At 41.4% G+C, this 123,616-nt stretch overlaps 3 protein-coding genes and 1 pseudogene across 5 annotated transcripts; 3 read left to right on the top strand and 1 right to left on the bottom strand.

Annotated features, from left to right (window-relative positions):
- Nucleotides 1-16,203: 16,203 nt before the first annotated feature.
- Nucleotides 16,204-17,381, top strand: LOC123845624 (olfactory receptor 6K2-like; annotated as a pseudogene).
- An 11,115-nt stretch (nucleotides 17,382-28,496) lies between these two features.
- SPTA1 (spectrin alpha, erythrocytic 1) lies at nucleotides 28,497-96,463 on the top strand. Of its 3 annotated transcripts, none has more exons than XM_064593518.1 (51): nucleotides 28,497-28,733; nucleotides 29,762-29,887; nucleotides 31,760-31,900; nucleotides 32,626-32,772; nucleotides 34,657-34,790; nucleotides 35,342-35,486; nucleotides 36,991-37,145; nucleotides 38,104-38,239; nucleotides 38,346-38,447; nucleotides 39,931-40,068; nucleotides 40,704-40,814; nucleotides 42,371-42,448; nucleotides 42,595-42,750; nucleotides 44,984-45,188; nucleotides 46,584-46,765; nucleotides 48,160-48,403; nucleotides 49,681-49,803; nucleotides 57,336-57,553; nucleotides 58,398-58,490; nucleotides 60,411-60,548; nucleotides 61,496-61,647; nucleotides 62,241-62,427; nucleotides 63,786-63,887; nucleotides 64,854-64,945; nucleotides 65,662-65,806; nucleotides 66,603-66,784; nucleotides 68,726-68,825; nucleotides 68,938-69,135; nucleotides 69,907-70,050; nucleotides 71,863-71,966; nucleotides 72,457-72,619; nucleotides 72,876-73,007; nucleotides 73,507-73,644; nucleotides 73,824-73,928; nucleotides 74,985-75,193; nucleotides 76,730-76,850; nucleotides 77,399-77,520; nucleotides 78,335-78,467; nucleotides 82,393-82,490; nucleotides 83,180-83,349; nucleotides 83,901-83,977; nucleotides 87,079-87,288; nucleotides 89,419-89,715; nucleotides 90,595-90,707; nucleotides 91,835-91,852; nucleotides 92,169-92,220; nucleotides 93,275-93,462; nucleotides 94,366-94,419; nucleotides 94,796-94,942; nucleotides 95,609-95,753; nucleotides 96,294-96,463. In XM_064593518.1, exons 1-51 carry the CDS (start codon nucleotides 28,497-28,499, stop codon nucleotides 96,417-96,419), a joined length of 7,233 nt encoding a protein of 2,410 aa, XP_064449588.1. In that variant the 3' UTR covers nucleotides 96,420-96,463. The 3 variants fall into 3 exon arrangements, with proteins under 3 accessions (XP_064449588.1, XP_045732012.1, XP_064449587.1); XM_045876056.2 differs by having other exon boundaries at nucleotides 82,393-82,491; nucleotides 83,190-83,349; XM_064593517.1 differs by having other exon boundaries at nucleotides 72,873-73,007; nucleotides 82,393-82,491; nucleotides 83,190-83,349.
- A 4,978-nt stretch (nucleotides 96,464-101,441) lies between these two features.
- LOC123845282 (olfactory receptor 10Z1) lies at nucleotides 101,442-102,376 on the bottom strand. The gene has a single exon (XM_045876055.1). It carries the CDS (start codon nucleotides 102,374-102,376, stop codon nucleotides 101,501-101,503), a length of 876 nt encoding a protein of 291 aa, XP_045732011.1. The 3' UTR covers nucleotides 101,442-101,500.
- Nucleotides 102,377-115,633: 13,257 nt separating this feature from the next.
- On the top strand, nucleotides 115,634-116,620 carry LOC123845281 (olfactory receptor 10X1). Its single transcript, XM_045876054.1, has one exon. It carries the CDS (start codon nucleotides 115,634-115,636, stop codon nucleotides 116,618-116,620), a length of 987 nt encoding a protein of 328 aa, XP_045732010.1.
- Nucleotides 116,621-123,616: the final 6,996 nt, after the last annotated feature.

Here is a 123,616-nt window from a genome sequence, read left to right as displayed (position 1 = left end):
GGGGAGGAGCAGAGTGGGGAGAGAGGGAGAGAAGCAGACTTCCTGCTGAACGCAGAGCCCCATGCCGGACTTGATCTCACCACCCCAAGATCATGACCCTAGCTGAAACCAAGAATCAGAGGCTTAACTGACTGAGCCACTCAGGACACCCCATGTTTGTTTGATTTTAATTTATTCTTTTATTTTAAAATGATTAATTGTATAAATATTAATAATACTCACAGGTATTGCCTTTTTTGATACAATCTCTTTACAAAGCTCCCAGTTACCTGATAGAACCCGTCACTCCCCATGACACTAAGGTGACTTGTCCAAGTTCTTTTAGGGAGTTATTGGACATTAAGCAGAAGCAAAGTTCCTGGCACCCAGACCATAGACTTGATCCCCTATCTTTGTTTTCTTTCTAGTCAGCCTTGTTGGTATTTTGAGATCTATGTACTGGTGTGCTTTGCATGTGATGCTGTCATGAACCCAGGCATCACAGACTGTATTTAGTATTATGTTAATTACTATAAAGAGAAGTTGAGTAGATCAGGTCCCTACCCATGAGAACTTACCATCTTATGTAGGATCAGTGTGAGAGTATTAAAACATAATAAATGCATATATTTACATTTATAGTCAATGACATTTACTGATGATTTAATTAATCTAATAACTTGTCTGTTTTTCCTACCATATCAGTGCTAAGATATATAATTTGTGTAGTAGTTTTAATATAAAACTATGTGACTTGGTAATAAATATTTTAGAACTCAAAATTCTATGCTAAAATTTATTCATGTTTCTACAAAGTACTTATACCAATTCAGTTTAAATATGGCAAAATATTTCACTGATTGGATATACAAATTATTTCTCTCTTTTGAACCTCTATACTGTTTCCTATAACCATTCTTATAAATATGGCAATTATCATTTTTTGCATAAACTTCTTGCCATTTTCAAAAACTTGTTTCAAGATGAATTTCAAGAAACTGACTTATTAAAGTAAGATGTGCAAATATGTTTATAGCTATTGGTAAAGGTATTGTTTTTGCAAAGGTTGCACTAGTAATGCATGAATGTGGCACTTTCAACATAACTTTAATAGCAACTGATATGATTAAATAAGAAGTCTTGTTATTCTGTGGAGCTGTCAGTTCTATCACTGACAAGTTGAAACTGCAGTAGGACTATAATAGAGTGATAAATTTCAGTGGTAAATTGAGTTATTAGTCCTGGTTCTTCACATCCCTACAACAGAATTATAACTCCACAAATTTTCAATGAATGGATTCATGGTGGGTAGTGTATACTTCCCTGCCCCACAACTTTGGATCAGCATTTTTCATTATTTGACAATTGGGATGTCCATGGACGTTCCCGAGATCAAATCTGTGCCCTTGTAGTTGGGTTTCCTCCCAGTAGCTGCTTCCCTTGCATCATTGGACCCATGAGGCCATGTGCCTGAGAGTCCCTGATTCAGAGAATGAGAGACATGTGGAGCTGACCTGAACCCAACCTGCCTGAAACCTGGCATCTGGAGTCCAGAACCAGAGCCTTGAGTCAGGAGTCCAGCGTAACTCATCTTGTTGTAGCTGATGAACAGACTCATGAGTATGAGGCTAAATGATTATTGTTTTAATATCTGCTGTGTATGGGCTTTGTCTGACATTGTACCAGCCTGGGATGGCAGAAATTTAATAACTGTGCTTATTATCTGAATCTTGCTTTTTTAAAAAATTTTTTATTGTTATGTTAATCACCATACATTACATCATTAGTTTTTGATGTAGTGTTCTATGATTCATTGTTTGTGCATATCACCCAGTGCTCCATGCAGAACGTGCCCTCTTCATACCCATCACCAGGCTAACCCATCCTCTCAGCCCCCTCCCCTCTAGAACCCTCAGTTTGTTTTTCAGAGTCCATCGTCTCTCATGGTTCATCTCTCCCTCCGATTCCCCCCCTTCACTCTTCCCCTCCTGCTATCTTCTTCTTCTTCTTTTTTTAAATTTTTTCTTAACATACATTGCATTATTTGTTTAAGAGGTACAGATCTGTGATTCAACAGTCTTGCACAATTCACAGTGCTCACCATAGCACATACCCTCCCCAATGTCTATCACCCAGCCACCCCATCTCTCCCACCCCACCCCCCATTCCAGCAACCCTCAGTTTGTTTCCTGAGATTAAGAATTCCTCATATCACTGAGGTCATATGATACATGTCTTTCTCTGTTTGACTTATTTCGCTCAGCATAACACCCTCCAGTTCCATCCACGTCATTGCAAATGGCAAGATCTCATTCCTTTTGATGGCTGCATAATATTCCATTGCATATATATCCCACATCTTCTTTATCAATTCATCTGTTGATGGACATCTTGGCTCTATCCACAGTTTGCCTATTGTGGACATTGCTGCTATAAACATCGGGGTGCACGTACCCCTTCGGATCCCTACATGTGTATCTTTGGGGTAAATGCCCAGTAGTGCAACTGCTGGATTGTATGGTAGCTCTATTTTCAACTTTTTGAGGAACCTCCATTCTGTTTTCCAGAGTGGTTGCACCAGCTTGCACTCCCACCAACAGTGTAGGAGGGTTCCCCTTTCTCCGCATCCCCACCAACATCTGTCGCTTCCTGACTTGTTAATTTTAGCCATTCTGACTGGCGTGAGGTGGTATCTCATTGAGGTTTTGATTTGGATTTCCCTGATGCCGAGCGATATTGAGCACTTTTTCATGTGTCTGTTGGCCATTTGGATGTCTTCTTTGGAAAAATGTCTGTTCATGTCTTCTGCCCATTTCTTGATTGGATTCTTTGTTCTTTGGGTGTTCAGTTTGATAAGTTCTTTATAGATTTTGGATACTAGCCCTTTATCTGTTATGTCATTTGCAAATATCTTCTCCCATTCTGTCAGTTGTCTTTGGTTTTGTTGACTGTTTCTTTTGCTGTGCAAAAGCTTTTTATCTTGATGAAGTCCCAATAGTTCATTTTTGCCCTTGCTTCCCTTGCCTTTGGTGATGTTTCTAGGAAGAAGTTGCTACAGCTGAGGTCGAAGAGGTTGCTGCCTGCATTCTCCTTTAGGATTTTGATGGACTCCTGTCTCACATTGAGGTCTTTCAACCATTTGGAGTCTATTTTTGTGTGTGGTGTAAGGAAATGGTCCAGTTTCATTGTTCTGCATGTGGCTGTCCAATTTTCACAACACCATTTGTTGAAGAGACTGTCTTTTTTTCACTGGACATTTTTTTCCTGATTTGTCAAAGATTAGTTGACCATAGAGTTGAGGGTCCATTTCTGGGCTCTCTATTCTGTTCCATTGATCTATGTGTCTGTTTTTGTGCCAGTACCATACTCTCTTGATGATGACAGCTTTGTAATAGAGCTGGAAGTCCAGAATTGTGATGCCACCAGCTTTGCTTTTCTTTTTCAACATTCCTCTGGCTATTCGGGGTCTTTTCTGGTTCCATACAAATTTTACAATTGTTTGTTCCAGCTCTGTGAAAAAGTTGATGGTATTTTGATGGGGATTGCGTTGAATGTGTAGATTGCTCTAGGTTGCATTGATATCTTCACAATATTTGTTCTTCCAATGCATGAGCATGGAACGTTTTTCCATTTCTTTATGTCTTCCTCAATTTCTTTCATGAGTATTTTATAGTTTTCTGAGTACAGATCCTTTGCCTCTTTGGTTAGATTTATTCCTAGGTATCTTATGGTTTGGGGTGCAATTGTAAATGGGATCAACTCCTTAATTTCTCTTTCTTCTGTCTTGGTGTTGGTGTATAGGAATGCCACTGATTTCTGTGCATTGATTTTCTATCCTGCCCCTTGACTGAATTCCTGTATGAGTTCTAGCAGTTTTGGGGTGGAGTCTTTTGGGTTTTCCACATAAAGTATCATATCATCTGCAAACAGTGAGAGTTTGACTATTTCTTTGCCAATTCGGATGCCTTTTATTTCTTTTTATTGTCTGATTGCTTGGCTAGGACTTCTAATACTATGTTGAATAGCAGTGGTGACAGTGGGCATCCCTGCCACGTTCCTGACCTTAGGGGGAAAGCTCTCAGTTATTCCCCATTGAGAATGATATTCGCTGTGGGTTTTTCGTAGATGGCTTTTATGATATTGAGGTAGGTACCCTCTCTCCCTATACTCTGAAGAGTTTTGATCAAGAAAGGATGCTGTACTTTGTCAAATACTTTTTCTGCATCTATTGAGAGGATTATATGATTCTTGTTCTTTCTTTTGTTAATGTATTGTATCACGTTGATTGATTTGCAGATGTTGAACCAACCTTGCAGCCCAGGGATAAATCCCACTTGGTCGTGGTGAATAATCCTTTTAATATACTGTTGGATCCTATTGGCCAGTATTTTGGTGAGAATTTTTGCATCCATGTTCATCAAAATATTGGTCTGTAAGTCTCGTTTTTGATGGGGTCTTTGTCTGGTTTGGGGATCAAGGTAATGGTGGCCTCATAAAATGAGTTTGGAAGTTTTCCTTCCATTTCTATTTTTTGGAACAGTTTCTGAAGAATAGGTATTAATTCTTCTTGAAATGTTTGGTAGAATTCCCCTGGGAAGTCATCTGGCTCTGGGCTTTTGTTTGTTGGGAGATTTTTGATGACTGCTTCAATCTCCTTAGTGGTTATAGGTCTGTTCAGGTTTTCTATTTCTTCCTGGTTCAGTTTTGGTAGTTGATATATCTCTAGGAATGCATCCATTTCTTCCAGGTTATCGAATTTGCTGGCATAGAGTTGCTCATAATATGTTCTTATAATTGTTTGTATTTCTTTGGTGTTGGTTGTGTGTGATCTCTCCTCTTTCAGTCATGATTTTGTTGATTTGGGTCATTTCTCTTTTCTTTTTGATAGATCTGGCCAGGGGCTTATCAATCTTGTTAATTCTTTCAAAGAACCAGCTCTTAGTTTCATTGATCTGTTCTACTGTTCTTTTGGTTTCTATTTCATTGATTTCTGCTCTGATCTTTATTATTTCCCTTCTCCTGCTGGGTTTAGGCTTTATTTGCTGTTCTTTCTCTAGCTCCTTTAGGTGTAGGGTTAGGTTGTGTATTTGAGACCTTTCTTGTTTCTTGAGAAAGGCTTGTATTGCTATATAGTTTCTCTTAGGACTGCCTTTGCTGCATCCCAAAGATTTTGAACAGTTGTGTTTTCAATTTCATTGGTTTCCATGAATTTTTTAAATTCTTCTTTAATTTCCTGGTTGACCCATTCATTCTTTAGTATGATGCTCTTTAGCCTCCATGTATTTGAGTTTTTTCTGACTTTCCTCTTGTGATTGAGTTCTAGTTTCAAAGCATTGTGGTCTGAAAATAGGCAGGGAATGATCCCAATCTTTTGGTACCAGTTGAGACCTGATTTGTGACCTAGGATGTGATCTATTCTGGAGAATGTTCCATGGGCACTAGAGAAGAATGTGTATTCCATTGCTTTGGGATGGAATGTTCTGAATAGGTCTGTGAAGTCCATTTGGTCCAGTGTGTCATTTAAAGTCTTTATTTCCTTGTTGATCTTTTGCTTAGATGATCTGTCCATTTCAGTGAGGGGGGTGTTAAAGTCCCCCACTACTATTGTATTGTTGTCAATGTGTTTCTTTGCTTTTGTTATTAATTGCCTTATATAATTGGCCGCTCCCATGTTAGGGCATAGATATTTACAATTGTTAGATCTTCTTGTTGGATAGACCCTTTAAGTAGGATATAGTATCCTTCCTCATCTCTTATTACAGTCTTTGGTTTAAAATCTAATTTGTCTGATATAAGGATTGCCACCTCAGCTCTCTTTTGATGTCCATTAGCATGATAGATGGTTTTCTTCCCCCTCACTTTCAATCTGGAGGTGTCTTTGGGTCTAAAATGAGTCTCTTGCAGACAGCATATTGATGGGTCTTGTTTTTTTATCCAATCTGATAGCCTGTGTCTTTTGATTGGGGCTTTCAGCCCATTTACATTCAGGGTAACTATTGAAAGATATGAATTTAGTGCCATTATATTGCCTGTAAGGTGACTGTTACTGTATACTGTCTGTGTTCCTTTCTGGTCTATGTTGTTTTTAGGCTCTCTCTTTGCTTAGAGGACCCCTTTCAAGATTTCTTGTAGGGCTGGTTTCATGTTTGCAAATTCCTTTAGTTTTTGTTTGTCCTGGAAGATTTTTATCTCCCCTTCTATTTTCAATGACAGCCTAGCTGGATATAGTATTCTTGGCTGCATATTTTTCTTGTTTAGTGTGCTGAATACATCATGCCAGTCTTTCTGGCCTGCCAGGTCTCTGTGGATAGGTCTGTTGCCAATCTAATGTTTCTACCATTGTAGGTTACTTATCTCTTCTCCCGAGCTGCTTTCAGGATTTTCTCTTTGTCTCTGAGACTCGTAAGTTTTACTATTAGATGTTGGATTTTTTTTTTATTTTGAGAGGGGTTCTCTGTGCCTCCTGGATTTTGATGCCTGTTTTCTTCCCCAAATTAGGGAAGTTCTCTGCTATAATTTGTTCCAATATACCTTCTGCCCCTCTTTCTCTTTCTTCTTCTTTTGGGATCCCAATTATTCTAATGTTGTTTCGTCTTATGGTATTGCTTATCTCTCAAATTCTGCCCTTGTGATCCAGTAGTTGTTTATCTCTCCTCTTCTCAGCTTCTTTATTTTTCATCATTTGGTCTTCTCTATCACTGATTCTCTCTTCTGCCTCATTTATCCTAGCAGTTAGTGCCCCCATTTTTGATTGCACCTCATTAATAGCCTTTTTGATTTCGACTTGGTTAGATTTTAGTTATTTTATTTCTCCAGAAAGGGTTTCTCTAATAACTTCCATGCTTTTTTCAAGCCCAGCTAGTATCTTTAAAGTCATGATTCTGAACTCTAGATCTGACATCGTACTAATGTCCGTATTGAGTAAGTCCCTGGCAGTTGGTACTACCTCTTGTTCTTTTTGTTGAGGTGATTTTTTCCATCTTGTCATTTTGTCCAGAGGAGAATAGGTGAATGAGAGAACAAAATGGTAACAGGGTAACAACGTCCCCAGAAAATATACTCTAAACAAATCAGAAAAGACCTGAAGCTGGGGGAAAGAAAGGGAAAGAAAGGAAAAAGAAAAAGAAAAAAAAAGAAAAAGAAAAAGATAAAAACAAACAAAAACAGAATAAAGCAAAAAAAAACAAAACAGAATATGATCAAATATGATCAGGCTGGTGCATAGATCAGTGCCACACACTAGATTTTGGGTGTATTTTGGTCTGTTAGAAGAAAGTGCCTCCCAAAATTTTAAAGGAAGAAAAACTTATATATGTACAAAAATAAGGGTTGATATGATGAAGGGATGGAATATGACTGTAAAGATGAAAATTATAAAAAATGTTATAAAAGGAATTGAGAAGAAGTTGTTTGAGAAAAGAAAGAAGAAGATTTAAAAAAAAAAGAAAAAAAAAGGGAGAGAATGTGATCAGGCAGGAGACTAGAACAAAGCCATACACTAGAGATTTAGGGTATATTTTGATCTGTTAGAAGAAACTGTATCTCAAAATTTTAAAGAGAGAAGAACATATATATATGTCAAAAATCAGGGTAACTACTATGAAGGGATAGAATATGACTCTAAAAATGAAAAGCAAAAATATTTTTTAAAAAAAGGATTGATAAGATGTTGGCTGAAAAAGGGAAAAAGAAAAATTAAAAAAAGAAGTTAAAAAAAATTAACTTTAAAAGACTAAAGAATCATGGTAAAAAAGCCGTGAATTCTATGTGCAGTAGTCCCCTAGCGCTGGAGTTCTGCCGTTCTCATTGATCGGTAAACTTGGTCTTGGCCGGCTGTTCTCGCTGATCTTCTGGGGAGGGGCCTGTTGCCGTGGTTTCCAAATGTCTCTGCCGGAGGCGGAATTGCCCGCCCTTGCCCCCTCCCGGCTGAGTCATCTGCCCGGGTTTGCTCTCCGGGGCTTTTGTTCCCTGTGAGCTTTCCGTACAGCGTTGGAGGCGGAGAGTGAAAATGGCGGCCTCCCAATCTCCGCCCCCGGGGAGCCGAGAACTCGGGGCCCGCTCCTCAGGGAGCCCCCAGAGAAAAGCCGTCAGTCACTCCCGTCTCCCCGGTCTCCGGCCGCACCCCGTGCTCGCCCGGCCTGTGACCGCGCGTTTCTATCTCTGGCCCCCGACCCCGGGTGGAGTCTCCAAACCCAGCAGATCCCCGCAGTGCGCTCCTGCGCGGCTCCTCCCGGGGAAGAAGGTGAGTCTCCCCGGATCTGCCGCTTGTGGGGTCCCTGCTGGAGGCGCAGGGGCCCGACGGTGCCGCGGATCACGGTTTATGGCCACCCCGAGCTGAGAGCCCGCGTCTGGGCTCCGCCTCTGCAGCCGGCTTCCCGGCTCCGATACCTGGGAGCTCTGCCGCCCTCAGGCACCCCCGGTCTTTCTGTGACCCCGAGGGCCCTGAGACCACACTGTCCCGGAGGGTTCCACCCCCCGCGTAGCCACCAGAGTGACGTCCCTCGGCGGAGCAGACTTTTAAAAGTTCCGATTGTGTGCTCCGCGGTTCTATCACTTGCCAGAAGTGGCAGCCGGAGGCCCCTCCCCCGCCGTCTATCCTCCCGAATATCGCCTCTGTTTCACTTCTCTGCACGTCCTAGAAAGTGGTCGCTTTTCTGTTCAGAGAGTTGTTGCTATTCTTTTCTTCAATCTCCTGTTGAGTTTGTAGGTGTTCAGAATGGTTTGATCCCTACCCAGCTGAATTCCTGAGACCAGACGAAATCTAGGTCTCCTACTCCTCCGTCATCTTGCTCCGCCCCCTTATTATCTGAATCTTAAGATCTTCTTTTGGTTTTAAGTATTTTAGATTGTATTGCTAATTAGTTTTTTAAATAATTCTATCATTTTCAGAAAGATTTCTTGCATCAGATGTGTAGTTACTTAACCATGCTGCCTGGCTGTGTGTGTGTGTGAATGCATGTGTGTGTGTGTGTGTGTGTGTGTACACTAAAGAAATTTTACACATGAAAGGGATTTTTGATCGTTTAGAAACAGAGCAAGTGCTAAAGACCTGAACCTGTGAAGACAGGATGTGGGTAAAGAGATTTAAGAGAGTCATTCTTTGGAAGTTACATTCTCTTTTCTATACATTGTCTTCATCATTTTTGTGGCTTATAGTCATCTTGCACTTGATCAGTGCTTGAAAATAAAGTCATAGCATTAAAAATCTTTTAAGGTTTTTCAATACAGTTTCAAAAAATTTCAATAAATAAAATTTCAATACAAAAGCTCTTCAAACCATGTGAAAATAAGAAATAATGCACAACATATTGAAGCATTGTAGAGAATCTCCTTTTTTATTCTTATTGCTTGCTGTATGTACATAAGCAATTTGCTTTGTGTTAGTCCAAACACAGCACAAAATTCGTAAGAATTCTCTATGATAGTCTCTAATTAGAAACCTCTCTGTTAGGTAAATTGGTGTGTCTTTGTCTGAAGCCATAATGCCATTCCTTATTGCATATTTATTTCATTTATTCTGGGTGAGAAAAATCATTATACTTAAAGAAAAAGAGTTCCCCCCAAAAAAAAGAAAATAGAAAAAAAGCTTAGAAGAAAATCAGCAACTGTTCTAGAGAAGTAATTTAAAAGAAGATAAGGCTCATATTGTAAGGCTCCATAATTACATAAAGAGATGCTTAAACTCTTTATTAAGGCTCAGTGTTGGAGGGGGTGTAGAGACAAAGAAACATACATACCGAGCTGTGAATGTAAACTGGTGTAGCCATTCTTCAGAAAAAAATTGGTAGAACTTAAACTGAAGTGTATCCTCTCTAGTAATCCTGCTCCTAGGAATATGTCCCAAAGGCATTCCACACATGTTAATAAATCCACATGTGTGAAGATGTTGTTTGGGTGTTGGGAAGTTGGAAGCAATCTGTGACCTATTATGGGAAAAAGAGATACTTAAAATATGATGAATGAATACTTTGGAGGATCATATAGGTGTTAGATACTATAAACTTAATGAACACAGAGAAACATAAGTAACTAAAAAATAATGCTGACTGAAAAAAAACAGCAATGCAATGAAATCAATTCAATACAATTGGTGTAAACAGGAAGTACATGTAGATAAAATAAAAATGCATGTTTTCCAAGAAAACATACATACAGAAGATATCTTAGAATTAAATTTAAATAAATCAAAATAGATGTATATGGAAAAAATAGGAGGAAGAATGAATATAAAGGAAAATAAATAAACATAAATCCACATTTAGATGTATTTCTTTATTTTTTTTTCAACAAAACAGATCACAGCCATTAGTGTTACATTTTCCGAGTTAACAATACATTTGTTTATGTCTCTCCAAGTCACAGCACAGAGATCTATGATTTCCACATAAAATAACTGCAGCATAATATTTTGTATTATGGTCATCCCTTCTGTTACTCACTTAATCCCGACTGCTGCAAATTTGAGTTTATTTCAATCACTTGTAGTCATAGACAGGGTCACAGTATAAAACCACATATAAGTGTGCACATTGCAATATTGTTGTAAGATTACTTCCTGGAAATATAGCTGCAATATTCAATAGTATTCAGGATTTAAAAATGAAATAGATAATGCCAAATCACCATTCTAAATATTGTAAAAATTTATACAGCCAGCAACACTGAGGGCTTATATTTCAACACATTACCGCATGCAATGTATATTACTCATTGTATTCTTTGCCAGCCTAAGCAGACAAAACAAAGCAAAATAAATGCAGAAATACATTTATTTGAGAATCACTGGAATAATTTAATAATTTATTAATATTTAATAACCAGAGCAGCTCTTTTCTGTTGCTCTCTTTAACTCTTAATTATTATGTGTTGACAGTTTTTCCATTGAGCCCTTTGTTTTATAAAATTTCATATACTTTCATATTACAATTTCACATAATTTATGAAATAGTGGTTTTTTCAACAAATCTAAAATGACTGGAACTATATAAGTTTCTTAGACATGACGTCATATACTACTTGAAGGCAACCATTATCTGAGTTTGGAATTGATGATACAGAATTAAATGTCATTGTGGGTTTCCAAGTAAATGTGTTTCTATGTAATAATCAGTATCTTTCACGGAGTCTCATAAGTACAATGCTTAAAATTATGTAGGATTTCAAATTCCAGATTAATTTTCAGAGTAATATTTTAAAGTGAGAAGGGATATAGCCAATACTGTTGGCTCAGTTGTCTAACCCAAGACCCATCGCTAAACCTATTATTCTTTGCCCACCTTGTTAAGGGGGTCTCACCATCGAGATATGGGCAACAATTTGCTAGGATTTCTGGGAGAGCTTTTGTTGATGGACTCTCAGTCACACAGTTTTCTGCCCTGAGTATGCAAATGATACCTGGTACTTAGAGATTTACTTTGCAACCATAAGGAAAAGTCCAAGAGAATGACTTGTCAATTTGGGATCAAATAAGCAAAGAACATTCCTAACTGATACAAGTATGAATTATCGTTTAATTATAAAGTAAGAATCAATAAGCAGTCATCTTTTGAAGTACAAGGTTAGCATCAATGTTAGCATTGAACTTTCTAATATGAACATGCAATTTTTAGGAAAATATGTTTTTAGCTGCCAATTCCCATGTAAAATATACTAAAAGGGAAAAAAAAGTAATTTCCTAAAATTCAGATTTGGGTTTCTAATTGTTGTTTTCAGTAACAAAACTAGAACTTTTTAAAGAAGAGCTTATTCCACAACATGGGGAAGGAGAAATTCACAGAGAGAATGGAATATCTTATGGCTTAAAGGCAAGGTTACGTTTTCCTAAATTTGGCTTACTGGCCTGGAAATAAGTAATCAGGGTGTAAGTTCAGATCTCACTTTTCATTGTTCCACCAATTTCCCCCCTCTGCTGTATCAGCTTCCTTCAAATCTGAGTCTTGGATTTTCAGCATTTTGATTCAATTAAAAGCCAATCGAACCAGAAGTACCACAGAAAAAGGAAGCTTATAAAAATACATTTATTCCAATGCCTCAGGCTCCCAGGCTATCTCATTTGTCTGGGATTGAAGTTCCCCAGAACTGGGGTTCTCCTAACTGCCAGGCTGAACTGTTTTTCCTAATTGAAGCCATTACGGGAATGATTGTTTTCTTATCTTAATTAGTCTATGTAAAATTCCCAAGAGAGTCTATCTTCCCATTCTAGTTACACTCAGAAAAAGCTACACACATACATGCATATGGGAGGGAGGGAGAGAGCTCTACAGGGAGCATCATATCTACAAATCACTGCCTGGTAAAGGAGATACAGTACAGATGGAGGACTCAGGGTAGGAACATAGCAGAAGAGTGAAGGAAGTTGATGGTTGGCCACATCAGGGCAGGGAAAGAGAGAGTCTTCATCTATGTTTGTCCAACTTTGGAAGCCAATAGCAGCAAGGTCAGTGAATTAACTAATTTTGGGGAATTGGAGATATCTAGAGAAGGAACAATCCACCTGCATAAGAACAGATAACCCTAGGGTGCATGCAGATACTGTGAATAACTAACTGTTGAGAAGATTTTGAGCAAGGAGGAATTAGGAAAAAAATTTTATAGGGCAAGTTAGTACAAAGCATAAAAATTTTAAATATTAAAATTTCCCAGGAAATGGGGCCAAGGCTTAAGTGATTTGATTACTTTAAAACCACAAATGAACATTGTGATTGATTTCTTAAATGTTTCATAAATCAATGTTTCAGGAATCAAGTGAGATTCCCGGTTAGCTGTTTGGCATAAATATCATTAACATTTGCACTAGACCTAAGATTACTAGGTTTTGGATGAAGATAGAGGAGGGTTCAGTTGGGAAAGTCTAATGGTTTTTCTTTCAGGTTTAGATTTCCTTATCCTTTTTTTTGACTTGACCACATCTCTTCAGGAGATTAGGGAATTAGGTCCAGGTCTGCTCAGAAGCACCTTCTTGAACTAGTAGCTTGGTTCAATTTGTAGAACCCTGCCCTGAGGGCCATAGTTAGAAGATGTGGTGACTACCACTAGGGACATCAAGACTTATGGGAAAGATCAGATATGTAAAAGGAAAAAAAATATTTTTAAAGGAATAGATAGATGATAGATAGAGATGATAGATGATCGATAAGTATATATATACAGAGAGAGAGATAATAGGTAAATAGACATAGATTGATATAGATGACTGATAGATGGTAGCTGATAGGTAGATAGATGGATATAGATGATAGAGAGAGAGATAATAGATACAGATAGATCACAAGGAATAGAAAGAGCGATTCGAGACATGTGGGATTAGCTTGCTGAAACTAGAAAAGACACATGTACAATTCAGCAAGGTTAAAAAAAAAGGCAGAGTTTTGAAGGAAGATGAGGATATTTCAGGTAAGAGAGATTTCCTTTAAGGATGTTTGGAGACCAGAAAATGAAACTGACATGTTTGGAATAATTACAGGTTTATTAAACTGGATTGGTGATTAAAAATTTGCCATAGCAACAGGAGATAAGGTGGGTTTTTTGTATAAATAACAAAAAGAAAATTTCTGTACAGTCTTAAAGGAAGATGATGTAGCAGATGGAGGAATTTGATGGGCTTAATTACATAATCAGTGAACACATACATCCATAGCTAATATAAGTAAGAAACTATAATAAAGTGCCCTTTCTAATAAATACACAAAGCAAGACACTAATGAATGACAAACAAAAGGAGTTTATGACTTTCTATTCCAGTGATTAGGAAAGTGTCATCCTAGAGGACTTGAATTTACTACCTTTTTAAAGCAGAGACATCTCAGAAGAAGAGAATGGTGAGAATGTGAAACTCAAGTAGAGCATGGAAGGAGGTCACATACATAAACTGATGTTCTAGCAAGACAAACTTTGAGGGAATGGAAGCTTATATGGAGAAGTAAGACCTCTGGAAACCTGTTATAATAGTGTAAGTGTTATGAGTAGGCATCAAGTTCAGGTAAAGGCAATGGGAATAAAAGATATTGATGATAGAACAAGAAAAAAATAAGTTAAGCAGAACTTGATGTTTAATTGGGTTTGAGAAATGAGGGCACAATGGATATAAAATGAGTAATGTTGGTACCTAGATGAACAAAATTAAGAAATTTAGCAAGGGACTCTGGTGGTGTGGCTGTGGGTGAGGATGGTATGAGAGCCTGCTGGGGCTGCAGTGACCAAGTATCACAGACTGAGTGCCTTAAACAACAGGAATTTATTTTCTTACAATTCTGGAAGCTAGAAGTCTGAGTTCCACATTTGGGCAGAGTTGCTTTCTTCTGAGGCTTTTCTCTGTGGTTAGTATGACTGCCTTCTCCCTGAGTCTTCCTATGGTCCTCCCTCTGAAACTATCTGTGTCCACATTTCCTCTCCTTAGATGTTCACTAGTCATATCAGATTAGGGTCCACCCTCGTGTCCTCATTTTGATTTAATTATCTCCTTAAAGACCCTTTCTCCAAATAAGAGTCACATTCTGAGGTACCAGGGGTTAGAACTTCAACATGTGAACTTTGGGAGGACAGAATTCAGCCTGTAACAGGTGGAGATGGCACATTTGGGTCAAGGTGAGACCTCTAAGTGGGAGGGTTCTGAAGAAAATGTGGGGCTCAGGAGAGAGATCCAAAATAAAGAATTCTGGAGTCACATTAGTTAATGAGAGTAGGAGGTCAATAGGAGTTGATGAGTATTCAAGACTCAAGGAGTCTTGAATAAATAAGATTCTGTGTAAAAAAATATGGAGTTAGAAACAAAGGACAAAGATAGGAATTTGGGAGGTGGAAGACAGAATAGCCAATGAGGGAAACCAGGAAGGTGTGGTGTCAAAAAGACAAAAAAAAAAAAAAAAAAAAAGACTTTCAAGGATCAGGTGATTGACCTTTGGGGGTTAGTGGCAATGAGGACAGAGGGAGGCCATTGAATTTTTAATCAGAAAGCCACTGATATACTTTAAGAAAAGAGATATGGAGCATTGAGAGAAGATCATTGATTCAAAGGGATTGAGGAGGGAATGAAGACAATAAATATATATTGTATTAGGGGAAAATGATGTTGGTACAAAGGAGAGAAATCGTCTGTGTAGATTCAGTACTTTTCTCAAGACAAGATTTATGCACATTTGATAGCAGAAAAAAGAGAATCAATGAAGAAAATAAAACAAATGATTCTGAAAAGGGAATAAATTAACAGTACCATATCCTGCAGTGTGTTGTTTATATTGTGTTCCACAGAGCCTGCAGCCTCTCTCTCCATCCCAGTGCCCCATACAATCCCACTGGAGCAGCTCTGCATTTATGGCTTCACATAGTCACTTTCCATTAATTATGGCGTTTGGCCAAAGCCTTCTGGCACAAAACACGTCTGAGATCCATTTCCTAGAAGAGGGAGAAGGGCAGGAACTGGAGAAGGTAGAGTAGCCCATTTTTTTAAAGAAAAATAACATGTAAAAATTGCTATCATTTGTCTCCTCTGAATATTGTCTGAATAATTATTACATATACATATTATATATATTATACATATATATGGAGATAGAGAAAGAGGATGTGTTAGAGACAGAAAGGGAAGGAAGAGGGTGAAATTCACTAGTGATGGTTTGTCTTTGCCATTATAATATTCAATTAAAACATATGCCAAGAATCAGATGAGGAACTGGGAGCTTGAGGAAAGAATTTTGAAACCATTGTGGGGAGGTTGTTAGGGAATCAGTAAGACCTGAATACAGGAAAAAAATATCACCTTGCTGTTCCTTTACTGCCTTGTCTAGTTCTTTCTTTGTCTAAACACAATGGTTTTTAAATAGGGTCCCCCTAACCAGTAGGATTAGAATCGCCTAGAAGTGTGTTAGGCATGCGAATTGTTTGGCCTTATCCCAGATCTACTGAATTAGAAATTCTCAGGATAGGGACCAGCAATCTGAGTTTTAACAGCCCTCCATATGGTTCTGAAGCATGCAAATATTAGAGAATCATTGGTCTAAAATATTGACTGTGCTTTCTGACTGGAGATTTTCCCATACTATAACTTTAGTTGTAAACATCTATGGAGTATGGACTACTTCCTTCTTCCTTTGTCTTCCTCCACATCCTCAGTACAAGGATCTACACAGAGTTGGCATTTGGTAATCACATTTACTCTCTGACCAATAGTAGGCATCTCCTACAAGGTTGAGTGCACTGGGAGTTGGAAGTCCTTTTTTCAACTAGAAAATGGAGAGCCCCAATCAAAGCACCACTCAGGAGCTCATCTTCTCTGCTTTCCCTTATTCCTGGGAATGTTCTGTCACCTGTTTGTTTCACTGCTCTTCATTTACACTTTCATTGTCTTTGGAAACCTGGTCATCATCACAGTGGTCCAGCTGAATGTTCACCTCCACACTCCCATGTACTTCTTCATCAGCACCCTTTCTTTCCTGGAGATCTGGTACACCACATCGACCATACCAAGATGTTCACCAGCCTGCTGAGTGAAAAAAAGAGCATTTCCTTAAATGGTTGTCTCCTGCAGATGTATTTCTTCCATTCCACTGGCATCAGCGAGGTTTGTCTCTTTTTTTTTTTTTTTTAAAGATTTTATTTATTTATTTGAGAGAGAGAGAATGAGAGACAGAGAGCATGAGAGGGAAGAGGGCAGAGGGAGAAGCAGACCCCCTGCTGAGCAGGGAGCCCGATGTGGGACTCGATCCCGGGACTCCAGGATCATGACCTGAGCCGAAGGCAGTCGCTTAACCAACTGAGCCACCCAGGCGCCCGCAAGGTTTGTCTCTTGACAGCTATGGCATTTGACCACTACCTGGCCATCTGTAGCCCTCTTCATTATCCCACTATCATGACCCCTAGGCTGTGTGCCCAACTGACTTTCAGTTGCTGTGTTTGTGGTTTCATCACACCCCTCCCTGAGATTGCCTGGCTCTCCACACTGCCATTTTGTGGCTCAAATCACCTTGAGTATATCTTCTGACTTCCTCCCTGTGCTACTCTTGGCCTGCACAGACCCACTAGCCATCGTCATGATTCAGGTAGTGGATGTTGTCCATTCAGTGGAGATTATTACAGCCGTGATGCTCATTTTCATGTCCTATGTTAGTATTGTGGCTGTAATTCTACGTATTTGGTCAGCTGAAGGCTGACACAAGGCATTTTCCACATGCATTTCCCATCTCACTGTCTTTCTACTCTTCTTCGGCAGTGTGGCCCTAATGTACCTTTGCTTCTCTGCCACCTACTCCTTATTTTGGGATACAGTCTTTGCTCTGGCCTTCGCAGTTTTTCCCCCCTTCTTCAACCCCATAATCTATAGTCTGAGGAATAAAGAAATAAAGGAAGCTATAAAAAAACATTGGGGTCAAGCTAAAATCTTTTTTCATAAGACCAAGGACTTCAAGTAAGATCTAATTATTGGAAGTCTACATAGTTGCTGGTGACTTTTCATTCATAACTCTCTGTGATCTGTCTTTTCCCATCAGCCTTTTACTGAAACTGGTCTTCCAGAGGTTACCAAGAAAGAAATTCACTAAATTTAATAGTTTCTTTCACTCTTTATCCAACCTGACATATGGTTGGATCTGACTTTTTTAAATAAGCTTTCTGCCACTCAGCTTAGTCAAGATAAATTTATACTGTGGAAATGATCTGGGTCAACATTTAGTTTTAATGTAGTCAAAGTATTTGTTTGTAAGATGGTAATTGAAAAATCATCTTCATAAGACTAAGTTCTCTCCATGGTACCACCAATGGATATAGTTGAAAAATGAAAATCTTAATTCCTGAATTAAGTAATCATTATTTTTTATTTAAATTCAATTAGTCAACATACTTAGTTTCAATATGAAACTAAGTACATACTTAGTTTCAGAGGTAGTGTTCAATAATTTATCAGTTGTAAATAACACCCAGTATTCATTATTGATAAATAGCTGTATAGACATATTTAGCAGGTTCTCTTATGACTCACCTGCTCCATTTGCACATGAGTCCTATGTCTGGGTCAATAATGAGCCCAAGGCCATCCTTGTGTGCTGGTGACCAACTGTAATGTGTGAAATGAGTGTAGGCCATTGTGCTCAAGACCAAATCAACTTCATTTTTATTGGTGACTATAAGAAACTAAGACCATAGGTAGACCCCTGTAAAATTGACAGAGGAGGAAACCTGACAAAGTCATTGGCTGCAATTGTGTGGTAGTTAAAGACTATGGCAAAGAATCTTAGGCCAAGAAGATCATTGAATAATATTGTAAACGCAAAAACAAAATTTAAAACTTGGCCTTAAAAAAATAAAGCAATATAACCATCAGTGAATCAGTATTTTTTTCATAATAAATAGAAAAACTTAATCTGTTTTCAATGTAATTAAGGATACTGTGTGAATTAAGCAACAACATCAATAAATCCCCATCAGATGAGTAAACCAATACGGCCACACTGAATTCTGAATGTTTCAGCTGGCTGGTCAACAGTATTGAACAACTCTTCTCTTTTCCCTTGGCTTTGAGGATACTTTACTTTTCTTGTCCTATTTTGTTTGAGGGCTCTTTCTCTTGCTGACTCTTCTTATATATGCTTCATAAAGGGTGATTTTCTCCAGGGCTCACACCCCAGTTAGGACATGATAAAGCTTACTACAATGTAAATGCTAGAAGATTTTCCCCATCCCTAGCCCACCACACAAATCCTATGGTTGTCAGCCTCATTATTCCATGACTGTACCACAGCCATGCCCTCATCCTCATGCCTAAATGTTATGATACCAGATGGAAAGACAGGAGTTAGGGAAAAGGGCTGATAAGAAGAGGCTAATACTATCTAATAAAGATCTTAGAATATGACCTCACTGATATGAGGAATTCTTAATCTCAAGAAACAAACTGAGGGTTGCTGGAGTGGGGGGTGGGGTGGGAGGGATGGGGTGGCTGGGTGATAGACACTGGGGAGGGTATGTGCTATGGTGAGTGCTGTGAATTGTGCAAGACTGTTGAATCACAGACCTGTACCTCTGAAACAAATAATGCAATATATGTTAAGAAAAAAAAAAGAAGATAGCAGGAGGGGAAGAATGAAGGGGGGGAATCGGAGGGGTAGACGAACCATGAGAGACAATGGACTCTGAAAAACAAACTGAGGGTTCTAGAGGGGAGGGGGGCGGGAGGATGGGTCAGCCTGGTTGTGGGTATTAAAGAGGGCATGTTCTGCATGGAGCACTGGGTGTTATATACAAACAATGAATCATGGAACTCTCCATCGAAAACTAATGATGTAATGTATGGTGATGAACATAACAATAAAAAAATTTAAAAAAAAAAGATCTTAGATAGAGAAGGGAAGGTAAATGAGAGAAAACCCATAGGTTGTGGGTGGAAACATCCTGAGAAGGAAAGTCTTCAACATATACTTGATAGAAGAAAATGAGGGAAAATGAGGGAATAGAGGAAAAGGGAGACAAGTAGTGTTGCTGGGTTTAAGTAGTGCATCTATTTCTCATGTTCTTCCAGAGAAATGAGAAACAGAATTACTTCACTGATTGACTGACTAGTTATTTTAACTGTACCTTCCCAAGTGCAATATTGTTAGAGAACTGATACACATGAATCTCCAGCAGGGGAAAGGGTTACACACTTTTCTTAACTGTTCTCTCCACTTTTTGAGTTATATAATTCTTTCCTAGATATTATCAATGTCCCTACAACTTCATATAGCTAAAACTATCTCTCTTACATCCATACTTTTCTACCTTCAAGCTGCTCTCCCAACTGAGGCTGAGTTATTTACTGAAACTTAGATCTGATCACTTTATTACTCTGCTTAAAAACCTATGATTAAACCCACCCTACTTCAGATTGTGAATGGAATTTTACTAGGTAGCTTGTGTGTGTGTGTGTGTGTATGTGTGTGTTGACCACAGACAATTCCAAGCTGAGAGAAAAAACAAAAGCAAAGGAAACAGAAAAAAAAAGTTCACGGTGTGTCGACATTCATACATTACTTTCTAACCATGCCCTTAGTAAATGCATAGGATTAAGGAAATGTGTGGCTTCTGACTTGGTGGGCACAGGAACAGCTAACTCACTCTTCTTAATTTTAGATATATTTCTTTTATCAGCAACTATGATGCATTTATTAATCACAGTTTTGCTTCTAATAATAAAATAACATTTTTATATTCACAGCTGCAATTATATTTATTGATAATAACAACAATACAATTTTCTCCTTATTGGGCATGGACTGTATATAAGACATTGTAATAAATGTCTCCTGTGTATATGTTACTCGATAACAATCTCAAGCGATGGGTATTATTATCATTCTTATTATATAGTGAGAAAACTGTGACTTAAAAGAGTTAAGTGATTTGTCTAAGGACATACATTTAGGAGGAGGCTGGGCTGTGATTTGAACCCCATTCTATTTTACTTCAGAAGCCATGCTCTTAACCACCATGCTATATTCCTAATATCGTGCTGATATTCTTGAGAAAAGAGAGAGGGGAGGAGGACTTGCTGCTCAGGAGCTACAACATAGGCCATCCCTGAGGTTCTTGTTAGTGCTATTGAAATAGTTCATCTCTTCCTTCAAGAAGCTTTTAAACTGTATCACTATATGCAGAGGAAAGTGTAAGTGTTGGAAGATACTGGTATAAGGCCCATTCTCTGATGTGCAGAAGCTCACAATCTGAGACCAGAGTTGACATCAGTTGACCCATGAGCTGGATCCGGGTGGTGGGAAGTCCACACCCCTGCCCCTGTCTTTGGAACGTGGGTTCTGCTTGCCTTTCCCCCTTTGAGGGGCTTCTCCAAGGACACAGTCTTGACATAGTGATGTGGTGCTCACAGCATCTGGGCAGTATACACGACTGAAACCCGTTAATGCCTCTATATAAAATTTTAAGACTGGCGATTGGGTGTGAAGACCCGCCCATCCTGTGGTCACCCAAGACAAACCTTATATACAAGTTTCCTTTGCTTATTAAACCTGCCGTCTACCAATCTGGAGTGGCCTGCCTCTTTTTGGGTCTCTCATTGCCCTCCAAATATGGGGACTGGTTTCAGATTACACCTAGGAAGCTCCAGAAGAGTTTGTAAACCAACACATGGATGCTGTAGACTTTATCCTGAAAATGTACTTTTCCCCCAATACTTGGAATCTCAGAAGAGTCCACACTGGCCATATCCCCCATCCTGGGCAACATCCATGACTCCATAGTTCCAATCTGTGCCTGCTACTTCTGTGGATCTGTGGATTTATCATCCACAATTATGAACCAACCTACTACATCGTGGCCTGATAATTTTTACATATCAGGCAATGATAGGTTCTGGAAAAGAGCTTCCACAGGAGAACTGGGGAGAAGCCTATGCAAGTACGATACAAAAAGTAATAACAAAATTCATAAAATCATGGCAGAAACTATTTTTGGTGAGTCAAGAAAAATTTCAAAGAGAAATTATATTTTTTCTGAGACTTGAAGAAACTTTACTGTTTCTTTACATTGGTTATTTACCCTTAGATCTTCACCCCCATTTAATTTAGGAAGAGTTCTTGATACAAACTAAGGACAGACTGTGGACCACTTTTTTTTTTTTAAGTTTTCATTTATTTATTTGACAGAGAGAGACATAGCAAGAGAGGGAACACAAGTAGGGGGAGTGGGAGAGGGAGAAGCAGGCTTCCCGCCCAGGAGGGAACCCAATATGGGGCTTGATCCCAGGACCCTGGGATCATGACCTGAGCCAAAGGCAGACACTTAACAACTGAGCCACCCAGGTGTCCCAGTGGACTGCTTTTAAGGAATACCTTACTTTCTTTCATCCCCAATAATGGCAACATAGAATTTTTGCTGGGAAGAATAAAAGCTTCTTCCTATGTAGTGGAAGTACTTACTCCAAGTAAAACCAGGAGCTGATACATCCAGAAAGTAATTTGGGATGAATGAGTTTTAAAAATTGTTTGCAATTAAACTTTTGACATTTCTAGTAATTTTTGCTCATTCATTCATTCATTCTTTACTTTAGAAAAGATTTATCAAATGTCTATTTATTTGAGAGAGAGAGAGAGAGAAAAAAAAAGCATGAGTGGGGGGAGGGGCAGAGGGAGAGGGAGAAGCAAACTTCCTGCTGAGCAGGAAGCCCCATGTGGGACTTGATCCCAGGACCCTAAGATCATGACCTGAACCAAAGTCAGATGCTTAACAGACTGAGCCACCCAGGAGCCCAGTTGTCTACTAAATATTGGTTCTTGCACCCTGAAGGTAGACATTTATAGCAGGTCTTACCAGGGTGTTGTCCTCTTGATAGTAAGAGATAGTAAGATGATCAGAAAATCATTTCCTTTTGTTTTGAAGACTCTGGCTGTCCTCACATTTCTCCTAATGCCCCAGGTCACTTCCTCTTGCCTACACCCACATGACATTCGCAATGAGAAGGCTCATCTCTGGGCCAGTTTTTGAAAGACCATAAAGCAGTACTAATTTTCTCCAAAGTTACCTCAAAAATAGTTCTGGAATTCTCTTCACTAAAATTCCTCTGAATCCTACAACACTAATTGATCAAAGTGTGGTCTTATCTTTTAATTTGTTTCCAAAAAGGCGAAAAGATGATATAATGGAACTTCCGTTGTAGACTTGAAAATGTCTTACCTTTCAGTGATGGATTTACAAATGTTCTGGTTCAAGTGACTTATAACAAACTATTCTTCCACCTTTTTTGTTAGAAACCATTGTTTTCATGAGAAAATCAAATGTTACATCAGTTTGCTTGTTGCATTTTGCATGCAGCCAACTGTAAACACAGGGACCATTAGCATATTCTTATTATATATTAATGTGAAAAGTGGGCCCTCTGTTTCATAACTCCTCGAGAATAGGCATCTTGCTTTGTTCACCTCTCTGTTCCCAGTGACTGTTGGAGTTCTTTGTCCATAGAAATGCTCAATGACAGTTTGCTCAAGGAGTAAAGTTTTAGAATAGAGGTAGTCTATGTTTCTTGACAAATTACAATGATAAAAAAAATTAAGTTATAGAAAAAACTCAGACTATTCCCACATTCACCAGAGAAGCACAGGGGAGGGGAGATAATGGGCAAAAGCAAGATATCTGGTCTATCTGCAGTTGCGTATACAGCCAATTTTAATAGTGGAATGAAGCCAGGTTACAGATAATCCACTTAAATTTCTATGACTGGCATACATGTAGATGTTAAGTAGAACTTTCATTGATATTGTGGGACTCTAGTCCCTCAAATATAAGCATAGTTTAATCATGGCTATGAAGGAGATAATACGTTCAGTCCTGGCACTTGGCTCCTCCTTTGCTTTATTTTAATGAGAATAATATTTTTTAGTTGAGCTCTTTTTTCCCTGAGGGGCCCTGGCACCAAACCTGCTGTTTTTATAAGGTTTATGAGGACTTAGACTTATATAGTTTCCTTCAGCATTGCTGTACTCAAAGAGAATTATTAGTGGATGGGAACATCAAGCAATTTTATGTGAGATTTTTAAATGATGCATTTCAGATCATTCTTTACAAGATACAGCCTTAGCTTTATGAGGAATTAGCCCATAGCAGATCCCTGCCCTTTACATTCTGATTTTCAAAATTAATGATTCAGAATAAAATGTATGACTTGTAACTGAAATATAAAGTGAGCCATATAACAATTCTCTGAAATAGGTGGATGGGTCACTACTATCCCCATTATATACTTAACAAAATTAAAGCAAATTTCTAATGCTCATCTGGTTGTTAAATGGAGGAATCAAGCCTTTAAATTAGATGGTTCAGTTTCAAATCCAGTATACTTACCATTATCCCCACCTCTCCTTTCGCCTCAATCACATGGTTCATTGTATAAAGCAAATGTCATGAGTTTTGGTTTTTCTTATTCAATGCAGTGATACTAAATAAAAAAATAATAAAATAAGTAAGAGAGACTGAGAGAAGATTATAGTAGGGAGAAAAAGAGTTCTATTTTTTAATGACAGGATTGCAAACTTGAATAATATATATTCTTTTTTTTCTCTTAAAATTTTTTTTATTATTATGTTATGTTAATCACCATACATTACATCATTAGTTTTTGATGTAGTGTTCCATGATTCATTGTTTGTATATAACACCCGGTGCTCCATGCAGAACGTGCCCTCTTTAATACCCATCAGCAGACTAACCCATCCTCCCACCCCCCTCCCCTCTAGAACCCTCAGTTTGTTTTTCAGAGCTCATCATTTCTCATGGTTTGTCTCCCCCTCTGATTTTCCCCCTTCATTCTTCCCCTCCTGCTATCTTCTTTTTTTTTTTTTTTGAATAATATATATTCTGAATAGAGTTAAGGCACAAATAACTTTAGAGGATCTGAAGTGATAAGAATTAACATCGATATGGTTAATTGTAAAAAGATCACTTTATGTTTTTGAATTATATTACCTAATATTCTAACCCATTTAAGAGACAAAAATTAGAAACATTTTAAAACGAGAACTAATTCTGGAGAAACAAAAATTTAAAATTTTAAAATAATAAAATAATAATGACCTTTATCCCATGGGAAAGAAATTGTTTTATGTTAAATTTAACAGTTTTCCTTGTTGGTAAATGAGCTGAGAAGGTGGAACTCCAGAAAATCCACAGTAAACGTGATATGAATGTTAATGCTGCCAGTTGGGGTTACTCCAGAATTTGGGGTATAGAGCATCTCTTGGAGTTTCTGGGCCCAGGAAAAGATCTGATAACTGAGGGGAGGCCCCAGGCAAGCTGGACAGAGCTGATTAAACGGGTATGTGAAGCACAGATCTGCCTAGTGCTGATAACCTTGACCCATACAAGAACCCTGCAAATTACTCCCGCCCTTGCAAAAGGGAAGGTAAGACTCCTCTCTGATGAAGTCAGGGGTGCACTCCAGCTTTGTCTGCAGCTGCTCAGCACTCACTCACCTACAGAGCAACATATAATTTTAAAGATAGAGGGCTCTAAATCTCCACTGCATTCGAATCAGAGTCTCTATGTTGTCAGAGCCAATGAGCATTCTTGGAAAACTATAAAAGTAGCAAGAAGGTCAGGGTTCCAAGTGTTAAACCACTAGGATCTAAGATGTTCTCATCATGTCCCTCTGTCAACCCCAAGGGCACCCTGATCCTCGCCCCAACGTGGTGGTGCTCAGGGGACTACAGTGACTTGATCAGCCTAGAAGGACTCAGAAGATGGGGCGGGGCTGAGCCTCAAGGGCAGCTGCCGGACTAGCAGCTAGAGTGCAGCCAGAGAAGCTTGTCCCGTGAGTCTCTTCTGGCTGAAATGGCTGAAAACTCAAAGAACACTGAGTTATGATGCATAAAATCTCTTCCCTGACTCTTGCGCACTTCCACATCGCTCCCTGCTCTAAAGACTATTGTTCTTACCTACTTTTATTTTATTATTTCATGGTGACCAATCCTACTGATGGGGACCTGTTATTTCTTTGGTCATACGGTTATCACAGGGTTGGCACCATTGGTGAGAAGATTCTGGAATGGGACAACCAGAGATGTTGATGAATTAAGAGAAGCTTAGCTAGAACAGATAAAGAACAGGGTGGCATGATGGTGATACTCACAGGGACCTGACTCTTTGTTTGCATACGTACAAACCAAAAGCCATGGGATGGGATGCCTCTCAGACCCTACCTCTGTTCACAGATAAAAATAGGGATGGTAATACCTGCTTCACAGAATCTTCTAAAGATTAGAAATTAATGTGAATCAATCATGTCAACATAAAAATTATATGTACATTAAGATAATTGATGGTGGTTCTTATCTCTTAGATAAAGATTCTTTTTAAAGATTTTACTTATTTATTTGAGAGAGAGAGAGAGCACGAGTGGGGGTGGGGGCAGGGGCAGAGGGAGAGGGAGAAGCAAGCTCCCCACTGAGCACAGAGCTTGACCCCCTGGGTTCTGGGATCATGACCTGAGCCAAAGGCAGATGCTTAACCGACTGAGCCACCCAGGCGCCCCTCTCTTAGATACTAAGATTTTAGAATGTCTTCTCCCCACCCCAATTCCATCAGAGGTTCCTTGGTGCATGTGATATAATTCATTCTCTAAGAGTTGTGTTCCTGCCTTTAATACTCCAGTATATTTGAATATAATGAAATAATATGGAAAAGTAAAGCAATACTAGACTTTCAAGAAAAGAATTTAAAGCTCTCTTAGTTGAAGGAGAGAGAAGAGGGGAACCAGAAATGTAGAACCCAGCTCTACTCTAGTGGAACATGAAGCTGGGGTATATAAGTTGGAATCACACTAGAATGAAGTGTGGGGAGCATATCTAGCTCGGGTAGTCCTCTGCTTTGTAGGAGGGCCTGAAGCCATCCTACTATTTTCTTTTTGTTTGTTTGTTTCATTTTGTAAAGTTGCCAAAAAGAACTATGCCTTTGGAGAAGAAGTTCAGCTTCCCTTTCTCTCCATTAAAAGTAATTCATAAAACAGGATGACTTTTATCCAACATTTTAGAACTCTGTCCCATTTTCAAAAATTTTGCGATTTCATTAGTTTGTCAAACAAGGTATCCTAATTTTTGCTTCATGAAATACAAATAAACACACATATATCTTACTTCCTTCATTCCTTCCATTTGAATGATTAAGGGTACAGCTAAATCAGATTTTTAAAAACCCAATTTATAAAGCCAGGAATAAAATTTTCCTATTTTGGCAAAGGCTCTACAGAGAAATTAAGGATATCTTGTTAATTTAAAGGCTGTTAAAAATCTGCAGCTGGGTTTTCATGAAGTTGTTGAGTTGTATTTCCCAGAGATAGGTTGGACAAGAACCTATGTATGCCCTGAATTCCTGTCATTCTGCAGAGTCCAAAGATTGGGTGATCCAGAGTTCCATCCTGATTTACCATTCTCAGACATGGACTCTAAGACTAATCAAAGAAACACAACAGAATTTTAACACAGCCGGTTTATCTTACATCTATAACTGTGTTTTTCTTTCTAATTTTTCATTTAAAAACCTGACTTTTATGTTTTATGAAGTCTTATTGAGAAACTTTTGGAGCTACGGTCTCTCTGAACTGCTGAATCACCCAGCATCTGTGGAAGTTAGCAGCTCCTTCGGCTGGACCTGTGGTCTCCTGAAGATAACGTGTGGACCTGTCTCCTGAAGATAACGCGGACTGTAGCTGGCGGGATTCCGGCCCCAAGGTTCTTTTTTGACTCTTCTACATATGTAATGTTTCTTTCATCTTTATCTGAAGAAGACTAGACAATTTCATGAGAATTGTCTCTCTTTGTCTTCTTCCTCTCTCTTTTGGATACATTTTATCTTGCCAGGTTCTTGACCTTTCCGAAAAGTGAAGCACTTTCCAAAGGAAACTGTGAGTACGGAATTCTTTGTAGTACAATTTGTCACTGATACAACTAGGAAAGCTGTCTCTTTTGAACTTTCTGCACTGTATTTGATAGAATCTATAAGAATTGCTTCTTGGCTTTTAAGAACTAGAGAAGCTTAATTTTAACTCTTTTTGTAATATTTCACTTTAAAGAATGACCTTGAGCTTGTGGCTACATAGCATCAAAATCTAGCAATGACCTGTTTACATGGGTTCATATAGAGAACAAATAGGTAACTTGGAGCAAAATAATACATAAGCAAGATTTGGGCTCCTTAGAATGATTTGATTCTGTAGCCAAACTAATAAAGGCCATCCACAAAGTGGCAATTATATTTGGGGAGGAAGAAGATGAAAATTTGAACTTGGTATTCAGTGTTCTGGTTGAGGTAAGCTAGGGGAAACTGTGCCCATATCCAGATGAATGAAGGTAAGCCCTATGGAGATTTCAGAGGCTATTGCCCCAAAGAGGTCAGATTCCACTTATGTCATTTAACAGTATAACATTTTACATTGAAAAAGCCAGTTATTGGGATGCTAATAATTTGAAATTTATAACAATTGGATAAAGGATGTGCTGAACTTTTTATTGGTAGTGTTTCTGAATAAAGCAAATAAAAAGGGTAAACAATATATGAGCTATATTTTATGTAAAAAAACAAACATTTCCAAATGTTTGTGTATGCCATTCATCAAGTTTATTACAAACCATGTTTAGTTATTCATTAGATTAAATTCAGAATGATCAGTGCATGTCAACACTTTTTTAACCTTTGAAAAGAAAATAAAATTACATCTCCTTTTTTATTCCTCTGAAATGGGTGATTTTGCTAATTCAAACTTGTCTTCCATCATTCATCCAAATTAATTCTATTTATAGAACTTAGTAAATGTAGTCACACATTTATGTGAAAAGTTGGAAAAATGTTCTGAATCATACAGAATTATTAGCCTAAAGGGTAGCTACATGTGATTGAAGTTATGTAAATATCCTAGAGCCCTTGTGACAACAGGCTTTTACAGGCTTCAAGACATACGAATGTAAGTTCAACATGAGTAAATGCCTTGGGACATAGAAAAGGGACATCACAGAGATTTGAGAACCAGCAAGAGATAGAAAATTTTTAACTTTCAGGCTATGGAGAGTGGTGGACCGAAGGTGCTGGAAACAGCAGAGGAGATCCAGGAAAGGCGTCAGGAGGTGTTGACTCGCTACAAGAGGTTCAAGGAGCTGGTTGCTGAGAGGGGTCAGAAGCTTGAAGATTCCTATCACTACCAGGTTTTCAGACGAGATGCAGATGACCTAGAGAAGTGGATCTTGGAGAAACTCAAGATCGCAGATGATAAGAGCTATGAAGACCCAACTAACATACAGGTACTCCATTCCTGTGACTTCCCCAGAACAGACTCTAAGATCTCCAGGGAGGGAAACATTCTTGTAATGTAAGTGCGTATTTAGTTAAATGTCAGGACATAATGTCATAAAAGGGCAGACTACCTGTTAGAGACCATAATTCTGCCTCTAAATGGCCTGTGTCTTTAACTTCTTAAGCCCATGTCTTATGTACAGAGGAAACTCACTCTGTGACTGTATTCTTAGTCTGAAGTTAAGCTATGGGCATAACAGTGACTGAGAGTTCAAAGAAGTTATGACACACCAGGCAGCTTTAATATTTTGAGGTGAAGAAATGTCAGTGCTTTCACTCTGCTCAGGAGAGTAGTTCAGTGGAATTTTTCCTGGGTTTCTCCCAAGGGGCTATCGCGCCCTTGCTCAGTCCACATGACAGGTGTAAGGAGGAGAGCTTGGGTGGAGGCTCCTCTCCTCCTTCTATTACAGCGTGTGACAGAGTCATGACCAGAAGAAAGGGTTACCTGCCTAAAAGGGGTAATTGACTTTAGAGAGGAAGCACCTGGATCAAGAACAAGGTGTTATCTATTAAAAGGATTGATACATATATGACAATAAGAGTATTATCTGATAAGCAGAAACCTCTCAATTAAAAAAAAAAGCCATTATTGTAATGATCATCTTCATTGTGTTCAACTTGCCATAGCACTTCCTCCTCTCTTCTGAAGAGGAACAAATGTGGGACATCTTTTCATTCCCACCAATGGCAACTGAGACTTAAAAATAACAAGGTATATACTGGAAACTCCCTAAAGTCAATGGGGACAGGACAAAACATTTCTCTGTGGCCCCTGACTTTGAGCCTGGGCTGAAGTGGCCATTTCTTTTAGGATGTGACTTCTCCATCTCTGGTCATGGGCTATCAATTTATCTAGGTTGTGAAACAAGTAGTTCTGCCCCAAAGTAAGAAAAGGAACCGAAAAACCCCTTTATGGTCCAAGGACACTAGGCTTCATTAGTGATAGGCTTCATAACTTCTGATTTCTAAACTTCAGGGCAAGTATCTGAAACATGAATCCTTCGAAGCAGAAGTACAAGCAAAATCAAGGGTCATTCCTGAACTGGAAGAAATCAGGGCAACCCGATTTGCTGAGGGGCATTTTGCCCATGAGGACACCAAGGTAAACGTATGGTAGGACTCTGTAAGAGATGTTTCCGATTGTTGATTATGTTAGCAGAGTTTTAATTGATTATGCCAGGTATAAAGCTAGATGGAGCTGGGGTTCCTGCTTCTTGTCTTCCACTGGGGTTGGGCAGGAAAGATGGTGGGCATCCTCATGTCCCCTAGGGCAAGAAGAAGAGAGCTATGATACAAAACCTATCCTGGGATAGCATCACATTCCTCTCTGGCCACCGCAGGATAACTTGGCTTATGATCAAGCCCTCTTCAATCTAGTTCCATGTGTCCCAGATGAACTGGCTTTCCCAAATGACATTTCTAATGATTTCTTCTGACCTCAAAGTCCTTGTCCTTCAGACTCTTCAAACAAGGGATGCTCTGCCATGTGAATCTTCTTTGAAATATCTCTCCCTTGTCTGTGATACCTCCTTCTCTTCACAGCCCACACGCTATGACTAATATTAAAGTTCTCAAACTCCACTCTTCTTCTCATTTCAAAAAACTCCTAAAATACCTTGTCTTCAGAAAATCTTCCCTGGACACTGAGGACTGAAGACCACCACCACTTTGAAATCCATTACTAATGTATCAATTCTTTCCTGACTTAATTCACACAATTTTCCAACATGTTTGTGTTGATAGAGTCAATTCAGGATCTTTTCTGAATGAGTGGATTTGTTTGTTTGTTTTTACTGTTGAAGTATTTTTGAAATTGTCACACCAAATTTTGTGACATATTTAAAAATTGGTTCTGGTCTTTCTACATTTAGCATACGAATTCTAGTCCATTTTACTGTCAACAAAATATGGTCAGAGAACACAGACTTTAACCAGAAGAAAACCTTATTGAAGAGTCTGTAACAAGAAAAATCTCAAAATTTATGTATTGATAAAAAATAGAAATTATTTTTGTATTGTTCACAGCTTTTTTTTTTTTTTAAAGATTTTATTTATTTGACAGAGAAAGACACAGCGAGAGAGGGAACACAAACGGGGAGTGGGAGAGGGAGAAGCAGACTCCCCGCCGAGCAGGGAGCCCGATGCGGGACTCGATCCAGGGACTCCAGGATCATGACCTGAGCCGAAGGCAGTCGCTTAACCAACTGAGCCACCCAGGCGCCCTGTTCACAGCTTTTTTTGCCCCCAATCCCCTACATTAATTAAAATCGTTGAGAAATATTTGAGACATTGTCACAACTATCAGACTCACTGTGCTCCATCAGACCACAGCCCTGGAGGATTCAGAGAGAAATGTGGTTTATGGGCTACTGTAAACAATGGAGTAGTTGCAAAAGACAAGATTCTTTTGGACATGACAGAGAGAGTACCTCCAATTTGACAAGCTATGTAATTCATGATCTTCTAAGCTAATCTGGCATAAAAGCCTGCAATTACATAGTCTCAAAATTCTCTTATTGCTTTGGTGCCACTAATTTCCATTATAAATTAGCAACATTGTAGCTCTTACTCTTTCCAGCAAACAGTTAATGCTAAATTTCTTCTCTGACTTGCCAGTACTTAGAACACCCTCTGCCTGTCATCTACCTGTCAAAATTCTATCTGTTCCTCGAGCTTCAATTCAAACCAAGCACTGTTACATGAATCCTTTCCATCCTGTCTCATTGTTTATAATCATTTCATCCTCTAAAACCTCAAAGCATTTTTACATTTTCTTCTCTTATGGCAGATCACGTGTGGCTTGGTTTAACAGCTACTCCCATGCATATCGATTTCCTCCTTTAAATATCTGTTGAGCAATTACTGCACGGGAGAATGCGATTTTTATCCAGGCCCCTCTCTGCACGCACCTCCACGTCTGTACCTGCTCCACAGCGGGTAGAGTGCCTCAGCAGTTTTGCGTCTCCTCCCAAAGGCTCATCTGGAAGAGCTGCACAAACTATGGGACCTGCTGGTGGAACTGACTCAGGAGAGGGGCGCCCTGCTGCTGCGGGCCCTGAAGCTCCAGCAGTACCTGCAGGAGTGCACTGACATCTTGGAGTGGATCGGAGACAAGGTACGGGACCCCACAGGACACAAGCGGGACTTCCCATCCCTGTCCCAGGCACCCCCCAGCAATCTAACGCAGGCTGCTCGGAAAGCAGTCAGGATGTCTGTTCCTGGACTTTGTTCCTTGAAAGAAGCAGTTTTGGCAAAGATTTAGGGGTATCCTGGAGATCATTGACATTGCGTGTAGGGAAAAATGCCCTAGGCTTGTCCCCGTCTACCTTCCGTGACCCTTAGCTCCTCCTCCTAAATTTTTCCTCTTACTCTGGGTTCAGGCTGAGAGTGTTGCCCCGTCTTTTCCTAAAGGCTGCCTCTCAGTACCTGTAACTGAGGAGGTTTCTATTTTTTGAAACACTTGAAGAATAATCCTGTGGTTAAGACTGAAGATACACCCAAGTAAGTACTTAGCGTGGTGCTTTTGCAGATACTCGGTGTGTTGAATTGAGTAGAATCAGGATGAATGTATTTTTCATGTTCCAGAACACAAAAGCGTGCTTCCAGGAGCTTTGGCCAACAATGTTCCTGTTCTTTCTGAAGGATCACCCCGAAGAGCAATGGCCTCTGGACCAGGGAGCCCCCTCAGGAAATACATTCCTGCTTCCGGCTCTTTTCTGAAGGGCTTCTCCTCTCCACCAGCCTCTCCTTCTGAGCTCTCCTGCGAGTGTGGGCAAGGGTTCTGGGCATTTGAACTACAGAAACTTTGCTGGTGACCCAACAGACTTTCCTTGCTCGCAGGAGGCTATAGTGACGTCGGTGGAGCTGGGTGAGGACTGGGAGCGCACGGAGGTTCTGCATAAGAAGTTTGAGGAGTTCCAAACAGACCTGGAAGCTCAACGGGAGAAAGTGGATGGAATAAACCAGTATGCCAATGAGTGCGCTGAGGTGAGGTGGGGAGCAAAGGGTCAGTGCAAGGCAAAGGTTCAGGTATTCAAAACCTTCCAGCCATCAGTAGGTGGGACATGAAGGACATGGGACACTGTGAGAAAACAGGGATGCATGTCCCTGTGGTAACATGCCTGGGGCGGTTTCCTCTCCTGTCTGGGTCATCTCTTGCCAGGCTATGGAAATGGAGGTGTGAGCGGGAGAGACAGTGTATGTGTGTGCACGTAGGTGTGCACGTGAATGTGTGCAGAGGGACTAGACCCACAACTTAGTAACTCCCGGACAGAACACCCATCACTCGTGTTTGTGCTGCACCCTTTCCTCATGAAGAAGAACCAGAATAAAGTAGCAAAGAATATAAAATAATGGTGGGCTATCGTAATGTATATGATGTCATTATACATGATTTTTTTGTGAGTGGGGGAAGGGAGGCAGTTTTACCGTCATTCACTTAAGACGATGTTTAAATAGATTTTCAGTTTCACTAGGATATGCGGGAAAAATGGGGAGCCAGTCTGATTTTTTGTGCTGTAAGGGGATTAGAAATTCTGACCGTTGGCTGTTGTGCTTTTGGTTTCATCATCACTGCAGCTCTAGTACGGGACACCCCTTCTGTATTAACGGAACCGAGAGTTCGGGATGAATGGGTACTTGATTAGGGGAAGTAAACTCTTTCTCCGCCACCTTTGTCTCATTGTGAAAGTTTCTCGGTTTTTCAGTACTATCTAACACACCATCCCCAAACTTCAAACAACAAACATGTCATTTTTACTGGATTCAGTGATTCAGCTGCTCAGCTAGGCAATTCTCCTGATCCCACCTTAAGTGGCTGCAGTTATTTGGTGGCTCAGTTGGAGTGGAGGGTCTAAAATGGCCTTGGTCCCATGTCTGGGGTGTTGGCTCTCACTTTCCAGCACAGCATGCTTTTTTATGCGTCAGTGTTCCAAAGGTAAGAAAGCTGAAGGGCATCTTGAGGCCGAGGGGCAGGAGCTCATATAATTTCTGCCGCATTCTATGGTAAGCCAGGCATAGGCCAACCCAGATCCAAAGCCTGAGGAAATGGACTTCCCTTCTTGCAAGGAGGGCTTCGTGGCAAAATAACACCGCCATTTTATCTAATCTACCATAGGAAGGATTAATCCAATACAGAGTGTGTCCTCTGCTCCTGTGGGATGGAACCCACACAGCTACAAATACAAAGGGCCATAAATTCGGCAAAGAGAATGTAGAAAATTCTGTCTGGAGAGGCTTCAGAATGGGAATGGAAATTCCAAGAGACAGGGACAGAAGGAGTAGAAAGACTTGGATGCATAGGAACTGCTCGAAATTGCCAAGTGTCAAAATAGGCTGATGCCATTAACTTAATCTAGTGTTCGTAAATCTCAGTGCTTCAGATGGGTTGCAATGATGTATGAAATTTTCTGCAAAATTAAATGTGTGTGCATGTGTGTATAATTCTGGGAAGAGGGAAACCTCTCTTGTTAGATTCTCAAAGGTGTCAGGACCCCAAAGGAATTAAGAACCACAGTAGTAGAGTTTTGGAAAGTAAAGTCCTATTTCGCAGAGGGAATTTTTTCTTCCTGGGTTTTCAGGGGACTTGGCAGGCATCAACAAGGTGGAATTCTAAAAATAACATCATGGCTGGGCAATCTGTGTTAACAGTCTGCCCCAGTGCTGTGAGCAAAAGATAGATACAGTATCTGGTGGGTTGGCTTCTAGATTTTGGTAATGCTGAGGCACAGGGCTACGGTGAAGATTGGTATCTGGCTAAATGGTCATTCTCCATGTCTGGCAAAGTACGAACCAGTGTGAAATGAGAAGTGTTCAATGATTTTCGGAATAGGCTCACCTTTGCCTAACTCAAGCCCCAGTTTCCTCTTACAGGAGAACCATCCTGAGTTGCCCTTGATCAAGCTGAAGCAGGATGAGGTGAACACCGCCTGGAAGCGTCTCCTCAATCTGGCTCTGCAACGACAGGCAACACTGTCCAGTGCTGCGGACCTCCAGCGATTCAGAAGGTATGAATTTGGCCAACACATATGGGAAACTCTGCAACAGCACCATGTTTGTACTTGTGCTAGCCTCTGGCTACTGTGAGCAATTAGTGGCCAGTATCTCAAACCAAAGTAAATCATGTGCTGGCACTTTGGGAAGCAAGGGAGAGTGTAGTTAAGGCAGCTGTGACTCGCCCCGTAGCCAAATGTGTGATGACTGGAGCCCAAAGCAATAAGACCGGCACCGGTGAATTAGTGATGGAAGTGTTGCGGAGACAAGGAATGCATATTAGGAACTGGTTGGGGGTGGAAGGTTGAGTGGGAAGAAATAAGACAGTAAGAGCTGACCCAGATACGGGAAGGATATCTCGAGGCCCAATGACCAGATAATGCCCAGGCCTCTACATCTCAATGGAAACCATTAAAGGCGAGACCTCTTTACATTACTTTTTCTAGTGAGTAGGAATTCAAGGTAATTGTTAGCTGAGTGAACCAGGGTGGTCTTTGCTCTGTACGTTGTTTGCCCTGGAATGCCTGCCATTTTCTTTGTTGGGATTCATCTGGCTGTCTGGCAGGGATGTGACTGAAGCCATCCAGTGGATCAAAGAGAAGGAGCCTCAGGTCACCTCTGAGGACTATGGCAAAGACCTTGTTAGCTCTGAGGCCCTGTTTCATAGTCACAAGGGCCTTGAGAGGAGCCTTGCAGTCATGGAGGACAAGGTAAGCCACTGTTGGAAGCCTGGCTGGCCTCTTGGGCTGAAAGAGGCATTTGGTGGGTACCTTGCCTCCAGAGGACACAGTAAATTCACTATTTTGATAAAGGATAGATTCCTTATCCCTGAATATACTTCATCATTCTAGTTCATAACTTATACATGGACATTGGATGTCCTTTATTTTTATTTAAATATACATACATGTTTTATATGCTCTTGTGTTTTTTGTAATGTACTTCATGATTTAAAAACAAAAAGGTTAACTCCAAGAATAGTTTCCTAATCTCATTCAGTACCTGCAGTCAGAGAATCTTTCCTTTGGTCAAACTACACTTCTGTCAGTTCCAGCTGAATCCTATTTCTTTTTGTCCTTCACTCAGTAGATAAGGGAAGAAATTTCTCCTTCTTCTACTTCTTGCCCTCCTCCTCCTCCTCCTTCCTCTGCTTCTCCCTCTCCCTCTCCTCCTCCTCCTCCTCCTCCTCCTTCTGTCCTTCTTCTTCTTCCGAATAAACTCAGAAACACCTAGAGCATGTTACTACATCCACTTTTGGGTTCTCTTCTGAAAGCTGGAAGACCCTAGTCCCTATCCCTAGAGGAGTAGACATAGGCATGTTTGAACTTGGAGCAAGCCCCTACTCCTGACTGGCTCCCACCCTTGCTTCTTCCCCTTACAACATCACCCATAACCTCAACTAACTCCTCCAGAGTGTGTACAGTGGAGTCAGCCCACTGAAGGTCCCCACATGCTGCTCCCTGACCATAAGCTTTGTCCCTGGAGCCAGTTTCTGAAAACTATCCCATTATTCTACTTCCTTCATTCTTGCTCCATTTTTGTATTTTGTATTTTTTTCACCTAATAATGAATAATAAAATCCCATAATTTGATGCATAATGATAATGAAATTTTAAGTCCTAGACAACACCTGGTTATAGTTAAATATAATGAAAGCACTAATGATAACGTGTGCAGAGTCACCCATATCTACATTTTTTGCCCCAGTGGCCTTGCTCCTTAGGAATTGTTCTCAGAATGGTCTGGCATTGGTGGAATTCTTGGCAGAAATTCTCCTGGGCAAAAGTGTTTCTCTGATTCCCACAAGAGTATTTATGGAAACAGTATAGAGGATGGTGAAGGACAGTCTGAGGTCTAAACCTTGCTTCTGACACTTAGTAGCTAAATGACGTTGAACAAATAAAATACTCTACCTCTCAGTTTTCACATAAAGGGGGAAATAAGAATAGTTTCTACCTCTGAGTATTATTTTAAAAAGATGATAAAACAAGTAAATGCATGGGAAGTGCTGAGCAGTAAGCACTCAATAAGAGACAAAAGTGGTCAGTAAATTATTATTGCTGATATAGTATGTTAGCATATTAATATAAAATTATCAATGTAAGTATGTTATCCGTATTAATATGGCTGTTTTGTCAGATCTCTTCCATAAAACTTTGTCAGGATGAATCAGAGTGCTTGGATTTCCCACTAGATTTCTTTTTCATCCTAAAGGTGAAGGAGTTATGTGCCAAAGCGGACAAGCTGAAGCTTTCCCATCCTCCAGAGGCATCTCAGATCCAACAGATGAAAGAGGATCTGGTCTCCAACTGGGAGCACATTCGAGCCTTGGCTACCAACAGATATGCGAAGCTGGAGGCTTCTTGCGGGTGGGGAATCCTTCCTCTCTGTTGCTCTATCTCTACAGGGTTTGGGTATAACATCAAAAGCAGAAAGTAAGAGTGAAAAGATCAAATAATGAGGGACTCAGCCCTCCTGCCTACTCGGTGGTAGAGGCAAAAAAAGCTTTATTTGTTAAGGGAAGTTCTCTTCAGGCTGACATAACACCCAGCATGTTACCTCCCCCCCGCACCGCACCCCATCGGTCTTCCTCTACTTAGAAAGTTGTAGAATGCTATCAAGTGGCCCAAGGACCTGGAAAAGCAACTGAAGAAACTGCAAAATCCCCGGCCCTAGCTTAGGAACTGAAATAAATTTCCAAGCTGAAGGGTGTAAAATTAAATCTAGAATTATTTCCTGAATGTGGGTTAGCTTGCCAAAAAGCTGGGTATCATTTCAGTAGTTAATGATTATAGTTAGTCATTAAAACACCAGAAAGCAGTGTTTATCTTACTTTTACAATTCCAAATTAACTGGTGAGCATTTAATTATTTGAATAGGTAACTGTTTTAGTGGTTTTGTTTTTAGCAATAGAGTTAGGGGTGACTTAGGCGCACAAGGGCTCCTAACCTTAACTCTGGTCCCCTTTCCTGCCAGGTTCTCCCTGTTATTTATATGCCATGTCTTATTTACTGGCCTCGTTGGGAGTACTTTACTCCACTTCAAGTCCCTTTGGGGTGGTGTGACCTTGTGATGTTGGAGAAGCACTGCCCAGGTGCCTCATCACACAATGACACATCCATCCCAAGAGTCAGCAGCCTGGAGTCAAGGACAATCTGCCCAACCTGCCCCTCTAAAGGAACCGGAAACCCAGTAGGGGGATGGAAGGGGTAGGATTAGGGTGAGGAGAACACTGCACATCTTACCTCAACCCAACCCTAACTCTTGGCTCAAAGTCCACTTACACCTGGTTTCTCCTTCCTGTCCTTTACCTTACCTTCCCTGCAGGTACCAGAGGTTCTTATCTGACTATGAGGAGCTATCAGGCTGGATGAAGGAGAAGACCGCTCTGATCAGTGCTGATGAGCTGCCCACAGATGTGGCTAGTGGGGAGGCCTTGCTGGACCGGCATCGACAACACAAGGTAGACAGGAAGAGCCCCCCCGCCCCCTGAGGGAGGAAGAGGGAGGGGCCAAGAGTGCCAGAAGTTTTCTTGCTGCATTTTAAGACATTTTGCCTTGTGGCCGTAGCACGAGATTGACTCTTATGATGAGCGATTCCAATCTGCTGATGAGACTGGTCAGGCTCTGCTGGATGCTAGTCACGAAGCCTCTGATGAAGTTCGGGAAAAGGTAATCCAGTTTAACAATGTGTGAAATTTTGATACATATTTAGCCCCATTTAATCCCATAATAATATAATAATCTCTGAATAGGACAAGAAGTCCTATGGACATCTTAATATTAACCCAATTTTCACATATTGCAACCTTCCTTCACATATTGCTTTAGCTAAGTCGAGCTGTCTGCAATTCTCAGGATGTGATGTGTGCTTGCTCACCCCTGAGCCTCTATTTCCTGAACCTATCTGATTTCATCAACCTGCCTTCTACCTAATTTGAAACCTCCATACCATTGTGCCTTATCATACATGCTCTGTTCTATTGCTCTTCCATGCTCACCTCTAGATTGAGGACTGCACCTATTTGAGGACTGCACCTATTCCTCTTTGCATTCCTTGATGCCTGGCACATGGCTGGCTTTGTTCTCTCCTATACAATTTCAAATCACACTGATTTTCCTATATCGGTGTTTCTCAAATCTACATTAAATAATAGGAAAGCTTTAAACGTCAGAATCCCACTGACTGAACAATCAGGTTTGCCATCATCCTAATCTCCTGGATCAAAAGGACCCACCTCAACCCCATCACCCCTGAGAGGTTTTACTTCAGTCACAGAGTCACAGGAACTCCTTGGGATGATCATTAAAATAAGATTTGTAGGCTTTTTTGCATCTCATTAGATTCCAAGCATAGCTTCTAGAGATGGTGGATGGATGAGGCTGAGATGGCCATATTTTGAATTCATCCAGAACTCTACGGGAAAAAATATAAGATTTTTATTTTTAACAATTTCCTGCCCAAGGAAACCTAAATCCTTGCCCACATAACTATATTTCTGGGATTCTGAGAATCTGTGCTGCCTTTTTGATGGCGTTAACACAGCAGGGGTGCTAATTAGCTGGAATTTCTGGGGCAGACGTGTGAGCAGGAACAAAGGCTCTTATGGGTTTGAGAATGTCACCCTTCCCTTTCCTTGGTGGTTCTTATTTGCTTTCAGAAGGGAATGCGAACTTCTCAGTCTGACCATTTAAGTGCTCTATAAACGTCAATTTCATCAAGCGTCCACCTTTTTTAGACACTGCACTTCTCTCTGGAGCACTTTGTATAATCTAACAAGTACTTGGAGTAATTGTGCGCTCGTGGTATGTCCTCCTGGAATCCTGATCCCCCTCCCCACCCTTTAAATCTCTGTTTGGTATGATACTTTCCACACTTCTACTCTCTGTGTCCTCCAATCAGAATTCATCTTCTCTGCTTCATTTATACATATTAAGTGTGTTGTTGTATCTCTGCGATGCATTTAGCCCATTTTCTACTACAGTGTGTGAAATTTTGATACATATTTAGCCCCGCTTTATCTCATAATAATATGATACGTGTTCCTCACTCAGACCTTGAAGTCATCAGAGAAACCCGCTTCTTGTTCATTTGTGCATCCTTCCGAAGGCCTTGCACTTATTAGATGCTCACATCGTCTCTCCCTTTCCAAAGATGACGATACTTGCCGATGACTGGGCGGCCCTGCTGGGGCTGTGGGACCAGCAGCAACTTCAGTACCTGCAGTGCTGGTACTTGCAGCTCTTCTATCGTGACAGTGAGCAAGTGGACAGCTGGATGAGCAGACAAGAGGTAACAGGAGGGGCTCAGCAAGTGTCCAGAAGCCATTTCTCCCACCCCTCATTTATCACATGACTGCCACTGGTACCCTTGCAACTACTTCTGTGGGCTAGAGATTGTCTTAGGAAGTGGAGGGTGATCTACAAGGAGAAGATGAGATTGGCCTTTTCTGAGGCTCTTACAATTCCCTCATGAGCAGATGCCTAGAAGAATATACACAAATATGCAGCAGAGAAGAACTAACCTTCACTGAGCATAAGGCCAGATGAATATCAATCACATTGCTAAGGGGGTCAGGAGTAGAAAGTTGCGACAAGTCGGGCAAGGTTAACCAGAGATTTCCCGGAGGAGGTGAGTGGTCCTCTTGAGGCAGCCCTGGGAGGTCCGAATGGAGCCTGGATTGGCCAGGATGATTCCATGTGGACAGAACCAGCGACAAAAGTGATAAAGTTGTGTGAGAGGATTGGAGAGGAGTCTGAAGTTTCTGCTCTTCGAGGTCGGTCCCTACGCACCATCCCACCATATGCTAATCCCTCCTTGCTCTCCCACTGTCTCCTCTCTATCCTTAGTCCTTGTCTCAGAGATGTTCCAAAAGCAGTATTTCTCACTGACAAGGAAGAGCTGAGATGTGTCTCTGTCTTCCACAGGACTTCCTGGAGAACGAGGACTTGGGGAACTCCCTGGGCAGCGTGGAAGCCCTTCTTCAGAAGCATGATGACTTTGAGGAGGCCTTCACCGCCCAGGAAGAGAAGATCACAGTGAGCTGTGGGCTCTGGTGTGGGCACTGGCTCCATGTGTGTGTGTGTCACCTCCTACAACACCCGTCCTTAGAGAGAACCACTTGTCACTCTCAGACATAACATGAGGGTTCTTTTCAAAAGAGAAAACATCCAGAAAAGTAATCATACCCATTTTTATCATCACATTTCTTATTCCACAAAGCATACTTAGAAAGTTTTTAAAGATTTTTAGCCATTTACATTTTCCAATAAAGTGCATGATTGTCTTATTTTTTCTGCAGTGTAAATAAATATTATTGGATCCGTATCTGATACAGAATCATTACTTGGAAGTTTGAAATGTGTTACTTACTTTTTTGGTTTTTTTCCTCTCCAGTAATGTCTCCATTTAGTTTTCTCTAGTAAAATCTAGATGTCCAAACAACATCTGTTCTTTTCCTGTATATCTTCAGCTTTATGTTTTTCATCTAATGTGACCACAGTTTTCCCGTGAACCCTACACTACAATGTCCCAGAAACTGGTCAATGTATAAGCAGGGTTCAGACAAGTGTGGAAGGATTTTATTGGTCCAATGTACTGTATATCTCTGGCTGTCCCCTAGGCTGGTGCTGGGTTTTAACTCACACATACTACCACCGGCAGCAGCAACAACCGTAACAATAGAATTCCAAGTCCTATCTGTTAATATGGAGATTAATATGGTCCCTTATCCATCCCTATGCTTGCTCTATTGATTTTCATTGGTAAAAGCTAACAGTATAAAATAAGTTATTGTTTATAAAATGCTATCATGTATTTTAGATTATTTTCCCATTCTCCACCACTTAATCTATCCTGAGTTCTAAAAATCTGAGTTCATGAATGAAAATGAGTAAAAATTTCTGACCCTTCTTCCTATGAGGCTAGAGATATAGATGTAGATATAAATATATATATCTATATATATGTAATAGGGCAAGAAAGGGAGGGAGGGAGAACGAGAGAGAGAAAGTGAGAGAGAGAGAGAGAGGCTGGCCACTGGACATAACTATATCCACAATGCCTCCTCTTGAAAATTTAAGAATAAGGTGCCTGGGTGCCTCAGTTGGTTAAGCTTTTGACTCTTGGTTTCAGCTCAGGTCATGATCTCCTGGTCAAGAGATCAAGCCCGGAGTAGGGCTCTGCACTCAGCATGGAGTTTGCTTGGGATTCTCTCCCTCTCCCTCCCCCTCTCCCCCTCCCCCCACATGAGCACATGCTCACTCTCACTCTCTCTAATAAATAAATAAATATAATCTTAAAAAAAATTAAGAATAGATCAAATATCCACTTTCAAGTGACGTCAAAATTCATTTACTATAACCTAGATACTAAAAATATTATGGCATAAAAGAGGGTAATTAACTTGTCAAATATACACTTTGAAACAGAATTTGTAATAGAAATCAGAACTAGGTCCCAGATCTCTGATCCTGAAAGTTGTTCTCTTCCCACATTGCCACGCTTCCTCTTTAAACAGCTAGCCAAACAGTGGCCACTTACTCAGGAGCCACTGAGAGAAACCCCTCCGGTTTTTATTGTTTTTGTTTTTCAGACCGTAGACAATAATGCAAAGAAGCTGATTGACAGTGATCATTATGACTCCGAGAACATTGCTGCTCTTCGGGATAGCGTATGTTGGAAGTCCCAGACGTGTATCTGCCTGCCCGTGCCCTGGGGTCTGGGGAGGTGTTGGGGCTCAGGGACCAAGCTGGACAGCGAATCTCATGTGTCCATATTTGGCTTTGCTGACCATGAGTTTCATCTTGGTTTTTGCAGCTCTTGGCCCGGCGGGATGCCCTACGTAAGAGGGCTGCCACTCGGCGCAAACTCCTGGAGGATTCATGGCTTCTGCAGAAACTGTATGAGGACTCAGATGACCTAAAGAATTGGATCAACAAGAAGAAAAAGTTGGCAGATGATGAAGATTACAAGGTAAGCAGGGTTTTCAGACCTTGGGCATACTCATCAGGACTTAATTTCATGGGACTAGAGTCTTAGAGCTGAAAAGACGCTAGTGTTCAACAGGCAAGCTCGACCCTCTGTACAGAAGGGTCATGAGTCCCTCAAGGCAAATGCTTTGTTAAAAGCCAAGAATCTGGTTTCTGGATTTCCTGTGTCCCACTGCCTCTCACTTCCTTTCTCCGGCACAACTTCTTTTCTTTTCTTTTCTTTCTTTCTTTCTTTTTTTTTTTCTAAGATTTTACTTTTTATTTGAAAGAGAGAGAGAGAGAAAATGGGGGGGGGGCAGTGGGAGAGGCAGAAGCAGACTCCCCACTGAGCAGGGAGGTCGACTAGGGGGCTCCATCCTAGGATCCTGGGATCATGACCTAAATCAAAGGCAGACTCTTAATTGACTGATCCACCCAGGCGCCCCTCTCCAGCACAACTTCCATAATGGAATGGGGGAAGGGAGGGACTGCTACTTATTTAGCTGCTTCTTGTCCCTCCACCAACTCTGCTGCTCCCCTCTGCACCCTTATAATAGGAAAATATTGTGTCTGATCCCGGTGTACGTTCACATTTACTAAAAGCTACTAGGAACCTAAAGGTAACCTCAAGGTATGGCATAATGCAGAATTACACGGTTTTGTAGCCAGAAGGGAACAACCCCTTATTTTTTATTGATGAGGAAACCAAGCATTTGAATTATAAAGTGACTTGCCCAAAGTTATCCATTTATTTAGAAGGGAGTTTAACATAAGCATTTGAGGCATGAATTCTGGAGAAGGTGAACCTGGGCTTGAAGTCTCGTAGTTCTGTCTTATTTATGTGACTTTGGGAAATTTTTTTTAAATTTTATTTTATTATAAAATAATAATATGTTAGTCACCATACAATACATCATTAGTTTTTGATGTAGTGATCCATGATTCATTGAAATTCTTGACTTCTCTCTAAGCCATAGATTTCTCTACCTTGGGGTTGTGTAACACATGTATTTTTCACTCACAAGTGTTATGTGAGTTGGGGTATATATTATACCCACCTATATATGCTCATACAATTTCACATTTACAGTCGAGGCTAGAGTTAGTCTCTTAATTTCTAGGCCAATACTGATTCACAATATTTACTTTTTTAAACATCATTTAGTCTTAAATGTATACCTTGGTCCTTTTGTTCCTATATATTTATAGAACTATGAGCATCTTATCTGTACCTTTTATTTGTGAAACTTGGACATATGTTTGTGTTCTTGGGAGGAGGTGTGGTTCCAGGGTACAGAAGGTGTACAGATCTTCTCCAGATGAGGAAATCATGCATCAGGAAGGAAATGGGAAAAATTTATCATCTTTCATGATAGCTCTCTGATTTTCTTTTCCTTTCTTTTTTTATTTCATTTTTATTTAAATTCTAGTTAACATATATGGTAAAACTGGTTTCAGGAGTAGAATGCAGTGATTCATCACTTACATACAACACCCAGTGCTCATCACAACAAGTGCACTCTTTAATACCCATCACCCATCTAGCCCATCCCCCTGTCCACCTCCCTCCATCATCCCTCAGCTTGTTCTCTATCATTAAGGGTCTCTTATGGTTTGCCTCCCTCTTTTTTCCCCCCTTCTTTTATGTCCATCTGTTTTGTTTCTTAAATTCTACATATGAGTGAGATCATATGGTATTTGTCTTTCTCTGACTGACTTATTTCTCTTAGCATAATACACTCTAGATCAATCCATGTCATTGCAAATGGCACGATTTCATTCTTTTTGATGGCTGAGTAATATTCCATCATAAATATATATTTATATATGTTATATATAATATATTTATATATTTATATATATATAATATATATGCCACATCTTTATCCATTCATCAGTCAATGGACATTTGGGCTCTCTCCATAGTTTGACTATTGCTGATAATGTCTGATTGATTGTTAATTCTTGCATGGCCACCATATTCAAAATGATCTTCAGGAGATATCTAGGCTCTTTAGAATTCCATGCATGAATCAGTTAGCCATGTGTGCGGTGTGGCTAGAAGGAGGGATTGGCCACATGAGTTTGCTCACATTCTATGCTTCAGTACTTAGACTAGGACAGTTCCCCTGTTTCCTCTCCTTAATGCAGTTGTATTTATAGTGAGAAGTAACCCCTATCCTCAAAATTTCTGCTCCCCATTCTTCAGATAAGTTTCCTTTATTTTTTGGACTTAGGATATACAGAACTTGAAGAGCCGGGTTCAAAAGCAGGAAGAGTTTAAAAATGAATTGGAAGATTATCAACGCCTGCTCAATACACTAGAGAAAACTGGCCAGGAGATGATTGAGGCTGATCACTATGCCTCGGACAAGGTGGCTGATCGTGTGGGTGAGGTTGTCAGCCTCTGGAAGGAGTTGTTGGCGGCTACAGAGCAGAAAGGTGAGAAGCAGAGGTTTCGGTGAAAGGCTACCTCCTAAGTTCTGAAACCTACCATTTTAATCTCTACCACCTTGAATTTGCCTGGTGACTGCCATGAGAAGGGATGCCACTCATTTCTTCCTGTATTGAACAGAGTTTTTATAACTCAACCTAAGTTTACCACATTATATACATACAACTTTATGTTTTCTTCATGCATGTAGGTTTAAGTGAAATTACTTCTGTTTTCTTCACTTTGCTTCCACTTTTTTTTTCTTTCTCCTGAATAAATATTCCAGAGCCATGAATCCGGTATTGGCTATGTACCTGAAACTGGTGTCCTTAAATTAGGTTTTACCTACTTGGGTTCTATAGATGAGACAAGATATTATGACCCAGGTTATTAAAGTAGACATTAAAAGATTGTCAGCACCACATGTGATGTTCCTACAATATTTTATTCTTATAAATGGGACTTGATGACTTGCCTTTTTTCACCTATCTGTAAGTGTTCAGGCCCTGCTGTAAGCCCTTAAAAAAAAATTCCCACATGTCTGCTTGAATAATTTCTACTTACATTTAACCTCACCTCTCTAGAAAATCAGTCAGTTGTGGTAATTAACACAAATAATGAGGTTTTCCTGTCAATATTCTCCTTGTGAGACACAGACTCCATCTGTAGACACCTGCTCTGGTTATAGAAGAGATATACCATGCTGATTCTTTTAGATATCATCCCAATTTGGGGTTTAGGAAAAAAAAAATCCGACTTTACAGTAACAGTAAGATGTTACTGCTATTCCCCACCATCAGGAGATATAACAATTGCTTTGCAGAAATAATGCAAATAATTGTTGTAAGGTCAAAGAATAAAGAATTTAGCTGAGAATGGTGTGGATAACCAAGGCATTTTCTGGAAGAGAGAACTGTGAGGCATGGCTTGCAATGAAGGAAAGGTACCAGGAAGGGCTAGCAAAACTCTGAGAAAGACATTTATAAAAAGACAGTTCAAAATTTCAAAAGGAAACAAGTCCCAATTTTATACTTCTCTTGGGAAATGCAGAGTTTGGGTTTGAATCCCTTTGAAAAGGAGGTCTCAATAGAGAGTAGCACATGACATATGAAAATACCCAAGATGGTTAGGATCTAATACAACAGGACAGTACCTCCTCAGCAGGGAATAAACTGATTGTTTATCTTTGTTTTGAGAATGAAAGCTACTATATTTAAAAACAAATACCATCCAAATTCCACAAATTTAAGGTGATTTTTTTTTGTATAATCACATGAGATGGATATTTCATTCTCATTAGGATATCAAAATATTATATTTCTCCTTAAGTTTGATGGAAGGTATATTACTATGCAGTAAGAAAGAGTCATGGTATCTGTCGCATCCCTAATGCCTTATTCCAGGGAACCAGTTGTATGAAGCTAACCAGGAGCTGCAATTCAAGAACACTGCAGAAGACTTGGAGCACTGGCTGGGGGACATGGAGCAGCAGGTGGCCTCTGAGGACTACGGGAAAGGCCTGGCCGATGTACAGAACCTACTCAGGAAACACGGCTTCCTGGAGTCTGCTGTGGGCACTCATCAGGTCGGTTACCAGTTCTCCGGCGATGGTAGACCAGAGCACCCGTTCATGCCCTGAGCACACTCATAATAAGTAACTATTGAAAGAGAAAGAGAGCAAGAAACCAAAGGCAAAAATTCCAAGATTTTAGTTGGTCAGCTGACCCTTCCTAATACCCTGTCTGGTATAGCCATTGTCCTGGGTGCGGTTGTTAGAACCCCATGGATGGGGTGGCTTTGTGGGCTCCCCTACATATGGCATCACACTCTCACTCCAGAAACTTGGGCTTCGTATTCAGCTCATCACTCGCTGCGTATGGGACCTTTGGTGCATCTTTTCACCTTCTCATATCTCTCTATGCTCATCTGTACCACAAGGTTTGGACAACATTGCCTCCTCCTGTTCTGGCATTCTATGAGTCAAAGCTTGAAAATATCTTTAATCCTACTGCTTTATTTTTTATTTAAGAATATTGAAGCCTATAGCTGTGAAGTGACTTCCACGAGGTCACAGAGAAAATTGGCAACAGGGCGAGGACTAGGATGTGGATGTGTAGGCTCTGAGTGTCAGGGTTATTCCCCTGACATCCCACCAGATTGTCACTTGAATTTATCCAGTAAATTAGAGTGTGGACATTGGGTGATTTTCTGGAGAACCCAGTAGAGAACCCACTTCTAATTGACTCACTTTTGCATCCACAGGGTCCTAGCTTGTACTTAAAAATGACTCTGTTGTTCCCTAGAAAGTCCTACTGTTCTGTCCTGTTAAAATACACTTTTATCATGTCTGCTCCTTGGATTAAATGGGAAAGACAGAATAATCTACAGGAAACAGAAAACAGGAAATGAACCCAGTCTCTTAGATAGCTCTGGGGATGGCTTGATGGAGGTGGAAACAAGGTAACAAAACAGTGAGATTCCTTTTGGAAACACCGCATTTTATCTCCTGGGCATTGTTCCTGGGATGCCACAAACTTCAGCCTGGGAAGCTTCTGTGTTAGTTACACCTGCAGCTCATTTGCAAGGGAGGAGGGTGGGAGAGGAAGCAGACAGAAAGACTCCCTCTGTTTTCCTCCGGGCCCCGGTTTATTAACACTCTCTGACAATTAACTACAGTTTATTAACACTCCTGACAGTTAAGACTCTGTATATGTGGTTTCCCTGATTTCCTTGGCACACTCTATATATATTCTGTCTTTCTGAAATGAGCCTTAAGAAGTACTTTCCTATAAATAGCTCTTGGGTGATGACGTGGTCCTCAATTCAGCATCCCCTGCCACTCTATCTCACGGATGTGATTAGAAGTCGTAACACAGTACTGGGGGGAGCTGATTCTCCCCGAAGCCTCCCCATGCTGAACCCCCACTCCTTTCTACTAAATGATGGCATTTCCTGACATCTGTTCTATCTCTCCCTCAGGATCAGGTGGACACCCTCACAGACCTGGCAGCATATTTTGAAAAAATAGACCATCCTGATGCTGGGGACATAAAAGCAAGGCAGGAGTCCCTGGTGTCCCGGTTTGAAGCTCTGAAGGAACCACTGAGCACCCGGAAAAAGAAGCTCATTGACTTTCTCCACCTGCATCAGATCTGCAGGGATACAGAGGATGAGGAAGCCTGGATCCAAGAGACTGAGCCCTCAGTGGCTTCCACCTACCTTGGTTAGACCCTGAGTGTGAGCGGGCTGAGCCATAGGAGAAGACCAGGATGTACTGACTGTCAGAGAGATCTGGGACAACCTGGGACGTGGTCATGGGGGATACAGTTGGCTCTCAGCTCTTCCCCTTCACACTCAGGAACCATTTTCCCATCTTCCATAGAAGATTTTGTTAAAACTCATACTGAAGAGTTTATCTCTTAAAGCAAACCATGAATAGTGCCATGAATTGAAGGCCTCTGGGAAGAGGTGGAGGGCTCAGCCTTTTGTTATTTGCTCTAACTTAAGTTACCACCAAGGCCCTTGGCTGAGCCATCATGGTTGGTGCTTGAGGTCCTAAGTAATTTTGTCCATAGTGTCAGTGCCTCCCTTCTGTGAAGATCTGAATTGCTACAAGGAGAAAAGGGGTGGGACAGCAGAGAAAGTACATACCTTCCTTTCCTTTGGGGGCTATCCATTATTGCCAGTGTTAGGATACATGTGGAATGCAAACTTCTTACCCACATACTGGGGACATCTATGAGGAGCTGATGATGGTGACAGTGGAGGGTCAAGTCTAGGAAAACTTCTAGAAGAGAAAAGACTTTTGAAGTGTGGACGGGCATGGAGAGCTTCTGGAAAGTCATAGGGAAGGCAATTTTGAAGGGAAGGGGGGAACACATGGATGGGAGATAGGGAATTGACATCTAGAAATGGGGGGCTTAGAAGGTGAAGGAAATTAACAATGAATAGCATTTAGTTGGTGCTTGTTAATGTTAGCAGCAAGGGAGGCATTTTTTATAAGTTATTTCTAATCTTTACAAAGAAAACTTTAAAAAATATAACACACCATTTTCATGGTGAAAAAATACCAAGTTAGAGGCTTTAATAACTTTCTGACATGCATAGGAAGTAGTAAGTGGAAGATTCTGCTTTTTACACTATAATATGCTGAAACAAAATTGGTTGCATGATATTGAAAGTTCTAGTTGAAGAGTTACTTGCCTTTCTACCTATAGAGTGACTTATTTATTATCTTTTGTAAAATAATGAATTGAATTTTTTCAATACAAAGAGAAAAAGGGAAGAACAACCCCAAGCAGAGTTAATGGTATAAATTTCAGGACAATGGTATAAATGGTATAAATTTCAGACAAATGGTATAAATTTCAGGAAGCCCACTCAGGGATTACAGCCTCAAAGGGAAAAACTTGTAGGTCCAAGAGTTATAAAAAGTAGAGTAGCCTCTTCTTATTCTATACACTAGAACAATTCCAGCCTTGAAATTATTTTTCTCTGTAGGCAAGGACCTGATTGTCTCCAAGAAGCTTCTGAACAGACACCAAGTCATCCAGGATAACATTGCCAGTCATGAGCCACACATCCAAGCAATAATGGAGAAGGGAAACAAAATGGTAGAGGAAGGTATGTATGGTTCAGGTTGAATTGGTCAATCATCACTATGTTAAACTTAAGGGAAGAAGTTTGTTCAATTTTAGGGCTTCATGGGAATTTAAAGATATCCGATTCATGTTCCCTTTCAATGCAGAAATTCCCCTTGGTCATTTCTGACAGATACAATGGTGATAAAATATTGCTTATAGGGGCGCCTGGGTGGCTCAGTCGTTAAGCGTCTACCTTCGACTCAGGTCATGATCCCCAGCCCCGCATCGGGCTCCCTGCTCGGCGGGAAGCCTGCTTCTCCCTCTCCCACTCCCCCTGCCTGTGTTCCCTCTCTCTCTGTGTCTCTCTCTGTCAAATAAATAAATAACATCTTTAAAAAAAAATATTGCTTATATATTCCAATAACAGGAACCTCCCTACCTCATAAACCAGTCATTTGTATTCTTCAGTTAAGGCAAAATTATTAAATAAAATATTTTTATGCTAATAATCAATATGCTTTTCCGTAGAAGTTTTAGAATTTAGAATTGAAGTTATAAAGCCCCAGAAAACAAATCAGGGGGCACCTGGGTGGCTCAGATGGTTAAGCGTCTGCCTTCGGCTCAGGTCATGATCCCAGGGTCCTGGGATCGAGTCCCTCATCGGGCTCTCTGCTCCTTGGGAGCCTGCTTCTCCCTCTGCCTCTCTCTCTCTCTCTGTGTCTCTCATGAATAAATAAATAAAATCTTTAAAAAAAAAAAAAAAAAGAAAACAAATCAGGTCCTTTTCCTGCATGGGATTTTCCAGATCTGTGAAGACTTGCCTTAGATCATTTACATTTATTTATTTTGATCATTTACATTTAAAGCAATTATATTCTTGATAGTTAATAACACCATTTCTTTTTTTAAATTTTATTATGTTATGTTAATCACCATACATTACATCTTTAGTTTTTGATGTAGTGTTCCATGATTCATTGTTAGCGTATAACACCCAGTGCTCCATTCAATACATGCCCTCTTTAATACCCATCACCAGGCTAACCAATCCCCCCACCCACCCCCAGAACCCTCAGTTTGTTTCTCAGAGTCCATAGTCTCTCATGGTTCATCTCCCCCTCCAATTTCCCCCCCTTCATTTTACCCTTCCTACTATCATCTTTTTTTTAAGATTTTTTTTTATTTGTTTCAGAGGTACAGGTCTGTGATTCAACAGTCTTACACAATTCACGGTGCTCACCATAGCACATACCCTCCCCAATGTCTATCATCCAGCCATGCCAACCCTCCCACCCCCCACCATTCCAGCAACGCTCACATTGTTTCCTGAGATTAAGAATTCCTCGTATCAGTGAAATCATATGATTCATGTCTTTCTCTGATTGATTTTGCTCAGCACAATACCCTCCAGTTCCATCCACGTCATTGCAAATGGCAAGATCTCATTCCTTTTGATGGCTGCATAATATTCCATTGTGTATATATACCACCTCTTCTTTATCCATTCATCTGTCGATGGACGTCTTGGCTCTTTCCACAGTTTGCCTATTGTGGACATTGCTGCTATAAACATTGGGGTGCCCGTACCCCTTCGGATCCCTACATTTGTATCTCTGGGGTAAATACCCAGTAGTGCAAATGCTGGGTCGTATGGTAGCTCTATTTTCAACTTTTTAAGGAACCTCCGTACTGTTTTCCAGAGTGGCTGCACCAGCTTGCGTTCCCACCAACAGTGTAGGAGGGTTCCCCTTTCTCCGCATCCCCACCAACATCTGTCGCTTCCTGACTTGTTAATTTTAGCCATTCTGAGTGGTGTGAGGTGGTATCTCATTGAGGTTTTGATTTGGATTTCCCTGATGCCGAGCGACATTGAGCACTTTTTCATGTGTCTGTTGGCCATTTGGATGTCTTCTTTGGAAAAATGTCTGTTCATGTCTTCTGCCCATTTCTTGATTGGATTCTTTGTTCTTTGGGTGTTGAGTTTGATGAGTTCTTTATAGATTTTGGATACTAGCCCTTTATCTGATATGTCATTTGCAAATATCTTTTCCCATTCTGTCAGTTGTCTTTTGTTTTTTTTGACTGTTTCTTTTGCTGTGCAGAAGCTTTTTATCTTGATGAAGTCCCAATAGTTCATTTTTGCCCTTGCTTCCCTTGCCTTTGGCGATGTTTCTAGGAAGAAGTTGCTGTGGCTGAGGTCGAAGAGGTTGCTGCCTGTGTTCTCCTTTAGGATTTTGATGAACTCCTGTCTCACATTGAGGTTTTTCTACAGTTTTGAGTCTATTTTTGTGTGTGGTGTAAGGAAATGGTCCAGTTTCATTGTTCTGCATGTGGCTGTCCAATTTTCCCAACACCATTTGTTGAAGAGACTGTTTTTTTTCCATTGGACATTTTTCCTGCTTTGTCAAAGATTAGTTGACCATAGAGTTGAGGGTCCATTTCTGGGCTCTCTATTCTGTTCCATTGATCTATGTGTCTGTTTTTGTGCCAGTATCATACTGTCTTGATGATGACAGCTTTGTAATAGAGCTTGAAGTCAGGCATTGTGATGCCGCCAGCTTTGCTTTTCTTTTTCAACATTCCTCTGGCTATTCGGGGTCTTTTCTGGTTCCACACAAATTTTAGGATTATTTGTTCCATTTCTTTGAAAAAAGTTGATGGTATTTTGGTGGGGATTGCATTGAATGTGTAGATTGCTCTAGGTAGCATTGACACCTTCCCAATATTTGTTCTTCCAATCCATGAGCATGGAACGTTTTTCCATTTCTTTATGTCTTCCTCAATTTCTTTCATGAGTATTCTATAGTTTTCTGAGTACAGATCCTTTGCCTCTGGTTAGATTTATTCCGAGGTATCTAATGGTTTTGGGTGCAACTGTAAATGGGATCGACTCGTTAATTTCTCTTTTGTCTTGTTGTTGGTGTATAGGAATGCCACTGATTTCTGTGCACTGATTTTATATCCTGCCACTTGACTGAATTCCTGTATGAGTTGTAGCAGTTATGGAGTGGAGTCCTTTGGGTTTTCTACATAAAGTATCATATCATCTGCAGAGAGTGAGAGTTTGACATCTTCTTTGCCAATTCAGATGCCTTTGATTTCTTTTTGTTGTCTGATTGCTGTGGCTAGGACTTCTAGTACTATGTTGAATAGCAGTGGTGATAGTGGACGTCCCTGCCGTGTTCCTGACCTTAGGGGGAAAGCTCTCAGTTTTTCCGCATTGAGAAAGATATTCGCTGTAGGTTTTTCATAGATGGCTTTTATGATATTTAGGTATGTACCATCTATCCCTATACTCTGAAGGGTTTTGATCAAGAAAGGATGCTGTACTTTGTCAAATGTTTTTTCTGCATCTATTGAGAAGTTTATATGGTTCTTGTTCTTTCTTTTATTAATGTATTGTATCACATTGATTGATTTGTTGATGTTGAACCAACCTTGCAGCCCAGGAATAAATCCCACTTGGTTGTGTGAATAATCTTTTTAATGTACTGTTGGATCCCATTGGCTAGTATTTTGGTGAGAATTTTTGCAACCATGTTCATCAAAGATATTGGTCTGTAATTCTCCTTTTTCATGGGGTCTTTGTCTGGTTTTGGGATAATGGTGGCGTCATAAAACAGGTTTGGAAGTTTTCCTTCCATTTCTATTTTTTGGAACAGTTTCTGAAGAATAGGTATTAATTCTTCTTGAAATGTTTGGTAGAAGTCCCCTGGGAAGCCACCTGGCCCTGGGCTTTTGCTTGTTGGGAGAATTTGATTACTGCTTCAATTTCCTTAGTGGTTATAGGTCTGTTCAGGTTTTCTATTTCTTCCTGGTTCAGTTTTGGTAGTTGATATATCTCTAGGAATGCATCCATTTCTTCCAGATTATCTGATTTGCTGGCATATAGTTGCTTGTAATGTGTTCTTATAATTGTATTTCTTTGGTGTTGGTTGTGATCTCTCCTCTTTCATTCATGATTTTATTTATTTGGGTCATTTCTCTTTTCTTTTGATAAGTCTGGCCAAGGGTTATCAATCTTATTAATTCTTTCAAAGAACCAGCTCCTAGTTTGTTGATCTGTTCTACTGTTCTTTTGGTTTCTATTTCATTGATTTCTGCTCTGATCTTTATTATTTCCCTTCTCCTGCTGGGTTTAGGCTTTATTTGCTGTTCTTTCTCCAGCTCCTTTAGGTGTAGGGTTAGGTTGTGTATTTGAGACCTTTCTTGTTTCTTGAGAAAGGCTTGTATTGCTATATATTTTCCTCTTAGGACTGCCTTTGCTGTATCCCAAAGATTTTGAACAGTTGTGTTTTCATTTTCATTTGTTTCTATGAATTTTTTTTAATTCTTCTTTAATTTGTTGGTTGACCCATTCATTCTTTAGTAGGATGCTCTTTAGCCTCCATGTATTTGAGTTCTTTCTGACTTTCCTCTTGTGATTGAGCTCTAGTTTCAAAGCATTGTGGTCTGAAAATATGCAGGGAATGATCCCAGTCTTTTGGTACCAGTTGAGACCTGATTTGTGACCTAGGATGTGATCTATTCTGGAGAATGTTCCATGGGCACTAGAGAAGAATGTGTATTCTGTAATAGCACCATTTCTTTAAATTCCTTATTTATGTAGTCTCAGTATCTCTCCTCTTGGCTTCTCATCTTCAGAAACCCCTACTGCTTAAATATGATGTTCAAAACCAAACATCAGATTCCAGGTATGCTATAAGCAACATAGATTACACCGGATCACCCCTTCCTGATTCAAGAATAATATGTTGCCAAAAAAAAAAAAAAAAGAAGAAGAAGAAGAAATTTTTGCCCACCAGCTTCCAGCTATCAAAAGTATAGTTTAAAATTCACATTGCTGAGCAAAAATTCAGTTCTCAACTTAGGGATTCAAACCTAAAAATGTTTATTTTACTATAACTAGTTGCTATTTTACTATGATTCATCTTATTTTTTTCTTGAAATCTTTAATTGTAATTGTGGATTTCATCTATTTCTTTCAATTCTATCAGTTTTTGTTTCATGTATTTTGAAACTATGTTATTGTGTGCGTATATATTTAGGTTTGTTGTGTCTTCTTATGAATTAAAATTTTAACATTATGATATATATTCCTCTTTATCCCTGGTCATACCCTGAAGGCTACTTGGTGCAACTTTAATACAGCCACAACAGCTGTCTTTGATTCATGTTTGCACAATATATGTTTCTCCATATTTTTGCTTGTACTCTGTTTCTTTATGTTTAAAGCAGATTTCTTATAGAAAACATATAGTTAGGCTTTGCTTTTATGTTATGCAATCGGGTAATCTCTCCCTTTTAATGGAATTGTTTAGACCATTTACATTTAAAGCAATTATCAATATGGTTAAGCTTAAATCTAGCATCTTGCTATTCATTTTTCTTTGTCTATCAGTTTCCACTTTCTTTGGATTATGTATTTATTATGATTCCATTTTATCTCCATATTTGTTAGCTATAGTTCTGTGGGGTACGTATGTGTGGGAGATGTGTGCGTCTGTGTTTATTCTAGAGTAGTAATTCTCTGATTATCGATTTGTGCCTTTCATATTGATGCTAAGACATTATTTGCCTTTTTTATATTCATTCTTTTGTAAGTGCACAGTGAAATTTTCTGCATGATGTTTGATAATGCCTTTGCTCTAGTGGTTAATAGAATATATACTTAGATATTCTTTTGTTTTAAAATTTTGTTTTGTTTTCTGATATGGTGATTATTAATAGATATCACCATATGAGCACAAGCTCTTAAGGGTCCCCAATAATTTTTAAAATTATAAGGGGATTCTTAACTATAGAGAACAAACTAAGGGTTGATGGAGAGAAGTGGGTGGGGGATGGGCTAGATGGGTGATGTGTATTAAGGAGGGCACTTGTGATGAGCACTAAGTGTTATATGTAAGTGATGAACCACTAAATTCTACACGTGAAACCAATTTTACCATGTGTGTTAACTAACTGGAATTTAAATAAAAACTTGAAATGAATAAAAAAATTATAAGGGGATTCTGGGAGCAAAGATTTAAGGGCCACTGTTCTAGGATTTAAGTATACATCTTTAATGCATCACATTCTGACTTTATAAAATCATACTATTTCATGTGTAGAATAAGATCCTTAAGCAGTATGTTTCCATTTCTCCTATTTTCTCCTTTGTGTATTGATGTCACACATTTTAATTTTACATATGTTATAAACCCCACTGTGCATTGCCACTAATTTTGCCTTACCAGTCAATTAGCTTTGAGATTAAGAATGGAGAAAAAAACCCTTTTATATTTATTCACATATATTCACATATTTCTCTTCTTTGTCCCTTTGACTACATTGATATTTTTACCTCGTAATTTTTCTTCTACATGGAGAGTTTTCCCTAATAGCTCTTGTAGTGCAGGTCTGCTAACCATAAATCCTCTAAGTTTTGTTGGTCTAAAGAATTCATTTTTGAAACACATTTTTAGTAGATGTAAATTTTTGATTGATAGTTTCTCTCTTTCTGGACATTAAAAATGCTGTTACATTGTCTCTTGGCTTGTGGGGTTTCTGATGTGAAGTCTGCTCTCACTCCTATCTCTGCTCCTCCATGTGTAATGTATCTCTTTCCTCTGTTACTCTTTTAAGCTTTTTATCACTGGTTTTCAGAAATTTTATTACAATATAACTTGGTGCAGTTTTCTTTGTGTGTTGAGCTTGGCGATCCTCTTGGAACCTCCAGGGAACACTCTTAAGCTGGAACTGATTTAGTGATGGGTTCAATACTGAGGTGTAATTCTTCTGGTCCACTTTGGTGGGAGCTGATGTTAACTCCCACAGCCCTATGTGAGTCTTAGGGATTTGGGCCTCCAGCTTTTCCATCCCCTTGTCCTCACCTCGAGGAGTCTCCTGACATGTGCGTGCAAGTCTCAAACATGCGAGGGCACCCCCCACACATCTCCGAGGCTCTGTGTGTGGTGCGCTTCCTTGGCCCCCTGCTCCTCGAGCTCGGGTGTTCCTACCTGCCCTGGCTCACTCTGCCTGCTCAGCTCAGTGTGACAGCCGGTTCTGTGTGACATCACCCCCAGCCCTATAGCCCAGAGACTGCCCTGCACATGGGGGCACATCTCATTTCTTTCCCTTCTCTGAGAAGTCACAATCCTCTGCCTGTGGTCTGAACATTGTCATATGTTGCAGTCTGTCCTGTTTTCTAGGACCTGTGAGAACAGGTCCTGTGGTGATAAATTCCTTCTGGGCGGAATTGGCGATCAGCTGGATTTTCTGTTTACTCTAGAGAATACATGTTTTTGGAATCCTGGGCAGGACCCGCACCTAGGTATTCTGTTTTCAAGTCAGTTTACCACAGACTATACCACCCCCTTCACCACCACACATACACATTCATCCTCTGTGAGCACCTACCGATGTTCCATCTCATGACATTCTAACTCCCAGGAATTTAGGTAAATTGCTACACTGGCAACATAAAGCAACAGCCTCATACCTCCCTTTCTCTCTCCCAGGTCACCAGAGGATTAAAAGATAGTGATGTTAATGAGGGTAATACTCACCCTTTCTATAACTCCTCCATAGGGCACTTTGCTGCAGAAGATGTGGCCTCTAGAGTCAAGAGTTTGAATGACAATATGGAGTCTCTCCAGGCTCGGGCTGCCAGACGGCAGAATGATCTTGAAGCCAATGTCCAGTTCCAGCAGTATCTGGCTGACCTGCATGAAGCAGAAGCATGGATTCAAGAGAAGGAACCTATTGTAGACAACACTAACTATGGGGCTGATGAAGAAGCAGCTGGGGTAAGGTGGGCTTGGGGGTAAACATTGTCTAGTACTCACCAAATGGTATCAAATTAGACTGTGGGACAGCTATAGGCTCTGTGAGATTATTTGGGTGTTTCCAGAGTGATAACCTTTGGCCTTTCCTTGGTTGGGATAACCTCGGAGTTGACACAAATCCTAAAAGGCACACTACATTTTCCTGATCCCACAGAGATTCATAGATTCCTTAAAGATTATCTAAACCCAAAAAAGCATGACAAGAGATCCATGCCTGTCTTGGTCCCATCCTAAATTTCCCAGAATAACCTTGGGATTTCACAGACCAACCATGGTTCTAAGATGTATACAGTTTAATTACTTTATTGACATAAAATTAGGCAGACATGTTGGAACAAGAACCTCAAAGGTCATAGTTACCCTCTATGTCCACTTCTTGTTTTGTTCATTGTCTCGTGATAAGCTGGCATAGTATTTAACAAACCTTCAGCTCTAAAAATAATTGCAGTGGGCATCTAAAGTTTTGCTAGTGTTTAATACCACAAAATACATCATTAACAACATCCTCTTCTAGCTGTGGTGTGTGTCGATAAAACACTTGTGCAAATGTGACTTCATTTTAATTAAAGCAAATGTATTGAATATATTGAAATTGTTGATCATTTAACTCCTATTTTCCTGATACTTGCAAATTTAGAGTTAAACAACAACTACAACAACAAACCCTCTTTATTATAGATGGAAATTGTCTCTTACCCGGAATAAGGACAATTGATATAACCCAAAATAATAGCTGAATGACCCCCAGGAATGCTTAGTGCTCTTCCTGTATTCAATTCTAATGATCCTTCATCAACAAATCCAGGCTCTTCTGAAGAAGCATGAGGCCTTCCTGGTGGACCTGAGTGCATTTGGGAACAGCATGCAAGCCCTGCGGGACCAGGCAGCGGCTTGCCAGGTGAGAAGGCGTAGAGATGCCAGGAGCCACACTCCTCGCCAGATGAAATGGGATTCTCTTTACTACTGGCTTTTACTTCTAATAACCCAGGAAACAATTGCAAAGGAAATACTAAGTTCTACGGGCCTTATAAGCAGGAATGGTAGCTTCTTTTTAGCATTTACCGAGATTTAGTTTACAGGCGGTTCTTGGTGAGTGCGATCACGTGCTCATTGATATGCTCTCGCTTTCCATCTTCCTTCCTTTTATATTTCCATTTCTATTTCTTTTTTTTTTTTTAAGATTTTATTTATTTGACAGAAACACAGCGAGAGAAGGAACACAAGCAGGGCGAGTGGGAGAGCGAGAAGCAGGCTTCCCGCGGAGCCGGGAGCCCGACGTGGGGCTCGATCCCAGCACCCTGTGATAATGACCTGAGCCGAAGGCAGATGCTTAACGACTGAGCCACCCAGGCGCCCCCATTCCTATTTCTTTCTAGACCCCTCTATATACACCTCTCCTTCTTATAGTCCTTCCTGATTCCTTGTCTTCCTTCTTGGTCTTTTTTTATATACTTATTAAATGTCGACCTTACGCAACCTTGAATAAAAAATAATCCTGACTGCAGGAAAATTCCAGTCTACTAGAGATCAGAAAGTTCAGCAAATAGGTGCATATGATAGATATATGGACAGGAGAAAGGGTCTCAGGGGAAGGAGTGTTCCCCTCACCTGAAATAAGAATGTTGGAAAGTAGGAAGATTCTCACAGCTAAGGTGAACCACTTTATCTGAGTTATTTTTTTTAAGGTGGTTTACTATGTAGACAAGGAGAAGGGCTTTTCTAGTCAATAACCTATGAGAGCAAAGGCACCAAAGCACAGAATAATCAGGTGTATTTGGGAAATGGGTAATGCAAATGCTGGAGAAGGTGAGGATGGCCGGGAGCCTGAGCCCACGCTGAGAGCTTGTCCTGAATTGGGGCAAAGCTGGGACCCCCTAAATGACGTGGGCGCCCCCTTGCGGTAGCAGAGGGAAAAAGACACCTGGTACAGCCTTTCTAAGGAGAAGCTCTTTCACACCTGCGAGTAGACAGCAGACGTGGGCGGGACGTGGCAGGTCACCATGTGTGTGTGGAGCCTGTGTGCCCTGCCTTCCTCAGCCTGCACGGTGGAGCCTAAACAAGAACAGATGGTGTTTGCGTTGTGCGTGTTGAGGAAACAGATACTCAAAGGATATAACATCAGAAGGGTCTGTAACGGGAGGCACACACCTTCCAATCTGATCCGAAACAGGGGTGGGCCACCACTTACAAAGTCGTGTTGTATTCTGTTCATTCTCTCAGAGGTATGATATTTGCAGAAAGCATAAATCAGAGAAGGTTACACCTTGGAGAGCAGGTTGCTTGTTAAAGAGAGAGTCAAGATCTTTGATCTCAGTTTACAGTGTCAGTTTTTACAATTCTGTGGCCTTTCCTGTGCTCTAGGTCACCCATCTCTAAAAAAAAAAAAAAAAAAAAAAAGGCCCCCATTTCGTTGACATAATAATTTAAGGGTGAAGGGGTTGGAAGGGTTGTCAGTGGAGGCCTGGGAAATACAGAAGGTGATGAGAGATAGTGGGTCTTTCACTTTCTCCAACAGTCTTCTGAAATGTTGGTGCGTATAATCCTCTATTACCTGCTTTACAAACTGGTGGCTTAGCGCACTCACTATTTTTCTGACCAACTACACCCTCCCTTGCTCATTCTGTGCTCCTGTTTCCCGGCCTGCATGTGCCCTCGAGGGTCAGGGTGGAGCGGTGTGTCTGAGAATGGCATACTGCAATCTCCCCCTTGCCGGCAGCCGTGTGGGAGGGTCCAGCCCGAGGCTCCCCCCACCCCGGGGTTGAACAGAGACGTGTTTCCAGCGGGTGACTGATATGATCTGCTTCCTGCTCTTGTTCAGCAACAACAGGCTGTGCCAGTGGAGGGAGCTGCTCGAGAACAGAGGGTTGTGGCTTTATATGACTTCCAGGCCCGCAGCAATCGAGAAGTCACCATGAAGAAAGATGATGTCTTAACTCTGCTCAGTTCCATCAACAAGGTGACTTTCCCTTCTAACCTTCTTCCCATCAGTAAGACAGCTCCTCCAGGGTCAACTCTCTCAGCCCTGCCAGATATCCACATTTTGGCCAAACGACATTTTTCTATCACTGTCTCTCTTAAATAACCATAATTTATTGAGTAGTATCTTTCCTCCAGGTATTGTGTAAGATCCTGTATATATCTTTGGGGTTATAATACCAATGACAGTTAACAAAATGAAGACTCAAAGAGCCTAAGTAAGTTGCCCAAAGACATAGAAACTATGAATGACAGTTTCGTGATACTAAATTATCCCTTTCTCTTCATCTCTGTTTGTCCCTGTTCCGTGCCAATGGTCCCAGTGCTGGAACAGCAATGGCTGGGGAGAGGAGGAACCTGAAAAAAGAGAAGTCTTTTGTCAACTTGGTTTTCTTTAATGTGTGAGAAACAGGTCTGTGAAAGAGCCTGTGAGAATAGGGACAAGATATTGGCTCTTTTCATAAGAGCTCAAATGATGTTTTTACATTCTAATAATTTCCAAAAATTATTGGGAAGAAAAGAAGAGAGTTTGGGATATTGTTGCCCTGAGGCAAGTGAATTTTAGAGAGGCAGGATGGATGGTCCGTGATCAAATAGGCTCTGTGCCAGTCCCACTTTGCTCAGGCTTCTCCTTGTTATCATATCGTGCTCCGAGGATATTGACTCCAAAGTGTTAGTTCAGTAACACCCCCAAATTGCTCTGTGGGGCCCAGGGTGATACTTAAGCACAAAGCATCCACATAAGTGAGTTTCAGGGCCATGCACAATTTTTAGGAACTCTGGGAAAGCGATGGGGAGGACATGCCCGTGTCCCCATAGCCTGAGCCTGCGCCTACAGACTTAAGTTAGTTCTAGAGTTGAAGCCTCTCTTATTTGTGTGTTTTCAAGAACTAAGGAAGGAGTGGGGATCGCTTTCTCTCTTTTCAGGACTGGTGGAAGGTGGAATCTGGCGACCACCAAGGTTTTGTGCCTGCTGTCTATGTCAGGAAACTGGCTCAGGATGAGCTTCCTATTCCCGCGCAGCGGCAGCAAGGAGAACCAAGCAGCATTGCCCAGCGCCAGGAACAGATTGAGAACCAGTACGTTTTAGAGGCAGGAGAACTGGACAGTACTTGGCTAAACATTTCTTACTGGCAAAGACACTTCTCATGACTCTGCAGCTGTTCAATTAGAGATGCCATTGTAAATTCTCAGATTTTAAGAGCTAAAAGTAAACTTCGAGTCCGTGAAACACTTCAGTTTTTCTATGAAAATGATTAAGTCAGTTGCCTGAGGTCAGGCGCTTCATAGAGCCACTCCTTCCAGTTCCCTGCCCAGTGTTCGGAGGGTTATCGAACATCTGACTTCCACGTGAACTTTGTTTTCTCTACCAGGCTGTTTCTCACCCAGCTGTTGGCAGGCATGTGAACATCTCATGTCTATAGAATAGGGGAGGGGTGATGCCAGTCACTATTGGAATATTGATATTTGTATTATTCTTAATGGAATCCTGTGTGTTTGTCTCTCTGCTCTCAGTGCTGTTTTCCTCCCAGTTTTGTTTCCTCCCCTCCTCTGTTCTTCTTTTGATTTTCCCTCTCTCTCCTTCTGGCCCCTTTCACTCTCCCTGCTTCCACTCTTCAGTGTTTCCTCCGTGTTTCACGACACCGTTCCCATTCTCTGTTTCTGCACGCAGGTACCACTCCCTCCTTGATAGGGCAGAAGAGCGGAGGCGTCGTCTACTGCAACGCTACAATGAGTTTTTGCTGGCCTATGAGGCTGGCGACATGCTAGAGTGGATCCAAGAGAAGAAGGCAGAGAATACCGGGGTGGAACTAGATGATGTCTGGGAGCTGCAGAAAAAGTTTGATGAGTTCCAAACGGTGAGAATGAGCAAGCTTCTCCTCCAGATGGCTTTCAGATGGTGACCCTGTTTCTGTTTATCTCAGACCTCTTCCTAAGTGGTTCCTCAACTTCACATTTGCTAAATATCCTTCCCAGAGCTGCTGAGAGTCCCACGTTTCAGATCTCCCTCTGGGTATGAGAGATGGGAGGAAAATACAGAGGAATTAGTGGCCTTGGTTCTTCAGCCTGTGGTCCCTGCCACTCCCAGACCCTCCTGGGAGTGCTGGTCTCCCTGAGTTCTTCAGCACTAGCTCCACACTGTGCTGCATTCTGGGATCCCAGGTTGAGGTGGGAGGCTGTGGGACTCTTCAGAAGCTCTACCTATGGGGCAGAAGCTGGGGTGGAAGGTGGGAAGAAAAACTTGACTTTACAGCTAGTTTCTAAGATTCTACCCACCTAAAACCATCCATCCTCAGTTCTCACAGATTCATTCCATATGTTAGCTAGAAGTGAATATAAACCTCTCCCTTCTTTTCTTTTTCTTATGATGTCTTCCACATAGAATTCAAGGCAACACATAGATAGATGGTACATGGGATAGATGATGATAGATAGATGATAGATAGATAGGATAGATAGATAGATAGATAGATGATAGATAAATGGATAGGGAGATGATAGATGATTGTTAGATGGATAGATAGATGGATAGATGGATGGATGGATAGATAGATGATAGATACATAGATAGATGATGGATGGATAGGTAGATGATGGATAGATGATGGATGGATAGATAATGGATAGATAGATGATAGATAAATAGATATATAGGGATTGTATATACACATATGGAATATATAAGGAAAGAGGAGAATGAAAGGAAGGGAAGCAAGGACAAAATTATAAAAGAACACCAAGAATGACACTCCCACGAGGAAGCTCATTTAGAGGCCTTTGTACAATGTAATGGATGATATCATCCTCATAGGCATTGCGATGAGCTCCTCAGAGCTATTTCTTACAATACACCTTAACACAAGCAGATTGCAACTTAGTCCGTGAAATTCTATAGAAGGCAGAGGAGTTTGTATTGGTAGGTAAGCACAGGATGCGGCTCAGGTAATCTGGGAGAGATTTTTAATAAATCTCAGAAATTGGATGTGCTCCACACTCCAGAAAAATGGCAGCTCTCTTGCCAAGTTCTCGATAGCCAATGGGGTCAGGGGGTTTAAAGCTACTCTTCTTAGTGGCAGATTGGAGGGCAGCTTCTTGTGCATTGCAAGTAAGGTTAGCGATATTAATATTTAGTCAAAGTGGAACAGAGATGAGCAGGCAGGTATGAAGATTCCTGAGAAGGGAATTTATACTGCTTTGGACAAATTTTCCCACCCAGGATCTGAAGGCCAATGAGCCTCGGCTGAGGGATATCAACAAGGTGGCAGATGACCTTCTATTTGAAAAGCTTCTAACACCAGAAGGAGCTCAAATACGGCAGGTAAGTAAACTCCTTCCATGTTTCCTCACTGCCAGACCGAGCCCTGGGGGTCTTACCTTTCCCTTAAATACACTCAACGTCATATTCCACAGATCAGCTAGGACAGGCAGAAGGTATAAAGCTGGCTTCAGGAAAGGTCAAAGATGATAGTTCAAGCAGTCCAGCCACGTATATATTTAAACTGATCTGAAATCTATAAATTGCAACACATGCCTCCCTCCTACCCCCAACTTCACTTACAGACACAGAAAATTCATGCTCAGATACATGAATATGAAGAAAATGTAGGTAAAAAGCTATGACAGTGGAAAGGGGCTAGTCTGGAAAGCTGACTGGAAGAGACAGGCTCTGATAAAATCTGAGAAAAGGAGAAAATCATAGGTCAGTACAGACAGGAAGTTGGGCATTCTAGACCTGATTGACCTGATTTAGATTGGGACCCATGGTTCCATAAAAGATCGAATGAACATGAGTTCAGCTCTCTGGGTTGTCCTAAACCAGGGAAGATGAGTTCTCTGCCTCTTTTCTGGTGGTTAACGTGGGGTAGGAGGGAGAAGGGATGTGCATAGGAATAATTCACTTACTCTCTGCAGAAAGTAGAGCTCTAAGCGGCAGTTTGGTTTGGTCAATTCAGGATGCAGAAATATAATAGCTGCTAACTACCAAGGCAACATGTCCCACTCATCTTCTGGAGATTGGGATGTAGTCTCTGAAGCAGCCAACATCAGTTGCCCCTCTAGGGCTGGGGGTTCCATCCTGGAACATCATTTGGGGAAGGAAATTTATCCCTTTCTCAACTGCATGAATGAAGGCCAAGCACAAGTTCTCCAGAGAGGGAAGAAACCTATGTAGTTTCCAAAAGACATCCCTTGACAACCATGATTCAAACCTCATCGGGTGTTTGGACAACGCTGAACTACCTGAGTTAGCTTTCTAGCTAACACCTACTGTGTCTGCCTCTTTTAGGAGTTGAATACTCGCTGGGACTCCTTGCAGAGTCTTGCGGAGGAGCAGCGCCAGCTCCTCGGCAGCGCCCATGCTGTCCAGGTGTTTCAGAGGTGAGAAGGTAGTGCTGCTCTAGATCGCACTCAAAACCCCAGTCTGACTGCTGCAGGAGAGGCCCAGCTATTAGTAGAACGCGCCTGAGACAGAGATTAGAGGGGGTCAGGTGATTCTGTAGCAGATTCCTTACTCAGCCCACGGGGTCCTCACAGACAACCAGCTCAAATTTTCTAGTGCCTGGGCTTGGATCCTGGCACATAATTAGCAGTTTTCATGATAGGTAATGACGTCAGAGTAGAGACAAGAGGTTTACATAATTACATTTCGGAACTAACCGTAGACAGCATCGAGCCACAGATACGTCGTCTCTGTTGATTCAACCATTTATTACACTGATTCCAAATCTGTGTCTATGCACATAGCTAAGTAAGCAAGCAAACAAGCCAAATGGTAACCAAACACCTTCGCCGGGTATAATTGCATTTTTGAGTATTGGGAGAAGGGAAACAGACATGCAGAGGGCGGCTCTGCAGTCAGGCGCCCTGGTGGTCTAACCTTGAGAAAATAGCCTCCTTAAGGCTCTGTTCTGGCCAATGGAAAGTGGGAATGTAACAGTGGCTATACTTCAAGTCGTTGTTGGGAGGATGAAGCCAGCCTACGTTCTAGCACATCAGGAACGGGGGCGGGGGTGAGTAGAAAGGACTTCCCTGGAGCCGGCTGGGCTGCCTGTGGAATACACTGTCGATCTAAGTCCTTTACTGTCGTGAGCCAGAGAAGCAGATGAGATGAAGGAGCAGATTGAGAAGAAGCACCAGGCCCTCTGTGCTGCCGACCCCGGCTCAGACCTGTTCAGCGTTCAGGCCCTTCAGCGGCAGCATGAGATCTTTGAGAGAGACCTCATGCCTCTGGGAGAAAAGGTGAGACATTCGCTCCCACGCTGTTCCAACACGTCCCTCTTCGCATTGACGTGTTTCCATGGCCTCTTCTTTGCTTCTATTCCCCAGTCCCTTACTCTCACATTTCTCCTTCTCTTACTCCATACTTGCTCTTGCACCTGTCCCTAAGACAAGGGCACCAAAAGGACAAGGCCAGGACCTCTAATATGGAGGGAAAACATCCTGAAATGACCTCTTCTGTCCAAGTACCTCTTCAGTGGCTTCCAAGTGCCTAGACCGTGCAGAAGGCCTGCAGTCTCAGACCAGGAGGGACTGGCCACCCCCAGGATGGCCCAGGCCAGGCGTGTTACAGTTTCCTTCATAAGGAACTGACAATGCTTAATCCTCCTCGGCCTACAAGTAAGCACTGGAACTTGCCAGATGCACTCTGGGATAAATCAGAGGCATCATGCAGCTTGGCCTTATCATGCAGAGTGAAAAGAGCACAGAAGATGTCTATATTGAAAAGATCTTCACATTAAAACTCAGGACCCTTGGGCTCATAACTGATGCTGCCACTAATCAGCAGAGTCACTTAACCATCTGCCCGACACCCTCTTATCTTTTAAAGAAGTATGGTAATGTCAAGTTTGACTACTTCAAGGTGTTATCATGGGTACCAAAAGGGTTGGCATTATTTTATTAAGTAGCAAGATGTTCTCATACCTCCCTGACGTCTATTTGAGGAGTGCGAATTGCAGGGCTCAGAAGTGGTATTTTGCTAAGATTCAGGTATGGCTCTACTTGGCTGATTCTCAGAGCTCTTGCACCTCCCCAGGTGACCATGCTGGGGGAGACAGCAGAGCGGCTCAGTGAGTCCCACCCAGATGCCGCTGATGACCTAAGGAGGCAGGGGACGGAGCTGAAGGAGGCATGGGACAACCTGCTGAAGTCTTCGGAGGATCGCAAGGAGAACTTAAATGAGGCCCAGAAATTCTACACGTTCCTTATGCAAGCCAGGTAAAGCTCCAAAGGCAGGCTCCGCCAGGTGGGGTGAGCAATTTCCACGTCTGGCCCCTGCATAAACCTTCTAGGAGCAGCCTGAATATAGGTGCTCTTCACTGCTGGTTTGGAGGGTACGTCCACATCCAGATCGTACCTCTAGCGAGGCTCAAAAAGCTCAGGCTCGGTGGTTCAAGCCATAGAATACCCAAGTTTGAACGAATGTGACACTGTCTAGGCCAGTCAAGTCAGCCTAGAGCATGCAGCACACATGGGGTGCTAGGTCAGGAGTTGTAGAATATGGACTTTTCTTTGTACTGGAAAGAGACGAGCACAGACAACCATGGTCGAACACAATACAGCCCCAATATGCATCCTAACAAATGCATGGAACTAGCACACACAGGTCCAAGGGTAAGGAAGGTGTGGGGTGTTCAGGAAGTGGGGGCAGCAAGAGCATGTGTTTGCATGTCAGAGGGCTCAAGACAAGGATCGGGGCATGAGCTCAGACACGGAGAGATAAAATCCTGGAGAACTTCCGCTGCCTTGCCAGAAGGTCTACACATTATCACAGTGGAGCAAGCAGACACTTTGTCTGTGAAACAATTGCCACGTTCTGCCCCATCACCTCCATGTGCTGGGAGGAGCATTTGGAATTGAGGATCCAGGAAGTAGTGCCTCACAATGTAATACTTTTGGGGAAAAAAGAATAAAAACATACCTTCCCTGAAATTCCATATAAAATAAATCCTTAAACCCAAGAAACTACTCTTTATGTACAAGAATCATTAAGAGTAATGGAATATGGATTGGTCCAGGATTTGAGTGTCCAGGTTCTTTCCAGATGTCTGTTTTTACTTATATTACATGGGCAAGCCACTTACATTCTCTAGTCTGACCTCCTCATCTCCAAACCGAAAACAAAAGAGTTCCCAGAATTCTATACAGGATTATTACAAGAACTGAAAGAGATAATATATGTGAAGACATTTTCAAACATAAGGGATGTCATTATAAGTCAAACAGTGTAAACAACAGAATTCAGTGACTCATCACTTAGAACACCCAGTGTTCATCACAAGTGCCCTCCTTATTGCCCATCCTCCATCTAGTCCATCCCCCACCCACCTCCCTCCATCAACCCTCAGTTTTTTCTTTATAGTTATGAGTCTTTTATGGTTTGCTTCCCTCTCTCTTTTTTTCTTTATCTGCCCCCTCTCCCAATGTTCATTTGTTTTGTTTCTTAAATTCCACATATGAGTGAAATACGGTATTTGTTTTTCTCTGACTTATTTCACTTAGCATAATACACTCTAGCTCCAGCCACATTATTGAGAAGGGCAAGATTTCATTCTTTTTGATGGCTGAGTAATATTCCCTTGTATATACATTCCATCTTCTTTATCCGTTCATCAGTCAATGGACATTTGGGCTCTCTCCATAGTTTGGCTATTGTTGATAATGCTGCTCTAAACATTGGGGAGCAGGTACCCCTTCTAATGTTAACTAACTAGAATTTAAATAAAAAATTGAAAAAAATAAAAGCTTAGCAAAATAAAAAAAGGAAACATTTCCAATTGATTTCTAGTAAGTCATCTTTATCACACTTGTCTTTTTCCTGTATCTTCCTTTTACTTGGAATCTTTCTTAAGCACTGTTACCAAATTCTAGAAAGTGTCTGTCTGCCTTCATGTCTATACTTTTATATTTTTGATCTATTTCCTTTTTAAAGATTATTTTCATTCTTTGTACACAAGCAGATTCATGTGTAATGAATTTACAATAAGTTTCCTTTTTAAAACAAACAAACAAACAAAAACCAGTGTGAACAACAAACCCAAGATCTGTGAAGCATATAAGGTCAGATGGAAGGTGTTAATCTAGAAATAGCCAAGGACAGGTAGCCCTGTTGCAAGCTGCAAGGTTTTCTTGTCAATCCGAGTATGTTTGTTTCTCTAGGGACCTAGAGAACTGGATCAGTAGCATGGGAGGCATGGTATCATCAGAGGAGCTGGCTGAGGATTTAATTGGCACGGAGATCCTGCTGGAGCGACACCAGGTATGGCTACCAAATCCACAGCCACTGATCACATGACCCCCAACCTTCCCTCATTTTTTGACATTGTTGAGAAGCCATTGGTGCCACCAGTCTCTTTCTATTTCCAACACAGGAGCATCGTGCTGACCTGGAGGCTGAAGCTCCCACCTTCCAGGCCTTGGAAGACTTTGGTGCAGAACTTATAAGCAGTGGGCACCGTTCCAGTCCTGAAATTGAAGAAAAGCTTGAAGTGGTCAGGCTAAAGAAAGATGACTTGGAGAAAGCATGGAAACAACGCAAGAGGATGCTGGATCAGTGTCTGGAGTTGCAGGTAAAGCACCCTTGAGCCCGTTAAAAAGGATTAGGCTCAGTCTGTTCCTTCTGTGCAAGTTTGCACAGTTCCTGCAGGTGCTCATTTCACTGGGCTTGCCATCCCGTAGGCACAAGGGCATTTCTTGGCTCTCTGCCATTGCGCTCTCATCATTGTGGTGTTCTCTGCTCGTATTCCTGTTAGAAGAGCCAAACAAAGTGGGGATCAGCTCTTGGCACGAGATGAGGGTGATTATAATGTATTTATTGATTGAGAGTTTGGTTGATTGATTCTTGTTGAGAACATGCTGGTTGTGGAGCCCTGGAAACACAAAGATTAGTAAGATAACATCTCTTTTCTGAAGTAGTGAAATTAGACATGTAGACAGACCATTCTAGCACAGCAGGTGATTATTAATAAAACAAAATGTATGAAAGTTTTGAGGCTAAAGAAGAGGGAGTGATTAGTGCCAGTGAGGGAAGGGATGAGCAGATCACTGGTGACCCTGAGGGTCGTGGTTATGAGGGTCCTAAAGAAATGACCAGCCAGCATCTGCCAGGTGCAGCATATGGGAAACACACCCTGGGAATGGAGTACAGCTTAAACAAAACGTAAAATGTGTTTTCAGGGAAGAGTAAAAGCTCCAGAATAGCTAAGATTCATGGTATGAATGTTTCTTGGAAGAACATAAGCAACCCTTATGGGATCCCTTATATCAGTGTTGTAGGAAAGGGATGGGTCATTTCCTCTGTCCCCTGGATTGGATATAACCTCTGCCTTCATTCCCCATAGTTGTTCCACGGGAATTGTGATCAGGCTGAGAGCTGGATGCTGGCGCGTGAGAATTTCCTGAGGTCAGAGAGCCACAGTTCCTTAGACACTCTGGTGGCCTTGATGAAGAAACGGGATGATTTGGACAAAGCAATCACTGCCCAGGTAATAACAACTAATATAAGAGTTCCAATAATAAATATTAGTAATAATAACAGAGATTCTATACATGTATATAGTTCTGTGATTTACAAGTATTTTAATTCCCAGTTGCTTCTTACAGAAAACTGAGTTAGACAGGGCAGTTGACACGGTGGCTTACTCTTACTCAAGTCACTCACGGCATTGGACCGACTTACTGCAAGCCCAGCCTTTTACAACCTACCTTTTAGAATTGGAAGTGACTTTATATACTGCTTATGCCAACATCCCACCCAATGCAGGAGTCACCCTCTGCCATGGCCATGGGAGGAGTCTGTTCTTTAGGGAGATCAGTACCACAGGAGTCCATACCACAGGAGCTCAGTACCACTGGAGTCAGTACCACAGGAGCTCAGTACCACTGGAGTCAGTACCACAGGAGCTCAGTACCACTGGAGTCAGTACCACAGGAGTCAGTACCATAGGAGCTCAGTACCACAGGAGCTCAGTACCACTGGAGTCAATACCATAGGAGTCAGTACCATAGGAGCTCAGTACCACTGGAGTCAGTACCACTGGAGTCAGTACCACAGGAGCTCAGTACCAAAGGAGCTCAGTACCACTGGAGCTCAGTACAACTGGAGTCAGTACCACAGGAGTCAGTACCACAGGAGCTCAGTACCACTGGAGTCAGTACCACAGGAGCTCAGTATCACAGGAGTCAGTACCATAGGAGCTCAGTACCACTGGAGTCAGTACCATAGGAGCTCAGTACCACAGGAGTCAGTACCACAGGAGCTCAGTACCACTGGAGTCAGTACCACAGGAGCTCAGTATCACAGGAGCTCAGTACCACTGGAGTCAGTACCACAGGAGTCAGTACCATAGGAGCTCAGTACCACTGGAGTCAGTACCACAGGAGCTCAGTACCACAGGAGTCAGTACCATAGGAGCTCAGTACCATAGGAGCTCAGTACCAAAGGAGCTCAGTATCACAGGAGTCAGTACCATAGGAGCTCAGTACAACTGGAGTCAGTACCACAGGAGCTCAGTACCACTGGAGTCAGTACCACAGGAGCTCAGTATCACAGGAGTCAGTACCACAGGAGCTCAGTACCACTGGAGTCAATACCATAGGAGTCAGTACCACAGGAGTCAGTACCATAGGAGCTCAGTACCACTGGAGTCAGTACCACAGGAGCTCAGTATCACAGGAGTCAGTACCATAGGAGCTCAGTACCACAGGAGCTCAGTACCACAGGAGCTCAGTACCATAGGAGCTCAGTACCACTGGAGTCAGTACCACTGGAGTCAGTACCACAGGAGCTCAGTACCACAGGAGTCAGTGCCACAGGAGCTCAGTACCACAGGAGCTCAGTACCACTGGAGTCAGTACCACAGGAGTCAGTACCATAGGAGCTCAGTACCACAGGAGCTCAGTACCACTGGAGTCAGTACCACAGGAGCTCAGTACCAAAGGAGCTCAGTACCACTGGAGTCAGTACCATAGGAGCTCAGTACCACAGGAGTCAGTGCCACAGGAGTCAGTGCCATAGGAGTCAGTACCACAGGAGCTCAGAACCACAGGAGTTCAGTACCACTGGAGTCAGTACCACAGGAGCTCAGTACCACAGGAGCCCATCTTAGTGTCATTATTAAAGTTTCTCCTCCTGTTGAATTAAAAGCCACTTTCGTGGCATTTACCCTCTGGCCCTGGTTTTGTTCCCCTTTGTGAAGCCATAAAGGGCGTCTCTGTTCTTTTCTAGGAGAGAGTCTGGGATTGCACTGAAGGCCTAATCTCCAGGCATCTGAGCTTTTTTTTTTTCCTCTATCTAGGAAAATAAGATCACTGAGTTGGACCATGTTGCGGAGCGGCTCATAGCTGATGACCACTATGCCAAGGAGGAGATTGCTGCTCGGTTCCAACGGGTGCTAGACAGGTCAGGCCTGAGCAGGTGTTTTGTGAGCTAAGGAAGATGCAGCAAAGTGACCTCTTTGCTAGCATGGAGGATGGGGGTCACACTCTGAGTTCTTTTCATTTCTAAATGCCTAAAACTATGTTGACACTTGGAAACATTTCTGATCTAGACTCACAGAATGAAAGGCATGGAATACAACTTAATTATTACTGACTTAACCACTGTATTTTATATTTGAAAATAACAAGACTATGCAACAACTAAATCTATTAATATAATATGTAATATTAGATATAATATACATGTAATATAATATGTATATGAGCATTATTTGTAATATTATAATATATAATATATAGCTAAATAATATATAGCTATGTTACATATAACGTATAAATCCATAAATAACGAGAGGAGAAGGGACAAGTTGGCAAATGAGAAGACTGCAGATATGGCATCAGACCTTGGTGGAAGGGTCGAGGGCAGAGAGTGATCTAGCTTCCTCCTCCAGATGGAATGCTCTAAAAGAACTGCTGATTGCTGAGCGGACAAAACTTGGTGACTATGCTGACCTCAAAAAATTCCACCATGACCTTGAGGACCTGGAGGAATGGATCAGTGATATGCTGCCCATAGCCTGCGATGAATCCTACAAAGATCCCACCAACATTCAGGCAAGTTCAAAACAGGAATCTTGGAAAACTCTGGCATACCCAGATTGTTGGATGAAGGTTGTCTCCCTACACAGAATGCTTCCTCACTGCTGAGACCATTGTCTGCCCTCAGGGGCTTCTGAGTCTAATGTGAAGGTGTGGGTCCTTCAGAAGTCACCATTGGTTATGACAGAACATTAACTTTTTCTTTGAAACAGAATTTATCTATCTTGCTTCCTTAGATTACAGGGTAATTTAGTCTCTGCTTTCCCTTCAGAGAAAATACCTGAAGCACCAGGCTTTTGAAAATGAGGTCCAGGGCCGAGCTGAGGAGGTGGAGGGAGTCCTCAAATTGGGGAACTCTCTGATTGAGCGGGAGGCATGTGACGGCAATGAAGAGACCATGAAGGTAGGGGTTCTGCTCAGGATGGCTTGGGCTAAAGGCGCATGAGGAGAAGCCTCTTCTTCCTTTAGAGTTTCCATGGGTGGGGATATGGAGTGTGTTCTGTGGTTAGCGATCTTCCCTCTGACTGTCACACAAAGAAAGCAGGCAACCGTGTTGCTCAGACCTTATCACTTCTCTCAAACTCAGTACCTAGGACTCTGAGAAAGCTTTAGACCTAATTCTTAAGCATTGTCATGCTTGTTTGACATTTTCTATCCCTACTACCAAGAGCTTTGGCTCTTTGGCACCAGTCTCTGTAAGCAGCCCAGGACCCTTTCCTCAAACTTTGTTCCAACACCTCCTGTTTCCCAGATTAAGCATAACTGTTTAAAAATGTATGGCATTCAAGGGTTGGCAGATTTTGGCTAGTCCCTAACTCCTAGGCCCCTACAGTATCTCTTCAAGTTGTCACAGGACTCAGGATCCTAAAGATCATAGTGATCCCCAAATTTCTTTGGGTTAGGGTCAGCTGGAAGAGCTGGACAAACACTGGAACTACCTGCTTGAGAAAACAATTGACAAAGGACAGAAGCTCAACGAGGCGAGTCGCCAACAGAGGTTCAACACAGGCATCCAGGACTTTAAGTTCTGGCTCTCAGAGGTAATTGCACCCAGAATGGTGGGGGCATGGGATCTTAATAACTAATTGCTAGGTAAATGGATTTATGCATGAACAATTTCCTTGACTTTCTTGGGAAAAGTTGGGGGATATGGTTGCTAATGTTCTCCTTAAAGACAGTTTTCATCTGGCAGCTTCATTGCATATTTCTTTATTCGTAGGCAGAGACCCTGCTGGCCATGAAAGATCAGGCCAGGGACTTGGCTTCAGCAGGAAACTTGCTCAAGAAACATCAGCTGTTGGAAACAGAGATGTTGGCCCGAGAGGTAAGCAGTGTTGGAGTCTCACTCCTCGGGGCAGAATGGAAATGCCTCTGACTTTCTTCTCTCATCTTAGGAGGCCATTTGAGAACACTTTCTTGACCTTAGCATTCTCAGCCAGCAGTCATTATACCAGGTCAAATCCATGAGCTGCAGAGCTGTGGCAATGGTCACTGCTAACCAATTATCATGAAACTACAGATTCTAAGGAAGAGGATCCAGGAAGAGGATCCTAAAGCTATCTTGTCTACTTTTTTAATGAGGCATACATCTAAACTCACTATCTTCCAAAGCTCATATTCGATCTGGCCTTTGAAAGAAAGTTTATTTTACATAATTACAGAGAGCAAAAAATATCAGAGGGGGATATCATGTGCAACGAAGTTGAAATATATATACACTCTGGAAATTCTATGGAGAATTCCAGTTGCATTCCAATATCAAGCAGAAATGTGTTTTGGGAGCAGTGATAAACATGTTGGCAGGTATTGATTTCATCCTGGAGAATTTTATATTATCAGTTTTATTTGGTGGCAGAAATAGGCACAGAAAGGACAAGAAGTCAAAGGCTTTCTAAGTTCCAGAGCTTTAGGACCTGATGACATTCCCCATGACAATACTAGAAGGACAGTTAGAGTGAAAACAGGCAGAAGAGTCTGGGTGTGTTCTGGACATGGTCAGCCTCGGAATGTTATGGTAGAGTAGCTCTTCTTGAATACTTCTATCTATCAATCTGTGTCAGACTCAGGACTGTGAGGAAGACAGTCATGTTTGGAGACACACACTTACTCACACTCATTTTCCAGTTGGGAAGAGGAGGAAAAAACAAGGGAGAATACCAGAAGGCGAATGGACAGTTTGAGTATTACAGTCATGTTACTCACATTGCTCTCTGATCTTGCCGCCATCTGAGCTGAGTTAAAAGAGCTTATCATCAGTTTGACTATCTTCAAAAACAGTCTATTTGACCCAGACTTTGAACTTGCACCAGTGGTGGTTAAAGTCCAGGGTCTACTTAATGCTTGTATCGTTCTGTTCACTGAGACCACCTCGGCTTTCTAGGATGCACTCAAGGACCTGAATGAGTTAGCTGCTGATCTGCTCTCCAGTGGGACTTTCAATGTTGACCAGATTGTGGAGGAAAGGGACAATGTCAACGAGCGCTTCCTGAATGTCCAGGACTTGGCAGCCACACACCATGAGAAACTCAAAGAGGCTTATGCCTTGTTCCAGTTCTTCCAGGACCTAGATGATGAGGAATCATGGATAGAGTATGTACGGTCAGCTCACACTGCACCAATAACCAAAGAGAATAGATGATCCACCAAACATGTTCCCATTTGGTGCTGAAATGAAATATGTAATTGTTTATTACAGTTGGTATTACTTCTTAACCATGCTTGCCTTAGCCTAAAGTTAACATTGGTTTTATTTTTCTCAAATTACCTCACTGTATGCAGGCAGAAGGGGACAGGCTTGGAGAAGTGGGGAGCAATTCACATACCTTCTGGGAATAAAATTAAGAAACCACATATGCTTGCTTGTTCTAGATAGTTCATAGAATGTGTAATGTCTGGATGAGACAGCTGGGCCTTTACAACTTACTCAACTGCTGAGATCCTTGTCATTTTTTAAAAAAAATATTGAAATTCTAGTTGGTTAACATACAAAAAAGAAACGTACAGTGCAACATTAGTTTCAGAAGTTGCATTCAGTGATTCATCACTTACATATAATACCCAGTGCTCATCGCAACAGGTGCCCTCCTTAATCCCCATCACCCACCTAGCCCATCCCCCACCCACCTACCTCCATCAACCCTCAGTGTGTTCTCTATCTTTAAGAGTCTCTTATGGTTTGCTTCCTTCTTTTTCTTTTTTTCCCCTTCTGCTATGTTGATCTGTTTTGTTTCTTAAATTCCACATCTGAGTGAAATCATATGGTGTTTGCCCTTCTTTGTCTGACTTATTTTGCTCAGCACAATACACTCTAGCTCCATCCTGGGAATCTAAGGTGTCACCGAACTGGACACAGGCCAGCATTACCCAGTAGCTGCCAGGCTTTCATTACTAATTCTGTTTTTGTTGTAAAAAATATGATTGGGAAAATCTTGGTAAATCAAATTATTTTCCCTACTTCCCATTTAACCTGCCTCACCGTGTTCCTCTTCTATAAGCCTGCTGATTCTCGCTGGTAATCAATGAATTAGAGGGAAGCCTTGTGCACCAGGCAGCAAGGAGGACATCTAGGAACGTCAGAAACAATGAGATAATATAATCTTGTCTGTGTAGTCTTTTACTATGCTTTGTGGTGGCGGTCAAACATTTTACGCTTGGAACTGATCCAACAGCCATGACTCCTGCAGTATCAGCTTTTTTTTAACCCATTCTACCTAAATTCATTATTGATATTAATAGACAAAAATAATGAAGGCCATGAAGGCCATATATGTACATAGGGTCATTTATATGTGTGTGCATATAATTTTCACATTTTTTGAAAGAGAAACATTAGTGCCTGTTTTTGAGCAAAGAAGAAAAGATACACAGGTAGGCAGACAAGGGAATGAATGGAAAGGCTGTCACAGCTGTGGGCATAGTGGGGACCAGTAGGTAATTTTCATCTGTATTGTCAGGAGTTTTGCAGAAAGCCTCTGGCACTAATTGTCTTTGTGGTTACTGACCCCCGAGTGTTCCAGAATTTACCACCTCCCCACCCCCAGCCACACACCCATTCTTAGAAAACCCTTGCTCTAGGGTGACCTGGAATATCTAAACTACGTTTTCCGTTTCCTTCCTTGGTCCCAGGGAGAAGTTGTTACGCGTGAGCTCCCAGGACTATGGGAGGGACCTTCAGGGGGTGCAGAATTTGCTGAAGAAGCACAAGCGCTTAGAGGGGGAGCTGGTGGCCCACGAACCCACCATCCAGGTAGGAAGAGTTGAGATCTGTGGATCAGTAGGGTGATGCTACCTACCTCCCACAATGGGGAGGTGGCATGCAGAGCCACAGGGAGCTAGGCACAGAGCCTACAGGCATTCTTCCCTCCTCTGCATGCTGTCTTCTATGAAGAGAAGGAATCTGCTCAGGGACTATGCTTTTCCCCGGAAGGGACACTTTCAATACCGCAGACGCAATTGTTGGTGATTAGGGTGCAGTCTGGGACATCTGGAAAAGCTGTACTTGAGCTGAGTCACAGGGAAGAAGACAGCTCTGCATTACACTATGACCATGAATAATCCAGAAAGCAGATCATGGAGCATAGCCTGGTAGAAGCACCAAAGTTGCACAAGGGGACATTTAGTGTGATGGACCTGACTGCAGGTGTCTTCATTCTCCCAAGATTTTCAAGACCACCCCAAGTACCATGGGGTGCATAAATGATGTGGAGGGTGGGAAGGGCTAGATACCTTGCCAGGGAACTCTGACTAAATGGGGAGAGTCTGTGGGGTAAGGTGACATGGGTGTGTGTTCTTCAGAGTGTGCTGGATGCGGCAGACAGGCTGGGAGATAGGGCTGCTGTGGGGCAAGAGGAGATCCAGGAACGGCTGACTCATTTTTTTCAACACTGGGAGGAGCTCAAAGAGTTGGCGGCAGCTCGGTGAGTCGGGGATAGGAAGCCCAGCTATCTTCCTGGGTTGTTGGTATTCGGCTTAGCGTTGGCTGCTCTCCCCAACTCCCCATCTCTATTTATCATCGAAGTCCCTGCTCAGATGCCAGTCTGCCACGCAGCTTGCCCCCACTGACCCCAGGGAGAGGTGAGAAGGCTGCCACCTCTGTGGTCTGAACACACCTCTGCTCCCATGCTTTCTTGCAACCGTCCTTTATCATTGTTGGCCCCATGCGCCAATGTTTCACACCAGGTCGTGCCCCTAGGTCTGTTTTACTTTGTACGACACCCCCCCAGGCTTAGTGCTGTGAGCAGCCCCTAGGAATGAAAGAACAAGGGGATATATTTTCTCCCTGATAGCCATACAGCCAATGAGAACCCTGCAGCCAGATAGCCAAACAGAATAATTTCTGCCTGTGATTCCATACCTGTTGGTGGTAGGAAGACATGTCTTTCTGGGGAATACTAGGAAACTTCTAGCACTGCAGGTGTCTTCACTGTATAAGAGGAACCACAGTGCTCTGAGTAGAAGGAGACATACTTCACTGATGCTGTCCTCCAACTCTGACGTCTGGGCCCTCGTGTTCGGACAAGGCTCCCTTCCCCCAGCAAAGATTCCCAGAGAGCAGATGATGCCACAAAATGGAACTTCTGGGGCCAGGGCCTCCCCGGTTCACAGGAGCTCAGGTCGGATTGTTCCGTGGCCCAGTCCCACTGCGGCTGCCTCGTGCGGCCAAGCTATGTGCGGTGCTCCCCTGGGTCCTGCTGTCTTCTCATCTTCACTGGGGCTCACCGCCTGTTGCAGAGGGCGTCACCTGGAGGAATCCCTGGAGTACTTGGAATTTATGCAGAATGCGGAGGAGGAGGAAGCTTGGATCAGTGAAAAGGAAGCTATGGTTGCCCGAGGGGGCTCTGGAGACACCCTGGCCATGACTCAGGTGAGCCCCAGGCTGACTGACTGAGATCTCCGCTTTGATTTGAATCTTTTCTTATGTAGTCAACACTTTCATCTATGAAAAGAATCTTTCTCCTCGTGGGAGAAAGAGATGATGGAAATATGGATACTCCTGCCAGTTTTAAATATGAAAAATCAAGGTCCAATGATGTAACTTGCCCAAGATCATGGGATCAATCAGGTGTGAAGGTGGGACTCAAAGCTCAATCTCATGATTTGTAGTCTGTCTGTGACTTCAAGTCATCATGGTTACAGGCCTTCCTTCGTAGGGTTAGGTTTTCTAAAGATTCCCTCAAATCAGTTACACTGAATTGGAAAGATTGTTATGCTCGGGCATTGGTTATGGTTTCTAGAAAATATAATTTCAGCAGGGCTACCTGGCAGGTGGACCAGTTCCACAATTTACAGACATACTTCTAAATACAGTATAGAGTTTACCAATAAAGAAATGAACAAGTGGTCCATGTAATCTCTAGTTAATATGGACTTCTAGAGCTTTTGAGAGAGTGATCATAAGAAAATAATGTTCTTGGGACCTTGAGATGTGTGCCTACTAGCCTTAAAACTTAGGGATTTACCAAGAATTCTCTGTGGAGATTAATTCACTCTTATGTGATGAAATAAGGAAAGGCTCACATGGGCAAGAGAAAGCTTAAGATCTGCATAGCGTACAATTCACGCTACCAACCCCTTTCCTTTGAAAAGCCTTTTGGGACATGTGCACACATGGGACACATTTAAGTGGTTTAAGGTTTCATCTCAAACACTCCCAAAAGCTTCCCTTTTTTAAATGAAACCTTGGGTTTTGAGAATTGTGGATACACATGCAGTTGTAAGAATGTAGGGAGGTCCTATGTACCACCTACCCAGGTTCCTCTAGTGGTGACACTGACCCCAACGCAGTCAGGATGCAGTATATCACCACCAACCCATTTACAGAACACCGTCTTCCCTTCGGCCCCCAACACCTCCTTAGTCCCAGGCAACCACCAATCTGTTCCACGCCTCTACAATTTTTGACATTTCGAGAATGATGTATAAATGAGCTCATACAGTATGTCCCTTTTGGGGGTTGGCTTCTCACTCAGCATATAGTTGTCTGGTGATTCATTCAGGTTGTGTGCATGTCGTTGTTACTGCTGGGTAGTATTTCATGGGATGGATGTGTCAGTTTAATCACTCACCTGTTGAAGAGTATCTGGGTTGTTTCCACGTTTGAGCCGTTATGAGTAAAGCTGCATTTAACATTCATGCAGAGGCTTTCACGTAAACATGAGTCTTCATTCCTCAGGAATAAATGTCCAGGAGTCCAATAGCTGGGCCATAGGATAACAGCATATTTGGTTTTGTAAAATCAGTTAGATAAAAATGTCAAAGTGCCAGACTGTTCCCAGAGTGGCTCTACCATGTTACACACTTGCCAGCCAGGTGTGAGTGATCCCGACTTTCTCCCCATCCTTGCCAGGATTTGGTGCTATCACCATCTCTATTTTAGGCAGTCTGAGAGGAGTGCAGGATATCTCATAGTGGTTTTAATGTGTGTCGCCCTTATGGCTGATTTTTTATGTGCTTATTTGCCGTCTGTATATTTTCTTCAGTGAAATGTCTCTTCACCTCTTTTGCCCATTTTTCTGATAAGAATGTTTGATTGTTTGCTTTAACTGTTTTAACGGTAAAAATACATTTTTATGTATTCAACTTTCTGTGCTTTGTGTCAAATCTAAAAACATTTTGCCTAGCCCTGAATCCTGAAGATCTTCTCCTGTGTCTTCTTCCAAAAGTTCAGAGCTTTACATTTTAATTTTAAGTCCACAATCCATGTAGAGCTCACTGTTGTCTCGAGCTACAGTGTGGTTCGTCTTTTTGCGCGTCAAGGTCCACTGGCTCCAACGCGTTGTTCCGCAGCGCCCCCTACGGTCAGCGCGCCGCTTTCACACCTGCCCACACGGCTGTAACTGATGGGTGGGTTTTGTAGACAACACGGAGTCGGGTCCGATTTTTAAGCCCATTCTGCCAATCCTAATCTTGCAATAGGAATCTGTAGACCATCACATTCAAAGGCTCATTTTAGTGAGAAGTTCTTGCACTAACATATAAATTCCAGGAAAAGATGTTATGAGCTTTATTGCTAATACTCCTCACTATTACCTTAAGATATCTATCTACCTAGCCCTTCTTCTTTTTTTTTTTTTTTAAGATTTTATTTATTTATTTGAGAGAGAGAGAATGAGAGAGAGCACATGAGAGGGGGGAGGGTCAGAGGGAGAAGCAGGCTCCCTGCTGAGCAGGGAGCCCGATGCGGGACTCGATCCCGGGACTCCAGGATCATGACCTGAGCCGAAGGCAGTCGCTTAACCGACTGAGCCACCCAGGCGCCCTACCTAGCCCTTCTATGTCATCTTTCATGAAGAAAAAATTGACTTTCTGTGTTTTTGGTTTCCTGACCCCATATAGATTGGCTAATATAAGAAAAGAGAGTTGTTTACCTATTGTTGAATTTCAATTTTCTTCCTGTGATCTCATCTTTTCCCTTTGTTTAATATGTAAGAAGAGATGATTCTGATCAACTTCTTGCAATTATGAGATACATTAGATGTATTTAAAATATGTTTTAAGCTTTTGGCCTTACCAACTTTTAATACAACATTAAGGAGGCTAGTTAGGAATATATTTGAAAAAGGGATACCTAGATTTCATTTAAAGGAAACTTGTGTTTGATGAGCTTCTGAGGTATCCAAGGGGAAGCACAGAAAAGAGATTGGAAACAGAAGGTGACAATGTTGAAGAGACTTTATTTCATGTGTTATGTGTATGTGAAAACACGGCTAAATCAGTCTATTTTATATGGTGGATCATGTGTCCAATCTCCATGTAAGGTTTCTGCATCAAGATGAAATATAATACATTCATACAAGATCATGTAGCCCATCTTGTATTTAAAGAAATAATCATCTTATTTTAATGCCTAAGAACACGATGTATCAGTAATTCTCATATTTTCAAAATGTGGTGGTTAAAAGTATGATAGTTGCACAAAATCTGTTTCTTCCTTGGCCCGGGTTAGTAAGCAATGTAAAAGGAAAAGTGGATGGGGTGCCTTTGTGACGAGAGGAGGCAAGGACAGCAGAGGCAGCCCAGGCCCTTGAGGTTGGGGGTGGCGGCGGGCAGAGCTGCCTGGTCTCCAGAACCCTCAGGAGAATATAGAGAAGGAGGAGACACACTGCTCCCGGGCTTCATCCTCACTCCATTCTCCATCCTTCCAGCAGCAGGTAGGCACAGAGAAGTTTAAGACTGAGATTCAAAAGAGCTCAGTGTTCTCTTTAGCTGCCTTTAGGTCAGTTCTTTAAAAAAAAAAAAAAAAAAGATTTTATTTATTTATTTGAGAGAGAGAGCATGAGTAGGGGGAGGGACAGAGGGAGAAGCAGACCCCCTGCTGAGCAGGGAGAGGACCCTGGGATCATGACCTGAGCCAAAGGCAGACGCTTAACCGACTGAGCCACCCAGGTGTCCCTAGGTCAGTTCTTAGTATAAGATGATACTTATTATCTTTCTGTTAGATACAATGTTTCATGGAACTATATAAATTTCAAAATGGAGGAATTCTTATATTTTACCTTGACCAACACTCTCATTCTAAAGTCCAGAAAAGCTCAAGTTCACATAGTAAGTTAGGAAGAATATCACTGTATTCCTTTGTCTCTTTCTTTTCTGGTAAGATTTCCCTTTTTGGCAAATGAAGAGCTTCAGGAGAGGCATTTAGTGGCTCTGTGCAGGAAGAAGTGGACGCTCCCCTACTCTGCCAGTGTAGCTGAATCATCCTTGTGGGTAGCATCAGTGGGAGTCAGAATGGGGGTGGGATAGATTGTCCAGGCTTGGATGTGTTGATTCTCACTGACTCATTTATGTAGAGCTTGCTAAAGAAGCATGAAACATTGGAAAATGACTTTGCTGTCCATGAGACCCGAGTGCAAGATATATGTGCTCAAGGAGAAGACATCTTGAATAAGGTGAGCAACTCAGGGATTCCAGGCCAAGCTCATTTTCCAAAAGGGATTGGTTCAAATATAGAATCATGAGCAGTGCTAAAATTCACACATTGAATTTTCATACTCTCTGGCTAGCTATGTTGTTTTTGTTCTGAGTAAATAATTATTTGTTCAGTTGCTGCTTTTTATAAATTCTTTTTTCAGGTTCTTATAGATATACCCTGCAGATTTCCTTAAATCCTTTGCTGACCCTCCTATTCATTGTGTGCAGAACATGGCATTTATAAAGATGTTGTGGCATGCTTTGGTTATAGAGTATTGTAAAAATGTAAATAAATTTCTTTGTATGCCTCTAGGGAGGAGGATCAGACTGAAACCTCTTTGTGACTTGAAAATCATTCTTTTATTTAAATGCTTGTTTTTACAAATCCTCACTGATTAAGTGCTATACAAAGAGCCTTGAACAGAGGGGACTTCAACTATGAAGGCCTTACTTACGTGGACAAACGCGAGAAGATCTTCCAAATGGTAGAGTGGAAATAACCACCCCAGGCATGGATGAAAAATAAGATAAATGCACTAGACCCAGAGGAGAGTAGTTACTTATTTGGAATGAGAGAGATGACTCCTTTTTATCATACTAAAGAATTTCAACTTCTAGTTCTGGACATCCACCCATGTATCTGTCTCTTCTTCTCCCCTTTACCTTGGTGTTGCAGGAGAAAATTCAGCACAAGAAGATTTCTGCCAAGATAGAGTCTCTGAAAGAAAAGATCCCTTCTCTTTCCAGCACGATAAATGCTTGGAAGTCACAACTGGAAGAGGATTATGCCTTTCAGCAGTTTAACTGGAAGGCTGATGCGGTGGAGGCCTGGATAGGTATGATGTGTGAAGGCCAGGGGAAATACTGGTAAATTCCATTGATAGAAAGGTTCTGGGATTTTCTCACTTCCCATGGAAGAGAGATACTCCCTCCTCATCCACTCTTACCCTTTCTGGACACAATTACACACACATGCCCCAGAAAACATGCTGATGGGTGACTGAGAACCAGAATTCCAGAAAACACATTTTAGGGGAATTGGTGGTTTCATCGGTGATATTTAAAAGGGCAGAGCCATGGCAAAACATTCTAAAAAATAAACAGTGTGTTCGATTACTTCTAAATTATGTCTAATCTGCAATTTTACTCTGTTTTCCAAAACACTCACAAGTTCCCTTGGCCCTAGCTCTGTTCCAGTCAGTTCTATGCTGCATAAGTCCAGAGAAACCATCCATCAGCCCTACTGCTCCCATATTCCAATAAATGATCCACTCCCAGAGTCAGGAGGCTCTCTTTGTGCCGTAGAGTAAATATTTCTTTTTTCCTTATCAAGGCCGATTCAAGAGCAACTACTTCTCCCCTCTAATCAATCATCTTTGCTCTCTAGCTGAAAAAGAAGAAAGTCTGAAGACCAATGGCAATTGTACAGACCTTGCTGCCTCCCTCACTCTCCTGGCAAAGCAGGTGAGAACAGGACTGCCCCTGGGCAGGTGCCAGGCACGTCCATGGCCCACATACACAGAAGCTGAACACTAGGATTATCCCATTCCCCAATTCTGTGGTTTTCTTGTCTGTAGGATCTGCTTTTTTCCCTTCCCATTGGGTAACTTGCTAGTTTTTTCTCCCTCTCCCTCCCACCAGTCTTGCTGCTGCTAAGTGAGCATCATTTTTATTAGAGAACTAACTTTGGGTTTTTATTTTTCTTTGTATTTCTTATAATCTTTGTATTATATCCCGTTAATATCTTTTCATATCTTTATCATTTTATTTTATTTTATTTGGGATTAACTTATTTTTTAAAACATTTCATAGGGTAAATATTTAGATCATCAAATATTTAGACATTCTCCTTTTTTTAGCACTTTGATGTAAGGATATAAATTTCCCTCTAAGCAGAGCTTTAGCTGCACCTCACAATTTCATATGTTACTTCTGTTAGTATCACTCAAATAAAATGTTTCTGTTGTTTCTAATTTCTCATTTAACCTATTTGTTATTCCATAGTGTATTTTGCTGAATTTCCAAACACTTGGGAGTTTTCTCATTATCCTTTTTGATATTTATAGCTAGTTTAATTCCACTTTGTTTTAAAAACACATTCTATATTATTCTAGAAGCTTGATTTACATCCAGCAAATGGTATGTTTTGGTGAATAGTCTATTTACAGTTGAAAAAGAATGTGCATTTTTTAAAAGATTTTATTTATTTATTTGAGAGAGAAAGTAAGAGAGCACAAGCAGGGGGAATGGCTGAGGAAGAGGGAGAAACAGGCTTCCCACTGAGCAGGGATCCCGATCCAAGGACTCTGGGATCATGACCTGAACTGAAGGCAGACGCTTAACCAACTGAGCCACCCAGGTGCCCCCAAAAGAATGTGTATTTTACAGTGGTTTATATTACCTGTCAGATTTGGGTTGTTAATCATGTTGTTTAAATACTTTGTAATTTTTATATATTTTGAAGTTAGGTTCAAAGGTGTGTTGACATTTAGAATTATAAATCATCTTGATGAATTGATACCTTTAATTATGAAATGTTCTTTCTAACAACATTTCTTGATTTAAAGTCTTCTTTTTCATATACTAGAGTACCAGGTTTTTTGTTTTGTTTTGTGTTTCAAGTGTATATCTATTTCCATCCTTTAATTTTTTTTTCTTTCTTTACATTTACGTCTTTATATTTTATATTTTTGTTGTTGATTTGATATATTTATACACTGCAAAATGATTACCATTGTAGAACTATCTGACACCTCCATCCTATCATGTAATTACCACTTCTTTTTTGTGTTGAGAACATTTCAGATCTACTCTCTTAAAAAGTTTCAAGTATATAATACAGTATTATTAGTTATAATCATCTTGCTGTCCATTAGTGTCCCAGAATCAGTCATTCTTTTAGTTGGAAGTTTGTATCCTTCGACCACTTTCTCCTCATTTCCCCCACCCTCCAGCCCTTAGCAACCACCAGTCTACTGTGTTTCTCTGTTTGACTCTTCTAGATTCCACTTGTGAGTGATAGCAAATGGCATTTGTCTTTCTCCGTCTGACTTACTTCATTTAACATATGCTCTCAAGTTTCATACAAATTGTCACAAATGGCAGGATTTCCTTCTATTTCGTGGCTGAATAATATTCCATTTTACACACACACACACACACACACATGCATTACATCTTCATCTGTTCATTTGTTGATGGACACTCAAGTTGTTTCCATATCTTGGCTAATGTGAATGATGTTGCAATGAATATGGAAATGTGGAGTGTCTTTATGTTTTAGATTATGTCTCCTAAAATTTCAGTTGAGTATTGTTTATTTATCTAATTAGATCATTTTGTTGCAATAGTGAGTCCACTTACATTTAAAATAATGTAACTCGTGAATTTTGATTTAAAGTTATAATTTAACACTTCCACCCCCCCTCCCCCATCCAACCCCTACTTTTGGCCAGGGACTGAAATGATCCAAGACATAATCTTTTTTTTTTTTTTTTTTTTTTTTTTTTTTGGGGACTTGCCTTTTACTCCTAGGGCCTTTCAAGGGTTCAACTAAATCCCTTTCGTTGGAGCTACTCCTCTTTGTGTCCTCAACTCAGCACTGTGAGGCTATTGAGGAGTCTACTTAGCATCTCTATTCGCTACTGTTTTTCTGCTTGGCTTCTGGGACTCCTGTCCTATAGAGTTTAGGAACCCATAGATGCCTTGAGGGGAAAGCAGGTAGATGATTGAACAAACTTTTCTGCAGTTCTTTTTCCACAGCTGCTCAAATCCTGGCTGCCTGGTTTCCCAGAAACTGTCTCTTTGATTTCATGAGATTATCAAGAGCTCTGAGCAGCTGCTTTCCCCTCAGTCTCTTAGCCTGTGCAGCCCACATGTCACAGGGAAAGGTGACAGAGAATATTACTCTGATTTTACTACTATTTCACCTCTCTAGAGTTTTGATTCTTGAGGTGTAGTGACCTGAGTTGCATTCTGATCTCTTTCAAACAGCTGATACTTTGTACTTTTATCCAGCAATTAAAGTTGTTCTCAAAGGCAGAATTGGTCAAATACAAGCCACCCTGTAAAGCTGGAAGTGTGGTATCCAGAATTTTGTGATTTTGGTATCAACAACACGCACACACACTGTGTAACTGTCCCTGTTGTTAGTGTGTGTACTTCCAAGATCTCTAGTAGTGCACGGCTGCTAATCAGTACACAAAATATAACAGGGGATGTAAAAGAGTCTTAGAAAGGATGTGAGCTGTAGGAAGCATTTAGTCTTGACTCAAAAAATGAAGATCATATCATGCTCCAATATTCCAATATTCCCTTAATATTAATTATATACCTAACTTAAGCTCTGATTATGAAACATGCATCCACCAGAACTTAGCCATAATTCCAACCACAAATATTCACTTAAATCTCTAAGTTATGTTTCCTTTTGCTTGGTCCTCACTCTATTTCTTTCCTAGACCTTATCTTGTCCATGATAAAAATGTGGTGGAACCCAGGTGTGAATGGTCCCTGGGAACCTACATTGTTTTTCTGTTCACAGCTTCTCTTTGGGTCTTCCCCAGGACACTCTGGATGCCAGTCTGCAGAGCTTCCAGCAAGACAGACTGTCAGAGATAACTGACCTAAAGGACCAACTGGTGGCTGCTCAGCACAGACAGACCAAAGCCATTGAGGAGCGCCATGATGCTCTGCTGAGGCTCTGGGAACAGCTGCTGGAAGCTTCTGCAGCCCACAGAGAGAAGTTGCTAGAGAAGCAGCTGCCCCTACAGCAGGTAAAAGAAAAAAGCCACGATTAGGCCTCAATTATCTGTATATTAGTCATGGAATCCAGAAATGGATTCCACTGGAACTCCTGTTTGGATAAACTATAGACATTAGAGTAAGTGCATGGAAAGGAGCAGGAGGGCATTCTTATTGAACAGGAAGTAATCAGGGTTTTTTAAGACTGATTTGTCAGTTATGCAGCGGACTTGAGATGGATGCCAGGCACATGTAATAAAAGGACAAAAAGGCAGATGGTCCTGGTGGATGGAAAAACTAAGCTGGCAGGACTTACGCTTTTCTCTAACCAAATAAAAGGAGCACTGGCTAAGAAACACTCGAGTTCTCATCCTGTGTTGACCTTACCTAGCTGAGAGATGTCACTTCACATCTCTGAGCCTTGATTCTTTCATTTATGAAATACGATCATGTTACCACTGTCTCCTGCTGGTCTGCATGATGACGATTGAGAGAGATAATGGATCTGAAAATGCGGTGCACGCCACTAAGTTCTATATAGGCTTAAGTGATGAAAATGTTCTTTCTAGTGGTGGCTGTGAAGGTACTGGACGTTGATCATAAAAAATATCAATAATAAAAGGAAATCAGGATGCTGAGTGAAGACTATAAGAAGTATTATACCAGGCAGCAAGTGAAGGTGGGCGATTAGGGGAATTAGGAGACAAACACACAGATAAAAATCAGTCAGTCTGGGCACTTAGCTAATTACTGAAGGGCTTGGTACCTACAGAAATAGTCTTAAGTGAAAAATTAGATCAATTTATGGGCAACTTTACACACATATATGCATTCTACATAGAAAGACACTTTACCTTCTGATTCTGTTTTGCTTAACTTTCAAACTGCAAAGAGGTTTGTTATTTGATTTCCTGATTATAAAATCTTTGTAAAATACTCAGATGATCCATAATGTTACAAAAGTAATATGAAGTACTTTGCAGGTTTTTGTGTCTTTCCTGTGTGGGAGCCATATCAACTTTCTCTATACTGGTCTATTTTAGCAAAAAAATTGCTGAAGTGAGTACAGGGTAAGATGTAATGGTGTAATACCTTTGTAGTCCCTCTTCCATTTGAGCCAATTTTCTCCTCTTTAATCTCCACCTTTGGGAACAAAAACTCATTTTTATATTTGCCTCAGATAAATCTCTTGGGAAATACAAACTGCTTACCCTAAATCTATGATGTGTTTTAAATCTAAAACTATTTTTGGGGGCGCCTGGGTGGCTCAGTCATTAGGCGTCTGCCTTTGGCTCAAGTCATGGTCCCAGGGTCATGGGATCGAGCCCCACGTCGGGCTCCCTGCTCGGCGGGAAGCCTGCTTCTCCCTCTCCCACTCACCCCTGCTTGTGTTCCCTCTCTCACTGTGTCTCTGTCAGATAAGTAAATAAAATCTTAAAAAAAATAAAAAATAAAACTATTTTTGCTCACCTACTGTTTGGAACCATCCATACTATTTTTCTTGTGCAGAAATTCTGACAATTCAGTCATTCAGAGCATCTGGATAACTCCAGACAGTAACATAGGGATAAGGCTACAGATTAGAGGGTAGGAACTGGGTTGAGCCCTGAACACATTTTAGAAGGAAGGCAGAAAAAGGACTCGGTACAGACAAAGACACCAGAGAGGCGTGGTCTGCAGAAGAGCAGAGGAGAGAAAGAAGGAGCAAACAGAGAATGGGAGAGACGGGCCTATCCCATCAATGATCTGTGGATTCAGTGATTCACGCATTCATTCACTTAACACCTACTTTTGTATGTTTACCAGGTGCCGGGAAGAACTAGGGCTCCAACTTCAGAATAAGAAATCATGAAATCTTATCACTGAAAATGGCCCTTGCTTCATTTGGACTCTTAGCACTAAAAAAACTCTAGGAGTCCTTCAGCCTCTTTGTAGATGACAGATTTGACTAGTTTCACACCAGGGGGCCAGGACCTGGGCTGGTGCCTCAAATGCACCTGCCTGCCCACTGATTTCATGTCCTCGGTGGTTTCAGTTCTGCCCTCTTGGAGTGCTGACCCTGAAAATATTTGAATATGGTCTTTTTCTTTTTTTAATCCTCAGTCTTCTCTTTTGCTGAGGGGCTTTATCGGGAAAGATGGAGGTGACTTTTTTCTCTGTAGGCTGAAGAGCTGTTCATGGAATTTGCACACAAGGCTTCCGCTTTCAACCACTGGTGTGAGAACACCGAGGAGGACCTGTCGGAGCCTGTGCACTGTGTCTCCCTGAACGAGATCCGGCAGCTGCAGAAGGACCACGAGGCCTTCTTGGCCTCCTTGGCCGGGGCCCAATCTGACTTCAACGATCTCCGGGAGCTAGACCAGCAGATTAAGGCCTTAAACGTGCCCTCCAGCCCTTACACCTGGTTAACAATGGAGGTGCTAGAGAAGTTCTGGAAGCACCTGTCTGATGTCATCAAGGTAATGGCACATAACGAAGGCTTCCTTCCACGGTGGTGAGCATGGCCACCTAACTTATCATACAAGTTGGGGGGACTTTTGAGAAAGAAAGGACACAGTTAATAACTATGTTGGGACAGCAGTCATGAACTGGAGCTGGCTAAGGAAATGTTAGAAATATAGTCACAGTGGGTATAGCCCTACGCCCCGGAGTTCAGACCCTCTCATGCCTCTGGGTGTTGAGCAATGATTCAAGGAAGCAAACACGGGCTCCAGGAGGTGGCTCTAAACATGAGATTTGAAAGTTCATGAGGTTTGTATATAAGTTCACAGTCTATAGATTTCCCCCCATTTTATACCTACCTCCGAAGTGCCTTTTTAATGTGTTTGTGTATAATTTTTATCTGTCTATAATGATATTCATCAGAGAAACTATGGAAAATATTAAAAAGGTTCACAAAGAAGAATTTCACCAAAATATCACCAATTTTATTTTATTTTTTAAAAAATTATTTATTTATTTGTCAGAGAAAGAGAGAGCGAGCGAGCACAAGCAGGGGGAGCGGCAGCTCGTTACTGCTTTTCCTTTTAAGGCTGCTTTTATGTTCATTTAAGTGAAGATTTCACCTAGAAAAAAATGAGAAGAGGACGATTTGCCTTTATTACTAGCTTATTTGTCTTAGAGACACCTGCAAGTACTTTCAGGCATGACGGGAGCTTCCTTCCCCTTTGGAGGCAGGAGAGGTGGACAGGAGGAAGTAGAAGCACGTAGCACATGCTTCCGGAAAATAGGTTAGACTGGGAGGAGGGGAGCTGCGCAGCTGAGCCCCAGAACCAGCTATTTTACTGCAAAGAAAGGTCTTCAGTGTTCACTCCACTATCTGTGATTTGGGGTTTTAGGAACGGGAGCAGGAGCAACAAAGGGAAGAGGCGAGACAGGTCAAGAACTTTGAGATGCGCCAGGAGTTTGAGCAGAATGCCAGTGCCTTCCTTCAGTGGATCTTGGAGACCAGGTACGCAGCGCTGCCTCCAAACCCATGATCCCTGCGTCCCCACAGGGATGAAATACATATCTGAAGGGAGCAGGAGGGGGCCCTACAGCATTTATGTTGTTCTAAAATCACCATATCCTGTCTGTGCTTTTCATCTGGAATTGATGGTTTTCTAAATCAATCCTTGCAAAATCAAGAAACGAGAATGTCACACCACTGCCCATTGTCTACATGTCCATATTCTCTCCTAGGTAACTCTCATTTTTTCCCCTGTTGCCTGTAATTAAAGTCTAAAATAACACAGTCCCTTATGTTTGCACTTTACAAAGTGCTTCTATACCCACTACCTCCCTTACCTCTTCCTGCGACCTTGAAAAGTGTACAGAGCAGATGTGATTACTCTGTCTCCAAGTGTGGAATGAAGCTCAGTAGACAAATGGACTTGCTCAAGGTCACATGGGTATTTATTGTCATGACCAAAGGCAGAGCCTACTGTGAAACTAGGAAGCTGTCACGCTGCCTGACCATGAAGCTGTGGTGAGAATCAGTGAGATACTCCATGCTAATTGCTTTTGTTAAAGGCAGAATGTCTTATACATGAAAATAGCATTTGTCACATCTTCCAGGGCAAATGATCTGGAAAAGGAGACCTGGAGGGTTGTAATCCATTAGAATAAATGTCAAAGTCAGCAGACAGTATCCAGTAGTGGGTCAGAAATGTGGGCTTTTGAGAGTTAAAGGGGTGGTTTAGACAATTCGTGATATATACTGTTTCTACAAACCCAACAAGAAAAACCACACAACGAGCAAAAGGAAATCCTGTGTCACAGCTAAAAGTTATCTGGCAGAAGGCAGAGGAAGCACAGTTCATCCTCCTCTGCCTCTGGTTTTGTCCCTCATCCCCTGGCAGGGTGTGCCCAGCACTGAGCTCGTCACCTGACACCCGAGCTCTTCGTCCTAAGACAGCAGGTGTACACAGGATCTGAGCTCCTCCGAGAGGGAGAGACTCTGGGAGTAGTGTGAAACGGTTCCTGTTAGATTTGGAATATTCCATAAATCTAGGGAAAGACGATCATTGAAGTAATTTGTATTAATGTGTGATTTCTCTTTTCTCTCGTCTGATTCCTGTTCTGGAACTGCATGCCCAGGGCTTATTTTCTGGACGGGTCAGTATTTTATGTTATTATGTTTGTTTTGTTTTTAGGTTAAGGGTATATTTGAGAGTAAGAACCAGGAGGAAGGTACAGAAGCCTTCTCGTAGATATAGAAGAATGAGGGCAGACCTTCCTTCTCTTCTTATCTGTCTGGCAACTTGCCAATTGACAGAAGGGTTTGGTTTCATGAAACTCTAGTGTGAAAATTCGTTTCAGAGAACCCATATAATAGACATAGAAGTAGAGAAATGTAGGGTGTTGAAATCAGTCTGGATGAAATATTGACCTCTGATATTATGAATAACATTTCTCTCTGGTTCTTAACTAGGTCTTTGCTCAAAGAAACAGGAACTCTGGAATCCCAGCTGGAAGCAAATAAAGTAAGTAACGTTTGCTTATTAGCTGAGGATATTGCCAGAATTACGAGGAGTGCAAGGAAAACGCCTTAAAGGCAACCCTAGTAGTACTTTTAAGTAAACTCCCCAGCCTGAAGGTCAAGAGCTTCAGGGTCTAGTCCCAACCCTGCCAGCAACTTGCATTCTAGCTGTTGACTGCCGCTCCATGGGCACAGCCATCAGTTTACTTCAGTAACCTCAATTTCTGTGTCATTACAATAGAGCTCATAATACCTGCGTCACAGAGTCGCTGTGATAATTAAGAAAGAAAACAGGTGCAGAAGCCATCATCATTTGAAATCATTTGCTAATATACTTAAATCCAGATGATCTTTCAACAGTTGAGTGAAGCAATGGGCTAGAACAGTGTTTCTTAACCTTATTTTCATTATTGCCCCACCTCAAGGAGAACATTTAATTAATTAAATCTAATTAGTCCCTAATGAAAGAACTTCAGTAATAAAGAGGAAGATGTTGTCAGGTGGGACTGATCTCTGGAAGGTCACAGGCATTTGTACCTTGTAATACATTTAGTGTCTTGGCCCACCCCCATCCTCAGAAGCCATTCACCCCTCCCTTACTCAGGAGAAAGCACGGCCTGGATGCAGGCGGTTGGCATCGAATGTGCCTGGAGGACAGGTGCATCCTGTGGAAGTCTGCTGGTGTGGCCGCAGGGGAGCCGGCTGGAGCTCAGCCACAATCCCCAGCGTGGATAACTCGTGGTGCCGATCTCTGGGAGCCAGCCATGCAGGCATCCTGGGAATGCTCCTCCTCTCCTCTGCAGCATGTAACTACTAACTCTTGACCAGAATGACCAAGGTCACACCACCTAACCTTCCCACCATCACATAAATGAGGAATACAGAAGTGGATTTCCTGAACAGTTCATTTTTCATAGAGGACAAGAAGAGTCCTGAGCATAATTAAAAAGGAGCAATTAGGGGAAATACAAACTCATCAGCTTCTTATCTTCTCTACCATCCCTTGGTTTGGATCTGGTACCCTGCATGACTGCTTCTCTCCTTCTTGTCTTTTCTAGCGGAAGCAGAAGGAGATCCAGGCCATGAAGCGCCAGCTGACCAAGATCGAGGATCTGGGAGACAGCTTGGAAGAGGCTCTGGTCCTGGACATCAAGTATAGCACCATCGGGCTGGCCCAGCAGTGGGACCAACTTCACCAGCTGGGGATGCGGATGCAGCACAACCTGGAACAACAGATCCAAGCCAAGTACTGCAGACCCATGACCAGGGCTGGGCAGGGTGTGCGTGGGATTAGGTGTCAGAACTTAGCCCCAGGGGCTAGAGTTTGGGTTACTGGATAAAAGAGCTGCTTCAGAGGTAGTACACACATCATCTCTGGAATCAAAATTCTCTTTCTCTCTCTTTTCTGTCCCACATAATGACTATTCCTTTTTATTTGGGAGTCTATTATGAAACAGGAGACCATGCTCCCATCCCCATGAAGCTATTCACCACCCAGTTCTCAGGGTCCCTTCACCATCTTATGCAATCTCTTCAGGAAGTCATCCCTTTTGTAAAAGTTCCTCTCAAATGTCTAGAATGCAAGAAATATTCAAGGTGTAGAGCCAGAAGAGCAGAATTCACTTGTTTTTTTCTAAATAAATTAATTATATCAAAGCAGCTTTAGGTCTTGGTAATAATGGCAGCATTATTGTCTAGATGGGGGATTGGCAAACTTTTCCTATAAAGAGACTGATCATAAATGTGTCAGCCGTGGTGAGTCATGTGGCCTCTGTTGTAATTACTCACCCGCTGTCATAGAGAGAACGGGCAATTGACAGCCCACAAATTCATGAGTGTGTCCATGTTTCAATAAAATTCTATTTATGAACACCGGAATTTGAATTTCATGCAATTTTTATGTTTAAGGAAACACTTCCTCTTCTGATTATTTTCAACCACATAAAGAGGTAAAAGCCGTTCATAGCCCATTAAACTGTACAAAAGCAAGTGGCAGACTAGATTTGGCCCATGGGCTATAGTTTGCCAACCCCTGAATCAGATGACCTGAGCAGCATAACATCCACTAACATCCCTCTTTATTCCACATGGCATGTCTTCCGCTATTTTCCTGTTTTATTTCATGGGCTAATCATGTTTTCCTTTTCAGAGACACCATAGGTGTGAGTGAAGAGACACTAAAGGAGTTTAGCACAACCTATAAGTGAGTATGACTTCATAGTTGATCGGTTCTTTGTTTTCCAACCCATTCAGAATGAATCTCCAAATAGCTAATTTTTTCCCCTCAGTGTTGGCATGGTAGGATCTTAAATGGAGATCTAGATCTGTTAATTAGCTTCAAGGCACGGCTTTTAATATGTCTATGAGCTTCCTGAAAATACATTTCTCTCATGCTCAACATTTTACTGTCTTTGCTCCATTCACTGGGTTAAAAATAGTTCAGAAACAGAGGCAAGCTCCCCACTTGGTTTTCTGATGACCTGTGACATGTTAAAGCCTCAGTTGACCCAACAAGAACTGTTCTTTTCTGTTCTAATCTGGTTCTGTATTGAACTTGACAAAATGTTTTTGTTCTTCAGACATTTTGATGAGAATCTGACAGGGCGCTTGAGCCACAAAGATTTCCGGTCCTGCTTGAGAGGGCTCAATTATTACTTGCCCATGGTGGAGGAGGATGAACGTGAGCCCAAGTTTGAGAAGTTCCTGGATGTCGTTGATCCGGGGAGGTAGGAAGAAGACCAAGGGCCAGACCATCGTAGGGAATGGGGTTTAGAGAAACAGGCACAGAGAGTAAAATGATCCATAAAACATGAAACCAATCCCTCTTGAGAATAGGAAGATACAGACTACCGTAAGTGAATTGGGCAGGTTTTGGTGCCCTTGCAGGATTAGCTCAGAAGTTCATGGCACCAACTCCAACTCAGGCACAGTCTCTATAATTTGCTCAATTCCTGGTTTCCGTCTGACCTATGAATCTCAGCTCGTCCTGAGAATGGACCTTGAAAGAAGAATCCTTCCATGTGTATAAGGTCCTAAGGGGACCTGGATGATTTGGAGGCCGACTGATGGGAGTGGGGTTGTATGCTTGTGGGGATGGAGTACAGTCATGGAGGGATCCCGTCACTGTTAGGGATGAAATCTTTCTAATGCCAAGGATGACAGAAGACCAGAAACAGAGGTCTTCAACTCAACTTGAAAAGCTTGAAGTGCCTGGGGACAGGTGCTGATGGAGACTCCCAGACTGTGTGGAGAGTCCGGCCAGAGGGCTCATGTGGGCAGGGAGGCTGGGGCTTGGGAAGCAGCGTTTACTTCGCTGCAAGGGCGTGAGGAGTGGGGTCAATGTAGAGGTCACAGCCCACAGTCTCAGAGAGGGGAGCCCATTTCTCCCACAGGAAGGGCTATATCTCCCTGGAGGACTACACCTCATTCCTGATCGACAAGGAGTCAGAGAACATCAAGTCCAGTGATGAAATCGAGAATGCTTTCCAAGCCCTGGCAGAGGGCAAGGCCTATATTACCAAAGAGGACATGAAGCAGGTCAGATTCCAGTTGCGTCTAGCGTCACTGTGCTCTCATGGCAATCCACAGTGTGCTTGTCTCGGGCCTGGCTGCCCACCATTGGCAACTACCCTTCTCACCCACCTTTTTTTTTTTTTTTTGCCTCAGACATTGTCCTGCACAAGTTACCACTTGCTTTGCTTGCCACTTCATTTTGTGTTGTCCCAGCTTGAAAATTATAGTCATTCTCTAATGACCATACGGGTTGATTCCAAATCTGAAAATCAATTTTTAAGGCTATTTCTTTTCCCATTTCTTGAATAACCCAAATTTAGGGAATGGGATAAAATGTGTAGTCCAAGTGAGATGAGACTCCTCAGGTAAGGACTGAGTTGAAAAGATGAGCTGGTCTTACTCATTAGAAATTACAAACTTCTGAGAAGGTCTATGATGGGAACAGGGCTGGCTGCTGCTTCCCCATTTCTCTGCCCCCTGGGTCCCGGGTTCGGGGCCTACTGCCAGCCCCAAGGAGCCCTATTTTTAAGCCCTGTGACTGTATCTCTCTCTGTCGTGTTTCAGGCCCTAACCCCAGAACAGGTGCAGTTCTGTGCCTCGCACATGCAGCAGTATGTGGACCCACGCGGCCGAAGTCACCTCGCTGGCTATGACTATGTGGGTTTCACCAACTCCTTCTTTGGCAACTGATAAGCAGCTCTTCCTGGATCATAGAAAATCTTGGTGTGGTGGGAAGGTACTGGGGGAGGAAGGGTACAGCAAGTATGGGGGAGGGGGGAGATAGTTTTGTGTGTGTGTGTGTGTGTTTTTATTACACTTATTAGAGCACCTGGAAAAGTCTCAGCTTGGGGGATATAAGGCATTCACAGAACTGGGGGAAAGGAAGCATCACAGGCTTATTTTGTATACAACCTGTCACTACCCAGGAGCCAAGCTCTCTATTTTTTATTTGTTGGATTCTACACATCTATATTACTTTGTTTTGCTTTGATTTTAGAATAAAATATTTCCTTTTTTTAAAAAAGTTCATTTTTTAAGTTTTTTTTTTTTAAGATTTTATTTATTTGAGAGAGAGAATGAGAGAGGGAGAGAGCACATGAGAGGGAGGAGGGTCAGAGGGAGAAGCAGACTCCCTGATGAGGAGGGAGCCCAATGCGGGACTCAATCCAGGGACTCCAGGATCATGACCTGAGCCAAAGGCAGCTGCTTAACCAACTGAGCCACCCAGGCGCCCTAAGTATTTCTTTTTAATAGGGCAATGTGAAGTCAAATGTTACTGACTCACATGACCTTCTGTATTTCTGAGAATCATTCTGTTCTCTAAACATGGGCAGCTAATCACACCACAAACAAGGGTCGTGGCAGGATGGATAAAGTCCAAGATGAGTTACAAATGGTTTCTCTTGAGTTTTGAAATGGTTGTAAATTCTTACGTTTGAAAATGAAGATACTTGACATTCTGGAGAACCCCAGTATTTTATCTATAGAAGAAGAAGAAGACCAGCCCTGTGTTCTTCTCAATCTGCCCCTTCTCCATACTTCTCCATCAGGGAGGACGCCATTAGTCTCAGAACTGCGAGACTACGACAGGGCAGAGCTTCCTCTGTTCTCCGTGGCCCCACCTTCACGCTTATATTTTAATGTGATGAAAAGGATGTTTTGATTTCCTTCTGCCTCCTACAAGACTACAAGTTAATTATTTACAAAATGAAGAATTAAGAAAAGAACAAGAAGAGGGGTGCTGTCTCCTAATGCTGACGTTCTGCCAGGACTTGTAAGTCAACGGTGTCATTTGCTGGGGAGAATCCTTTGGTCACATCTCCTCCTTGTGTGGGACTGCTGGTATCCTGCACCATTTCCACTACCAGCCCATGGATATTACCACCTGTTTACCACCTTGTCTCAATCTTGTCCTTTGCACAAAAGGTAGTCCTTCTGCAGTCAGGGACAAATTCTGTCCCAGGAGCCAATTAAATCAATCTTGGTTAAAACTAAAAAGCTATCTTTCCTGCTAATAATGTATGAGTGTTTTTTACTGATTTTTGCTTAAACAGTTGGATCCTTTTGAACATGACAATCAAAAGTATTTTAAAAAAAAACTTGATTATGAGTTACCAAGAATGGTTGCAGTTGAAAAAAAAAAAAAACATAGCCCAGTAGACCATCAAAAATCAGTATAATTGATATCACACTTATCAAGAAGTATGGAGAATCTAACAAATGTATGCTTGTAATAACCAAAGGCAAAGGTGAATATGGTTGCATTCTCCTTCCAACCCCCTCCAAGTATCTACAAGGCCTAAATCAGATTATTAGGCATGTGATGAGCCAAGAAACGCTTTTTAAGGCAAAGAACCATGAGCATCTTATGAAAGAGACTGAATAACACAGAGACCAGAGAAGATAATATTTATCTGAAGAATCAACAAAATGCCATAAGAAGATGAGACTGTTGGTGTCAAATACAGCTCCCTCTGAAGTCACATCCTGACCACCTAGGCACACAGCGAAAATGGAAATGCAGAAGCAGCATACATAATTTTGCTGGGTCTATAAATGTTCAACTTTTAACAATTAGAACTCTCATCAAATGTCCCTTGTGATCTGTGGCTAAGTTCTTCCTAACTGATACTCACCTTTTCTCGACCTTCTGTTCACTTACTTTAAACTGGAACCCTGACTTATTCTTACTAATTCTCTTTCTTTACAATCTATAGATTGGAACCTGTTTCTGAGCCCCAGCCCTACGGCTACATCCCTGAGTTTTTTCATGATCCCTACTGCTCGATTGTGTCTCCAAAACTCTTCCGCTCCTAAAAGAACACTCCCCTTTACTTTTAATGGACCTCTCTGACCCCAGACATTTGCGGGGAAGCCGTCGGGTTTCTGTTTCCTGTATCCAGGCCAGTTTCCCAGTATGGAATCCACTCAAGGCCCAGGACCTAGAGCCACTTTCCCGCTTTCTCCAGGCAGATGCTGTGCCAGATACCAGCCCTTTACTCTGCCTGTCCAGTGAAATCAGGAAATGCGAGATGCTGGACGCTGCTGGCCCTAGCTTCCACCAACATCAACGGGGCCACAACTAGGGCAGCCCCAAGTGTCGCTGTCTAGAAACTCCAAACAACACCGGATGGCTATATTGACACTCTGTGTGGGGCATTCTCTGCTCTGAAGACTATATTAATCTTCACCTAAAAAGCCCTGCAAAACAGATGCCACTCTCGTTCCATTCTGCATCTGAGAAATGGAGCCGCAGAAAGGTGAAGAAACTCACTCTGGTCACACGTCTAAAAGGTGGCAAGACTTTAACCTCAGGAAATTGGACTCCAGAGCCTCCCATCTTAATGGGCTGTCCAAGGGCCATGAGTTGGGCACATGTGGTCCTGTTCACATTGGAGGAGCCTCTGCTGTGTGTGTGTTTGACGCGCATGCATGGATGTGCGCCTAGGAGGACAGGTTGTTCCTTGTAAGCACATGGTCACTTTTTTAACCAAGGGAGGGAATTTGAATCACCTAGTGAGATTTTGTAAAGTGTTTCTTCCTGTCCCCACCCCAGATCAATTGTGGCTAGGTCTGTAGGGATGGCTCCCAGGAACACTTGCTCTGAAAATCACCCCCATGTGATTTTTATGCCCTTTCAAACTTAAGACTACTACATTTGGAAGTTAGAAGCACCTTTGAGTATTACTTAGCAATTCTTGGAACATCTTTACCCACTGCTGCTCAGTGTGCATTTAGGGAATGTTATGCTAGGTGGACGGAATTGATTTGGGAAATGAATTTGCTCAGACAGCCTCAGTGCAAAAGGGAGATTGCTCCCAGTCTGTACAGTGATGAGGATCTGAGAGTGCATAGCATTTCTCTGAGACCCAGGCCATTTCTGCCGTCTGACTAACTGTCCTACCTCTCCCCAACCTGTTCTCTTCTCTTGGTTCTGGCTTCTTTCCTCCCAAATTTAGTTTCCACGAAGTTCTAACTAGAGGCTCTGTTTCTTCCCTGAAAGCATGGGAAAATATGGATTCCTATTTGAAAAAATTATCCCCCCAATATAAGTTCTTTCTCTCAAATTGTGCCCCACTGCTCACTCATTGCTGAATTATGTGAATCCTGCATTTTCAGAACCTCTTCCGTTTGTAATTTTCTTCAGCTTCCAGGCCCACTATCCATGTTCTGGTCTCCATGTCTTTGTTTAGGATGATGGCAATGCATCCCTTACTGATCCCTTGCCTCTATTTTCTCTCTGCTAAGCTCTGTCATCCTCTCTGCTGCTGGATTAATCTTCCGAAATCGGTTCCCAGATGCTACTCTGCTCTCTGCTCAGAGGTTTACTCTCCCTACTGAAGGGATCAAGTCTGAAGCAAGGTATTGAAACTGCTGTCTGCAAAGAAGTCTTCACCCAAACTAACTTAGCATCATTTGGGACACATTTTCAGTCCCTCTGGACAACTCACTGCACTCGGAAACGGGCCTAGATTGCCTTGCCACTGAAGCTTCAGTTATTCTGTTCTCTCTGTCAGAATATACTTTCTTCCAATTTAACTGCATTCAAGACTTACCCATCATGAGTAACAAATTCAAGTACTACCTTAGACATGAAGCCTCTGATTCTCCGCTGAGATTAACCTCTCCCTAAACTAAAAGCCAGGTATCACTCTGCTTAGCACGTTAACAATAAAATCAGCTGACATACATTGGAAGATCATTATGATCCAGGTATTGTGCTAAATTCTTTGCACGCATGGTCCTGTTTAGTAAGCAATGCAAAACTGCAAAGTTACAGCCATTTTACAGATGAGGACATGGGGGTTGAGACCTAGCATCACACAGTAAGTTATAGGGCCTCTGTTCAAACTCCTGACAGCCACGTGGGTTCATTACACTTTTACTTGTCCCTAAGAATGCCTGTGTTGTGATTGACATACTGCAGGGGGAAAGTGTACTACACAGGAGAGCGTGTCCACAGCAGATCCCACAGGACAGTATCCATGCTAGGGAGTGAGACAAACAAGGAGGCTCTCAACTCCCAAGATTATGAGGCCATCATAGAGCAATGACGAGTATCAAAGAAAATAGGAAACCTATGTCTTTTCTGAGATACAATCTACCAACTGGGAGAGCCGATGACAAGAGCACAAAGTGACAATGAGTCAGAGATAGAGAGGACAACGATATTAAAAAAAATAAAGATGAAAGACACCCCGTGGAGGAGAGAAAACAATCTACCTTTTCCTTGAACAGAGCATTCACACTAATCCATCAAATGGATTCCCACTGAGTTTCAGATCTTGGAAGAGCATTATAGGTAGGATAGTCTAATTATGCAGTAATTTAAAAATCTCTACCATATCCCTGATAGGGCTCCAGCCAGGCCTGCTTTGAACTTGAGCAGGCCAAACTGCTCTCATCTTGTTCAGCAGAGCTGGAAAATTCTGAATGAACTGGGCTTCTGTAGTGGTGGCATCCCTGAGACTGAAAGTGGAAATTCAGATTCTGAGCCCAGTGTGAGTTAAGCACAGTGAGCAGAGCAGGAAAGCCTGCTCCGTATTTCCCAGCAGTCCCAGGGAAGTGCAGGGAGCAGGATGGGGCTCTCCCAAGGGGTTGGGGTGGGACAGCTTTGATCTGAAATCCCGAGTCTCTGGCCCATTGGCCTGGGTTCCTGGTCTCAGTCCAGCTTACGCGGAAGAGACTGTCCCACTGGGGGAGCCTTCGTCTTCTACGAAGCAGTCTCCCTTGGAAGGCGCTTCTCAGGGCTGTCTGCACGGCCCGATTCCTTAGACTGTAAACAGTAGGGTTGAGGAGAGGGTCACCACAATATCGGTGACAGCAATAAGCTGATCCCGCTCAAGAGAGTAACTGGCTTTGGGCCTCAAGTACATGAAGAAGGCACAGCCGTAGTGGACCATGACCACTGTGAGGTGTGAGGCGCAGGTGGGGAAGGCCTTCTTCCGCCCTTCAGTGGACGGGATCCGCAGGACTGCTGTCAGAATGTAGGCGTAGGAGATGGTGATGAAGGAGAAAGACACCAGGAGGACCAGCAGGCTAAGGATGAGGATGCCCAGCTCACTCGGGCCTGTGTCCCCACATGCCAGGCTCAGCGCTGGAGGCGTGTCACAGAAAAAGTGCTGGGTCTCATGGGAGCCACAGAACGGGAGGTGGGAAATGACCGGGGTCATTCCCAGCCCAAAGAGGTACCCACTCAGGAAGGAGGTGCCAACCAGCTGGGCACAGGAGGTAGGATTCATGCGGCTGGCATAGCGCAGTGGGGCACAGATGGCCACATATCTGTCAAGGCCCATGACAGCCAGAAGGAAGCAGTTGGTGCAGGCCCACGAAGCAGAGAAGAACATCTGGACAGCACAGCCCTCGTAGGAGATGGCCTGGCCCCCCATGACCAGGCTGGAGAGCATCCAAGGGATGATGCCCAGTGTGTAACAGGTCTCAGAGAAAGACAGGAAGGAAAGGAAGAGGTACATGGGGGTGTGCAGGTGGCTGTCCAGCCTGATGACTACAGTAATGAAGACATTGCTGGTCAGGGTGACAAGATACAGAGAGAGGAAGAGTACAAACAGCAGGAGCTGCAGTTTCCCAATGCTGGAGAAGCCCAGGAACACAAAACCCTTCCAGGTGGTTGCATTGGCCTGGCCCATCCTGAGCGGCACCCCGATAGATGTGTTGGTCCCTTCCACCTTGCCAGTAGATGCCTAGCTTCTTTAGAAAGCAGGATGAGGTGGATTCTCATTTCTTTGTGCCTGTCGTAACTCCAAAAGAAAGCTCTAATGTAGACAGCAACCTCAGAAAGGTATTCATAGCATTAGACACACAGACATATAGATCCATTCTCACACGCATGTAGGTACATGTACAAAGACACACAGTGTGCACACGTGCCCACAAACACACACGACTATGCCAATAGACATGCACACCACATATAAAGTGCTCATACAGAATCATGCACATTTCCCACATCCAAAACTCTATGGACTGCACATTTGCCTCTGATGACCATATCTACAAATACATCAGGCGTGTTATACATGCATATCTTTTGAGATAGCACATAAATAAGTAGATTGTGTACCACACATCTATTATACCAACATCATACATATGCCCACATGCGGACACATCCTCATTGCCTGTTAGAACATGACGTGGGGTGGCTTGTTGGATATTATTTTACAGGTCAGGTGACAGCCAAGACTAGAGAAAAACTGCCTGAGTCCTAACCCAACATTCTTTCCCCCAAACAATGACGACTCTTCTTGGACACTTTGGGACACGCATTCCCGTGAACACGGAACTCTGTAACAGTCCCTTGTCTGTGCTGCCCTCCCCAAAGTCTCTTCCATGTGAGTCCATGCCGAGCACGGACGGAAGCATTAGACTCAGGGAAGTGGCGGACCCCTCAGTGCACAGATCCGCAGTCAGGCCGTGCTGCGCCTGGAAGACTGGGCAAGGAGGGCTCTCCACTCACCCAAAAAGGCTCAAGGGGAGGAGAGCTCTGCTTCTCAGCAACCATGCTCCAGATGCCTAGCCCCCACCCTGTCTGCAGAAGAAGAGACCTGAGATCCGTCTCAGACACGTCTCTGAGCAAAAGGTGATGTTCCCAAGTGATACCAGGACAGCTTCTACACCTGTGGCCCCAGGGGGTGAGTCATCTCTGCTTCCATCAAAACAGCTGCTCTCTCTGAGGGGCCCCAATCCCCATGGGTGCTGGTTCAAGAAGCACCTCCAATTGTACCTATCATTAGCTGTAAATATTCTTTTGGGGAAAGCAGAAGAGGAAATGTGAATGAAGAGATGCTAGGATCATGTTTTAAACAATAATTCGATTATGTGCTAAATAATTATATTTATTATTTTCACATGTTAAATCTCTTTTAAAACTTAAAATGACCTGGTTAGCCTGGTGATGGGTATTAAAGAGGGCACGTACTGAATGGAGCACTGGGTGTTATACGCAAACAATGAATCATGGAACACTACATCAAAAACTAATGATGTAATGTATGGTGACTAACATAACATAATAAAATAAAATAAAATAAAAAACTTAAAAAAAAAACTTAAAATGACCTGGTAAAAAAGGGTTGACAATTACATTTTATAGAAGAGGAAACGGAGCCTGATAGAGTTTAAGTGACTCATCCAAGATCACAGAACTCAGATTCATGCTTTTAAAGTCTCCCTGTAAGATGTATAGTAAGAGCACAGGAATTCACCTTCCCCTGCTGTTGTCTCAGGAGCTGGAGATGACCGTTTCCAGAATGCACCCAGTTTCAAAGGCACACACACACTCACGGTCACATACTGAGAGCACCCTCATTCCCCAGCCTTACCTTCTTCCCACCTCCTCATCTGTCCACTCCACTTCTTTCAGACACATCTTTTTATTTTACTTTTTAAAGATTTATTTATTTATTTTGGAGAGAGAGAGAGAGAGAATGAGAGAGCGAGCACAGCAGGGAGGGATAGGGGGAGAGGGAGAGTCTCAAGCAGACTCCCCGCTGAGTGCAGAGCTCAAGCTCCATCTCACCACCCTGAGATCATGACCTGAGTGGTAATCGAGAGTAGGACACTTAACTGACTGAGCCACCCAGGCACCCCATGCACATCTTTTTAAAAGCAACTTTACCTTTATCTTCTTTCCATAATATTGTAATAGCTGTATCTGTATCTTTTCAATCCATCACTCAGATTGTCCTGAAACTTGAAAATGTCCAGAAAGTCCAGGGTTAATCATGCTTTCTAACTCTTCACTCAACGTGCATTTTCCCCTAGTACGCTAGCAGTGTGAATCTACACCTCCAATACACATTTTCACCACCCATCTGCTGATTCAGTAGAAACAGTAATGATGATTGTTAACATGTATTCAATGCCAGACTTTTTGCTGACCTCATTAGATGAATTGAACGCTTACAATATTTAAAGATTTTTATGATTACACTTTCTTTTCAGATGAGAAGACTAAAGCACGGAAAAATAAAATAACTTACTGAAGACAACACAGCCAGGTGGCAACAGAGTAAGAAGTGGACTCAGGAATGCTTCTCTTAACTACCATGCCTTTTATGGTAAACTACATCAGTCAGAAGATGAGCAGAGATGTGGAAATTAGAGTCACATTAGTACAACTATTGGCTTTCTAGCAATTTTTCTTGTGCTACTGTTTTATCTGTTGATCTAGAGATGATAGGATGCATTTTTAACTTAACCTGCTCTACTTAAACTAAATATTGAATTATTTCCAGTAAAATATAGAAAAGTTGCAATGACATAGTTGCATTTACTTAAATCCACTAACAACGTTGTTATAATTTTTAAACGGGCTTTTGCCTTTTTTAGAGAAATTTAGAGAATACGTGTATATGTGTATATAATCTTTTCTATTTAACCTCATATTCAGCATGTTCTTTATTCTCTCCTGTGTATCCAAGTTACCATGGGTTTCATTTTCCATCAGCTTTCTTAGTGTTTCTTAAGGTGCATACTTGCTAGCAACTATCTTCATGTTTCTTTATCTGAAAATTTCTTCATTTTGCCTTTATTTGTGAAGTATAGTTTTGCTGGATAAAAAATTCCTAGTCAAGAGGGTACTTTGTTTCATCTTCTCGTATGCCATTTGTGGGGTCTCTGTCCTCCCTAGTTTCTGATACCAATACTGCCATCAATGACATCATCTTTTTACTCCAGGTAATGACATGTCAAATTCCTCTTCTTGTTTCAGTGTGTTCTCTTTACCTTTGGCTTTCACCAATTTGAGATTGACGTGTTTACACGTGTGTTTGTGTGTTTCTTACTTGTGATTTGCTGAACATCTTGACTTTGTACCTTACTGTCTTCCACCACATTTAGGAAATTTCCAGCTATTATTTCTTAAAATATTTTCTCCCTCTTTATCTTTTCATTTCCTTCTATATTCCAAACATTGAACTATTTGCTATTGTCTTGAAAATCTCACAGAATTGATTCATTTTAATTTTATTTTTTCTTCTTCAGATCAACTTATTTCTATTGATTTATTTTCCAATTCATCAGTCCTTTCTTCTATCATCTCCAAAATGCTGTTGAGCCTATTTCATGAAAAATCTATATTCCAGCAATATGTAAAAAGAATAATTATTCAAGACAAAAGGGATTTATTCCAAGAATGCAGGACTGCTTTCTATTTGAAAATGTTAACATAATTCACCAAATTAGTCAAATAAATGAAAAAAGTAATCTACTCATCTCAATATTTGTACAAAAATTATTTGTAAAAATCAATATCCACTGATGGTTTTTTTTTTTTAAACTCTGTTGCTATTTAAAACTAAAGCCACTATCCTAACTTTTTGTGAAATATTGCTCTTTTCCCTAGGCTGAACACTTTGGCCATTCTATACAACATCATACTGGAGGTCCAAACCAGTGTAATAATGTAAGAAGAAGATATAAAAGACAATGATTTGAAAGGGATGACAAAACCCTTCATTTGCAAATGACATGACTGAGTACCTAGAAAATCTTACTAAATCTACAGAAGGACTACAAACCTAATAAGTATATTTAGCAAGTTCTCAAATCAATTGTTTTTCTTTATATTAAAAATAAGAAATTACATTTTTAGATGTCAATTTTAATAGCATCAAAACATAGATGCTTAGAATCAACACAGAATTAAATTTAAGACAAGAGAGGAAGTACTCTATACTCTATAATTCTAAACATTAATGAGATAAGATTAAAGTAAATCTAAATAAATGAAGATACCTAAAATTTCATGGATAAAAAGATTCAATATTGTAATTTTGATTTCCCAAATTTATCTATAGATTCAATGTATCTCAGTAAATAAACTCAAACAGGGTTTGTGTAGAAATTGGCAAACTAATTCTAAACATTATCTGGAAATGAAAAGATCTAAACAATCATATGAGAGATTTGGGTGAATTAAACACCTGAGCTCAAAATTACTATAAAGTAACAATAATGAAAACAGTGCTACTGGCAAAAAGGTAGGTATATAGATCAACAAAAAATATAAACTCCAGAAACAGTCACATCTATATCCAGTACCATCAGTTTCCATAAAGGTGGTCTGTACAAATCAATGAGGAAAGTCTTTCCAACCGATGGTACTGGAATGACTGCATTTCAGTATAAGAAAAACAAAACAAAAATAAAAACAATCCTCACTTCATTCCGTACACATAAATTATCCCAGATGAGGTGTAGACCTAAATGTCTAAAAGGAGAGAGCAACTTAAAGAATACACAGAAGAGTATCTTCATTACCTTGGGGTAGGCAAAGAATTTTTTTAGGCAGGAGACAAAAATGCTTAGGCATAAAAAATTGATCAATCACACCACAAAAATTAAGCTTCTGCTTATCAAAGAGCAGATGGCAGAGCAAAAGGGCAGAATAACTTTATAAGAAAAGCCAATTTGTACTAAGCTAAACAGAGAGCGAGTAAGCATATGGCCATGCAAAGACTTGTATAAATGTTTTAGCTGCTTAATTCGTAATTTGAAAAACTTAGAAACAGCCCAAATGACCACATACGTGAATACATAAACAAGTTGTGGAATATTCATGCAATGAAACAATAGCCGGAAATATAAAGGAATAAACATGTAACACCACAGGAAATCTCAACAGCATTCCTTTGAGTAAAAGAAGCCACAAGCAACAAAGTTCATACAATTTGTTTCCATTTACGCATTTAAAGAACAAGAAAGTTTTATAATGGTTGTGGAAATCACCTCACTCGGGGCCCTGCGGCTCCGATTGGATAAAAGCAGGAAAGAACTTCCTGAAATGACAGAAATGTGTTAGGTCTTGAACTCAGACTTGATTAGTTATGAAAATACAAATTAAAAAACACACTCCTGAATAACCAATGGGTCAGAAAAGAACTCAAAAGAGAAATAAAAAAAAATCTTGCCACAGACGACGTGACAAAACTTAGGAGATGCATCAAAAGCACTTCTAAGAGGAAAGTTGAAAGTTGATATTGATAAGTAACCTACATTCAGGAGAAAGAAAGATCTCAAATAGATAACCAACTTCACACCTGACAGAACTAGAAAAAGAACACATTAAACCCAAAGATAGCAGGAAGAAGGAAATAAGGAAGATGGGAGCAGAAACGAAGACTAGAAAAACAATACCAAAAGGTCAATAAAATCAGCAGTAGGGGTGTTTGTTGTTTGTTTCTTTGGGCTTTTTTGGGGGGGAGGGGTTCTGATTTGTGTTTCCAGGTGACTTCAACTCTAAGACTGGGAAATAAATATAAGAAAACCCAGGGAAATTGTCACCATACTGTTCTTTGGGCCCCAAAGTCCCTAGCTGTTCTTGTCCTTTCCAGCGTTCAGATATTCCTCTGTGTGTTTTATGAATAATGCCCAGAGTTTTCAGTTGTATGAGGTGGGAGGAATGGGGAAGGCCTTTCTACTCTGGCGTCTGGAAGTAGAAGTCCTATTGCTGTCAGCTAGGTTTTATCACAGAGTTTCCTAAATGGAATGAATGAATAAAATAAGACAAAATCAGAGGGGGAGACAAACCATAAGAGACTCTTAACCATAGGAAACAAACAGATTTGCTGGAGGGGGTGGGGTCGGGGGATGGAGTAACTGGGTGATGGGCATTAAGGAGGGCATGTGATGTAATGATACTGAGTGTTATATGCAAGTGATGAATCACTGAACTCTACCTCTGAAACTAATGATGCACGATATGTTAACTAATTGAATTTAAATAAAATAAGTAAATCAAATGAATGAAATCTGTAACCCCAACCTTTTCAAAGTTAGGTAAATAGAGGGATAAATAGATAGACAGCTAAAACATGTAGGAGGCTAAGAGGATTTTAATAAAAATCTACTGACCAAGGTGATTGAAATCCATAGTGTTTTTATTTTCCCTAAACTTCTGAATATATGACCTTTTCTATTAGGCAATGTGGTTGAAAGTTATAGATAAACAATCATAGCTGACAATCGTTTTCTATAACAACTGGAAAACCCTATTATGATAAACTTTCAGAAACTGAAAAATTGCATGCTAATGGTAGACAATGAATATTTTTTCAAGCCAAATAGATTCCATATCCTTGTTTTTGAGAAAGTAGGAAAAAAGAACTGATAAAATTATCCTCCAATATAATATTAAACATAACTTTTGATGATAGACCATTCAGCTATTAATGAACTATAACTTAAAAGAAATTTTTTAAAAATTGAGTAGCTCTGCATTTCTTAAAAAAACTTTTTTTGGAACAAAATTAATCCTGAACTGCCTTATTTTAGCTAAAAGAAATATTATTCATTGATATATAAGGTAATTTTTAAAGCACTACTTTCATTCAGGGATAATTTTACATTAAAATTTTAATTTTCACATTTAATCAGATTTTCTCTTGTATATAAAATATAAAAACATTAAAAAAATCAACCTATAAACACTTTTGTTACAGAGAAGTATGATAAGGCTTTTTTTATCAGCTTGCCCAGCTGTGTGGCGGAAGGGGAAGAAGTAGGAGCTGAAAGGTTTAAAAGCTGTCAGAAAACCACAAAGCAGAGTCAGGCTCTTTAATAGCTTCTGCCAGTATCATGCTGTCTTGATTAATGCAGCTATATGGTAGGTGTTTCTACTGGATGGAATGATTTCCACTTGATTCTTCTTTTTCAAGAGTGTTATAGGTATTCCAGAACTGGTTACTTTCCATATAAATTAGAATGTGTTTGTCGTTCTCTACAAAAACAAACAAAAAAGTCTTTCTGGGATTTTGAAAGGATTGCATTAAGCCTCTAAATCAACTTGGGGATCAATTTTGTTACTTTTTTCTAGGTTCTTGAGATAGGAATTTACATCATTATTAGAGACCTTTCCTCCTCTCTAATAGATGCTTTAGCTGCATCCCACACATTTTGATATGTTGTAATATCATTTTGATTCAGTTATATGAATTATTTTTATTTCCTTTGAGATTTCCCCAATGACCATGGATTGCTTAATATTGTTTAATTTCCAAGTGTTTATAGATTTTCCTATCATCTTTCTGTTCTTGATTTCTAACTTGATTCCATTATGGTTAGAGAACCGTATGTCCTCTGTATGATTTCCATCCCTTGAAATTTCTTGCAGTTGAAGAGGTGATGGGGATTAAGGCATGCACTTGTGATGAGCATCAGGTAATGTATGGAAGTGTAGAATCACTATATTGAACACCTGAAACTAATATAATACTGTATATTAGCTAACTGGAATTAAAGTAAAAACTTAAAAAAAAATTCTTGTGGTTTGTCTTGTGGCTCAGGATATGATTTTTCTTGGTGTCATGTGGAGGGTAGGTTACCCCGAGGCTCAGCTGGTGATGCTCTTGTAGGTGGATGGTGTAAGGGGGAGGGGTCTGACACTGCGAGTGCAGGCAGATTAGGGTCCCCACTGCCATTAGTTTTAGGTCTCCCTACTAAGTCCCTGCTGGGCTTCCCCTTTCTTGGTTCTTTGCCTGAGAGAACAGCCTTAGCTTGCATTTATTTATTTATTTATTTATTTATTTATTTATTTATTTATTTATCTATCTATTGTTTATTTATTTTTTTTTTGTTTCTGCCTTTGCCTGTGGGCATTTTCAGATTGCATGTTGCAGGGCTCTCCACACCCCGATCCAGAACACACTGGGCATAAACAGAAATCCTTGCAAGCCTGCTGTGGTAATGTTCAGGTGCTGAGGTCCTGGGCCAGCCCATTGTCTCTGTTTCATCTTTACAAGTCATGTTTAGGATTGTTGAGTTATTTCCAGGTTTTTTAGTTGTATTTAGAGGGGCGTACTGAGAAACGTGAATATAGACCATTTTGCCTGGAACTTGAATAGGTCAAAGTTTCTAAGAAATTGGTAAACTACTTCCCAAAATTGTGAAATATTTTATAGCTTTTACATTCGCAAAAATAGTGTATGAGTTACACTTCTTCCAATCCTCACCCACACTGGTGTAGCCAATCTTCTTTTTTAAAGACATTCAAATAGTTGTGTAGTGGAATCAAACTGTTTCTATTTTGTATTTCCTAATGACTGATCATGGTGAGCACCTTTTCAAGTGCTTATTTCCCATTTGTATATATTCTTCAAATGTTTTTAAGATCTCATTGCTGGGGTGCCTGGGTGGCTCAGTGGATTAAGTGTCTCCTTCAGCTCAGGTCAAGATCTCAGGGTCCTGGGATAGAGTCTCGTCTCGGGCTCCCTGTTCAGTGGGGAGTCTGCTTCTCCCTCTCCCTCTGCTCCTCCCCCCCATTTGTGTTCAATCTCTCTCTCTGAAATAAATAAACTTAAAAAAAATCTCATTGCCATTATATTTATACATACGTACATATACATGCCTATGATTCTTCTGAAATATATTTATTTAATCAATTTTGTGTCATTACATAGTTAGTTGCAAGTGCTGGACTACAACACATTATATTCTTCCAGCAACTGGAATCCCAGCCTTCTTATTTTGTGGTCTTTCCCAACACTCCTCCATGGCCCCTCCTCTGGCCACTCTGCTCCAGTTTGTTCTGTCTTGTCTGAGCAGTTTCAGCCCTCGGCACACAACAGTGCCGTTCACTTTTCATTGGCTCTATCTTCTTTCCTCCATCAAGGTACAAATTCCTTGTAAGAAAAGCCCATTCCTTCTCAGAGTAGTCTTCAAACATTGTTGAGCCCTTCCCCAATACCCAGGAGGGGAGCTGGTGATGAGAGGGTGAAAGTGTCGGGGAGGGGAGGCGTTGGGATGCGCCTCCCTTCCCTCTCTGCCAAAACAAAACTTGCGAATTAGCGCGGACAAAATATGAGCTCTGCAAGTTTTAAATCCCCAGAGATTCCCAGCAGAGTTTTACTAGTCACGGGTTACACAAAGCCCTGTAACTAATGAGAGAAAATTACAAAGTTGAGTGAGAAAGTTCTCTTGCTCCCTCTGATGAAAGGAGAGAGGAATCCCCAAGGGTCTCCTAACCAGAGCCAAACCTCCAGAGTGGAGGAAACTCAGGCCCTCATCATGATCAGACAATATCTCTAAACCGGTAGAAGAAAAGGCTCTCTCTTTTTTTTTTTTAATTTTTATTGTTATGTTAATCACCATACATTACATCATTAGTTTTTGATGTGGTGTTCCATGATTCGTAGAAGAAAAGGTTCTTAAGCACTGTGGTTTAGCGAGTGGTAGAAACAGACCATAGCTCATTTGGCCCAGGCTCACAACTCGAGTCGGAAGCTCTAGGCCACAGGAAGCTGAAGCTTGCACAAAATCAGGGCCCTTTCCTCATTCTCTGGCTAGGGAAACTTAGACCCAGAAGGTTCACAGACTTCCCAAGGTCACTAAACTAGCAGTGATAAAGTTAAAAATGCAGACTGTTAGACCGATGACTTTTATAGTAAGTGGATCTCTGTCTCTTCTGAGTGAAGAACAAAGCATGCTTCCAACAATGTGAAGACCATCGTGGAAGAATATAAGCCTAACACTGAATTGGCTTGGGGCCCTGATAAAATACACAAGGTAGGAAACTCTTGTAGATGATTTGACTCTGATTTCCTCACAATTAATTGTCCCTGCATTTTCTTCAAATTACCATTTCTCTGTGACTTTGGAAAGGGTGAGTATTTCTTTTGTCAGTGGATCCATATTCCAAACTAAATTTGATACAAGTTGATTTAGGGATAACTTCAGAGACACGTGAGGGTAGGGTGGGGTATGATACGCTCACCCCACTACACATACAGACATTCAGAATATGTCAGAGTACGGGAGGTCCTGAAATTCACCCTCTACTACTGACCGTTCACCAAGTAGGCATTGAGCACACCATCAGGTAAGAATTAGGTAAGGAACGACCTGTTTTAGAATACGTATTGCTGATTCTTTGCATTTTCAAAATGCTTCTGAATTTGATGATGGATTTGAACACAAGCCCTCTGGGCTGTTTAGGAGGGGATATGGCGTATCGTGTGAAATTAGGCTGTTCTGCAATTGGTGTGTTAGAAAGAGCTTGAGGGGCACCTGGGTGGCTCAGTCGGTTAAGTGTCTGACTCTTGGTTTTGGCCCAGGTCATGATCTCAGGGTTGTGAGATTGAGCCCTGTATCAGGCTCCATGCTCAGCATGGAGTCTGCTTAAGCTCTCTCTCCCTCTGTCTCTCCCCCTCTGTCTCTCCCTGCACCACTCCCTCCCACCCCATTCTCTTTCTCAAATAAATAAATAAATCTTAAAAAAAAAAAAAAGGAAAGAAAAAGTAAATAAATAAATAAAATAAAATAAAATAAAATAAAATAAAATAAAAAAAGAAAGAAAAAGAAAGAGCTTGAGTTCTGCACCAAGGACACCAGCTACTAAAAACAACCTGTTTTGCCCATCTACTCTCCCCCTCACCCCACTTTGGGGTACTTAATTATTCATCTTTTAGTTCCCCAATCCAATTGCTCTTCTTCAGAGTTCTTGTGAAGAGTCAAGAGAACTAGGAAACTTTAATGCTCTCCTGAGGCAGGAATTGTTCACAATGGCTTATCGATAAGTGGAAGGGTGTATGGGACCTAGTATTTCTGGGAGAGGAGAAAGTCGTCCAGTCCTGAGAGCTTCAGGAAGTTGTTTGCAGGGGAAAATAGGACAAGCTGAAAGTGTGGGCGTGGAGACACTAAATTTGGAATCTAAGGAGGCTTGCCTAAAATGCCTCGTAAGAGGGGCGCCTGGGTGGCTCAGTTGTTGAGCGTCTGCCTTCGGCTCAGGTCATGATCCCAGGGTCCTGGGATCGAGCCCCGCATCGGGCTCCCTGCTCCACAGGAAGCCTGCTTCTCCCTGTCCCACTCCCCCTGCTTGTGTCCCCTCTCTCGCTGTGTCTCTCTGTCAAATAAATAAATAAAATCTTTAAAAAAATAAATAAATAAAAAATAAAATAAAATGCCTCGTAAGGAAGCCCAAGGATCATTTAGATAAGCCCCTCCTAATGTAATTGCCTTAGGCAGGAAGACAAAAAAAAACCTCTAGTCTTCTTTTGGGGAGGTAATTACCCACAGATAGCAGGTGTGGATACAGTGAGAGAAAGTGAGAAACAGGAGAGGAGAAAGGGTGGTGGGAAAGACTAGACACATGATTCTCGTGTGGCCAAGGATGAAGAAAAGTCTCGTCAGGTCTAAGAGGACAAAAGAATCAAGGAGCTCTCTAAGGAGATTCCAAAGGGCTGTGGATTATTTCTGCAGCCTTTAATAATAAAAGTTTATCATTATATGACTATAATTATTTTATTTATATTTATTTATACATGTTAAAGTTATATAATTATAATTTAGACCATTTTCCTACTGCCTCTTTTGACTGTCAGTGACCAGCTCGATTCTGCTGACAGAAGGCTTAATCTTAGCCTGAACCAAATCTAATTAAGAGTGGAAAGTCTTACGCTCAGCACGCTCTGCAATGCTGAATAACAAAGTAAAAGGGAAACTGTTTATAGATTCAGCACTCTTTTTGATAACTAACCTATCCAAGCAACATATATTGTGAATCATTACCTTCTTAATACATTTTATATTAGCACTGTGAGAAATACAGAAATCTGTGACTGATAGCCTCTTTCCTCAAGGAAAAAACATTGATAAATGGAAAGAATATACAGTTAAACTCAAAACAATTGGGTTCTAGCTACAAATATGCCACTTCATAGACCCAACTATCTTATTTCTAAAATAAGTAAAATAATCACAACTGCCATCCACGTTTCACAGCTGCACTATGTGCTTCACATTTTCATTGTCGGGAATAAAACCAATAAACATTACAAGGAATTTGGCAAAATGCAGACCCTATCAATGCTAGCTATTAAACATGTTGACATGTGGGAAAGGAAAAACAAGAGCTCAGTACAGCACAACACTGAGGGAATGTGTTAAATATAAGAAAAGGCAGCATGTTGTAGAAGTTAGAGGAGGATGAGATCAAATCAGACGCAGAATTGTCGAAGAATTCACAGAATCTCTAGCATCTTTCTTCTTTCCGATGCCAGGCTTGGCATTGAAGAAATGGGCAGGTTTTCAGCTGCTATCTGCAATGTGCTCGCATGAAGGGTCTGTTTATTAATACCACCCAGGTACTCTCATTGATCACCTTTAATCTGAAGGGTTCTGGAGTAGCCTATCTCCCCTCTCCCCAGAGTAGAGGGAAGGGAGCATGTTCTTCACTTTTAATATTTCAGGGCCTAAATGTCCTCTCCAAGAAGAGATAATGACTTTGGGCTTCCCTGCAATTATAAGCCATTGTCTGAAAGGGGTCCCCAAATTCCTAACAAACCAATTATCAACCTTCACTCATTCGATATTTACAGACAATTTATATGTGGAAGTTGCTTTGTCAGACCCTGACTCTGTGTATTAACCACTTGGTAGTTTTTTTAGTATTCAGAGTCTGATCAAATCTGGCTCACCTAATGCACCTGCATTTCCTTTATATGGATATCAAGTAGAATATTTTTCCCCTCATTATATTACCAGCCAGTAAAGTCCTTTTAAAAAATAAGCCAGAACAAGGGGGGTTGGGAGGATGGGACAGCCTGGTGATGGGTATTGAGGAGGGCACGTTCTGCACGTAGCACTGGGTGTTATACACAAACAAAGAATCGTGGAACACTACATCAAAAACTAATGATGTAATGTATGGGGATTAACATAACAATAAAAATTTTAAAAAATAATTAAAAAATAAGCCAGAAGGCATCTCTGTCACCCAATAAGTGATCAGGAATTGGTCACTGAATAAAGGTGTAACAAGTGAGTTAAAAATTAGGAAAACACATAGCCTATATACACAGGGTGTTTTGCTAAATTAAATGAAAAATCAGTCAGTAATTATAATTCTGATCATCTGTCTTATTCACAACATAATTTTTCAAAGAATAATGGAGAATGGAGTATTTATTTGTTGTTTCTTTCAGATTTCAGACATGCAAACAATGAAGGTCAACCAGACAATCCTGAAAGAATTCATTCTTGTTGGTTTTTCCATGTACCCACACGGGCAGATATTCCTCTTCGTGGTCTTCCTTTGCCTCTATCTTCTCACCCTCACAGGTAACCTGGCCATCATGGGTCTAACTTGGGTGGACAGATCTCTCCACACCCCCATGTACCTCTTCCTTGGTGCCCTCTCTTTCTCCGAGACCTGCTACACACTGACCATCATCCCCAAGATGCTGGCAGATCTGCTGACTGAGAACAGAAGCATCTCAGTCACGGGGTGTGGCTTGCAGATGTGTTTCTTCTTGGGCCTCGGTGGCACCAACTGCATCCTCCTCACCTTGATGGGATATGATCGCTTTCTGGCCATCTGCAACCCCCTCAGGTATCCACTGCTTATGACCAATGTGGTGTGTGGACAGCTTGTGGCCTCTGCTTGGGCTGGAGGCTTCCTTATCTCTCTGACAGAGACTGCGCTGATATTCAGGGTCTCCTTCTGCAGCCCCAAACTTGTCCACCACTTTTTCTGCCACATGCAGGCAGTGGTGAGGCTCTCCTGTCTAGACAGCGACCTCACAGAATCCATTGTGACGGTGATCTCAGTGTCAGGCTTGATGGGCACCTTCCTGCTCATCGTCATCACTTACGTGTTCATTCTTTCCACTGTCTTCAGGATCCCGTCAGCCGAGGGCAAGCAAAAGGCTTTCTCTACCTGCGTCTCGCATCTCACAGTGGTCGTTGTCCACTTTGGGTTTGCAACTATTGTCTATCTGAAGCCAGAAGCCTCGGGAGGAGATGACACACTCATAGCTGTCCCTTACACGGTCATTACCCCTTTCCTCAGTCCCCTTATTTTCAGCCTCAGGAATAAGGACATGAAGAATGCTTTAAGAAAGGTGCTTGGAAAGAGGAGTTTCTTGAATAAATAACTCTTGGATTATTGCTGCATGACTGACTGCCCAACGTCAGTAGGCATTTATCCTGTGACATCAGGAGAAGCCTGTGCCCTTTGCCTTTTTCCAGATTGTGATGTAGGAATCCAGAGAATGAGTCTGGGAACTGAAGCATCACAAACACTTACTTAGCTTGTTAAGAAAGTGTTCAGCGACTCATACTTCTGCTTGCTGCTCCTGGCTTCTGCTGGTCAGCCTCTGGGCGTCCTGCATCACGGATGGAAGGGCAAAAGCAAGAAGCTGTAGAAGGAAAAAATAACCATTGTGACCACAACACTAAGAGATGCTTAAAAATACCTAAAGATACAATGGCTGAGGAATTTTTCTTGGCAACGTTGTGAGGCGTTGAGCCGTACCTCCCAGGAGATAAACCATTTCTAGTAGGTGATACACTATGTAGAAATCATCAACTGTCTATTTGTGCACATCTGGATTGATACTATCTCTCTTTGTTAAGTCCCATGCCATACTGATGACTGAAGGGTTTTTTGTTTTTTTTTTAACATTTTATTTATTTAATGAGAGAGAAAGAGCATGAATGGGGGCAGGGGCAGAGAGAGAGGGAGAAAGAATCTCAAGTGGACTCTGAGCTGAGAACAGAGCCTGACTCGGGGCTTGATCTCATGACCCTGAGATCACGACCTGAGCCAAAATCAAGAGTCAGATGCTTAACTGGCTGAGCTACCCAGCGCCCCTGATTACTGAAGGTTTTTAAAAACACTGTTCATGACTGTGTCCTTCCAGTGACAGACGTTCCCTTTTGAATATACAGGATATCTTGGAGCATCGATCCATCAAGGGGGCAGGGCATGTCTTATGACTGGCAGAGTCCATGGATGAGGGCTGGAAATAACTCCATTTTCTTTAGGGTGACGATATTCAAAAGCAATTGTTAACACACACACACACACACACACACACACACGTCATGCCATTGAAGGGTTTGACAGTGGCAGGTGTTTTGGAATCATTTCGGCAGACATATAATGTGTAATGAAGGAAACCAGATGAATACAGCATCAGATCTTGATATTACCCAGAAGACTTAGAATGAGAAGCATTGTGGAGGTTATTTCACACAAGAGTAGCAAGTGATCTTATGGAATATTCAAACACACAAGCCTCGGGAATTTTCAGAATTCTTTGCTCAGTTCTGCTGTTCACCAAATCTGTGCCTTCTCATGATGGACATAACCTTTGTATTAGGGTTTGATGTACATCGAACATATAAAAAGTGTAGGGGCAATGTCTGAACTGCATTACTTACCAGGATATTATAAAGATAAATGAGATAACAGATGGAAAATATTACGAACACACACTGATTATGGTTACCTCTTGCCACGACTCTATTTTCTTCCCTGGGACCATTCTTGTGGCATGTGTGCAGGCAGAAGACGCACCCCCTTCAATCGGGGCCACTTCCCCAATGACAAGTGTTCCTCGACTTTTGTTCCACCCCTGAGAATGGGGTGGAACAAAGGGAAGCCATAAAATCTTGGAAATAGATGCTAACAATTTACCCACTCATGGTGGGTGTACGAAATATGATGAAGCCTAGACTCAAGTTCCTGAACTTGAATTTGGACCAATTAACTTGCATATACCTGATATGGTGACTGGGGCAGACACTGCTAGTTGCCCATTCATTGTCGAGATAGAAATAAGTAACTAAATGGGAACTGGAAAATACCCATATGTTTAAAAATCAAGAAACACACTTCTAAATGCATCATGAATCAAATAAAAAATCTTATGAATACTAGAAAAAAGATTTGAATTGGACAAGATGGAAATACTACAAGTCAAAGCTTATGGGATATAGCTTTTCAGTATTCAGATGGAAATAGAGGGCCTTCAAAATGCATATTAAAAAAGTTCACACACTGAAGATTAATAACCTGAGCATTCATCTCAGGAATTTGGGAAATGAATAATTAAATGAACACAAAAATATTATAAAGAAAAAATGAATGGATAAGAGCAGAAATTAAATAAGTATACAGTACAGTGACTCAAAAAGTCAAAAGTTGGAATATTGAAAATATCAATGAATCATATTATTCTCTGGTGAGATTGATGAAGAAATGAAGACAGGACATATACATAAACAATGATGGGAATGAAAATTGGGGCATTTCTCAGGTCACACCCACATAAAAGATAAGAGAATGTTGTGAATGACTTCATGAACATAAATTTGAGAACTTATGGAAAGTGGGAAAATTCCGATAGGACATATATTAAAGCTGACATAGGGAAAACAGCTATTTAATTCTCAAGAAATTGAATTTTAATATATTCCACATTAAAAACAAACAAACCAACCAACCTCTGGGTTGGTTCACTAGCTTTACTAGTAGATTCTGCCAAAATTTTGAAGTGGAGGTTATGCCAAACTTGCCCTAAACCTCCCATGGGACAGAAAAGAGTAAACTCCCCAACTCATCTTTTGGGCCAGTACGATGTAGAAACTACACCTTGAATTCTCACTCAGGAGCATAGACACAGACTCTAAGTAAAACTCAAGTTGGATTTAGTCCAGAAATGCAAGATTGGCACATTTGAAATCAATCAATATAATTTACCATGTTATCAAAATAAAGGATATTAATTATGTAATTATTTTAATTGATGAAGAAAAATTTTTTGACAAAATTTAATATCCATTCAGGGAATCAATAAAACATGTTAGCATACTAGGAACTAAAAGAAAGTTCCTTAAGCTCATGAAGCTATTGAACTTCTTCTGTATCTGAGTCCAAGTTGACACGAAACATTACACTGGTTTCAGGCGTCCAGCATCGTGGACACCTGACAATCAGCTTCTCACTTGGTGGTGAAACAGGTAAATGAATCTGTGCTAAATGGCTTCTCCCATCATGCCTTTGCCATCTTATTCCAGACAGTGAAGTGAGAAAGGAGCAAAAGGCAGAAGGAATATAAAGCAAGAAAACTGGTCAGTTATCATGAATTATAAAATTTCATATGTTAGAAAAATCCAAAAATAATCTGCAGATCAGTCAGTCATTAGAATTACCTGCAATATAGGCCTGGGAACAAGGCACGTAAATGCGTCGACTGCATCCCCAACATTAGCAACAATTGGAATCTGATTTACAAAAATATATCACATTTTGAAGCTTTGAAAATACCAAAGCCCTAGGAATAAATTTAACAAAAGACATGCAAGGCCTCTGCATAGAAAACTGTGAAGCGTTATTAAAATAATTTTAAATGACCTACGTAAATGATGAGACAGGTTTTGTCATGGATTAGAAGACTCAGTGTGGTACGGATCCCCATTCTCCCCATGCTAATCTATGTTTCAAAGAAATCCCAGGGAAAATCCTAATAGTGTCCTTTTTTGTGTATGAAAACTATAAGGGGATTTAAAATTTAAATGGATTTACAAATAGCCAGGACATTCTTGAAGAAGAACTTAACATGATTTGTTTTACCAAATATCAAGACTCATGCAGCTACTGTGTGGAATTGGCCCAAGCGACAAACAGATCAGCAGAGGACAGGAGAGCTCCCAAAGACCCATGCACACACGGGCATTGGCTTTATGATAAATATGGCTTTGCAGAGTGGTTAGAAAACAAGAGATCTCTCAAAAACTCATGCTAGGAAAATTGCATATCCATATAGGCATATCCATATGGAGGAAACCTGTCTCCATAAATAACAACAGCAATAAAATCAATTTGTGGATATCAAAACCCGAACTTGAGAGACAAAACAATAAAACTTGTAAATATATTAAAATTATTGCTGATATAAAAAATTACCTTCATAATATCCTTAGGACATGAAAAGATTGTTTAAAGTGGACATTAAAATCTTAACTAAAAATGAGAAGATCGATTAAATTGAAATCGAGAAATTTTGTTCATTAAAAAAGCGTTATTCAGCAAATGGATAGGCAAGCCACATAAAACTGAAAAGAAATTTAAGGAAAAGATTAATGTAAAATTTGGGATAGTGATTACTTTTGGAGGGAGGGGTGCACAGAGGGACTCCTTGTCCTTGATCTCAGCAGTGATTACAAAGGTGTTTGCGTAATAAAAATTTCACTAAGCTCTATATTTGTTTGGATGATTTTCTGAATCTGTGTTTTATTTTAAAATATAAAGACTAAGTGAGGAATTCCACAGAATGAGAGAAAATATATATAACACATACAATTGGCAAAAGGTTCTTACGCAGTATATATATAATCCCTACCAAAAACTAAAATAAATAAATAAATAAAATAAAATAAAATAATAGAACAATCCTATCAATGGCAAAAATGTTCAAGAGCTGTGAAGAGATCCTTCCTAAAAGAAAATACTCAAATGTCCAACAAATATGTATAAAGGTGCTTCATCTCATCGGTAAGCATGGTCATGGACTTGGGCAGTGAGTACTGGAAGAGCCAGGGTATGGAGCGTGGCCGCAGAAGTCGTGTGTGTTCCCGAGAGAGTGTTTATGGGCTCAGTCCCTGCAGAGAACAGTCTGGTATTAACACTCACTTACTTTGGAGATATCTAAGGTCCAGGTATCTAATTCTTTACTCTTAGGTAGCAAAGAAACAATGTCTGCAATAGACTAAAGCTGGGAATTACTCAAATATTCCCCAATAGTAGAACAGACAAATAAACTGTAGTATGTCCCTACAGAGTATTAGCCGGCAGTGATAAAGTTATCGCAATAAAAATGGTAAATACAGCTACAAACTTCCACCCATGGGAAGTATGCATACTCCTTTTCCCCCTTTAGGCTGTATCTTTCTTAGACAATCTAAAAGACAGGTTACAAACCAAAGCCTTTGTCTCTGGCCTAATTTCTCATTAGATTTTGCTAAATTTTGTACTATGAGAGTTTCTTGATACAAAGCATTAAGATATTCTGTCTTGTCAATAAGAAATATAATAATAAAATGATATAATAAATCAATGAAGAAATAAAATAAGAGATCAGTGTGATGTGGGAAACAGAGGCAAAATTAAAATTAAACTTCCTTACTACTTGCAGCCCAATGACGAGTCCTTGAAACAGGAGAGTGACATTTCTGTAGGAGCTCAGCTGCCTCGATGTTAATACTTTGCTAAGGGTAAAAGGCAATCTTAGCTTAACATTATTCCGACCTTCTAGGATCCTAGAAGTCTTCTTTAACATACAGAGATTCCTTTGGAAGCTTTATCTCTAAACCCCCAAGATACATGTTGGCAATCATTCCCCAAGGACATGGCCCACCGATATACATCTGAAGGGTCTAATGACGCAGGTTTTATTAGACAGTAATAAATGACGTTTTCCCAACAATAGCTAGCCCACTCAAGGTCCTGGAAACCTTGTTTCCAAAATTCCTTAGACTTAACACTCTCCCTAATCCCCTCCCAACTTGAAAGTATATAATGGGCCATGAACCCAGTGCTATTCTTTCTGCCCATGGGTCCTGTCCCCGTGCTTTAATAAAACCCCCTTTTGCACCAAAGACGTCTCAAGAATTCCTTATTGGCTGTTGGCTTTGAATCCTAACATCTTTCAGACATCAAGTGGCTTCTGTTCTCAACCGAAATGTGCAAAATGTTTCTTCCATTTATTTTAAGAATTTACTCCCTCCAAGACACTGCACTGGCTATGGCGAAAACAAAAACACAAAGGAAAGTTTTTTTTTCTTCTTCCAAGAAACTCACATTCTCCTTGTGGAAAGGCCAGACAATGGATATAACACAGACTAGAGTTTTCACGGAGATCTGTGGGAGTGCCCAGGACACAGACCACACAAGAGGACTAGATGGTTTCAGCCGTATCGAGGGCCATTGTCCCCCGACAACACAGCTCTGCCTCAGTGTCTCAGCCTCACTGAAGAAGCCCAGGAAAGTCAGCCAGGAGGAGCTGTGGGGGTCCGAACAAACCTCAGATACTGACCTCAGGAGCTGCCCCTGCAAAGGAGCCTGCATTTGTTTTTATTATGAGCAACATATGCTCCAGGGCAGGTTAAAAACCATAGAGCAACAATTTGGCTAAAAGCTGGGTGTGGCCAGGAAAAGACAAAGGAAGAAAACTAGGTATCCTGGGCCCAGCTGCCAAAGCCTGATTCTGAGGATGGCAGAGCCCACCCACCCACGTGAGGCTTGTGCAACCTTGTGCAGCCAACCTGCCCAGCGCACCTGCCAGTCACAACTGCTTGTCACCGTACTGTTGTATGACAGAGAAATAAAATTCTATTACTTAAGCCGCTTTAATTGGGGGGTTTGGGTCATTGAAATTGCAGCTACCCTGTATTGTTCAAATAATTAAATGTGATATTTATAAAATTCCTAACAATGTGTCCACTATATAGTAAGTGCTCACCACATGGCAACTGTGTATTTTTTTTCCTGACCCACTGGAAGAAGCGAAAGAGCAGCTCATTCTGTTTCACTTTACTTTCTCTTGATGTGAACACCCTCCCCTTCCTGAAACTATCTGATCTGCACTCTTGTGATTCCTTTCTTGGCTAATTTTTGGTCTTTTTCCTTCTTTGGTCTGCCAAAGACCACTCCTCCAGCGTGTCTATTCATCTTCCTCTCTCTCTAGATTCTGTTCCTCTAGTTACATCTATCATGTCTATTTCTGTCATACTCGTGATTACTTTTTATTACTTCCAGGTTTATAATCTGAAGACAGGCCTAAGATCCAGGCCAACATTTCAAATATTGCTGCATTTCTTTGGGCTTCATATGTCAAGAGTGAACTCGTCACTGATTTCTCCTGTTGCTCCTCCTGTGTTTTAGTTCTGAGAGTTCTCACTCCTCACCACTCAGGCTGAAAACCTGCAGAGATAACTGTAATTCTCCCAATCCTTATGGCATCATCTAATCAAAAAATTGGCAAAGTACTATTGTTTGTAGCCCTATTGTTTTGCAGAGAGGAGTGAGAAATTACTTCTAGTGCACTCCGCTCCCTTCCCAATATTGCATCCTAAACAGGAGGTCA

Source organism: Mirounga angustirostris, unplaced genomic scaffold, assembly GCF_029215605.1.
Source record: "Mirounga angustirostris isolate CCGP_5_RB_7025 unplaced genomic scaffold, mMirAng1.0.hap1 SCAF_6, whole genome shotgun sequence".
NCBI lineage: Eukaryota > Metazoa > Chordata > Mammalia > Carnivora > Phocidae > Mirounga > Mirounga angustirostris.
Note: the sequence above shows the minus strand (reverse complement) of the source record. Positions and strands in the feature narration are given on the sequence as shown.

Coding starts and splice junctions, on each gene's coding strand:
- SPTA1 (XM_064593518.1), top strand. CDS start 28,497: ATGGAGAGTGGTGGACCGAAGGTGCTGGAAACAGCAGAGGAGATCCAG. Junction 38,240..38,345: donor ACCGGCATCGACAACACAAG/GTAGACAGGAAG, acceptor TTGTGGCCGTAG/CACGAGATTGACTCTTATGA. Junction 72,620..72,875: donor AAGATCCCACCAACATTCAG/GCAAGTTCAAAA, acceptor CTTTCCCTTCAG/AGAAAATACCTGAAGCACCA.
- LOC123845281 (XM_045876054.1), top strand. CDS start 115,634: ATGGAGAATGGAGTATTTATTTGTTGTTTCTTTCAGATTTCAGACATG.
- LOC123845282 (XM_045876055.1), bottom strand. CDS start 102,376: ATGGGCCAGGCCAATGCAACCACCTGGAAGGGTTTTGTGTTCCTGGGC.